General features: G+C 27.6%; 5 protein-coding genes across 6 annotated transcripts; 3 read left to right on the top strand and 2 right to left on the bottom strand.

Annotated features, from left to right (window-relative positions):
• The first annotated feature begins 13,162 nt into the window (after positions 1 to 13,162).
• On the top strand, positions 13,163 to 16,229 carry LOC135923242 (uncharacterized). Its single transcript, XM_065457889.1, has 3 exons — positions 13,163 to 13,342; positions 14,329 to 15,145; positions 15,446 to 16,229. Exons 1-3 carry the CDS (start codon positions 13,251 to 13,253, stop codon positions 15,719 to 15,721), a joined length of 1,185 nt encoding a protein of 394 aa, XP_065313961.1. The 5' UTR covers positions 13,163 to 13,250; the 3' UTR covers positions 15,722 to 16,229.
• A 4,991-nt stretch (positions 16,230 to 21,220) lies between these two features.
• Positions 21,221 to 46,053, bottom strand: LOC135924067 (protein arginine N-methyltransferase 5-like). Its single transcript, XM_065459115.1, has 15 exons — positions 45,965 to 46,053; positions 45,822 to 45,918; positions 45,536 to 45,670; positions 45,399 to 45,493; positions 45,094 to 45,352; positions 44,045 to 44,134; positions 43,889 to 43,960; positions 41,520 to 41,597; positions 32,558 to 32,619; positions 32,165 to 32,287; positions 31,879 to 32,078; positions 30,734 to 30,843; positions 24,521 to 24,821; positions 22,011 to 22,075; positions 21,221 to 21,602 (listed from the first exon to the last, which is right to left on the bottom strand). Exons 1-15 carry the CDS (start codon positions 46,051 to 46,053, stop codon positions 21,447 to 21,449), a joined length of 1,932 nt encoding a protein of 643 aa, XP_065315187.1. The 3' UTR covers positions 21,221 to 21,446.
• Positions 46,054 to 46,515: 462 nt separating this feature from the next.
• On the top strand, positions 46,516 to 47,735 carry LOC135924976 (tRNA methyltransferase 10 homolog A-like). Its single transcript, XM_065460105.1, has 6 exons — positions 46,516 to 46,633; positions 46,680 to 46,833; positions 46,871 to 47,014; positions 47,060 to 47,220; positions 47,264 to 47,426; positions 47,470 to 47,735. The coding sequence occupies exons 1-6, from the start codon at positions 46,614 to 46,616 to the stop codon at positions 47,536 to 47,538; spliced, it is 711 nt and encodes a 236-aa protein (XP_065316177.1). The 5' UTR covers positions 46,516 to 46,613; the 3' UTR covers positions 47,539 to 47,735.
• Positions 47,736 to 63,759: 16,024 nt separating this feature from the next.
• LOC135923432 (pre-mRNA-processing factor 19-like) lies at positions 63,760 to 67,668 on the top strand. Its single transcript, XM_065458167.1, has 8 exons — positions 63,760 to 64,252; positions 64,294 to 64,361; positions 64,405 to 64,518; positions 64,562 to 64,718; positions 65,617 to 65,763; positions 66,020 to 66,222; positions 66,721 to 66,899; positions 67,251 to 67,668. Exons 1-8 carry the CDS (start codon positions 63,802 to 63,804, stop codon positions 67,471 to 67,473), a joined length of 1,542 nt encoding a protein of 513 aa, XP_065314239.1. The 5' UTR covers positions 63,760 to 63,801; the 3' UTR covers positions 67,474 to 67,668.
• Positions 67,669 to 68,220: 552 nt separating this feature from the next.
• Positions 68,221 to 102,024, bottom strand: LOC135923128 (GRIP1-associated protein 1-like). 2 transcript variants are annotated; one of them, XM_065457715.1, is made up of 17 exons: positions 101,937 to 102,024; positions 101,830 to 101,896; positions 101,692 to 101,780; positions 101,544 to 101,651; positions 101,305 to 101,423; positions 101,217 to 101,263; positions 101,055 to 101,170; positions 96,973 to 97,052; positions 86,192 to 86,405; positions 81,720 to 81,887; positions 81,511 to 81,660; positions 79,872 to 80,003; positions 78,693 to 78,934; positions 77,372 to 77,519; positions 69,749 to 69,920; positions 69,268 to 69,500; positions 68,221 to 69,100 (listed from the first exon to the last, which is right to left on the bottom strand). In XM_065457715.1, the coding sequence occupies exons 1-17, from the start codon at positions 101,967 to 101,969 to the stop codon at positions 68,948 to 68,950; spliced, it is 2,271 nt and encodes a 756-aa protein (XP_065313787.1). In that variant the 5' UTR covers positions 101,970 to 102,024; the 3' UTR covers positions 68,221 to 68,947. The 2 variants fall into 2 exon arrangements, with proteins under 2 accessions (XP_065313787.1, XP_065313786.1); XM_065457714.1 differs by having other exon boundaries at positions 68,224 to 69,100; positions 77,372 to 77,522; positions 101,937 to 102,022.
• Positions 102,025 to 113,381: the final 11,357 nt, after the last annotated feature.

The raw sequence follows: 113,381 nt of genomic DNA on the forward strand, positions 1-113,381 counted from the left end.
GTCCAAACCTTTGTGTCATCTATGCGTAAAATCTTCAGGTTCAGGCGGGCCTAATATTTTTCTGGATATAATAATTAGTTAGTCATTTTTAAAAATCGAATCGAGCCGTATAAGGTCCTGCTTAATCATAGATACAATTATATGTAGTATTGGTATATAACTAAAATAATGGCAGAATTTAAGATTAAATTCGTAATCATAAACACAATATAATTTAAATATTATTTAAAATAAAGTTTTATTATTAAAATCAATTTATGTAATATATTTGTTTTTTTTTGGCTCTGCTTGAGTATGCATAGCGGATAGAATAGTATGTATAGGCTAGGTCTGGGTTGCTTAGTCGTTTCATGATTAGACTATTATGATAGCTTACAAATTTTTTTCCCCTGAAAACATGATTAACATTAGATAATCCTTTGGTAAACAGATTTTAGCCCTAAGATCTTACGTCTTAGACTATTTAGGCGTAATCCTTGATGTGGGTTAGGTTATTATATAAGAGAGCTAAGATCTGCTTGAATAATTTTAGAGGAGAAAAAAGTAGGTAACAGCTAAGGCCTGGGTTGCCTTCTAGTTTCCAGATAACATTATGAGGTAGTAATTAAATGATATCAAAACGATTCTAATTACTGTTGCATCCCTCCTCATGATCGCAACTTGACACGAACGTTGCTGCGTAAGGTCTAGCGTAGTTTTGGACGCCGGCTAGCTTAGGTAGTTCAATAGGTTGAAGGGATGGATTGTCAACAGACAAATATGGCAGTTGCCTTTCGACAACGGAACGACACAAGTCAAAGCTTCTTATTTTATTCCACAAATAAAAGAGCTAGTTTTATGCGAGTAATGATAACTTACAACTAAATTTAAAAAAATGGAATGACGCAAGTCAAAACTATTTTTTATTTTTTTCCTCGAAAAGAGAATGAGGCATAGACGCAGTGGCGTAGCTACGGGGGGTGGTTTTCGGGTTTGGACCCCTCCCAGAGCAAAATTTTTTTTTAGATTATACGTTCAAAAGACTTAAAAGTGATTTTATATCAATTATATTTTTCTGGTTTTGATGTTTGTGGAAGGATATTATATTACTATTGAAATTATTCTGGATGGTATTATTATAAAGTCATTGAGAATAATCTACTAAATTATAATAACATATTATTGATGCATTTAAAAAATATATTTATTATATATTATCGAAGATATAGTTATGATTTGTAAGATAAACCCTGCCGAAGGCCGGGCAAACGGGCCCCCCCCCCCAGCTTTTATATGTATGGACCCCCTCCAAGGAATATTCCTAGCTACGCCACTGCATAGACGTATAAGACAGTATTTTAAATTTCTTAATTGGCACTTTAAAGAAGATCTAATTATATTAAAGTTAAAATTATATATATAAGATAAGTATAAAAACTGACAATGTCTTGTTTATAAATTTACACGCGAAATTATGATAATCAATAGTATAACTGAGAATAAATAAAGCAGGATAGGAAAAAGAAATTAAAATAAATTAGTATTGTAAGCAAAATTATTGCCTAAATACACTGAAAATATATTTTCATTCAATATATTAAATTGATATAGGCCGAGCTTGGGAATGTTTTTTAATATTATATATTGGTCTTGGCCTTTAAAAATTCTTTACTGCGGGCCTGATCAAAAAAACAACGACCACGAAGGTCTCTGGTATTAATGTTACAATCTAATTTTAAAATAATTTTCAAAATTACTCTTTTTTAGATAACATTATCCAAAATTATCTTTTTTTAGCTAACATTATCTTACATTAGTATAAAAATAATTTTAAAATTTTGAGGGGGCTCCTCCTCCCCCTTTACGTCATTGATATTAACCTATAACATCTTAATTTTACCTTACCAGATTATAAGGATCGCGCACTACTCTATAACAGTTGGGAATAATCTAGGTAGGAGGGCCCCAATAGGTCTAAAACAAAATTTTAATAACATTCAATACGTTAACGATCATATTTTGAATATGGAGATTATATATAGGATATTTGTTTTTTTATATATTATGCAATTACATTATAAGCAAAAGAACAAATTTTTTTCTAAATTTTTTTATAAAACGTAGCCTAAAAAATTTGAAAGGATACTTTTAAAATATATTAGCTAATAGCGCGCTACTTTTTTTGACAAATGGCGATTGGGGTAGAGCGCTACATTTAAAAATAGGTTTATTCTGATAAATATTAATCTTTGTTTTTGCCGAAAATTTGTCTGGTTTATCATAGCCTTTAAATTTTTTACGGATAATATTACCTTCCCCACCCCCAACTCTTTAATGTTTAAATGTTTGAGGTAGAAAAAACTTCATCTCAGGAAAATTTTAATCAAATTTGTCAAATAATTATTTGACATTTTTATATCTGAAATGAAAGTGCGAAAATGGATCCTCTTTTTTATTTAAATATAAATTTTGATTTTACAAATTTGTATAAAAAGTTATAATAATGAAGCAAATTTGCATAATATATTTACAAAAATAAAAAATACACATATATGTCTAAGGTCAATTATTTTCATTGAATTTCTACTCACGGTTATTGAAATATAAAACCTTTATGGACATCTTTGAATTGACTATGTAATCTAAAGTGGTTCTATGTGATTTGGAAAATAGAAACGGTTCCTAATACCCTAGTTGTTGACATATAAAATTATGTTAATAGGTATTTCATTATTCGATGTTGTGCACATGTGACCCATCGGGGATAAGGATATTATATATTTTCTTATATCCTTGTCCCACCAATCCTGGTTGTTGCCCAATCGTTATGAGTGATGAATGTACTAGAACATATCTTATTGGCTAAGGTAGCGGAATTTTATGTTCATTTATTTGATCTGGTAATTATTCATTTTTCTTAATTTAAAATTTAAGTATATTGATTGGAGACATATATGTAAAAATATTAACCTATTGAGATTTACCTTAAGACCAGATCATAGGGATCACGGCCCTACTCTATGACAGTTGTCTGGTAAATAGAGGAATAATCTAGGCAGGAGGGCTCCAATAGGTCGAAGTAATTGTATTCAGAGTTGCATTGATTGTAATAGTTTTAACAATTTTATCCAAATGGCAATATAAATACTGGGATAAAGATTATCTTATAAGGCAAAATTTATATTTAAAAAAGGTAAATCGTTTGACACCTTTAAAATTAGTATAATCGTTTTTAATTTTAAAAAAAATATACTTATGCTCCTCATAATTAAACGATATAGTTATTTTTAAAAATCGATTTAATTTTATGACTTTAAATATATGGTTATTTTTTTTTTTAGAAAGGGGTAAAAAAAACCTATCTCCCAACCGTCACCGATTAAAAAGTCGAGTAACTCTTTGCTAGCTTACATCACTGTGTTCAGAGGCAACACAATGTTCCGCGCCAGAATAGGAGTGAGGTACCTCTATAATAAAAAAATAAGGGGTATGCGAGGCTCGCTAAAAAACATCACCTCTGCTCCTTCCGTTTCTTCATCTAATTGAAAACAACGAATGCCAGTCAGGGCTCTGCCTCTGAGCCCTAATAGCAGATAGTATTTTAATATTTGAGTCAGGTCAATTGTAAAATTATAAAATTTGACAAAATCCTTATCTGTCTCATCAAATTCTTAAGGGTGGAAAATTAAAAGGTAACCTACTTCTTGAGTCAAACTCACTGCATTTCTTAATTACTAGAAGGACTTATAGATGGACTTTATCTCCATTACATTATATATCTGAAGTGGTCAACATCTTTATTTTAATTGTAGGCTTGGTTCGATTTGCTTCGGGCTTTAAGGTTTGAATGGACGATTTTAAAAATATCGGATCGGCTTCATTTGTCTAGCGAAGGGGATGGGAGGGCAGCTTTATTAACCTCGGATCTGTTTTCTTCGAGTTCCCTTTTTCGGCTCGATCCTGCCTAAGAGGCTCCAAAATTCTACCAATAGACCCTCCCTAGTGACGCCATTTACGAATAGCTGTTTCTTAAAATTGGCTAAATTTTTATTCAATTATATATTTTATCAAAAAAATCTAATCATGCCCAATGAAAAAAATTTCCAATGTCTATAAAAGCCCTACATTTGAGGTTCACTGATTAAGTCTGTAAAGGTTTATATGTGGTGCTCCATACCAATATAGTTAGTCTTATACAAGTCAAGCCGACGAAATTTATAATAAGTAGATTAGAAACTGTTAAAAGGGCCTTTTATTTTTTCAGAGTAAGTGCAACAATTTAATACAAAATTAAATAAATTGTTCTTTCTACAAAAGGTAAATCAAATAAAAACTAATAATAAAATATTTTTCAAACCTCTCTAATACATTAAAATTGTCCTATATATATATTTTATGAAGAGAAATTTAATTTAAAATAGATTGAAATAAAAGTAATCCAACATAAATAAGTAAAATATACTGCTGGCACAGCCTACATCGATATGTTTTATAATAAAGAAATTTATAAAAAATAGTATATAATAACAAAAAATGAAAGTCAAAAAAAATAACACTTCTCCCTCTAAAATTAAATATAGCTTTGAATTGCAAAATGCTTTGAATAATTAAATTTAATAGTATCAGGATTAGTAACAAAATCATAAGATAATTTCGCCATGAAGATGTATAAAATCATGAAAGTTGAGTAATATTTTTTTTTCCAGCATAATTTTGTATTTGAGTCCACTTTTGGTTGACCAAACAAACGGTTATAAAACATTCTTTAAAATAATTTAAAGCCAGTAGCTTTTGTGTAAGGTCTCATTTTAAATATTAATTTTTTTTAAATATCGGTTATTCCTCCATAAACTATAATTTTTTTAAATATTGCGAAAAATCGGCCATTTTATTTTATATAAAACTAATACTAAACTAATTGAATCTTAATGATATTATTTTTTCAATCTTCAGCACGCAAGAATGTATGGAATATGCCATCCAAATATATAATTATTTTTCAAACAACATTGAAGCAAAATATTATATTAATTAAAGCCAGATTAAAAATATTAATAAAAATAAATTAATAATCCTTATAAATTTAATCAATAATAAATTATTGAAAATTGTTTATTATATTACTCATCATAAAATTTATTAAAATTGCTAATCAATAATTTTTTTAGATAAATTAGTCGATAATAATGGAAAATAACCATTTTAATTATAAAATTGTATTGCTAGATATTTTATCACTACTAAATGTAATTAATGAAAATTTATTTGGGTAAAAGTACAATATATCCTAATTGTTGACAAATTGCTTTATTAAAAATGGAATTGTTTAGTTTCCCGTGTAACGCATATCAATACAAATTCTATGTTGAATTGAAATGAATATTCTCTTTTATCACTTATTAATTGGATATGATTGAATATCATTATTTAATAATTTAAAATAGCTACATTATTATTTCATCCCATGCAGAGTTGTTAAAGTAGCGCGCTTAACTTTTTTGGTAGCTATAGCTAATAGCGGCTACTTTTTTTGTAATTATTTAATTTTTTAGCGCGCTACTTTTTTGAAAGTAGCTAAGTAGCGGCTACTTCGCTACTTTAAAAAAATATAATGAAGGTAAGTGTAAACATAAAAATTATGAAGGTAAGTGTAAACATAAAAATTTAAATTTAAATATAATATCATAATTAATTATAATTTTTATGATTTATTATTTAATTTTGAAATTAAAATATAATTTCAATTTGTAATTTATATTTTCATTTGTATTATAAACCTAAATCACGTGTTAATAATTTAAAATATCATCGCCTATGGATATCCATAACGTTGAAAGTGATTCAGACAATGATATTAATGAAATGGAAGATACCAGGGAAGAAAATGTTCTTAATAGCTATAATACAAATTTCCCTATTCCTAGATTTGAAATTTTTTAAAAATAAATATATAACCAAAACTGGTTTCAAATTTATTTGTTTAAAATGTAAAAAAAAATATTTCCAATCCAGTAGCTATAACCTCAAGAAATACCTAAAGGTAAATTGTCATTTTTACATTCTAATAATATTTATTTTATAAGACTGTTCATGAGTTTTAAGAAAATGGAGAAACATCTAAATAATTTTGGTATAGGCGACTCTACATCCAAAAAGACTAATTCAATTCAAACCAAATTAATTAATAATGCAAATGACAATATTTCTAAGAAATTGGCTGATAAAGTTATTGTTGATTTTATAATTTATACAGTTCAGAATGTCCTTAGTTGATAATCCATCATTTACCATGATGATTAAAACTCTATCCCCTGGTACAACAATTTTATGCCGCCAGACACTAATGAAAAAAATAGCAGATAACTTTAAAATGATGAAAGATGCTCTAATAGTAGAGTTATCAGAGATATCATATATATGTACCACGGGAGATAGTTGAACACATAACAGAAGGTAAAAACTTATTTATATTTATAAATTGATCTGATTAAATATTTTTGAGCTTATTTGGGAATCACAGGCCATTGACTAGACCCTAGACTTTAAAAAGTAGATCTATGGCATTAGCCCTGAAAATGATAATAGGATGCCAGACATACGATGTACTTGCAAATAAAATTATTGATAATCTATCTTATATTAAAAATATGTATATAAGATTAAATACGCCCTTACCCTCAAGTGTTAGTGTCGAGAGATTATTTAATAAGGCAAAACTTATACTTTCTGATCGTCGCTCTAGACTTGGGGATGATAATATTGAAGATTTTATTATTAAAATGCAACAAATTACCATAAATATTTATCTTTATTACATAAATTTTTTTATAATCAAAACTAACTATATTTTAATATTTATAAATGTTGATTTTTATATATTTACTATACAATAACATTATAAGCAAAAAATAAAAAATTTGTTTGTAAATTTTTTTTATAAAAAGTAGGCTAGAGCTACTTTTTTTTGACAAATAGCGATAGCGGTAGCAAGCTACTTTTTTTGACAAATAGCGATAGCGGTAGCGCGCTACTTTTTTTAACATATAGCGATAGCGGTAGAGCGATACTTTTAAAAGTAGCGTTAAACAACTCTGATCCCATGGCAAAAAGCAAAGTAATCGCTAAAATTAGTTTGGCCACATATTATTTTGCCACAATTCACCCCACCTTTCTTTTAAAATATTTTTTTAAAAATTAAAAATTTACGGAAACGATGGGGATATTTTAGATTTTTTGAAGAGATCTATCAAATATACCTTTAATTTTATTCTGCGGAAATTATTTTTTAAAAAGATATAAGGTTTATTTTTTAAATATAATTTTCTACTTTTTTTTAGATATTTTAAGAATAAAACGTGCTTTTTTAACAAATAAAAAACGACTAATGGCTATGATGCTATCTTCCTTAACAGCGAAATAGTTTTTTTTTTAAAATAAGAGAATTAATTACTTAAATCGAAATGCGCAGTTAAATTTTATTTCACAGTATAATTGTAATTATTTTAAATCATATGCGCAATTTGTTTCTTTTTCAATCATTTGAACAGTTAGTTTAATAATTTTATTCACAGATTTTTTTAAAAATTTATTTCGCAGTTATTAAATATCTGCGCATGGCAAATAGAGGTCTAAACCTTTCTGCTAACTATAAACAAAATCTCCAAGCTTACGAACATTATTTTGGCCAAAATCTCGGGCCTTTTTTTAAAAAATAAGAATGTCTGGTACTCGGACTTTCAACCATTAATTTATATTGCCCAAAATTATTTTGGGGGATTTTTTTGATTTTGTAATAAATATAATTAGTGTCGTTAAAACGTCGATTTCGTCAATTTTGTAAAAAAAAACAGCGAAATCAAGATTTTAGCCACTGGTTAGGTGATAAGGTTTGGCCTTCTTTTGGCAAGATCTTGAAACGCAGGTAATATTTGTATGGACAAATCGAGGTGTCCTTTAACAAACGCTAAATATGATAATTTATGTTTAGAAATACTTATTAGTATAAAATTGACTGATAAAGAGCTAAACTCATAAGGGATGATAGCTTTAGCAATCCTAATAAAGAAGAATAAGGGGAAAGTTTTGATATCACATATATCGAAAATATAAAATACTAAGCTAAAATATGGATCAGAATTAAATCATTTGAAGACGATATTAAACAAAAGGTGAAAAAAGAGAATCAAAATGGATTTGTGAAGTGTAGTTTATGCGGGCAAAATCTGAACAAAATTTATCACAAGGTTAGAATGGATTATATAAATGTTCCCGCTGATAAAAAGCTTACATCATAAATGGAAGTGGTTAAATTAAAAAATTTAAAGGCTAATTTTGAAGAAATAAAAATAAAAGCCTTCAGTTTATGAATAGTGAATATCCCATAAAATTTAAATATTGGGACATGCGTATATGAAATTGTTCTGCATTTTTAAATTTCACATGTGCAAAAATATATGATCGGTGTGGCCATTAAATTGAACAACTATGAACCTCTTGGTCTTATAACCCAACAGAGTAAAATTAAGAGTTACAATAAATATATTTTTCTAGATCTGGTCAACAATTAAAAATTGCAAATATTTTGTCATTTGCTTTTGAGACAAGCTAAACAAATAAAAATTGATATATATTTTATATTATCTTTACCTTTATTTTATCAGATAATTAAATCTAAAACAATGTATTTATTATATTAGTCATATATTTAATTTTATTACGAAAATTAATTTAAAAAGTGGCACTTTATTGACTGGATAAAATCTGAAAATCGGGTTTAATCATGTTGGTTATAACAGACAAATAATTCATAAGATTATTTTAATATTAACATCAGTTTATATTACCATTTCAAGTTATGGTTTAGACATTTGATAGTTTAACATTGTGGGCTTATTTTGATTGAAAACTGTTCATATGATCATAAAACTGTGCAATCTTTAAATTTAATAGGATATATTTTAATAAAAACTCGTAGAATTTTAATTAGAAACCTCACATTCAATTGATTGAAAACTATGAGACTTTGGATTAAAAGATTGATAATTTAAAATTCCCATCTGAAAAGAGGGGGGGGGGGGGGGTTGTAAATTTTTTAAATTTTAATGTAGCAATTTTTGTAACATTTAAAAAAAAATCAATCTTTAGGAATGTGGTGGGTGATCATTATCCTTAATCAAATCCTATCGAAATAAATATCATTTTTATAAAAAAGGAAAAAATACTATAATAATTTTTTTATTATAAGATTATAGGTAGCGATTATCTCCAACAACCTCTCGCCCCTTAAATATATTGTAAGTAGCTATCCGAGTACTCAAGACTTTAAACAGGCATTTCAGGGCTGTAACCAGGAATATAAACAGTCCAAAACTATAAGAACTCTCAAGACTAATAATATTAGTTTAATCTCATACTAAATTGAGAATAAGTTTAAACAATTTTCGGATATTTTATAATTTGTGTATCACGCTGATAAACTTATAAAAATAAATTGTGGTTAAATGCCTAATTTTTTTTATCCAGCATTCGTTCATTTTAATTTAAATTTACTTTCCTTTAAATATATTAAACTTAATTAAAAATTTTCAAAAAAATGCATTGGGAGGAGGGGGCAAAATTTATGGGGTTCTTAGGCCTATAATTTACAACCCCCCTCCCCCCCCCCCTTGTTCACGGCCTTAGATTCCACGTGGATGGAGGTTATTACAATTAAATGGGCATTCTTTTATTTTTCTTTAAAAGATTTTGAATGAACATTTGCGACAAAAGTATAAAAACAACAAAATATAATATTTTCATACTTTATAAATTTCTTCTTCTCATATTCACAAATTAAGAGAGAAAGGGGGGGGGGGATCTAATTATTTTATGGCCTAATATCTAATAATCCATTCGTGATCCCACAAATTCGAAAAGCTTTTAAATTATCGAGAAAAGAAGAACGAAAAATAGGACTTAGTTAAATTGACCATAACTAAATTATTTTTAAATAAAAAGAAGAATTTATAAAGCTCTACTTACTAACACTAATTACATATTATTCTTTTTTTTTTGCCAAGGAGAGATAAAACAGTTTAATAACACTTTTATTTAGGTTCTCTTGTCCTTTTTTTTTTGTTAAAAAAAAATATATATTAAATTTAAATTTTTGTAATATTTACATTACATAGATAATAGTTGAAATTTGGTAAAAATTCAAAAAAATGAAATCGACATTTTTATGTTGTTTGGATTAAAAAACTTAAAGAGACAAAAATTTTTCAGCCAACCTAATCCACCCGGAACATGAAATTAAAAAATATTTTAAAACATTTACCCTAAAAATTTATCTATTCGATTTTCGGATTGGGTCGGGTTTTGCCGACCTCTAATTTGAATACCAATTTTAAAATCGTACTTAAATAATTATAATTATTGGGTTTTCCTCTTTTTTTCCTATATTACTTTCTATATTTTCCTTTAATTCCAGTTCACTAGACTTTCGTTTTATATTTTTCCTTGTGCGTATATACCCCCCCCCCCCCCCCCCCCATTTCCCACATTTAAAATCTTAAAATTGGTAAAGATATTTTTTTAAAATTATTTAGATCATTTTCAAAATTGATACCCCATGAAGCCCTCCAGATATGGATCCGATTATGCTATTGCCGCTTCCTTTAAATCCTTAGGCCTTGCAAGGCAGGGCTTGGACTTTTAAATGTAAAAGCGTGTGCTTAAGAGCAAGTAGTAGTGTTGTTAAACGGCTCGTTTTGAGCCGATTTTTAAAAACTGCTAACTCAATATTTTATCTAGAAAGATCTTGCACAAGCCTGAAGATTTTGCTCATATTAGGAACAAAGATCTAGGCATACATTAACCAAATCTCGAGGCTTAGGCAAATTTCCTGGCTAAAATATTGAGTTAGCTGTTTTAAAAAATCAGCTCAAAACAAGCCGTTTAACAACACAGAAGGGCTTGGAATTACAAATAGATATATAAAAATAGGGCCGTGCTCAGACCGAAAAAATAATTGAATTTGTTAAAGCTTTATTTTTTTTCATACTTATAGTCAAATGGAAAATTCTCCCTTTTCGAAAAAAATATAATCTATCACCTCTCATGTTTTTGTAAAAATAAAACTTAAATAAAATTAGATTATATGTATAGATTACATTTGGTAAATATTTGGTTTTTTTTAAAAAAAAACAACTAACAATAATAATTATGACAAATGTCGAATAATTTTTGATTATTTGGTGACACACGGCACAGGGATTAAAGAAAGAATAATAATAAATTTCAAAAATTAAATAAAATGCCAAAAAATTTAGTTTAAAAATATTTCTCGATATTTATATACTTATTTTACTATTCTCGAAAAAAATTTCAAGGACAAGATATTTAGGATGTATGACTCACTTTAATTGAATACTTTTGCTCACTTTGAAGCTAACTGATTATTTGCACATAAAACATTCTCAGTTAAGGTTTAATTTAGAATGGAAGAATTATAATTTAATTATTTTTTCTAATTTGTTGTTTTAGTTTCTATATCTTCAGCCTATCAATTTAATAATTTAATTTTTTGTCTTTTTAATTTTATCATTTTCATTTTTTCCTATTAAAGTTTTCATCTCTTTAAAATACATTTTTTTCCCCTCTTTTTATTCTCACTTATTTCCTATTCTTGCTACACCTACCTTATTCAGAGATCTGCAGGCCCGGATTGAAGCCCGATCCGGGTATACTTGGCCATCAAATTTATTTTTTAATATACAGGCTTGTCCTAAATTTTTTTATTAGAAAACCCGGGCTTTCTGAAAATAGTTTTTTTTTTATAATATTAGCAACAAAAGTATTTTAAAAAAAAATCAACATGAATATTATAAAGAGAAAAATAAAGCTATATATATATATATGTAATATTATACACTGTAACTTTAAGTATAATATAAAATATCTTATCTTTATAATGAAAACAACCAGTGGGTCACTAGCCTTTAAAATCCCAGGAGGGGGCTCAACTAAAAACCCCTATACCTCCTATCTTGCGGGCTTTCGGCCCGCTTTTACCCGGCCTAGGATTTTTATAAATTGTATAAATTAATCATTGGAAAATCTTGTAATGGAGAACTTTTACTTGTTCATATTTGCAATTTACCCTTTGAAATAATTTAGATTTACAAAATACAGCCCAAAATTATACAAAAAGCCGAAATTTTAAAAATTCCTGAACGAGAATATGAAAATTTGTATTGAACATAAAAAAATAAGTTACAAAGAAAACCGGATCGGATTCGAAGATGAAAGTTCCGAGGCTAATTATGCTAATTTAAATATGTGTTGATTTATATTACAAATGCTAACTTGATTAAAAAGAAAGTAATTATCTGTTATTGGGATTGGGACGTTGTTGTAAATCATATGTTATTAAATTAGTGATGTAACGGCTCTGCGAATTTTAAATTGCCAAATAATATTAAGCAAGCCTCGAGATATCATTAATAAATGTCCAAATTTTTCTGACAGAGCAAAATCTCCAGGTTTGAGTGAGCTGGTTTTTTTTAAAAAAAACCCAGCCGTTTTAACAACACTATTATTAAATTAATCGATTAATTTTATAATTTAATGTGTAAATAATTGAAAATAATTATTATTTTATGTATTTTTTTTTAAAAAAATATATATAATCAATATTTAATACAAAAAGCAAAGGTGTAATATTTATTGATTTAAAAAAACACATTTTTCAATTGAACAATGGGGGAATGCTTGGTAATAAAATATAAACCCATTATAAAACCTCAGATTTAAATGATAATTCCTTCATCCATTCCTCTATCTATAATGAAAATTGCGCCAAAAGCATCTAAAATATTTTGATTTTAAGCCTTCCTTTTTATTATTTTAATTTTGCAAATTATAATAAATTTAATAACAAAAAAAAAATTAAACAGATGATAGAATTAAGATCTATAGACAAAAAAGGGTCTTGACAAAAACTACATTTTGATTAAAAAATTATATTTATTAGACATTAAAATAAAAAGAAACTACCATGCCAAAGCTAAAATTATTATTTTTTAATAAAATCAATAAATATAATTTCCAATCAATAAAACCATCTTTTTTTCCAAAAAATGATCTTTTTTAAAACAAATTTTTGTTTGTTTTTAATGCGTCATTAATAAAATATTGCCTGTTTAAAGAATAAAATAATTTTTGAACTTTAAAATAAAAATTTTTTTAAATTTCGATAAAATAATTTTTAGTTGAAAAGAAAAATAAAATCAATGGCAACTATAGGATCATCTTACCATCACGATATAGTTATTCCAGTGGAAAAAAATATTCATGAAAATCCTGGAGAGCGTTCAGAATCCAGGTTAAATTTTAATTAACCATGTGATTTTTTTTAGAAGAGAACTGAGGGGGGGGGGTGTTTCTTAAAGTCTACTGGCTCAAGTAATGATTGGTAGAGGAATTACCACATCCCACTTTTAATAAAAATAATAAATTTTGATTAAATAGAAAATAAAGAACCTTTTTATTATAATTCGATTATAGGTAATTAATTTGTGATAGTATCATAATACGAAATAATTAAGTGATTATTCTTTATTCCAAATGAGAATAGTAGATAGCACGAATTTTATTAATTGCACTTATGAGGTAAAAGCTTTTGTTTGTATTTTCGATCTTCGATGAGTGCCAAAGTAAGTTAGCCAGAAGAATATTTGGCAGATTTAATTCATTCTGTGTCGACAATAACAACAACATGGTTTAGGTTGTAGGGTGAGAGTTAATTGGCTTGCTTTAAATTTTTTTTTTCTGATATTTTAATTTGGCAAGAAAATATAATTTTATCAGTTTTTTAAACCACTTCCTCATCGATTGGGGTCAATTCACGTCACTATAAAATTTGTATCTGGTTTTGGATAAGCCTCATTGAACACGAAAATTTTTTTAACCCATCTTTAACCAACAAAGCAGCTTAGCCAAGTTTTATATTTCAAAAAATTTGTCTTAATATTTAAGTCAAGGCTCTATTTTAGAGGTATAACTTCTAGCTTATCCATAGCCAAAGTTAGGAAAATTAACAACACAAATTTTTTTAATATATTTTCTTATCAATAAGTATTGCGAATTTTGTCTTTTTTTTAAATTGCTATTTTTCCAATGATCAATCAAGCCTTATTTTTTTTACTCTTTTTAAAAAAAAATATGATTATCTTCTTGCGTCACTTTTTTGTTCACCTAAATAGTTTTTAATTAATGGCAGCAAGAGATAAATATAACACAATATTCTATTTCAAACAGTAATCATATCATGTTACAATTTATTTATATTTAAAAAATTAAATATTATAGCGAAAAATTCAAAGAAGAAATGAGGAAAATGGAAGAAGAGATGGAAAGAGTCAAGAAAGACTTATTAGCTAATACTAGTTCTGCCAGTGGTTCTTCTCCTGATAATAAAACCTTGCAACAATCCCATTCCACCAAATTACACTCTTACCAAAAAACAACTAAGACCGAATCCAAAAAGGTTACCAAAGAAGGTGGTGGTGGTACCCCTTACACTATACAAACCACCTCTACCAGCCATCAACCATCTCATACCATCAATATAGAATCTTCCAATATATCCGATGATATTCCACGTTCTAGCAAGACGATAGTAAAAGAAATTTACCCAGAGCGATCAGGAAATGAAGAGATATACAGAGCTAATATAAGCCCCGGAGCCACTATAACGATAAAGGCGACTTCTAGGGAAGGCACACCCATCAGGAAAGTGGTAATCGTTCAAGAGAATGACAAAATCAACGATAGTGGTGTTAGCACCAGCTTCCAACCAACTTATCATTCTTCCCCCAACCCCAAAGAGCACACCATCAGAGTAGATAGGCATATAGACCAACACGAGGTTCCTCTTGGTAAGCGAGAAGAGTCTAAAAGCGAAAAGAAGGAATTCACCACTTCCACTAACGTGACCGGAAACGAGAATTCCACTCGACAAGAAACCATAAAGAGGGAAGAAAAAAGAATTTCCTCTTCATTCAGTTCTACGTCTAATCTCTCCAACCCATCTTCCGAGTCTTCTAATATTACGCAAGATAAGAAAAATTTAGATTCTTCCTCTTTCGATATGGATAAGCTAAAAATTGATGATAAAGACGCCAAGGTTTTTTTTCTTCTAATAATATTTTTTTATCATTCATTTTTAAGGGTTCTCGCTCATCTTTTTTAAAAAATATTATGAATAGCCGTCTGATTGATGTTTTCTAGACTTAAAAAAATAATAGGAATCACACTTAACACATTTTTAAGACTCTAATGTCAAAATTGATATTTAAAGAAAAATCGATGTCTAGGCTGATTTTCTACCCAGAATAAGAGCTTATTTCGTTGAGTATTCCATCATTTTTTCCCCCTTTACAAATTCTCATGATTTTTTGATTAAATTCTAACACTAAAATAACAGGTAATCGAAACGGATCACTCCACCGGTATAAGGCATCTCAAATTGCGTTATGAGATTAGTTCCAGAGATTATGAACCTCAGGATATAAACGTTAGGGTCACTAAAGATAAAGTTTTTATTAAAGCCGAACACAAAGAGACAACAGCTGGCAAGTCTGTTTGGAGAGAATGCAGCAAGGAATTTTCGCTTCCTGATGGAGCGAATATTGATTCCATTAGATCTTCCTTCAATCCCGATTTGGGAATCCTGACGATTGACGTACCCTTATTCAAATAGAAAATATTATAATTAATTATATACTAAATTATTAATAAAAATAAATATTTCAAACTTCTACTTATTTCTTAATTCACTTTTAATGAATGCTTCTTTTTTTTTGTTTAATCAGTTTTTATTTTCATTCGCTCTATTTTAATTTTTTATCGTCTTGTTTTCAAATTTCTACCACAAATTTATTCGATAATAATTTATTATTTTTTATAATTAAGTTGCTGCAATATTATACATCTTTTTGTTTACTGATCAATAAGTCTGATTACACCAAATATTTAACCAAAAGTGTATTATTCTATAAATGTATTAATTGGTATTTCAAATTCGATCTAAAATCTCAAATTATATAAATTATTTAATTTAAAATATTAAGTTAATTTAACGTGATATTATATTTTTTTATATTTATTATCTCTATATCTACTCATACCAATTTTACAATTTTACACAATAATATAATAATAGTATAATATCGCTTAATTTCAATGCAATAAATCTTACACTATCGGAATTATGATTTGCTTAAGAAATCAAGCAAACCTATACAATCCTTTTTAATTAGAAAAATGGATTAAATTAAAAGTCTGATAATAATCAAACATTAATTCATATTTTTATAACTATATGTTAGAAGTCAGTCAGTTAAGATTTTAATAAGCGCTTTTCACTCCCACAACCCTTTAGAAAAAAAAAATCATAGATCAATTTTTTTTGGATTATAATAATATCGATCTAATTGCCCATCTCCAATAACATCATTACTAAAAAAATATTCTACCATTGTTTTAAGCTATCTTGAAATAATACCATTTGTTTTAAATAATTTAAAAAAAAAAATTCATTTACGTAGATAATGAACTTAATAAACTTGATTTTTTTTAAAAAAATATAAGAAGTTACATAAACGCAAATGTGGAATAGCTATCTATCAAAATCTAATTTAATACGATTTCGATCGAGGAATTCTGTTTTTTTTTTAATTTGGCTCATTTTTATCAAAACGCCTTTATATTCGATTTAGATTATTAATTTTCAAATTCAATGGTCAATGATTAATAGGCGTAGCTAAGGGGGGGGGGGGGTGCTTTGGAAATTTGCTAGTTCTCGTAAATATCATTTCGGCTTTTTAAAGTCACCCCCCCCCCCCCCCCCCCAATAAAATATGTAAGAAGAATAAGTATAATTATTTTTTAAAAATAAATTCAAAATTTTTAGAAAAAAAAAACATTTTTACACCCATCTACTCTATTTTTATATAACGTAACATAACCAAAGTCTTGCAACAAATAATTTTAAGATCTAAATTTATGGAGTGGGGGAAGGGAATAGCAAATATTATGTTTTATCTAAAAAAAAATTTCTTCCTTGACACCGATAGTCAAGATTTTTAAATGTGTTTATAGAGGGTGGGGGTGGGGGTGGGGGGGGTAAGAGTTTATTGTGATCAGCACAAACCCAAGTTAATTTATTCCTAGCTAATCAAATAGGCATGCTTTTTTGAAAAGGAATCAACTATATTTAGGTGAGTAGTAGCTTTCAAAAAAAGAATCTAATAGAAATAAAAAATAAATTATATCATAACTTTTGATACCGGATTCACAAGGGACACAAATTTCGTTGTTCTTTCTTTCTATTTAGTTCACGCTTACTAAATATCTTTTATGCCGAGCGTTTTTTAGCGCGCCTATCAGGGTTGTTTCCCCCCATCAGCGGGAGACTATCGCAATTGCAAAAAAAAAATTATCCCGCAAAATAAAAATTTTTACCAAATTTCTCCGCAATTTTGAAAATTTTGACCTGACAACCCTTGCACCTATATAAAATTTGGCAAAGTAAAAATTCCTATGCCATTGTTTTATAAAACCTTGAATATGACTTTTTTTAAAAATATATATATGTATTTAAATTGTTGTTTTAGATTTAGTATATATGAATTCCGATTTTTAAAAAAAAAATAAAATATAACAAAATATCATAATTCCAAATTATTTTTTATAAATAATTTATATGAAATCAAACTAAAAACATCACAAAAGTCACTATTTCCTTGTCATGAATTTTTTTTTGTAATTATAGGCTATTAAAAATAATCATAAATAAATTTTAAGTTAGTTTAGCTATTAATGAAAAGTTTTTTTATTCGATTAATCAAATATCATGATATACCACACAAATATTATAATATAAAATGTTTTTCAAAGAACAAAACTGCTGAGTGATCAAATCTTTTTGATCTAACCAGAATTGTTTCGCTATATTGTATCGATAATACTTTCTGGTATATATTTTTCCACGTAGCTCATCATGATCCGATACATTGTAATCTAGGATAATTAATTCTCTATTTTTCAATAATAAAAAAAAAATTTAATAACTATCTCATAATAAAAAAAAATAACATTTAAATTGTTCAATTAATTTAAATTAATTAATTCATATTATTTTAATTTAATTTTAAGTTATAATTTTTAATACAAGGATTTAGAAATATAATAAAATTATTTGATTTCTAGTTATTTTATTTATATCTTTTAAGTAGATCAATGCTGATATTAAATATCAGATCGATCAGGGCGATATTTAAAGATATTAAAAAACCCCGATCCGATTTTAAGTAAGGGAGGTGGGGATAAGTGCTATCCTGGGCTGGGGCAGATATTTTCTTATCGAATTTAAAATTTAATATATTGAGATTTGAAAATTTATACTTGAAATATATTTTAAAAATTAACTTAAAATTTTTTTTATAATAAAACTCAGGCTATAAATATCAATTCTAAATCAAAGAATAATCTAAATTTTATCGCATATAAAAATGTTGACAGTATTCCAATTTAATATCCTGAAATTAAATGTGAAGACCTGGGGCGGAGCAAATTTTGATGGGGTGCTCATTAGCCATTTTTGAGCAGGCATTTTTTTTTATTTTTTAAATCCAATTATATTTATACTAACACCAGAAGCAACTAGTTTAACTAGGTCCACGAATAACAATATGATGAAAGTATTAAGTGACAAGTTCTTCCTGTCGATGAATATAAATATGGATGAACCTGGTGTAATTAACATAGTTTCATTTATTTACATAGGATGAATATTTTTATATAAAATAAAAAATTGACAAAATTTAAAAATAAAGAGGCGCTATAGCACTCACCGAGAAAGGATAATAGGTACTCCGGTTTTTTTCTTCTAAATTTTAATTTATACCATAGAAGATATAAGAATATCTGTTTAAATATTTTGGAAAATTTGATTCATATATAACTTTTAATATTATCTATAATACAACCTCGGACACCTACATCTTTTTGGTTATTTTATGATTATATATAGTGTGTTCTAATTGTAGTGAATACCCTTCAATGAATCTGCCAATTCTAAAAATAATTCATCATAATTTTAGAGATTGAGATGGAAAAATTATCAATGTCTTTTGCAAATTGATAATAACTTTTAAAAGTAGAGCGCTATCGCTTTCAATAGCGTAAAATATAGCTAAAGCTACTTTAGAATTTTTTTAAAAATATTTTTACGTATCTCCATTTCCACAAATAAAAAATATGACTATAATTTCAATTATATATATAATTAATTTTTTATTGCATATCAATAATAACAACACATTTCTATATTGTCATCCCCAAGAAGTCTAGAGCGATGATCAGAAAGAATAATCCATAAACAGTGGTGTTAAACGGCTCGATTTGAGCCGATTTTTAAAACAGCTAACTAAATATTTTAGCCAAAAATATATTGATTAAGCCTTAAGATTTTGCTAATAGATGTTCGAACCTTTATGCCATCTATAAGCAAAATCTTCAGGCTTGTATAATATTTTTATAGATAAAATATTGAGTTACCGTTTTTAAAAACCAGTTCAAATTTCCATTTAGCCACACTAGCTAAAACTAAATAATCATTCAACATTAGCATACAATGCAGTATCAAATTTAATGTACACATTTTTATACAAGAAAAATCATCAAAAATATTCATTTGAGTATTTTTAGATATAAAAAAATGCATCTTAAGAATTTTCAATAGTATTATTTATTTCAAAAAAATTTGATCTGGGTCAGTCTAAAATTGTAATAGTTAGAAAAAAAATGTAGAGGATATTTGCTAAAGTGCGACTACCACCCTTTAACTTTTTATCTATTGAACCAATTTCTCTCAAAATTAGTGAAATGAGAAAGTATTGAAATAAATATATTTTAGCATGTTTTCATAAAATTTATAAATATATAGAAGATGAGTGGTTAATTTAAAGAATGTTTAACATAGATAATAAATTAAGATATTATCATTAAATTGATGAGTCAGATGATAAAATGAAATGTTAACATTTATTGTAATTTTTAATTTATAATATAATTTTTGAATAATATCTTATGGCCAGTTGAAACATACCATGTTTAAACTGGGCCAGAAAATCAACTTTCACATAAACTCATCTAGTTCAAAAACTATTATATTGCTGATATATTATATTTTTAAATGTTTCCTCGTTGAAGTTACTAGTCTTGTTTGATGATAAAACCTTCTGGCACATCTCAGATCTCACAATGAAATTTGTACCCTTGTATTAATTTTTTTTATCGAGATAAAAATATTTTGCGAATTCAGGAAAATAAAATTCCTATTATCGTCATTTTCTAAGGGAATTACTTTGTCGATATGCTCTGTACCATAATTATCTTCAATATTAATCTCTATCGTCTTTTAAATTGTAAATTATTTTGAAAACTAGATTTATAATGCAGATTTATTAAATAAAATTGAAAGTAGCGAAGTAGTACGGTTAAATTAGTAGCGAGCTACCTCTATTTTTTTTCAAAAAAAGTTGAGCGCTTAAGCTACTACTACTGAAAAAAGTAGAGCGCTATAGTAGCGTGCTACTTTAACAAACACTGGAAGTCTAGAGATAACAAACTTTATATGTAATGGCACATTTCAAGCTCGAAGGTCTAAAATAAATAAAATTTGACTTTTTTAAAAAAATCTAACCTTTCGCAAACCATAAGTTATTAGTTTTCGATAATACACCTAAAATGGAGTCTTTATATACAAAATATTACCTTATCACACAAAAAATGTGCATGTTATCAATATAATCACATGATAAATCTAATGGCATACCCACTTTTCGTAATCTTTATGAGTCGTTTTTTAAAGCATAAAACAGTGGATCATTTTATTATTTCAGGCTATTAGAAAACCTTTTTAAAAATATGTTAGTTACATCATGTTTAACTAAATACTTGGTTAAAAATGCATTTATTATTATAACAGTGATTCATGCAAAATATATTCAGTATTCACCAATAATTTATTATTAAAATAATTTTGCATCGTTATTCGATTATATTAATGCCCTAGCCGAAATGTTAATTTTAAAAAAAAATTAAAAAAGTGTTCAATAAGTAAACATAACAATAACATGATTGCGAATATATATAACAATATATTGATTACCATTGGCTAAATAAATTTTTTAGCATGATACATTTAAATTCATAATCAATCGCATGTAACCCGTATATATTCCATTATTTTTTTACATCACATATGATCAAATTTGTTAAAACATAATAATTTATGCGTATTATTTATAATTTTTTTTAAAAAACAGTTTACATTAGAGATCAAGCGATTAAAAATATTTATGAGAAAATATAAAAATATTTAAAAGAATTAAAATAATAAAAAAATTTAATTTTTTCATTCAAAATAGAGAAATAGAATAACTGCGACCACTGACATTATGTAGAGCACTCGTTTGGGGTTCAGTCACAAGCCATTCATACCATACGGAATACTTATTTTTGCATCTCCACATGTATAAGCATATTGTGTCATTGATTTTAATTGGCAAAGGATTCTTTTAAAATGTTATAATTCGTTATGAAAAAAGTATGGGATAAACATTTCCATTCAAAATTTTGATTATCTTTTTGCCCGTTTTGTAATTTTATTTTACTCCTTTAAAATGTACTAAAGAAATAAGTAGCCTTAATAATAAATACTTATAACATTATGTTTTTTAATGTAAATAAATAATATTTATGGTTTTTAAGTGTTGTAAAAATCAATAAAAAACAGGCTAAATAGGGATTTTAGCCAAGATAATATTAAATAGCAATGAGATTTCTCCCAAAGAGGGCCTTGTCATTAAATATAGTTTAAAAATGATTAAATTATTTTTTCCATCTAGTTCGCGTAGAACCTATAAAAATAGGTTCAGTGAATAATTCTATAAGTTTTTTTATAAAGTTAAAAGTACATTTACCTTGATGGGGAAATATATCGGGAACCAACTAAACATATTTTCTGTATGTCTTTCGGGTAATGTGCCTTATTTCCCGTATAAATATGATTATTTAAAATGGGTCAAAAATTAATTTAGATAATAAAATTGGATAATTAAAATGGGTAAATATAAAGAAGAAAATATTGAAAAAACAAAATGATAAGAGGATGAAGGTAAACCGCAAGTTGTTACATAAAATATATAACATGCATATAGCATTTATTCTTAATATCTAAATTATATGCTGATTTCTGATTGGTGCATATTTATCTTAACATATAAATTATATAATAATTTTTAGAAAGTATCTAAACAGATCAGTATCCATTTATTACCCAACTTCATATATATTCGATAATTTAAAATTTTTTATTTTATGCATTTTGAAATTCCGATAAAAAATAGTCAATTTAAGCCAAATATTTTTATTTTATATTATAGTATATAATATTCAAAAATAAAATATAAAAGCGCTTAATAAATTAGGCCCATTTATACGGTAATTAATAAATTTTAGAAAATTATTTTTTTCTCTAATTAAACCTTTGCATATAATATTTTAAATGAGCATGGAAAATCATTAGATAAAGATATAACTGATTTAATTAAATATGAACAATTATTTATAAATATGAAAATACACGCAATTTATGCGCTTTTAGATTTTATTTTTGAACATATTTTTAATATAATAAAATTTTATATCTTTACAGTATTTAATCTAAATTGAGTATTATTATCGAAATTTTAAAATGCATAAAATAAATGAAATGTACGAATACATATGAAGCTGGGTAGAATACAATATGTATATTTTAATGACATATCAAACCCCCCCCCCCCTACTTCTTTCTATCTCAGATATTTTCCCCATTTTTATTTCTCCCATTTTGATTTAAAATGAAGATAAATGAAACTTGAAATTGGGATCAGAATTGTTATGAATTTCTATTACTTTTTTAAAATAATTCTAAGCAATGTTCTATCACCCCTGTAATTAATATTATTCAACATATTTATGGTATATTATTATTACACGCATGATAAATTGTTAATTTGTTATTGGGAGATTTCTAAATTATAAGGGAAACATTGATTTTAAGAGTATTCTACTGTTGCTCATAAGAAGGGAAAACACAGGAGTTGGAGACAATATAAGATAATTTTCTGTAGAAGAAAATGAGCTTGAAACAACGTTGTAACCCATTTAGGCCATTTATAAATATAAACAATTGTATTTTATTTATTGCGCCATTTATTTACCCATATGAAAGGGATATAATTTTTATGATAATTCATTCTTAAATTACTGTGATAAAATTTTTTATAAAGGCAAAATCTTATTAATGAAAAGTTTTTGAAAAGCCTAATTCCCAAATTAGCAAGGATGCCCCGTCAGCTCATCTAGCTCTACTATACGTTCTGACAATCAACAGCCGACCTGGGTTACGGGAAAATTAATATAAGGAAATACAGGGCTTCGGATTCCCTTGTGCAATTATATTCACTATTTCTGGCATCAAACCATAAACGGTTACTTAGAAAAGGGGAATCTTTTTCTATCATCCTGTGGGCAAATATTATTTGGAAGAATAACAAACCAATATACTTCAGAAATATTAGAAACCCAAGGAAGAATAATGAATAAAAATGGTCGATCTCCCTAATAAGGCTCAGTAATGGAGAAATAGGAAGCAATATCAGAACTTTGAAATCGCATATATTTATGGCCTCAATGAATAGCCATAATAAATTTATTTCTACACAATTCATATCAGGAATAAATTCATCCTTAACCAAAGGCAAACTATTAACAATTAATTTTCTCATTTCTATTTTCCGTTTGTAATGGTAACGGATTTTTCAATTAAGAGATATAATTATTTTGATTTTGGAAATTATTAGATTGAACGGCCTATAATAGTTTCCTTTGATAATTGTAGTGTTGACATTGATAAGAATTTACTTTGATTTGACCTAGTGTTATTAAAAAGTCCGATTTGGGTTGATTTTTAATAATGACCAGGATATTAGCCAAAATAATATCATAAGCCTCAAGATTTGGCAAATAGAGGTCAAAATCTTTCTCCCATCTATGGGCAAAATCTCCAGGACACATAATATTATTTTGGCTAAAATCTTAATTGGGCCCTTTTTAAAAATCGACCTAAATCGGGCTTTTTAACAACACTAATATGACCCTAGAAAATATATAGGAACTTGATATCGTTGATTTGTACATAAGTTTATTCTCTCCTTGGCTTTCTTTTAGTGTAGTATTATTTAATATGAATGGCTCTCTTAAGAAATCTCAGAATAATAATAAATTTCTCCCTTTTAATTTGCTAACCCGCTAAAAATAATATAATAAAATAGGGTAAACAAATGTTACATAATAATACTTATTTATATATTTAAAATTCTGTCTTATTTACAATCTTGGTATCTTAGTCTAACTAACTTTGTAGTAAATTATATTATGGATATACTTAAAGTAACGTGTCCATAAAGCACCGCTTCAAAATACCCCGCAAACCCGTGCAATAAACAATCTATCTTAGCCTTTTCGAATACTAACGATACGTTTTTTATTTCATCTTCATCTTGATTAACGAGATCCAAATCCTCCTTTAAATCGCAAAAAGCGTTACCAGTCATTTTTTTAGCAGATGGAATATTATCATCGTTTGGATGAGTAAATGTAAAAACGGGTAGGGAAGGAGCTATAAGCATTCCTTTGACTATGTTGACCACAAAAGGCATTTCGAAGTGGGAAAAGGTAAAGGATTTCTTGTAATAACGTAAGAATTTAATTATTTAAATATGGTGAGAGGGGGGAGGGAGTACAAAAACTTAATATGGCACAAGAAAGGTATAATTACTTATTGTAATGATTATGCTAATTTGTATTTTGGTTAAAATAGTTTTGTTTTATAAATAATTATTATACATGCAAATTGTTTATTTTGGGAGAATAATATGTGGTAAAAGAAATAATGACAGACGATATTTAGTTTTGAATATTCATATTTTGTGAAAGAAATAATAATTATCCAGACGATTGTTAATTTTGGGTAAAATTTAAATAAGTTAATTGTATATAAAAGGGAAATTTGATTATACTAATATTTTAATTGTGTTTTTTATATACTTATATTTTTATACCTATTCAGTGTCGTAGCTATGAATTTTCCTTAGAGGGGGCCCATATATATAAAAGCCTGGGGGGCTTCGCCCCCAGATCAGCCTATAACGGGACTTCGGCGTTTTTGCCCGGCGTTCAGCCAGGTTTATCTAAAAATCATATTTGTTTATCTTATAATATAAAAGTCCTAGAATTATTGATCATTTTAATTAGTGTTGTTAAACGGCTCGATTGCTCAAGCCTAGAAATTTCACGAATGTCTAAACCTTTGTATCATCCATAAGCAAAATTTTCAGGCTTGCATAATTCTCTGGCTAATATTGAGTTAGCCATATCGGCTCAAATTGAGCCATTAACAACACTAATTTTAATAAAAATAACATATTTCGACATAACATTTTTGATATACGTTTCAATTTACTATACTTTTATAGAAATCAATTTACAAATAAAAAGCGATTATTTAAAATATAAATATTATATTAGTGATCTGCATCGAGCCTAATTTTTCAAGCCCAGCAGAGCCCGAAATTTTTTTAAAAAAAGTTTTGCCGGCCTGGCCGGAACCTGAAATTTTTTAAAAGTTTTGCTGGCCCGGCCCGGCCCGAAATTATTTAAATATAGAAATTAATTTTTATAATTACTCAAAATAAAAGAGATATGTTATATGTCGTTTAGTTACAATAAATAAAATCAAATATTTTTATTTTACATAAAAAATTAAATATAAAATTGATAAATTTAGATATATTTAAAAAAATTATAAGGGCCGACCCGACCCGGCCTGAATTTTTTAAAAAAATATTAGGCCCGGCCCGAACCCAATTATTTTAGATAGATTTATGCCCAAGCCCTCTATATATTGCTTTAATTATAAATATTATATTGCCTTAATTATAAATTATATACTTTATAACTATTAGTGTTACACATATAAATTGCTGATTATAAATGATATATTTTATAATTAGTAGTATTATATAATACATTTAAATTATAGATTAAAATATTATAAATGTTATATACCATTGTAAAACAATTTATAAATAACAAAATATAATTTTATGTAAACTAAACAAATTTATAATAATAAAGTGCTTATTTGGAAAAATATTTCGATTGCTTTTGATTAAAAAAAACTATAAGTACTATGTTAAAAACTTTATATTTTATATATTTAACTTAATTCTTAGTGGCCCTTTAGCCATTTCCTCTAAGACCTCATTTGGGGTAGGATTAAGATCTCTATATATATTCAGAAGAGCTAATCCATTGGTCCTCGCCCTGGCCAGAGGTTGCCCTTAAATAACCTTTAAGTCGAGTCAATGTCGAAAATGACCGCTCATTGGTGCAAGTAGTTATGGGAAGTGTTGCTAATATTATTAAAAGTGTTTTGATATTTGTTCTTAAGTTTAAAGTTTCCTTAAATAATTGTAATGCCTCAACAGGGTTGCTGGGACGCTCTTTAGGGATGGTGCTTAGATCAGAATACCAAGCTTCAGTATCTGACTTTAGCTGTTCGTATCCTCCGATAATGTCTGATTCATAAAAAATACTAATTTTTTTAATGCTAAGCATTATATTATTGTTAATAATTAATTGTTCTGAGGATGATGGCAAAAGAAAATTAAAATATTTTAATATTTTGCTATGCCCATCAAATTTTAATTTAAAGTGAGTAATAATTGTTTTTAATAATTGTAAAAATATAACTTTTTTATAATAATCAAAAGTTGATTCTAAGGCTAACATGTCACCTATGATTAGCCTAGGTTACTCAATAGTAGGGATGATGGTGCTTAGATCAGAATACCAAGCTTCAGTATCTGATTTTAGCTGTTCGTATCCCGATAATGTCTGATTTTAAACATCTATGGTAAAAAAATGTTAGTGGCATTTACCTCAGCATCTTCAAATATTTTAAGAAGCCTCTTGGCTTAATTCATTGCCTCCACAGTTGATATTTTCCCTTTGAAGATATCGACTTAAATTTACACTTTAAAAAAAAATTCATTGTATCTTTATTATTTTCAAAGCTTCAACTAGGTCTTCCAATGCTTTAAGAAAGCCATTATTGAATCTTGTCTTTGAAGAAATCTTGTAGGCGAATATTTTTTTAATTTTTGAACTTTGGATCCATCTATATCTTTTAAAACATCATACAACACCTTTGATCGCTTCCCAAAACTTAAAAATTCAATTATTTTGGATAGGATTTCTATGAAATAAAGATTGTAAAAATTATGTGAATAATTATTTACTTAAACTATTATCAATCTCACGATTTCCACAAGCTTTGGGGATAACTAATTTAAAAGCAAAAGGGGCCACAAATAATCGTAAATATTTACAAATTATTATACAAGTCATCATTTACTTGGGAAGGCAGGGAATGCTGTAAGAGGCCACAGAGAAAAGAGTGGTAAATTGGATTATAACGAGACTTCATTTAATGAGGGTAACTTTAAAGAGTTGCTCAAATCATATTGTCATCTAGGTGGTGATGAAGCCAAGATCATATTTGACAATGTGGCTAATAATGCCCTATATATATCTCTTGATATACCAAATACAATTATAAACATATGTAATAATTTTATTGTTGAAAAATTAGTTAAAATTGTTAATAAATCTGTCTTTTTCTCTGTAGTTGTAGATGAAACAACCAATATATCAAATCAACAACAGACGTTGTTTTGGTTATCCGAATATTAAACTTGGACACCATAAAAATTAGTGGATTTTTTTTGCAATTTATTCCACTTGATAAGGGTACAGGAGAAAATATAGCCAAACAAATCATATCTTTTAAAAAAAAACAATAATATTGATATAACTAAAATTCAGGGCCAAGGATATGATGGTGCTCCAGCAATGTCTGGAAAAATTAATGGGGTTCAGGCCTATATAAAAAAAGTGCCCAAAAGCTCACTATGTACATTGTGGAGAACATTCTCATCTCCAAAGCTTGTGGAATTCGTGAGATTGATAATTGTTTAAGTAAATAGTTATTCACATAATTTATACAATCTTTATTTCATAAAAATCGTATCCAAAATAATTAAATTTTTAAGTTTTGGGAAGAGATCAAAGGTGTTGTATGATGTTTTAAAAGATATAGATGGATCCAAAGTTCAAAAATTAAAAAAAAATTCGCCTATAAGATTTCTTCAAAGACAAGATTCAATTACTGGCTTTCTTAAAGCATTGGAAGGCATAGTTGAAACTTTGAAAATGATAAGTAGATGGAATGATAAAGATACACCTAATATTGCACAAGAATTGTGTTTATGAATTTACTAAACCCCCTTTATTATATCAATTTTTTGTATGAATTATATATTTTTTTAAACTGTAAATTTAAGTTGATATCTTCAAAGAGAAAATATCAACATTATGGAGGCAATGAATGAAGCCAAGAGGCTTCTCAAAATATTTAAAGATGCTGAGGTAAATGCTAGCAACATTGTTTTACCAATATATGATAGATGTTTAAGTTTGGAAGAGAAATTTAAAATTACTATTGAGAAACCTAGGCTAATCATAGATGGCATGTTAGTCTTGGAATCAACTTTTGATTATTATAAAAAAGTTATTTTTTACAATTATAAAAACAATTATTACTCACTTTAAATTAAAATTTGTTAGGCATAGCAAAATATTAAAATATTTTAATTTTCTTTTGCCATCATCCTCAGAACAATTAATTATTAACAATAATATAATGCTTAGCATTAAAAAAATTAAAATTTTTTATGAATCCAACATTATCAGAAGATAGGAACAGCTAAAATCAGATACTGAAGCTTGGTATTCTGATCTAAGCACCATCATCCATACAGAGCGTCCCAGAAACCCTGTTGAGGCATTACAATTATTTAAGAAAACTTTAAACTTAAGAACAAATATCAAAACACTTTTAATAATATTAGCAACACTTTCCATAACTACTTGCACCAATGAGCGATCATTTTCGACATTGACTTGACTTAAAAGTTATTTAAGGGCAACCTCTGGCCAGGGCGAGGACCAATGGATTGGCTCGTCTGAATATATATAGAGATCTTAATCCTACCCCAAATGAGGTCATAGAGGAAATAGCTAAAGGGCCACTAAGAATTAAGTTAAATATAAAGTATTTCAACAAAGTATTTATAGTTTTTTTTAATAAAAAGCAATCGAAATTTTCAAATAAGCACTTATTATTATAAATTTGTTTAGTTTACATAAAATTAAGTATATATAACATTTATAATATTTTAATCTATAATTTAAATGTGTTATATAATACTACTAATTATAAAATATATTATATATAATTAAAGCTATTTATATCATTTATAATCAGCAATTTATATGTGTAATACTAATAGTTATAAAGTATATAATTTATAATTAAGGCAATATAATATTTATTTTATAATTAAAGCGATATAATATTTATATTTTAAATAATCGCTTTTTATTTGTAAATTGATTTCTATAAAAGTATAATAAATTGAAACGTATATCTATAAAAGTTATGTCGAAATGTGTTATTTTAATTAAAATTAGTGTTGTTAATGGCTCAATATGAGCCGATATGGCTAACTTATGCAAGCCTGAAAATTTTGCTCATGGATGATACAAAGGTTTAGACATTATTCGTGAAATCTCTAGGCTTGTGCAATATTTTTTTGGCTAAAATATTGAGTTGTTTATAAAAATCGGCTCAAATCGAGCCGTTTAACAACACTAATTAAAATGATCAATAATTCTAGGACTTTTATATTATAAGTAAAACAAATATCAAAAGATCTGAAGGCCTGTTAAAGGGGGGTCTGGGGGCGACGCCCCTCAGGCTTTTATATGTATGGACCCTCGCTAAGGAAAATTCCTAACTACGCCACCGTTCAATAGTAATATAATATCCTTCCACAAACATCAAAACCAAAAAAATATAAATATTCATGGTATTTATTTTATATAAAATGACTATTGAGTTTTTTGAACGTATAATCTTTAAAAATTGCTCTGGAGGGGGGGGGTCAAACCCAAACCCCCCTCCGTAGCTACGACACTGTACCTATTGAATAAAATAATTCCTAACTTTGATACACACGATTCAAAATTACTATTATTACACAATCAATTGTAGAAGGGCGCTTAATCAAAGCCATTTACATAATATTTAAGTTTAATGAGTAGAGTGTTTTTTAAGGAAACTCCTAACTATCAAAATGAAATAAATTCTTAATCATTCTAATATTTACTAATAAAATAGTCGACACAAGGATTTCATCTAATAAGACATTCATGAATTTTTATTAAACATTTAAAGAAAGAAATAATTAAAATTGATTAGATAAGATCAAGTTCAATCAATGCAACAACCCCCCTCCCCCACCATGCCTTATTTAAAAATTTAAATTGTTGGGTCTCATGGTTATGGAGTGGTGGTAAACATGTGATACCACTACTATATTGGGAAAAAGTAGATTTTTTTGAAAATAAATCGTATATTTCAATATTCTATTCATGAAATTACAGTTAGTAATAACAAATTTTTATATTTTACCTTATCTGAAACGTCTAACTTCTCGTAATTATTAACTTCCGAATGCAATTTTTGAGCCATGAGTGGAGCAATATGAGACGTATAACTTTGGGGGATACAAATACCGCCCTCTATTATGTTTGTATAAATATAAAATTTGAATTGTATTTTGAGAAGGCACCAAGCTTTAACAAAACAAATTGGTTATTAATTTTAAGGAACAACCTTGGCAATTTTATTTTATAACAGCCGGTTCTTATTGAATTTATCCTTCGTTATTTGAGAAGAAAGGCATTACTTATATTCAATTCTTTCTCGATTGCTTAAAATCCTCCATTCATTCCTTTTTAAAAAAATTCAATTTTGTTATAGTCAAATGATTATTTTAATCTTCTTAATCCTTTTGTGCTTATTTTATATAAACATAAAAAATTGGAAAACTCAACCAATAATATGTGTTGGATCTTGTTGAATCATCTTAATTGTAGGGGCCCTGTACAAGGCATTTTTTCGTTCAGCCGGATGCAGGTAAGGGGATTAAAACATTTTTAACTATTTGGTTGGAATTTCGTTAACTTCTCGATCTAAAAATACACCGGTTATAAATGATTTTCCAAAAAAATCCGGTTTAATCCATGTTTGTTAAGTGCCCAATCAATACAATTAAAAAAATTTAAGGCTCAAACAGAACCGCCTTAAAATATATTGTTGTCTATTGACAACCTTTCCAAGCCCGTTCTCTTAAGATCAAAAATGTGTAGTGTCTGTTAATACCTCCAGATTTTTATATTCAAAACTTTTCAAGAAGTCGGAATATTTTATAAGAACTCCAGAAGGTTATGGGTCAGTCATGTATTCCGAATAATTTTTAAAATTATGCTGCCATTAGTATATCTGAAGGACCACTCTGCTTATGCACTTTATTTATGCTTGCCAATATAATCTGCGAAAAACCCTCATGATTTCTTGAGCCCAAACCATATTTAAAAATGTAAGGTTCAGAAAATAAGAATTCTTTAAATATTTATTTTAATAATTTAAAAAAAAAAGTTTCAGGAAATTCATAACCAAACGCAAACTCTGTTTTTAAGGACGGTTCATAGCCCTTAATATAAGATTGGTTGTTTTATGGGTATTCTTAAGAGATAGCCTATTTTTTAAAATACTTTTTAAATATTTTTGCACTCCGTATAAGCATTCTGGAGAGAGCTCATTATCGCCGAAAGAACCCAATAATTCGCTTACCATGACGTCGATCATACCTAACAAATTTCCATCAAATGATTTATCAATAGTTCTGGCATCGCCTTGTAAAAGTATCACCGTCCCTTTCGGCCAAGCGCCAGAGAGTTGTTTTTGTTGCAAACTTTTAAAATAAATCATTTAAAAAAAACTATTATATATTTTTTAATTGTAAATAAGATAGAAAAATTATTATATCATGTTGTTCACCATTTAAAACTAAAAGGGTTTTTTTCGACAGCTATTACTTCAATCTTTCTGTTAGATCTTTGGGCTGCATTAATAGAAGCGGTTATCAAAGGTCCCCTTCCTGCGCCCACCACCATTATAATCCTAGTAAGTAAAAAATCAGCAATTAATATCGAATCCTTGGTATTTTTTTAAAAAATATATAAATTGAAAGAGAAATAAATCTAAAATATCACAAAGTGAGGTTTCGAAATTGGAAAAAAACTTGAAAATAATTATGCAAGGTAATATTGAGACAAAATGAATTTTTTACTAAAATTGATAAAAATACAAAATCATATCAAAAAGAAACCATCAAATTAACAACAAATATTAGAAATATTTCAATAAAATAATTAAAATAATTCGCTATACGTTTTATGATCTGGTTTTTCGTTATTGCTAGGAGCGACATCTAAAAGACAATTGTATATTGCCTTTAATATTATACAAGAAAGTATAAATAATGTTTTATGAACGCTAAATAAACGACTTCTCGCTTAACCTCTAATATATTGACATATTTAATATAATAATTCGTTTCAAATGTAAATTATACATTTGTAAGGCTTTTAATAATTATTAGACAATTATTATATTCTTTCATTCATATTAATGTTTTTTTGGAGTAAGCTATTAATGGATATCGTTGAAAGTTGTTGATATTCATGTGTTTTTCCTTAAAATTATCATAGCGCTATGAAGTATTATTTATTTCGATTTTTTTAACAATATTTATTAAATTATTTTAATAATCTTTATTTTTGTTTTCGTTCTTATTATTTTTTATTTTTAATATGATAAAGTCATTAAAATGGATTGTGAGAGTATATATTTTTTTAGATACTTTTAAACAGGGATTCAAACCGAACCATTAAATCGGAATTATTCATAGTAACTGAACCGTTAAATTTTCCGCCTAAACCTAAACTTCAATAAGTTGTAAACCAGTTTGAACTAGAGGTGGGCGCGGGCCTAATTTTACCCACTCACGGTGGCAATAAATAAATATCACGTCCACTCACGCTTACTACTAAAAAATTTTTGACCCGACCTGCTCACGACAAGCAATATTTTGATTCACGCCCGTCCCGCAAATTCACGGTGTTTTTAAATTTTTAAAACTTTATTGCTAACCTATAATTATAAACTTTTTTCAATTTATAATTATTTATCTAATACCATAATTCATAATGACAAAAAATAAATATAATTTATAAATCGAAATTTTTATTTAAAAAAAGAAGCATGTCCATGTTTTTTGATTTTAATTGCGTGCGCCTTTCCTCCAACAAGAAATTGGCTACTGAAAATAATCTTTTACTAGATGCCGATCTAGCAGAAGACAAAATTTTACTCGCTAATTTTTTGCTTCCAAAATTTAAAAATACTGTCATTGTTATTTATTTTATGAGCAATAAATCTTTTAAGTTCATCCTCGCAGCTTTCATCAGTAGATGGTGATGTTTCAACAGAATCATCTAGAAATTCTCTAAATTTTTCATTTAGAATACATAGTTTCTTATGAGTGCCGTATGATTTGTTATGAAAAGTAGTTGGAATTAGAGGTGGGCACGGGCCTTCCCAAAATTTCTCCCGTGCGTGATTGGGTGTGAACATGAATTTCCTTGAATCACGGAAAATTTTAATTTTTAAAAGTGTTTTTTATATATAAATTTGCTATTTTATAATTATAAAAAAATATATATTTATTATTTAATTTAGTTCTTTTAAAAAAGATTAGTTTTTGAAAACACAAAATCTTCCGCATTTTATTAACAGCATCAATAAGCTAATTTTTCTTTTTATGTTTAGATGTTTTGTAGAGAGAGACTTTTTGCTAAAAACTTTAAAATTTATATGTTCAAATCAAATTTATCAAGTTTATTTACATGTGTATATTGATCTTCTTTCAAGTTTGTTATTATTATATATATTATTTTATTATGAAAATGTAATTCTTCGCATTATAAATTTTAGTATATTTGCAAATGTCATTGTAAGTTCTTTTTATTATTTTTAATGTGAAATATATCGTCGGTCTAGAATTGTAGTGCTCCACTTGCGCAAATGTTTAAAATGAGAAAATTAATATTAAAGCTCAAAATCAAATATAGAAATAATTTATTGATCAATTTAATTAAAAATTTCAGAGATAATTTATAAATTATTATTTAATTATTGCCTAAAAAATTTTTGCTCAAAAAATTTAAATATAAAATTTATTTGATAAAATCAAAATGCAAGTGAAGCAAATATAACACTATGATTTTTTTTTGATGATCAAAATGCTCCATTTACATTTTTTTTATCCAAATTATCACTATATTTTAATTTTTTTCTAATTTATATATGTAATAATGATCCTTAACAGTTAGAATAAAAATCATCTTCCCACAAAGTACACCTTTGAGGAATTTTTTTGCCTGTTTCCATTATTTTGATATAAATTTTTAAAGAAATAACTAAAATGTTTATTATTTATGTCAAGTGTATGTAAAATAAAATTATCTGCAAATTCTAACTTTAACATTCTCCATTTTATAAAAATATAAGTATGAATATGTTTTATAATTTAAATAATTTTTTTCCCTTCTCATACATGAAGTCCTAATAATAAATTTGATATAGAATGAGTCTTTAGCTTCATCAGCTAAGCTCCAAAAAGCATTATGAATTATTTTACTCTGATCTGCATTAACTTTTTTATGACATGTGATGGAGTATTTTTTTAATTTAGTTTTTATTTTTATATATACCACTTCTAACTCAAAAATTTTGAAAATGTTCATTGGAGTGGAGCACCCAATTCTAGACCGACTATAATAAGTATTAAATTATCAATGAAAATTATAAATAAAAAATAGGAATATTTTTTTCCTAATCAAATCTTAGTTTTACATACTCCTCAAAGTAAAACATTTCATACTTTTTTAATAAATAGGCTTCTTCAGCAATAGAAATATGGTAATAAATAAATTTGAATGTGTTTTATTTTCATTTATATTTATTATTTAAATTTATATAACTCATTGTTTAAATTTTCTCATATTTATCTGCAAATCTAACATAATCAATATAATTGTCATAAATAAAGTTGCTTGTTTGGATTATATTATTTATAATATAGTGAACAAATATTTAAAAAATTACTCAATTTAATAGTTTCTTTATACCTTTTTATTAATCAGTCTAAACCACATAATATATTTTTCTAATATAATACTTACTTAAATTTTAAAAAAATGTTCTAAATTTTTTTAACTATAATTTTAGAAAAATACTTAATTAATTAATTCCTTTTATTTATTAAATAAATAATTTTAAGTGACCTTGAAAAGGAAAATCTTACACAGAGCAGTGAAGAAAATAATGTCAATAATAATAAAGATATAATTGAGATGGACATGATTTCAAAATCGGAGATGTTAACTAAAATAAGAAGGAACGATATTGATATTGAATTTAAAGCTCCTGAAAACAGAAAAAGCAAGATATGGGATAATTTCTTAACAATTATTATAAAGGTACCTTACATTTGTAAAATGTACAAGTTGCCAAAACGTGATGTCATATAATTGTAAAACAGGTACTGCTAGTTTATTAAGACATAAATGTTCCATAAAAAATACAAAAAATCATTCCAATCAGAAAATATATAAATCTATTTAATTCTTGCTTGCTAAGCAAGTACACTTGTATTTCAGAATAAGATTTTAAGAAACTCTATATAATGATATACACAGAGTTCCATCTGGTTATCTCATCTTGTTTAAGTGTGTGGCTTAACTTGCTATTCGCTGTAGATTGTTTAAAATATTGTACAATTTTTTTTACACCATTTATATTTGTGGCTATTTAAGGTAAACAATTATCAAAAATATAATGCATAATATTATTTAATATATAGCATATACGTGGTAGCCTTTCATCATCTTTGAATGCACATATAAGATTGGCTCCATTATCGGTCACAACTATACACTTATTTATATAATTTTCTATTTCTGTATATTCTTCTAAAATTGAATTGACTACACTTTTAATATTGACCCCTGTTTTTTTTCATCCATTACCCTTGTGGCCAAAACAAATGTTTTTAATTCAAAATCATTATTGATAATATGTCCTGTAATAGTTAAAAAATTCCGATTTTTATAGTCATCTGTCCAAAAATCGGTGGTTATGGACAAGTAATTATTATTGATCATACTTTTAATCTTAATTTCATCATATATTTTTGGAGCTATAGTATTTATGAGAGTTTTTCGACTCACAAGTATATCTTTTATATTTTGTTGTCCATACGTAACACCAACATTTATTAACTATTGGCATAGCTTGAAAAAACCATCACTTTATGTTGCATTTAAAGGTCGAAGATCTTTACAAACAAAATACAACTGGCTTTTCTGTAAAACTGCTTTTGATTTGTCTGACATTTGCCTTTTAAACATATTATATATTTTCTGATTGGAATGATTTTTTGTATTTTTTAAGGAACATTTATGTTTTAATAAACTGGCAGTACATGTTTTACATTTATATGACATCACGTTTTGGCAACTTGTACATTTTACAAAATTTTGTAAAGTACCTTTATAATAAATTGTTAAGAAATTATCCCATATCTTGCTTTTTCTGTTTTCTGGAGCTTTAAATTCAATATCGTTCCTTCTTATTTAAGTTAACTAGTGTTGTTAAACGGCTCGTTTTGAGCCGATTTTAAAAAACGGCTAACTCAATATTTCATATAGAAAAATACCACGCAAACCTGAAGATTTTGCTCATAGAAGGAACAAAGGTCTTGAAATATATTAACGAAATCTCGAGGCTTCGGCAATATTTTTGTGGCTAAAATATTGATTTAGCCGTTTTAAAAAATAGGCTCAAAACGAGCCATAAAACAACACTGAAGTTAACATCTCCGATTTTGAAATCATGTCCATCTCAATTATATTATTATTATTATTGACATTATTTTCTTCACTGCTCTGTGTAAGATTTTCCTCTTCAAGGTAACTTAAAATTATATATTTAATAAATAAAATGAATTAATTAAGTATTTTTCTAAAATTATAGTAAAAAAAAATTTAGAACATTTTTTTTAAATTTAAGTAAGTATTATATAAGAAAAATATATTATGTGGCTTAGACTGATTAATAAAAAGGTATAAAGAAACTATTAAATTGAGTAATATTTTAAATTTTTTAAATATTTGTTCACTATATTATAAATAATATAATCCAAACAAGCAACTTTATTTATGACAATTATATTGATTATGTTAGATTTGTAGATAAATATGAGAAAATTTAAACAATGAGTTATATTAATTTAAATAATAAATATAAATGAAAATAAAACATATTTAAATTTATTTATTACCATATTTCTATTGCTGAAGAAGCCTATTTATTAAAAAAGTATGAAATGTTTTACTTTGAGGAGTATGTAAAACTAAGATTTGATTAGGAAAAAAATATTCCTATTTATTATTTCTAAGTTTCATTGATAATTTAATACTTATTAAATAGTCGGTCTAGAATTGGGTGCTCCACTCCACTCAACATTTTCAAAATTTTTGAGTTAGAAGTGGTATATATAAAAATAAAAACTAAATTAAAAAAATACTCCATCACATGTCATAAAAAAGTTAATGCAGATCAGAGTAAAATAATTCATAAGGCTTTTTGGAGCTTAGCTGATGAAGCTAAAGACTCATTCTATATCAAATTTATTATTAGGACTCCATGTAAGAGAAGGGTAAAAAATTACTTAAATTATAAAACATATTCATACTTATATTTTTATAAAGTGGAGAATGTTAAAGTTAGAATTTGCAGATAATTTTATTTTACATACACTTGACATAAATAATAAACATTTTAGTTATTTCTTTAAAATTTATATCAAAACAATGGAAACAGGCAAAAAAATTCTTCAAAGGTGTACTTTGTGGGAAGTCTTTATATATATGATTTTTATTCTAACTTTTAAGGATCATTATTACATATATAAATTAGAAAAAAATTAAAATATAGTGATAATTTGGATAAAAAAATGTAAATAGAGCATTTTGATCATCAAAAAAAAATCATAGTGTTATATTTGCTTCACTTGCATTTTGATTTTGTCAAATAAATTTTATATTTAAATTTTTTGAGCAAAAATTTTTTAGGCATTAATTAAATAATAATTTTATAAATTATCTCTGAAATTTTTAATTAAATTGATCAATAAATTATTTCTATTTTTGATTTTGAGCTTTAATATTAATTTTCTCATTTTAAACATTTGCGCAAGTGGAGCACTCCAATTCTAGACCGACGATATATTTCACATTAAAAATAATAAAAAGAACTTACAATGACATTTGCAAATATACTAAAATTTATAATGCGAAGAATTACATTTTCATAATAAAATAATATATATAATAATAACAAACTTGAAAGAAGATCAATATACACATGTAAATAAACTTGATAAATTTGATTTGAACATATAAATTTTAATGTTTTTAGCAAAAAGTCTCGCTACAAAACATCTAAACATAAAAAGAAAAATTAGCTTATTGATGTTGTTAATAAAATGCGGAAGATTTTTTATTTTCAAAAACTAATCTTTTTTAAAAGAACTAAATAAAATAATAAATATATATTTTTTTATAATTATAAAATAGCAAATTTATATATAAAAAACACTTTTAAAAATTAAAATTTTCCGTGATTCAAGGAAATTCATGTTCACACCCAATCACGCACGGGAGAAATTTTGGGAAGGCCCGTAACGCCTACTAATTGAAATTTTATTCACATTCACTTTTTCTTAAATTTTGTATACTGGTAGTATATACTATAAACTAAGAAAAAAAATGAAATTTTACCTTCCAACACTGTTTACTCGCTAAGATATGCCCGTTTAAAGCGCGGAAAAATGGTACATTTGACAAAATGCACCTCATTTAATTTCAATCTCGAGAAATAATTAAGTTAGAAAAATAATTTAAATTTTATTTTGTAGCTTAAAAAAAGTTCTTTAAAATGACATAAAAATAATATGATGGACATTTTATTAATATCGAAAACACGATGTGTAAAACCGGAAATGGCCATAGAAAAAAAAGGTATTTTTTAATTTTTTTTTGTAGATAGATATCACACTGCTTTATATTTGTACAAAATCCTAGACTGGGGTGAACATGGGTTTAGGAGTTATCATTCTTTATATGGCTATAATTGAACAAATTTAACATTAATATCATCATATTTTAATTTAATGAATAGTTATGAAATAATGTAGATTTAAAAATTATGTCTAAATGATAGGCCCTTATTTTTTTTTATCTTTATAAAATAATTTTGAGAGGAGGCTGGGATAATGAGCTGTTTAAAACTTTAGTTAAATTTTATCTCGAAATTAAAATTACTTGACAAAATAATTTTAAATGTTTTATATAGCATAAAATAATCTACAAAAATTGAAATTCAACAATAGATTTTCCCCATATATTCAAAAGTAAAAGCAAGGCTTAATTATAGATTATAAAACAATAAACAATGGATAGCAGTTGATCGAACCTCGAAACACTGATAAAATCCGCTCTTCATGAAGGAAAGATTTAATAGTGGCTAAAATTTATTATTTTTCTGATGGAGCAGTAACCAATATAAAAATAAAAGGTTTCATTAATCTCTACAATCATGAAAATGATTTTGGGATAAAGGCAGAGTGACATTTTTTGAAACCGCACAAGGTAAACGTCCATGAGACATTTTGTAGGCCGTTACTAAACGGTTAGCAGCTCGAGCAAGTTTGCAACGTCCATATGAAAACACATATTGACAACAATAGATTATTTAACTATGCAAGAAATAATATCTCTATAGTAAATTATATATTTGTGAGCAATAATGGATATATGAACATAGAAAGTCATCTTGAAAGCAGATTTTTGAGAGCAAAGAGAATTTCTGGAACACAAAGTTCCAAGCTTTTATTCCCCTACACGAAAACAAGTCATAATTCATTAAAATTCCTTGGATGATTATAATATATGATATATTCTAATTATAATTTTTGATTGTATTATATGTAATGCAATTTGAGGCAAATAAAGTTATAACGTTTAGAAATATTTTGTCAAGTAACTTCGAGACAAAATTTTACTAAAAGCTCATTATTCCAGCCACTTCTCAAAAATTTTAATAAAGATAAAAAAAAGTAAGGGCTTGTCATTTAGACATAATTTTTAAATTAACATTATTTCATAACTATTCATTAAATTAAAATATGATGATATTAATGTTAAATTTGTTCAATTTTAGCCATATAAAAAGTGATAACTCCTAACCCCATGTTCATCCCAGTCTAGGATTTTGTACAAATATAAAGCAGTGTGATATCTATCTACAGAAAAAAAATTTTGAAAAAAATAATACCTTTTTTTTGGCCATTTCCAGTTTTACACATCCGGTTTTCGATATTAATAAAATGCCCATCATATTTATTTTTATGTCATTTTAAAGAACTTTTATTAAGCTACAAAATAAAATTTAAATTATTTTTCTAACAAAATTATTTCTCGATATATTTGAAAATAAATGAGGTGCATTTTGTCAAAAATGTACCATTTTTCCGCGCTTTAAACGGTCATATCTTAGCGGGTAAACACTAAACAGTGTTGGAAGGTAAAATTTTATTTTTTCTTAGTTATAGTATATACTACCAGTATACAAAATTAGAAAAATTGAAGGGGGTCTGGTTGAAACTTTGGTTGATTTGATAAGGAATTCACCATATTGATATTTGAAGGTGCCAGCTACCCAATTTAACGTATAAAAGTGTGCTCGGTCATAGAATTTATCCTTACTTCCATATAATCTTGATTGTATATGGCTCACTATTATTTTACATGGGTGCATGGACATTAGATAATTTTTTAAATGTTTTTTCTTACACATTATATATTTTTTTTATTTATATTCTACGTGTATTTTTTTAATTTTTTGACTTTGCTGAATGTAACTTTATATATATAATAAATATTGTTAAATAATTCCCACAAATAATATGTCATGATGCTATGATGATTTTAAAGCAAAATAAATAAAAGTTCAGCACCGTACATCATTACCAGCTTTTTCACATTTTTTTCCCTTAAATTAAAGAGACAGACATACTTCTTTTGGCTAAAAAATTGATAAAACAACATATATTAACAAAGTTATATCAAGTTTTTACCATAATGAAATAATTAAATAATCATTTTTTGTTTAAAAAAAGGTATATATAAGTATATAATAGATATTTTATAAAGAGAAACAAAAAAACTTCTTCGTAGGCAACGTATTTTGGGGCATCTTTCTCGAAGATTTCGTAGGTGTAAGAATCAAGATTATCTCTCAAAGGCTTTTTTTAAAATGAATTAAAGAACATATTATATAATATTTTGTGATATATTTGATTTTATTCAGTCCTCCCTTTCTTTTAAGCTTTATTAATTTTCCCAATCTTGTATTTCTAATTCTAAGTTAGAAGGATTGTCGATTTGCGATCCTATTTGTATCTTTACTTTAAAAAAAAATGAGGATCAGGATCAACATCTTTTTATTTTTATTGATTGATACTTTGATCCTTTTAAAAAATTTATTCCTTAATAAAATAAAATTGTTAGATATTAAAAAATGTAATAGAAATTTTATTTAGAGCTTTTATAATACATTTTTATTTTTATTTTTAAAAAACGATGAATAGAACTAAGTTTTCTTTAAGGTTAATTGGAAGTCTAACTCTCAGCAAAGTGCTCCTGTTGCTAAAATTTGTTTAAAGATTATGATTAGTTTTTATTTTTGTAATTTATATTATATTTTAGCATTAATAAATATAAACTAAAGTTCCTTTCATTCTTTTCATACACTAGTATTAGGACATATCTTCCGCCCTTTATTTATTCATTGTAATTTGTATTTCTAAAAAAATAGAATAAAAGAACATTTATGAATCAAACTATTATCTCCAAGGATAGTGTTGTTAAAGAGCTCGATTTGAGCCCATTTCTAAAAACGGCTATATTAATCAAAACTGAAGATTTTGGTAGATGGCACATTGGTTAGGACATATATTTACGAAATTTCGAGGTCTTGTCAATATTTTTATGGCTAAAATATTGAATTAGCCGTTTCTAAAAATCTCTCAAATTGAGCCGTTTAACAGTACTACTTAAGGCCATGGGCAAATCTCTAATTTTGGATTATACATGCGTCTCATCCTTCCCTACCAATATAAACAGCAACCTGATTAAACTAGCAGACAAAATTATCAAGAAATATAAAATCCTCGGCAGTTTTATATTTCCACCCATTCACCAATGGACAGTTTGCGCATAACACTTACTCTTTTTTGAAAATTAGCTCACAAAATAAAAATACAAAGTGTTAGGCGCAAACTGTCCATTGGTGAATGGGTGGACTTAAAAAATTGCTGAAGTTTTTATACTTCTTGATCATTTTGTCTGCTGGTGTAATCAGGTTGCTGTTTATATTGGTAGGGAAGGATGAGACGCATGTATAATCCCAAATTAGAGATTTGCCCATGGCCTTGGGTAGTATTGTTAAGCTCAATTTGAGAGATTTTAAAAGATGGCTAATTCAATATTTTAGCCATATAAATATTGCTGAAGCCATTTCGCAAATAGATGTCCTGACCATTGTGCCATCTATACCAAAATCTTCAGTTTTGTGCAAACATTTGAACCTAGGGAATTCTTATTCCTTAAGCAGAATATATAATTAAATATTTCTAAATTTGGTCTTTATAAATGATATTTTAAAATTTTAATAAAATACAATTTTAATTATATAGTTAAAATCTTCTCTTAATGTCATCTTACCTTTCCACCTTCTCTATGGTATTAGTGAATTCTTTTAAAATAATTTACAATTTGGCCCGCCCATTTTAATCCAAGTTCCCCAAACACCAAATCTTCTTCCCATTATCAATATTAAATTTTATAACCCCCCCCCCTATTAGGCCCTCATCTTTATATAAAGTACACATTAGCTATTTACTCTCCTTTAATTTTAATATCCTTATTAATATTACAAATTATCTAACATCCTTCAACCAAAACTCCTTCTTACCACCCCCATAGTCCTCACCTACATGATCTAATAACTCCTCGCCATATTATTACATTTTATCTTATATCCTGGATCATCTTCCTAGTTTACCCCTCCCAACCATCCATATTATTTTAAACATAATTTTGTCAAGAAAATGTCCCTTAAGTAATATTATTATAAGATCATTTTTGATCTTGATTGCGTCAAACTAAATGATAAAAACCACCTATTTATGTTATAAACCCTTGGAGATATATTTTTTGCTAAAATCATGCTTAAGAGTTAAATCTAGAAGTAAATTTAGACAACACTCTAATATTTTAGTGGATATGGATAGAGTAGAACAAGACCAGAAAAAGAGTTATAACATTAAAAGTAAGATAGATAAGGAAAAAAATATTGATAAAAAGAGAATAATTAGGGTAAATAAAAATGAGAGCAAATGGGAGGGGGTATTTTTTGAGAAAAAGGGGTTAGGGGTATAAGGTAAAGATCATATAACGTGAGAAAGAATAAGAGATTAAGATGGGTAAAAGGAGAAAATATGGAAGCGATATGTATTTTTTTTTAAATTTTTACCTGTAAAGGATATTGCAAAAAATCTTCATAACCTGCTGTTATCTTCAAATCTGGATTATTTCTTTCATAAACCTTTAAAATATTATTTATTAAACCATAAGAGGAAAAAAAATAACATAAAAATCTAATTCATTCAAAAAAAAGTTAAGAATTTACATTTCTCAAATGGTCCAAGTATTCTCTGTAAACATGGAGTGGTTGATTCAGATCAGGTTCACTTGCCTTCAGCAATATGTAAGGGTTAAACTATGCAAAAATTTAAAAAAAAATAAGATAGCAATACAGATAAAGAATGTTTGGTGAAAAGGCTGGCTGGGACAGATACTAGATAAAAATATCCCTGATTTTTTGGGGGTAAATGGAGGGGGGGGCAGGTTGGTATATTTGTACAATGTTCATTATTAGAAATGTATGATATTCAATTTTTTCATTAGTAGCAGTTCCAGATTCTAAATTTTTGTAAATTGCATGGATGGGTACATTATAAGATTTTATAAAAAAAATTAAAAATTAACTCTTACATGTAGAATGTAAATTTAGTTCAATCAAAAAATATATATAAATTTATTAGTATATCTTCAGTAAAATAAACAATATTCAATATTTTATTCATCTAGATGTTTTTTTGTGTTTTAATTATGTTTATTATTTTACATAATCCTTAATCATATGTTCTGGGGTCTTTTTGATTGAGACATTTCTGTCTAATTGACAAATATAATATGCAATAGGCCTATTCAAAAATTAATCAAAATTTTTATTTGTTGCAAATAATTTGAATCTAATAGTAAATTATTTGTTTGGTTCAAATATGAATAAACAATTATTTAGAATCATTATTAATGTTTTTTAATAAAATTTAAATTGAAAAACTTTCAATTTGACAAATGATATATAATAAACAAGGTAAACAACTAATTTGGTTAAAAAAATCACCAATCTTGAGAAGAAACCCTATTTACCTTAAAAATTGGTTTGGTATTATAAATTAATATGCATAAAAAAATAATCTATCCAGATTTCAAATAATTCGAATCAGAAAACACATAGTAAGTTTTATTATTCGTACAAATACAAAATACCTGACAATTCAATTTGTTTTTAAATAGGCCTATAAAATATCAAGTGATAAATCCACAACTAGAATGATTTTAATTTAACAAAGAAAGATTATAAACATTGAAATTATTTGACAAAATAATAACTTTGAATAGCTTAAATAGCAAATTCTGGTGGGCTACAGTTAAAATTGGATATCCCATTTTGTTAGTAACAAATATATCGGTTGTTAATGCTATGTATTTGATAGGCTCTGTTAGCCATCTTTCAACAACAAATGGGTTAGATGGTAAATCTGCTGTAACTTTTAAGGCTAATGTAATTTTATTATTATTAGTAGTTTGATTTGATGGTGAGGCACATTCCAAACACATTTCTTGAAAAATATTACTCATTTTATTCCATCTATTTAATAGTTTTGTGTAAAAAAAAATATATGATTTATTATTACATATTCCATGTGAGATTTTCTTCCTTATCTTCATCTTGTGAAAAATCTCCATTTTGAAGAGGACTTTGTAACATCAAAGGTATTTCAATAATGAGCTATATAAAATAAATTAAAATATTATCTTATTAAAAAAAAACTTGTAGGGCATTAATATCTGAATATAAAATTTGGTATAATGCTTTAGATAGTTGTACAAAATTTTCAGTCAAAAATGGTATGATTACAGATGGGTATTTTAAATATTCAGCATATTGTAATTCATATTTAATTATCTAAAATTAGAAGTTAATCAGATTATTCATGTAATAAAACTTGATGTATATCTGTCTTTGATAATATATGTTTGATACAGCTGTCAGAGAGTTTACCAATAACAAATTTATTCAACTCTACAATATACTATAAATAAGACAATCTATATACATTACCTAAAGTTGATTTGCTTCCTTCGCATTTATTTATTTTAAAATTCTCAAGAAAATCATTACTACAACCAATATGTTCGGCAAAAAAGTCAAATCTTTAAATTAAATAGTTAAATTCCTTTGAAATTATTTTAATATTACCCAAAATCATTATCTTTTTGCAAGAATTTGAGATATTTGCAATTTGAAGTATTTGTAGGAATATCTAATCCAACTAATAATGAAGACATTTTTTGAATTTAAATATTGGAAAACCGTACTATTATGGGTCAAAATAAAAATGAAGAATAAATAAATATGTATATAAGTAATAGAGTTAGCTATTTTTAAAAAGCAGCTCAAAACAAGCCGTTTAACAAAACAAATAATATGGCCTGACAAGAGTAAAATGGAAGCACTTAAACCTTCCTAAAAAATAAGTATTGTTTAGATAAGTTAATGAATTTTTACAAACATTAATTTTACTGCATACTTTAACTTCTACTTATTTATGCACACCGTATTTTTTTAAATCAATAATCGTTAAAATAATAAAAACAGGGAATAAATAATTTTGGGTGAATATTTTTTTTTAGCAAACAGTTTCCCAAAGTGGAGTTTAGCATTAGCAAATATAAAATAAGCACATATTCGTTAAATGGACCACATGGAAGTTTCAAAATTAGATGTCGATATAATAAAGTTTTCTAACGAGGCAGATAAATCTAAATTTATCTCATTACGTGAAACTTTAAAAGAACAAATTAGTAAATGTCAAAAGAAGAAAATTCTAAAACAGCTATCTTGGTTAATGAACAAAAAAGAAAGAAGGTATATTTTTATTTTATGATAATTTTATAAAACTTTTCTTTTATAGAGCTAAAGAAAAAAACAAAAAAAAATATAGGACTGCTATCCCTAAAGAAATGGGATATACATTAAATCGTAAAAAATTAAAATTGAATAAACCTGAATCAAATGCCTTAAACATTGTGATAGATTTTTCATATTATGATTTGATGACAGAACAAGTAAATATAAGTATATTTTCTTTGGTGAATTTTTCAGGAGCTTTCAAAGGGATTAAAACAATTGCAGAGATGTTATGCCATAAATAGGAGAAGTGTTAACCCTGTGAATTTACATGCAACAAGCTTTAATGATTATTTATCACAAAAACTAGTACAATCTGCTAATCATTTGAAATGGGATGTTGGTATTTATTTAATTTAAATAATAGTTAACAATTAATTCAAGGTGAAATTTAGCGAAAATCACTTTAAAGACATATTTCCTGTTTCTGATGTTATATATTTGACTAGCGATTCAGAAAATGAAATACATGATGTGGTTTCTTCTAATATATATATTATTGGGGGCTTAGTTGATCACAATAGAAATAAAAAACATTGCTATGAGTAATTATTATACCTATTTTGAAAAAAAAAATTTAATTTAAAGGCAATGTAAAATTATGAACATAAACCATGGCAAACTTCCGATTGACAAATATCTTTCCATCAAAAAAACAAAAGTTTTAACTATTGACCATGTGTTCAATATACTCCTCACATATCATAATTGTTCTAATTGGTTAGAAACATTTCAAAAGATTATTCCTAAAGTATAATCACTTTTTTGTTTACAATTTTTTCAAATTATTTTAGAGAAAAGAAGCTATTCCCATAATCGGAGATGTAAAAAATGAAAATAAATTTAATGATGAAAATGAATAATATGTATTGCATTTAATTAAAATAATATAAATAGAGTTTTCTTTGTATTTAATCATTTATATTTATTATAAAGAATTTTAATTGTATCACCCATTCATTGATTTTTTTAAAGATTATTGGGTGTCATTGGGAATGACTAAAATACACACCCCCAAAAACTACACGCCCCTTATCAAAGAAGCTTAATTTATAAAAAATAAAAGCATAATCATATTAAGCTCAAAAATGTTAATATTTGGTTTACAAATTATTTATAACTTATTGGTATTTTGAAAAAACACTTAATATATACATTATTTTTAAAAAATGAATACAGAATAATGTTTAGCTTTTCAGGGAGATTCAGAAAATGATATTATTCATATTTTATATTTTTTTAAATTTTAATTATCAGAAAAAAAATTCTTAACTAAACTATTGTGCCCCTTATCAAATCTTAATTCATAAAAAATTAAAGCATAATCATATTAGGCTCATTAAAAGAAATCAAAAAATGTTAATATTAAGTTTATAAATTATTTATTGGTATTTTGAAAAAACACTTAATTTCTTCTTTTTTTGACTAAACTATGTGCCCCAGGTAAATATACATTATTTTTTAAAAAAAATTAATACAGAATCATGTTTAGCTTTTCAATGAGATTCAGAAAATGGTATTATTCATTTTTTTTAAAGATTCTTTTTAATGATTCTAATATGATTACACTATAATTTTTTATGAATTACGCTTCTTTGATAAGGGGTGCATAGTTTAGTTAAAAAAAAATTTTTTTTGATAATAATTGAGCGCAAGGCAGTATTTAATTTTATATACATATTTTTAATATAAGAAAAATTATCAAAAATTCACATTTGAGTATTTTTAGGTTTAAAAAACGCGTCTATAGGATTTTCTATTAATATTAGTATCCTTTATTTCAAAAAATTATCAATGGAAGTCGTTTTTATGGTTCTAACTATGGCATATTTGTTTGCTATCTCCATCATTGGTGTCTGATGACAAAAAATTGTACCAGGTGATAAAGTTTTAATCATCATGGTGAAGGATGGATTATCAATCAATGACATGGCTGAACTGTATAAATTATAAAATTGACAATAACTTTATCAGCCAGTTTCTGGAAATATTGGCATGTGCACTATTATTAATCAATTTAGCTTGAATGCTATTAAATTTATTTGAGGATATATATTTTTATAGTTTAAACAAATAAATTTTTAGCCACCTTTTGTTTTTACATAAATTTATATTATTGTTATCAAGAACATTTTCTTTCAGGGTACCTTGTCTGACTCACTTACATCGATTTAGATATTCATTTGCGATGACATTTTATATAATTTACACCAGATGATCTAGGTTTATATTATAAATTACAAATTGAAAATATAAATTTCAAAATTTAATAATAAATTATAAAAATTATAATTAATCACTATATTATATTTAAATTTTCATGTTTATAGTTACATTGATTATATTTTTAAAAAGTAAAAAGGAGCCCGCTAATAGGATAAATAATTGGAAAAAAAGTAGCGCGATATTATCTATAGCTACCAAAAAGATAGCGCGCAACTTTTAACGATCTACTTACAACTCTACAACATCCTCACACCTAGCAAGATATAAATTTTATCTTATCTGCAAAGATAATTTTTTTAGAGGTTTTATGAAATCGATATCTTAAAAATAATTTTGATTACAACTATGTTCAGAATAATTTGAGCATAATTGAGTACTAAATATCTATTTCACACCAACATTGATCAAACTGTACTGATTTCTCATTAGATTAAGAGAAAATTTCTAATTCATCCGTCATTCAATTTCACTAAGAAAATAATAGTGACTAAAAATAAAAGCATAATAGATAAAATAAACAATATGTAGTTAAAAATTTTCGAATAATGACGATCACCTAATTATATATTCAAAATAATTTTGTAAAACGCAAGAATAAAATTTATATTTAATAAATATGATATGCGCAAAAAAAATTTTTAATGGTAAATTTTATACTCTTTTGTGGTTAACGTTGCATATATGCTACATTTATCTCTATTTGATCCCCTCTTTAAATAGGTTGTACTATATATATCATTTTTACGAAAAGAATTTTTAGAATGAAAAGATTAATTTTTTAAGACGGAAATCATACATGAAAACATCTTAATTTAAGTACATACTATCAATTAGTAAATTGTTGATTATTTTTTAACTCTATAAATTTAATAAGCTCTATGAATAGAACAATTTTATATTGTTTATAATAATATTCCCACTAGATGGGGTATTATTAAAAATGTTAAAAATTCTCTATTTTAATAATATATAATAAAAACAATTACCTGACTATAATAATAAGTTTATTAATGCAATTTTTAACAGATTTTTTCTACAAAGGTTCTTGGTTTACATTTTTTTAAATATTTTATTTTTTCAGATTCCAAAAGAAATTAATAATATAATATCGCTAAAATTACAATAATTATTCCATTTTTTCCTAATATTATTTTTTATATAAAAAAACTACCTAAATAAACATAATATAACAATGATATTTTATAAGTTTTATAGCAAAATTTTTAAAAATATGATCAATGGCTACTGTACCACCAAGCCATATATGCCCCCTTCTCAATAAAATTAGTTAATAATTTATTTTAATTCCCTCATAGCATCCTTCCTGATCCTCCTCTCTCTAATATGGGCAAATTATCATTAGAAATAAAGATATGATAATATTAACTAATTTTATAAAATTTATATTTTGTTGGATTTATATCAAAATAAAATAATAGTGCTGTAAACATTTTTAAAAAAATCGATCGCGCTCAACGTTCATTGACAAAAATTGAACGCGTTTTCACTTTCAAAAATAAAGAACGCGTTCACTCGTTCAAAATTTTATGATTAATTTTTTTTTAATTTACTATAAATAAATGTCTTTTTTAACACGATATATTAACCATGTTAAAAATTAATATAGTTTTATTTTAATATTATTAATAAGTTATAAAACGTTTTTCGCCCTCTAGTTGTGGATACAACAGAGCTACGCTATTTTTCTCAAAATCCATCAAACTGGATATTTAATTTAGGTGGAGAAATATGAGGAGCCCTTCACGCGTTTGTGGGCAAGCCGCACGTACTTGTACACACAACAGCCTGAGAACTGTTGTTTAAATGTCTATAAGCTCATAACAGAAGAGTTGGGCAACAAAAGTCTCTACCCAAGAACTACAATATAATTTAATTACTTTAAGGGTCGGGTGGCGGATTTTAAATATGTGTAAGCCTTAATTATACAAATAAATATATAAGATAGAGAGATTAAAAATTAGAATAAATAAAAAGTGGTTTACAAGAGAAAATATATTAAAGTGTTGTAAAAACCAATAAACAAAAAGGATTTAACGATGAAAAGCTTTTTGAGAAAAGTAAATTTATGTAAAAAGTAAGTAGAAAGGGTAAAAGTAAATAAAGTAGTGTTCTAAAATAGAAATTTTTTAGAAATTGGAATAAATTGTAAAAGAAAAGTATGGTGGTAAAGATAAATGTGGAGTTTAAATAAAAAATAAAATAATAAAGCATTATTAGGAATAAGCAAGGTTGAATAAAATATAATATAAGAAACGGTGCTGATTAAATTTAAGAATTAATAAAAGCAAGTGATTATAAGTATTAATTTTAAAAAACAAAAATTGATGCATTAAAAGATTAATATGTAGTTAGTTTAATATAAGGAAAATTTAAGACTATTTATTAAAAGAAATAAAATAATATTTTCAATTGAAGGATGAATAAAAATAATATGTAATTTATAATAGTTCATAAGAAATTTAAAAGAAGGTAGTAAAGTATATTAGAAAATTGGTTGTATTCCATAAAGTATTTTAGAATATTGGTTTATATAGAAATCGTTTATTTAAATAAATTATTAAATTTTATACAATATATTTTTTTACCTTTATTAATTTTACCATATAAAAAAATTTATTATTTGCTATAAACTTTTGATAACATATTATATTATATAAAATAAAAATATTAGTATTTCGTAAATATCATTCACTGATTTTTTTTTTGGTTAGTTATAATTATCATATATATTTTAAAATTTTACATTCTCTTTTGAACTAAAAAAAATCTACTTTATATAACAAAATATATCAAAATTTATATAAAAAAAATCAATCTATCAATTTATAAAAAAAAATCAATTTATATCAACATAAAAAAAACAATTTAAAGGTTAGTATTAATCGGTCATATTAACATTCCACCCTTTAAAAAAATGATCTCCACTCAGGTTTTTCTTACATGTGAATCTTATCGTCACTTCAGTCATTTGTTTCTCAATTGCTCCATAAGTCATTTGTTCGTATATCTTTAGATTGTTTGTTTGACCATCTGATTATCGTTTGTTGAATCGATTATCGAACATCATGAAACATCGTTGGTTGAACATCATTGTTGAAACGTCGTTAGTTGAACATTGCTTGTTGATTAGCTGTTTGTATTGATCATCCCATTTCTCTTTCAAAATTTTATATATATATTTTTTTTTACAAAATTTTATTTATTCATAACAATCATTTTCTATGTCGTAGGTCATATTCTCGCTTTTGAACTTGACTTTGAATTTTGAACTTAACTTCGAATTTTCGAATCTTGAACTTGTTCACTTCTTCCACCTCTAAAATTTTTTTTTCCTTTGTAGAATTTTATTTGATATTTTATTGTTGTTTAGCCTCAGTCATATCTTTTCATTAATTTTAGCTTGTTATTCTTATCATCTAATCATTCGCTTGAACATCATCTTCACACTAGCTTGTTCATCTCGTTATTTATTATCATTTTTATCAATGTTTGTAAATATATATTATGATCAATATATCTCAAATAAAATAATGATAATGGAATAATAATTTATCAGAATCATTCATAAGGATAAGAATCATAATTTGGAATGTAGAATAATAGAATATTTGGAATTGTTTCATTTTATATAATAATTTTTTTTTATATTTATTTAATTATTTTTATTTTTTAAATTTTACTCCTTTATTTTTCAATTTAAACACTTTTTTATATCATAATTTCTCTTTAACTTGTTCTTTATAACAAAATTTCTCTTTCTCCTTACATTTTCAACATACGATCTCCATATCGTACTCCTAATCTCTCTTTCAACATCACGATATTTAATCACCTTTGTTTTAATTTTCTTTTCCAAAGTTTTTTTAAATTTTTTATTAATTATAAAATTTTTTATTTTATTATTTTCTTCAATTTTTATTTCATTATTTCCTTTATGGATTATTTCCTTATTTTCTTTAAAGTTTATTTCCTTATTTTCTTTAAAGTTAATTTCCTCATTTTCTATAATCACAAATGTTTCAAATTTTATTATATAATTTATTTATTTTAGTTTATAAGAAGGTTTTAATTTAATATTTTCTAATTTTTTTATACTAAAAGATTTACAATTATAATGATAATTTCTTTTATAATAATGTGTTTCTTTATCCAATTTTCTATTTTTATAACAATTCTCATTATTAGATTTACTAAAATTTTTATTAGAACAATTTTCTTTTATTTCTGTAGCCGATTTATAATTACATAAACACTTTAATGTATATAATGTTTTATCATAACTCGAATTTAACTCTCTTGGAAACACTGCTTTCATGACTAAATATAATTCATCTGGTAAATTACCTATTAAGCTTAGAGTATTCTCACTATCATGAAATTTTAAATAATCTTCTAACTTGTCAATGGACTTTGTTTTATTATTATTATCCCATATTGGTCTATTCATAATTTAGAGAAAATTTTTTTTTTTAATTATTCTTCACTTTTTTAAATTAATCATATCTTACCTGTTTTTAGAATAATATAAATATTACATTCCAGAACTTTTTTTATCTAGTTGTCTATATTCTAGTAGCTAAAATCATATCGTCTGTGGATTTAGAATATTTTGTAAGTCATTATAGCCCAATTTTATTTAGTTCGTCTAATTTGATATACACCTCATCTGGTAGTCTTTTCGTAAAGGAACCTGCTTTTCAATGTCCAAGATCTGAGTGTCCTTGAAGATGTCATCTACTCAAAAAAAAGTGACATTTCCTGCATATATTGGAAATTCAATATTTATATTAACATTATTATTGGGAATCTGTTTCATATTTATTTATTTATTTACGATTTTCTCGAATATGTAGCGGAGCTGCCACCATAAAGTATATTAGAAAATTGGTTGTATTCCATAAAGTATTTTAGAATATTGGTTTATATAGAAATCGTTTATTTAAATAAATTATTAAATTTTATACAATATATATTTTAAAATTTTACATTCTCTTTTGAACTAAAAAAAATCTACTTTATATAACAAAATATATCAAAATTTATATAAAAAAAATCAATCTATCAATTTATTAAAAAAAATCAATTTATATCAACATAAAAAAAACAATTTAAAGGTTAGTATTAATCGGTCATATTAACAAGCAAAATAATAAATTTATAATTATAAAAGGAAATATAAATTTAGTAATCTTATCTATTTTAAATCCATTGAATTACACATCAATAACAATGAAATAATAAGAATATATAGTAGTTTCCATTTCATCTTGTTAATTTCTAGTTCATTGAGAGGGCTTGCTCCACTGATATAACGATAAAATTTGCTTTCAGTAAGAAGTTGTGGATGTTTGTTCAAGTACCCCAAATATTTTCAGGATTAATTGATGCTATGTTTGTAAATTATCCATTCATCTTTAACATTTTTAATTTCATAGATATCCATAATTTTAAAAGAAACTACTCTTGTTTGCAAGAAGAGGGGACACTAATAAAATAAATATACTCGTATACGAGAAACCTGTTTTAATTATAGGAGTTTCTAACGCTTGAATGAACCAAAACCAATGCTATTATTGATGTAATTAACATAAATAGATTAGTCCAATAATCAAGTTTGATAGAAATTAGCCAAAATACTTTATAAACTTATTCCAAATTCCCTTTCTTTGAAACTTTTGAGAGATTCCATTTCCTACTTTTGGATTCAAACCTACTTATCTTCATCCAATTCAATACATCTCTTCATCAACTTCATTACATATTTTCAACGAGAAACCAAATTTCATCTTTTCAAAATTTTATTCAAATCAATTTTTAAAAATATATTATCAATAATATTATTATAAATACAATATAATATAGCGAATTAAAAGATATTTTATTTTTAAAAAATATTTCTTGCTAGTTTTTAATAACAATTGTTTTTCAAAATTTTTATCTGATAGACAGGAACGCTTGGCAGTTAATACGACATTAGCTATAGGGGAGCGATATTATACTTAATAAACAACTTTTTTAACTAAAAACATTTAATGTTTTGCCCTTCCTTTACTATTGTTAATTGTGTTCAATTAACATAATTTATTGTAATGTTAATTTAAATGATCAGTTGAAATAATTTATTTTAATGTTAATTGAGTATTAATTTGAATATCTATTGAAATGTTTTTTTTTATATGCCAGTTGATTGTTATAGATATGATTATTATTTTTGATTTTTTAAAATATAAATAAAATTAATTTAAAACCAACCTGATTAAAAATAATTGCAAAATTTAAAAATCAAGATAATAAATGTTAAGAAATTAAAAAACGCGCTATCTAGCTGATAAAATCTTAATATTTAAAATTTTATTATTTACAAATTTAAGAAGATTTGATTTTATAAAGCTAAATTGTCTTATAAAGTTTTATTTTTTATATCTGCCCTGACATTTATGTTAATTATAAAACAAAATCTACTCTTTTTTTATGATAGGGTACCCCTTTTTTTTTCAATATTCTTTTAGTAATCAAATAATACTTATGCACAAAAATACTAAAAAAGTTTAACTCCAATTCTTTCATTGTCTATTCTTTCATTGTCTATTCTTTCATTATTTGCTGAATATTGGCAATTATTTTTTTTAATTGAAAATTAGTGCTGTAAAAATATCGTCGTTACCAACAGAGATACTTTTTCAGGAAAAAGAACGTTATTCGACACTTGTTTCTAAGGATAACGAGTAACTTTTCTTTTTTTTGAGTCACGGTAACGCAAAGTATCATTTATTATTTTAAATTTCTCTTAAAAAATATTTTTTATTTTTTTTGAAATATAAGTTCATGGGCGGACAGCTGAAGCCCCATGGAACATTTCTAAAAGAGGTCCCATTTGAGGTGCTTCTTTGCCAAACTCCGTTTGCGGGCCTTCGATTTGCTCTTACCCGCCTGCGGCCATTTTAAAGTTTATTTCAAATCTCTACTCCACTATTTTAAAATTTTTTTTAATATTTATGTATGATCATTCTTTGAGTATGAATACATTATTCTTCAAGTTAATTTATAAACTTTTGTGTTCAAAATCATTATACTATCGATACGCAGGACTCATAACCGTCACTAAATCTCGCATCTGCCGCAAAAGGTTTGTTCTAATAAATTCGATCACGGAAGTGTAAAAAACGAGGATAATTTTCTTTTATATTGTTAAAATTTTGAATATCTAAAAATATGAATGTTAATAATCGTATAAAAAAAATTTACTTCTGATTCGGTTTTTAAAATAATTTGCATTTTGCAGTCCAACATATAATAATCATATATTTCCAAAATTGGAAAAGAAGCAGAATTAGAACGATTATGGTTTATAACTGTGTGTATGTCTTATTTCACATATAAGTCATAGCTCCCAATATATTAAAACTAAATGATATAAAATTAATACTATAAGAAACTATTAAACGTTTACTTTTGAATCGGGTTTGAACACTTGGAAAGAAATCAGATTAAATTTCCTCCAAAGTTGGCTTATTAATTTTTGCATTAATGATAAACATTTGTGCCAATAATTATGAATCCCACTTAATGCAATTTCTTCCAGTAACCTTTTTTCTACTGAAATTATTAAAAAGGCTTATAGATAATCCTGCCCAATATTTGCTCGCAGTCTATTTTTAATTTTCTGAAAGTTCGTTCGCAACTCATTTATGAAAAAGGTTAAGTGAGATATTTGTATACTAAATATAAGTTGTTATATGCAGATATATGCATATTATATCGGCATAACGTCTTATATAAACATATAAAACATTGCTTGCATTTTGTATTGCATTTGATTACAGGTTCTTCACCATCGCAACTTTATTTCATACAATCTTGAATAAATTTTTTTCTTTCAGTTTCTGCTGTGTAATCACTAAGATGAATCACATATTCTGTATTCTTCTTCAAGCAATAATTAGAAAATTTAGAGCGAAATGGAAAATATGAGCTGTTAAATGAATGCTAAATGATTGAATATATCATTATATGATTTTTCTATTTGAGGAATTAATAAATAGAATAGAATCTGATTTTTTTTATACCCAACTAGTTCGGATCTGTATTAATTCATATAATATTTTTGTAATTTATTTGCCTTAACCCAAATAATATTTGCCTTTCATAGATTTTTAGGAAAACAAATATTAATTTTGATAAGAAGAATTGTATTTTAATTATGATTAAATGTCCCGTGATCATATGTTGCTCTAAAATGACGCGAGGGGACTTAGACCTAGAAAAGAGGTTATTGTTTTGTATCTTATATCATTGTTAGTCTTTTAATGCTAATGATAATGTTTAAATTATTTTTATAATAAAAAAGAAATTTTTTATGAAATCAGAACAAAATATTTTCCTTTTTTTTACTATTCCTACTCACTCCAACCACTTATTTTCTCCCATATATTGATCAAAATCATCCTATCAATATAAATTTTATCATATAACATAAACCCTTTACTTTCTTTACCCCATGCCCCCTCTCTAATTCTCATACCCATATCTTGCTATACCTTGCTCTCCCTTTATATATTCTAGTTTATTACACACCTAAATTGACTATCTGTTGATTGATTTAAATTTGAATATTATTTATTTTATATATTAACTATTTAAGTTGATTATTTAATATGTTCAATTAACTTTTTATATTTATATATATATAATGTTTTTTAGATAAAAAATATATAGTAATAAATTTGATTTAAATTTAAATAGTAATAGTTGATTTAAGTCCTTTCTTTTATTTCTTTTAACATTATTCCTACTTTTACACGTAACATTTTCACTTTTTTTAAATTTCTGCATTTCCTAGAATCTTTATCAATATTAATTAAATTATTTATATTATCACATTTTTTCTCTTTTATTATTATTTCTTCAAATTTTACTATGTGATTAATATAACTACATATAAATGTTTCTACTATACCATTTTTTAATATTTTTACCGACGTAATTTCAAAATTTTTAGTATTAATTTCTAACTTTTTTACAATTTTTGTTTTATAAATGTCTACTTTTTCTGCGTTAATTCTATAAAATTGTCTCTTGTTAAATTCATTAGTCGTTTTCCACTCTTCATACGACTTACTATTAATATCACTACGAAATAAAGAACTATATACTATTTCTACATCAATTGGCTTATCCTCCACTATTGGTTTTTTTACTTCTATTTTTATATTGATTGGTTTTTTTACTTTTACTTCATTATTTTTTATACTATTATATTTATAATTATTATCATTATTATATCGATACTTATTGTAATTGATATTATGATTATTATTTCTATTGTTAAATCTCGCATAATTATTATATTCCTTATTATTGTAATGTCTTTCGTAACAATTTTTACACTCATAATGATTATTATAATTATTCCTATAACTTTTGGTTTGCACTTTATCATTTAAATAATTATGATGTAATTTAGATGTTTCTTTTATCTCCTTTTCTGCCTTATAGCCAGATAAATATTTTAATATTGTCATAGTTTTCTCAAAAGTTGCATCTTTCCCTGTTGGAAACCTTATTGCTTCCATTAATACGTCCATCTCCAAATATAGCCCTTCTGGAAGATTTTGAAGCAATACCTTAGCACTATTTTCAACTTCATATATCAAAAAAAATTTCTCCAATTCATTTATATATTTATTTACATCATTATCATATTTTGGATAGTCCATATTGATTAATTTTATTTTAATTTATTTTAATTTACTTTAAGTTTTTATATTTATATGTCATATTTATTTTATATCTCTTACATTTTTTAGAACTTATTAAATATGATCTTTAAGAATCCATTTCCATAATATTTTGTCCATGATAGCTCATAAAAGAAATAAAAGAAAGGACTTAAATCAACTATTACTATTTAAATTTAAATCAAATTTATTACTATATATTTTTTATCTAAAAAACATTATATATATATAAATATAAAAAGTTAATTGAACATATTAAATAATCAACTTAAATAGTTAATATATAAAATAAATAATATTCAAATTTAAATCAATCAACACTATCTCTTTTTCAATCTTTAATCTATCCAGATTTATAAGTTTGATAAATATAATCGTATCTCTTACTTAGTTAATATGACTATTTTTTATCATAACTAAGTTTTTTGATCCAGAATGAGTCGAACATAAATAATTTCTTTTTTAGAATGGTGTTTTTATAGCAAATATATTAAGGGAGTGTTATATTTTAGGGTCTAATACTTAGTAAATTTGTTACAATATAAGTCTATTAATAAATTAGTAATTTTGATAATTTTTTATCTTAAATATGTACAAAGACTACATTATTTTTAAATAATGTAAAAACATAAAATGTATTTGATTAAAATAGATTGCATTAATATTTTTATAATTTGTACTACTAATTGCGAATCAATAGATCTTTTATAAGCTGATATTTTGTACATATTTATGACAATTAAATATAACCCTTTATTAGAAATTACAGACAATTTTGAAATCGACGTTTATATAAAACTTTAAAATTATTATTTAAGCAACCCCATTGTACATTTAATTCTTTTATTGTATATTTTTCTTACTTTCTATTTATATACCTTGACCACTATTCTCTTATACGAGTGTTTTTACTTTTTTTCCTGAATTTAGCGATCATTTCTAAAAATGTCGATTCTCAATAATATAATTTTTTTAACTCCATCTTTATTTTTTATAAAAGGGAATTTATTTTATAAGAATCCTATTCTAACCAGTATTTTGTGAAATTCTTAGAAGAGAGCCATTAATATTCTAATACAGTTTAATTTATCGATAAATTTATTCTTTAAAAAATAGCAAGTATAAAAGTCCTACAAAAATGTAACAGTCAATAGTCTTCAAATATTCATCAGAGTAATTTAATAGAAAGATAATTTATTAGGAATAATTTAAAGGAATACGAATAACTAATTATAAGCTCTTTATTTCAAGTCATATTCAAATGGTACAAATCAAAACTCATTTTATTTAATTTATTTTTAATAGACAATTTAAAATTAAGTTACATTTTAAGAAAAAAGGCTTCTTCCGTTTTAAAATATAAAAATCAACTAATTAAAATATACAATAATTGATTGACATTTCATAAATTTATACTATAATTTATATTATTTAATTTATATGTTCGCAAACTGCGACAGAAAGGATATAATGAAATTTCTCTCTATACTCCTATTACAAATGCCTTAGAAGCAACACTCTCAATTAGTGTTGTTAATTAGTCGAGTTCTTTCGACTACGACTAAATGGAAATCGACTAAAAACTTTAGCGACTAAATAGAATAATATAGTCCACTATTAGTCGACTAAGTTGATCTATTTAGTCAGCATAGTCGACCCATATAGTCTATTTGCTTATCGATTAATTTAATCGACTAAATAAATTTTTAGAGCCTAACCTAACCTGACCACTGTACAGTCGGGGTTAGTCTAGTTTTTCCAACTAATTGAGATATCAGAGAAGATAAATCATAGAAAAGTCACAAATCTCATATACGTTATTTTTAAGAATTTATTGTTCTTAATTTCTTTCGATCAAATGGGCAAAAATATACATGTCAAATTAAAATTTAAATTAGGATGTATCATAGAAAAGTGACAATTGTCATAATCGTTATTTTTGAAGTTTTTTGAGTTATTTTAAAGTAAATAGGAAAATATTTTGTAACCATGTTAAATTAAAATTTCAATGAAGATGTACCTTAGAAAAGTGATAATTGTCATAATCGTTATTTTTGAACTTTTTTAAATTAAATAGGTAAAAATGTATATTGTAAACATGTTAAATTCAATGATAGTTAAATTAAAATTTCAGTGAAGATGTACCATAGAAAAGTGACAATTGTCATAATCGTTATTTTTAATCTTTCTTTGATTTTAAAGCAAAATATATATCGAAACATGTTATATTAAAGTTACAATGAAGATGTACAATAGAAAAGTGACAATTGCCATAAGCGTTATTTGTGAACTTTTTTGAATTTTTTCAAAGAAAATAGGTAAAAATATATATTGTAAGCATGTTAAGTTAAAATTTCAGTGAAAATGTACCATAAAAAAGTGACAATTGTCATAATTGTTATCTTTTAACCTTTTTGAATTTTTTTTAAAACAAATAGGTAAAAATATATATTGTAAACATGTTAAAATAAAATTTCAGTGAAGATGATATCAATGTCTAAATTAATTATCAAAGGAATATCGATAGTGAAAATTGGTTAATAATGGGAGATTCAATATCTATTAATATTAATTACATTAAATTATCTCGAGAGGTAACAATAACATTAGCCGATTGGATAAAAGGTTATCATTCTGCAAAAATTATTAAAGATAAATAAGGGATAATATTATATTTAGGCAGGTATTTCCTTGTCAAATGGTTGTAAGAATATTTAACAAAAATTTTCTAATTAGAATTTCTGATTGTAAATTTAAATGATTTAATTTTTACCTTTTGTGCATTTTAACATATTTATTTTTAATACTATATTTTATAAGAACACCAGAAACTATGAATTTCTCTAGTAGCAACAATCGCAATATTAAGATGCTTTATTTGTTTTTACCATATTATATAATAATATTTTTATAATTTGTTACCTATTTTACGGATCAAACCAAGGTTCGCTTCAATGGGGTCGCTCTCTCGGTCTGTTTCAGAAAGCAACTTGATGGCCTCTCACCTCAGGGGGCACAGTAATTGGTTGGTTAAAGCGATTATGTTTAACTTAAAAGATTATATTTATCTATAATTAAGTGTAAATTATTAGTACTTCCTTTTATATCTGAAATATAGAGGATTAGTTAATATTTATTAGTTGAGTATTATTCAGTCTACCCCAATTTAGATTTGGCATCCTAAGGAACATTCCAACAAGTCTTACAAATAAAAGAAAGAAACCATTCCTAAATTCTAAATACCTAAGAAGATTATTAATTCAACTAAGAATGAAGTTTTGAATAATGCTAGGGAAACTCCCAACTTTATAATATGAAATAAGACTATACTCGGCCCATATATACAAATTAAAACCTCCACATGATAATTTTAGTTAAGACTCAAAAATATTCTGAAAAATCCTCAATTTTACTTAGTTGTAATTTATTAGCCCCTATATTATATTAACTCATACATTTTAAATAGTTTATATTCTAAACCGTATATATTAGTTACAAATAACACTATTTGCCCGTCAATTATTAAAACCATAAATAGTTCACTAACTTCACATCCTCAAAATATAAAGTTACATACATACACGATTTAGAAAAAGATGCTAATTAAATATTTATTAGCCTTTACGTTTTAAATTTGGTAACAGTTTGCCCATATTTCTTTTTGATCGTGATCGCTTTCCAAATAATATTACCTGTGAGACGAGCAGTGTAGAGATACATAGGTTTTTATTATTGTTATTTTTTAAAATTATTCCCAAAAATCTAAAAATACATTACTCAAACAATAAAATAACGATAAAAATTTGGAAAAAAAAGAATTATATTTCTTTTGAAAATTATAAATTGTTATTATAATTTTGGTATTGTTATCTAAAAAAGGTCCGAATCCACCCAAGATCTATATTATCCCTGGTTTAATTGTCCATAAATCGATCTCTGTTTGGTCTGTTGCCCAACCAAACAATTTTAATTCGAGTTTATAACTCTGGTTTTTATATTTATTATAAAAAACAAATTGTCGTTTTTAGTATTTGCGATAAATATATAGATTTATATTTGTAAGAAAAAAAATATAGTATCCCTTATTTAATAATTAAATTTCCAAATCATAGAATATTTTCAATTTTATTCACACACTAACTTTTTGATTAAGTTACTGTTATCAAAATTTCAGCTAATTATAGTTAAAAATTCTTGAATCCTAATTCTATTATTAAAAACTAATATTTCAATACAAGGATCTTTTGATATTTTTGGAGTATAATATAAAAGGCATCAAGGTACAGATCTGCACTATACTTGAAACAATTATTAATATAAAATTTTCAGATATATCATCACCCTAGACCTTTTACTTTAGTCCTCGCTCAAGGAACCTTGTAGCTGTCAATCGATGTAAAGCAGCAGCCTATGAAAATTTTTCAATAAATTTTTTATATAGGCAAGTGAGAAAATATTTGCAATAAAAAAATCTAAATTTTCTTTTGTTTTTGAAAGTTCAGGCTCATTTTCTATTTTATGAATCTAGACACCTTGTTAATTTTTTCCTCCGCCAAAATAATACATTTACATTTCCTCCTTTCTCATTAAAATATGGGGTGCGGTTGGGTTATTATGTATTTCAGCAGACATGAATAAATATATTTTTTTCTGATAGTGGTATAAACAATATTTCTCCCCCATTGTATTCTTATTAATTTTGGGGTGTGGGGAGGCATATTTTTTTGGGATAAGGAGTGGTGGCAATTTGAATCGTCCCCCACCCAACTAGGTCTAGAATCGGGCCTACTACTCGGCCCATTATATTTATCAGAAATATCCTAATTTTTATAAATTTTTAGAGTTTCTTTCTATATAATCAATACATTAATATTTTATTAATGTTTTAAAGATTTTAACTATATTTCCGTAACTATTATTTAAGATTTTAATAAAAATTACTGAATTTATAAATAACAAATAGTTTTGCAAATCAATTAAATAAATTAATGATGTCAAATGAATACAATATATATAAAACACAAATCCTCAAAATAAATTGCAAAACGATGCTATTTTAACTTTTTAAATGTCTATTTTATTTGTGGAATTATAAATATATCATTCTGTAAATTTTAAATTCAATTTTTTTTCAAATTCAAAATGTCTTTAGTATGTGCTATTACTAATGAAATACCCGAAATTCCAGTTTTATCACCAGTTTCAGGATGTATTTTTGAAAGAAGAATTATAGAAAAATATTTGAGCGAAAAAGAAGTTGACCCAATCAATGGCGAAATTTTAACTTCAGACATGTTAATCGAAGTTAAAACTACCAGTAATTCTTCATCCCTTATTGTTAAACCACGTCCACCTTCTGCAACAAGTATTCCAGCACTTTTGAAATCTTTACAGGACGAATGGGATGCTTTGATGCTTCATAGTTTTACTATTAGGCAACAATTACAAACAACTAGACAAGAATTATCACATGCCTTATACCAACATGATGCTGCATGCAGAGTTATAGCAAGATTGAATAAAGAAGTAGCTGCTGCACGTGAAGCTTTAGCTACTCTGAAACCTCAGGTCCAAGCTATCCCGGCAGCTATTAGTAATATAGAATTGAATTTATTTATACTTTTTTTATTTTAGGCATTCAGAATATGGAAGAAGAAGTTAGTGAAAAGGGAAAAGAAGACTTAGAAGGAATGACAGAAAAGGTTTTTTTATTAATAGATTGTTTTTAATGATTTATTTTTTAAGGTTATACAAAAATTGCAAGACAGAGCTGCTATTTTAACTTCAGAAAGGAAAAAACGTTTAAAGACTATGCCAGAAGATTTAACCAAGCCAGATACGATTAAAACCTTCAAACAAGTTAATTATATTTATAAATATTAAGACCTTTATTAAATAAAAGACATCAAGCCATCTTGGATTGCATAGTGCCAGTGACCCAGGCATATTATGCCTAGATATTTCTATTTTAGACCCTTCAAAAGTTGTGACTGGTGGAAATGATAAGAATGCTGTTATTTTTGATAGTCAATCAAATCAAGTCATAGCAACTTTTAAAGGTACCTAAAACTATTAATAAAAATTTACATTTTTTATACAAATAATATTATAGCAGAAAGAATTATTAATAGATTATGATATTATTGTATTTTGATCATATTTTTTGGAACTAATACATTCTCATAAGAAATGTTTACTTAGGGTTCATCATTGATATTGGGACACTAAAAAATTTAAATATTTTGTTTACATTAGACTTCATTTATATAAAATAGTACTAGTTTAATATATCATTTTATAATAAGTATTAAGGAATATTCCAGGTCAAATTAAATTTGGAACTGTGTACCTAATTCATGTTATCTAAGACCCAATTTGTGTCAATTTTTTAAAATAGTCATTATATTAAAATCAAGATAATATTGTATAAGTCTGAAGATTTTGATACCTTTGCCTAATCTTGAGGCTTACATAATCTTATTTTGGATTTATCAGGCCATTTTTAAAAATTGACTCAAATCAGCCTTCAACACTAGACCTAACAAATCCAAGCTTATTTTTAGTCCTTATAACCTACATTGAATCTGATATTGTTCGTAACAAGGTTTAAGTTAAGTTAATTAAAAAAATTTATTATAAGCTTATATCACATTTAATTCCTTCATTTAGTTTAAAATTTGATTGTTTATTTTATCCATAAAATTATTTAATTTATAAATATCTGATTATTATCTTGAAACTATTCTTTCCTGTTCTTGACATAACCACTTCTAAATTTTGCCTAGTATCCGGTGAAAAAATCATCACTTTACTCCTGGAATATTTATAGTTTTAGTAGAGAGATAGTCCATTTAGATAATTAATTGTTAAATTTTGTTTTTTAATTTTTGGAGAAGCTTATACCTCCCAAATTTCCCCAGTAATTACATCATGAAACTTATTCATGTTATAATTTAGGTCACACCAAAAAGGTATCTTCAACTATATACCACAATGAAAGAGATTGCATCATCACTGCTTCCTGGGACAAAACTATTAGAATTTGGGATGTTCCTAATGAGAATTGTGTCAAGATTATTAAAGCTCATCTAGCTCCTATCACTGGTTAATAGAAATTGATTTTTTCCTATTCTGAGGAATACATTTTCGTTTAATTTATTATTCATAAAATGATTAAGTTAAAATAAGAGATCATATAATTTTCATTAAATCATATATTATATTAATTTTTATACCTTTTCAAATATTGATAAAATCTAATATTATTATTTATTTTTTAAATATTACAACTACAACATATATTTATTTATCATGCAATTTTATAAGACAATTTTTTGTAACTCCTTTCTGTTTAATAAAGGCATCTCGTTACACCCTACTGGGGACTATATATTGAGTAGTTCTTTGGATGAAACATGGGCATTTTCGGATATAAATAGCAGCGGAAAAATTGTTTGCAAAGTTAAAGACTCAACGCCATTAACATGTATTCAATTTCACCCTGACGGTCTTATATTTGGCGCTGGAGGCCAAGACGCCATCATCAAAATTTGGGATTTGAAGGTTTAAATTAGTAATGAAGATACTAATTTGTATCTTCAATTTTCGCTCTAATAACATATATCTAAAATGGTTTTGGGTAGAGCTGTGCCGATATTAAATTGATCTGGTTATAAATGTGCATATTTCATACTTGGCAGCTAATTTATGCATAAACATTAGAATATAGATATAATATAACATTGAAAATGATTGTTTTAAAACAAAATTATTTTATATGGATACTTTAAAATCGGCCGAAAAATTTATTCAGAATTAGGCTGATTTTATTTCCCGATACTGCTTAAAATTTTTTTGCATGATTTTATTAAGTTCTATTAACATACTAAAATGGTTTATATTAAAAATTTACTCCCTATTTTGTGCCAATTCCGAGATATAAACATTTATAATCAGGTCATTATAATATCAGCAAAAATATCTGGAAATTTCAAATTTGAGATTGAAATGGGCAGAAGTTATCATGTTTCAAATAAAAATAAATTTACCATTTTTATACAGGAAAAATCTAACGTGGCAAATTTCCCTGGACATAGTGGTCCAATATCTGCTCTTTCCTTTTCAGAAAACGGTTATTATTTGGCCACCTCTGCCGACGACAGTCTCATTAAGCTTTGGGATCTGAGGAAATTGAAGAACTTCAAGACCATTAGTTTACTCGAGAATGAGGAGGATGTTAAGTTTAGTATTTTTCAATATTATTTTTTATGACATGAATGTAGATTAGTCAGAGGGGAAAAAAAATAGATCCCTTATTCTCTGCAATTTTTTCGATTTAACATTCTTTAAATTCGACGGGATTAATATCATTGATGGATTTGTTCATTTAGCCCATAATTATTTTCTCAAATCTAATAAATGAAAATCATTTTATCTAGATGATAAACATAATAATATGGTCCTATTTGTTCTGGGTCTTGGTCAAAATAAATAAAATCAATGGTCTTATAAAAGTTTTAATATAATTATAAAGCAATTAAATTATTAGTTGCCACGATTTTTAATACCATTATCCTCTTCTTAATAAAAAGGTATGACATAAAGTGCCTCTCATTCGACAGCTCGGGCAATTACTTAGCCGTAGCAGGTAATGACGTCAGAATCTATTTGGCTAAGCAATGGAATTTACTAGCCAATTTTTCGAATCCCGGCACCGAGAAAGCTCACATTAACACTGGTGTTAAATTCGGGCCAAACGCTTCTTTCCTTGCTTCTACTGGCATGGATAGAGCTTTACGATTTTACTCAACTTAATATACATTTATTTGTAAGCATTATAATCTACATGACATTATGTCGTTTTAATTAGATGTATACAATTTTACATTGATCATAAAACATGAATGTTTCAAATTTTATGGGTTTTTTAAACAATATTTTATTTTATTTTTATTATTTCAATTCATATCTTCATAATAGTGTATATTGGAAAATAAATTTATATTATAACTTCTTTTATTAATAAATATAAAAATTTCAAAATAAAAATTGTGTAGGTTTCTTAATTAACTAATTTAATATGGTTAGCATTAAGGCTCTCAAAAAAAAATCAACTCGTTTTTGAATTTTAAAAATTAAATGTTTTTATAAATTTAATATTTGTTTTTCATTAATTTTATACATTTTGATTTATATGTTGGTTGTTTACTAGGCATTTTAAAAAAAATTTTGATCTGAGTTCTAGCTATTTTCTAATATTAATGGACCTCAATCTAAAGCACACTTACTAGTATTGTTAAACGGTTCGATTTAGCCAATTTTAAATTAAGATTTTAGCCAAAATAATATTACAATAACCTAGAGATTTCGTTAATAGATGTCCAAACCATTCTGCTATCTATGAGCCAAATCTCTAGGGTTGCCTAATATTTTTGGCTAAAATATTGGTTATCGTTTAACAACACCAGTCACTTGAACACATGTTGCTTCATTCAAACAAACAAAAAATAGAATTCGTACGATCTTAAAATAAGGGCTGATTTTTACCAAATGTTTTGATGTGGCATAATTTATTATATAATTCATATTAAAAAAATTCAAGCAGCTTTTACATTATAAATGATCAATATTTTAATAAATAAATAAAATATAAAGTGTAGATGGATGGTATAAATTAAATAATAAATTAAATCTGCAATTTTTGATAATAATTTTGATAAATTGTACATTTTCTAAAAATTAAAAAAAAAATTGTAGTATCAAAGTTATCTATTTTCATAAAGACTGTTTTATAACAATATGGTATAATCAATTTAGAAGCGATCCAAGCATATAAAAAATAATAACAGAGATTTCTTTTGCAATAATTTTAAATTACAAGATAAAATTAATTCCAAGGTATATTTATATTAATAAATTAAATTATTAGATAATTTTTTTCGTCGTATTCAGTTTCCAAACATTTACATTATAGTAGAGTTGTTAAAAGCCATATTCGGTCAATTTAAAAAACGACCCAATTAAGATTTTAAACAAAATAACATTATGTAAGCTTAAAGATTTTGCATATAGCTGGCAGATGATGTTCGATGCTTATATAATATTTTAGCTAAAATCCTAATCGGATTGTTTTGAAAAATCGGGCTTTTTAGCAATACTACTTCTTAGTTCACCATGCTTAGTATATTAAGATAAACCTGTTAAATATATCTTATAAGTGTTAAGTGCACATATTATATGATTTAATAATCAAATTTAAATATTAAACAGACAAGCGTGTTTTATTTGATTAATCTGTGCAAATATTCAGAGAAGTGTGTGTTTCGATGTGATTTTCGTATTCATTTGGACACTCAGGTGGACTTTCGCGCCCATCGAAATCTTTTTGAGCGGAAGTTAAATTCTTTATGACACATATTTCCTTGGACATGACCTCTAAATCCTTTTAATTATAAGTTTTATAAGAACTATACCCGCAAATTCAAGCAAAATGAATTTTTTTTTAAAAATATATTTCCTCACAACCTTATGATAGCTTAAAAATTTTGAAAAATGGTGGTAGAGCATTACAAAAGTGGACTTTTTAATAAATTAATATAATCGTCAAACTTTTTCGATCATAATATTTTTAGTGAGCGTTTCTTCCAACATGATTTTCAATCTTTTATTTGTATTTATGAGGTCCTCGTAACTGGGGTTACTACCCGTGGCATTATTGGCAAAATGAGAAGAAGTCGTCAAGTTATTCAAATTGTTGTTGATAAAATTATTGAATTTGAGGGCTAAAAGCTTTTTGAGTGGTTGATCCATAGAGGCAACCGAATGTTCGGAATTAGTTTCGGCTATGTTTAAAATGATTGGTTAGCATAAATTTCAAAAATTTGGATTTATCAAATGATTACGAGTAATAAGACCTAAAATGAATCAAGAAATTTAAAAATAACATTCGAAAACTATCTTTTAAAACATTCCCCAAAACAAAATATAAGAGCAGATTTTTTTAAAATCACCATAAAAATGATAAAATAAAGTTTTTAAAAGAAATAAATTTTCGTTTTATTTAAAAAGGAGCAAATGATAATTGAAGAACCATATAAAGGCATCCCTTTATTGTTTTCGCTAATTGCATATTTTTCGATGATTTCATTTTTCCTCATGAGATCATCTGCTAAGCCAGCCGCGCTTTCCTCCAAATATTTAACCCGTTCTTGCAATAAAGCGTTCTCCCCGGTTCCATTGCACGTTTCTTTCAACATGTTTAACTTTGTATAAAAAAGAATGAATTTATATAAAAAATTTTGCTAAAGTAACTAGTCATATTTCAAAGGAAAATAATTAACTAGTTATTTTTACAAATGTAACGATAAAAGTAGCTAGTTACTTTAAAAAATAAATATAGTATATCCATTCACTTTATAAGATTTCCCAAATTTAAAATATTGTTTATTAAATAAAAAGTAGGTTTCCAGAAAATCGAATAAAGAACTATTCTTATAAGATTCGTGAATTTCAAATCGAATAATTTTAATATTCATTTTTGTACGACTAGAATAATTAAATAATTCATATTTGCAATATAAATTTGGGTTTATGAAACAAATCACTATCACAATCAAAAAAAAATCAATATTGAAAATGCAAAAAAATTAACATATTTGAATATGATTTTATAATTAACGAATAATTAGAATATTTACCAAAATTTAAGAATAATCAGTATAAATAATTAGAATTTATCACTTGTCAAAGATTTTTTAATTATTCGGTTATTTGTATTCTTATATTTAGAATCGAATAATTTCTGATAGACCTAATATAATGTCATATACATCAAGAGCTTCTGTAGAAGGTTTGCTTATTTTTAGAGAAAAGCTAGCACACCTTTCAGAAATCAAATTAGTTTATTTGTTATGAAAATCAAAAAATGTTGCTAAAGTTAGTAGTTACATAAAAAAAATAACTGTAACTAGTTATATTTGAAAAATTTGTATAACTCCTGTAATGTTGGAATGTAACTGCCAAAAATAACTATTATTTTTAAAAATATTAATGTAATAAATCTATATGAATATATTTAAATTAATTTTATTTGTAATATGTTGTAATAAATTAATTTTAAATTATTACCTTAGTTATCTACCCTTTAGCTTTTTTTTTTTGGGGGGGGGGGGTATTTAAATCGACTGTCTATATTGTAAATATCAATCGATTCAATAATAAATAAATTATTATTTTACTGGGAAGATGGTATCACATATTTTACATTGGACAGGACACGAATTTATATGACCACGAGGGAGTAAGTTAAAAATTCAAATTTAATAAAAAATAGTTTTATATGATGTATAAATAAACATTTAACAGGAATGATATTCAGCAAAACAATTTTTTATGTTCGAAAGACATAGTGCGAAGTTACATATTTAACATATTCATCTGGATCGCGCTTCTTGGCTAAATTGCTATATTTTTTGAATCTCCTTCTCGATCCGCACTTGACTGACAAATGTTTTGATTCATATTGCCCCACTTTCATCCGCCTTCTTTTCCGGCAAAATATCTCCATTTATCAATTCTATCGAGATTTCTCTTCTTAATATTTCGCTCTGTTTAAAGTTGAGTGTATGTCTTGAATATAACATAAATCATCAATAAATCTTATCGAAACTTTTTAAGATAAAAAAAATGATACGATTGATTGCGAATAAAATAACAATCGTTGAAATGATAACTTTTCTTGAATGACACTTACAAAAAAAAACATTCTATTTATAACAATAATATAATAGAAGTATGTGGCCTATCTTCATGATAATTAGATGTAACCATATTTTATAGATATATATTTTTATATTATAACACGTCAATCATATAATCACGTGGTGTTTTATATATATAGTTGATATAACATAGAAAGAGGAGATATATTATTATTAAATTTTTGGTAAATTTATTTTTGAAAATGATTATTGTATGTTTTTATTAAATAAAAAAGAAGTTCTTTATAATTTTATCTATTTCTATATAGCTTTAGAACGTCTTTTAGGTACGCAATTTCGGTTAAAATTTAAATTGAGTAAATAAAATTAAGGGTGAAAGAAAGGGGTTTTTATAGTATGGACAGAGTTGGGCCATTGCCTTTATATGGTAATGATGGTGCACAGCTCTGGGTGCCCTATTGCGGCTTCGCCGCTACATCCTACCAACTTTCCCCTATTTGCGAGAAAGTTGTGGATGTAACTGAATACCTGGGCCTTTATGGCTTTAGTATTCCTAAGGCTTTATTATAATAACTAATCAAAAATTTTCGATATTACCAAATATAGAAAAAGAAAACAATAATGATAGTAAACAGTAATATAAGGGTATTTATATAAATAAATATTGTAAGGATGTATCGTTCTGATGTTTGATTATTGTTAGACATCCAAATTCGTGATGGTTCATCTGCAGGGTTGTCTTCGGACGGTATCCATTGGATGTTTTGTGAGACGCAAGTAAAGTTAACGAGGCCCAGCTTCTGTAGAATTTGGGTAACGACGATTTCTATTGACGGGGACCTGGATCCGCCTTTCCTGAAGGTGTAATAGGTCACAGTAGAATCTGTAAAGATCATGGGTCGTTGCCCCTCGCTCAGCGCTAGGATGGCTCCCATTCCTGCCGCAAGCACTTCTTTGGCGTTGATATGCGCTATCGCATGGCTTGGAATATTGAAGAGGAGACAATATAACCCCGCACAAATATGCTCACCGCTATATGTCATTCCAAAATCGGACGGATCGCCAAGAGTCATCAGCGATTTTTCTCAAGTGTCCAAGAATTTCTTGCACTACCCGTTCAAGCTCAAATCAATTCCCCTGATGTCCGCCAAACTAAACCAGGCCAGATTTGCCTGCAAAATAGACATAAGATCGGCATTCTTTTCCATACCTTTAGCCGAAAGTGCCCGCCCCTTCTTCGGGGTTAGATTTGACAATACAAACTATGCCTATAAGGTTCTCCCCATGGGCGCCTCATACAGCCCGTATTGCTTACAATTTATCATTCTCGACGCCTGTGCTAAAACTGTCAGGAAGGCCTTTTACAACGTTTATCTGGACGATATCCTAATCTACGGGGATACTGAATTTGACGTCAAGTGGTCCACTAGATCACTGCGCTGTACATTAGAAGGATGGGGGCTCCAGATAGCCGCGGAAAAATCGGTTTTAGACCCTACCGACAAAATATCATACCTAGGAGTCCCGATCGATCTCACAAATAAAACAATAACAGCTGACACAAATACTAGGCGGCGTCTCGAGAAATGCTTACAAATATTCAGGCGGCATTCATACCAACACCTCGAGCTAGGGCGAGACTTAGCAGCAAATGTTTTAGGCGTAGTAAACCATTATGCATATACTATCACTGGCATGTCCAGACTATTTTCACCGTATTATATTACTATGAACAATGCGCCACTTACTCCAGTCACTGATTCATATCTCGCATTTCGCAAAGCAAGTATAATAATCGAAGCGATGAAAGAGCCACTGGCTCTACGTTATTACGCGAATACCCCAGTCTATACCGACGCGTCGAACTCACACATTGGTATCTGCCTATGGGACACCAATTTTACCTCAGTTTTGTACAATGAGGCTTGTCTCCTCTTCAATATTCCAAGCCATGCGATAGCACATATCAACGCCAAAGAAGTGCTTGCGGCAGGAATGGGAGCCATCCTAGCGCTGAGCGAGGGGCAACGACCCATGATCTTTACAGATTCTACTGTGACCTATTACACCTTAAGGAAAGGCGGATCCAGGTCCTCGTTAATAGAAATCGTCATTACCCAAATTCTACAGAAGCTGGGCCTCGCTAACTTTACTTGCGTCTCACAAAACATCCAATGGATACCGTCCGAAGACAACCTTGCAGATGAACCATCACGAATTTGGATAGCTAACCGAGAACATCTAGACCTGTTCGGAGATAGAATATTAACTGGACAAACTAGCCTACAAGAGGAAGATGCCTTATTCGGTACAGAATCAACTATTGACACACCCTCTCTAATCTCTAACCTACCGAGTATGAACTCCACTATCTCTCACCAATGGGAGAACATCTCAATCAGCTCCCGTGACCTTGCTCTCAACTAATCAAAAATTCTCTAACAATAATCAAACATCAGAACGATACATCCTTACAATATTTATTTATATAAATACCCTTATATTACCGTTTACTATCATTATTGTTTTCTTTTTCTATATTTGGTAATATCGAAAATTCTACGTCCTATTATGACTCGAATCAAGGTGTTCCGTGAAAATCGGTCCTTTCGGGACAGGGGCTACGTCCCCTCCACGTCCAACACTTACAGGAGACCCGAAAGGAAAGACGCGGCCACCACCAGGGGTAAGAAAAGGAAGTAGTCTTACCCTGGTCTCTATCTCTTCCATTCTCCTGCTACCTTCTACACTATCTCTTTCTACTACTTCTCACGCAGCCCTTCCGGGGGAGGTTGCGACGGGGGCTTCACCGCTACATCCTACCAACTTTCCCTTCTACTGTGACCTATTACACCTTCAGGAAAGGCGGATCCAGGTCCCCGTCAATAGAAATCGTCGTTACCCAAATTCTACAGAAGTTGGGCCTCGCTAACTTTACTTGCGTCTCATAAAACATCCAATGGATACCGTCCGAAGACAACCCTGCAGATGAACCATCACGAATATGGATGGCTAACCGAGAGCATCTAGACCTGTTCGGAGATATAATCTTAACTGGACCAATTAACCTACAAGAGGAAGATGTCTTCTTATTCGGTACAGAATCAACTATTGGCACACCCTTTCTAATCTCTAACCTATCGAGTATGAACTCCACTATCTCTTACCAATGGAAAAACATCTCAATCAGCTCCCGTGACCTTGCTCTCAACTAATCAAAAATTCTCTAACAATAATCAAACATCAGAATGATACATCCTTACAATATTTATTTATATAAATACCCTTATATTACTGTTTACTATCATTATTGTTTTCTTTTTCTATATTTGGTAATATCGAAAATTTTTGATTAGTTATTATAATAAAGCCTTAGGAATACCAAAGCCATAAAGGCCCAGGTATTCAGTTACATCCACAACTTTCTCGCAAATAGGGGAAAGTTGGTAGGATGTAGCGGCGAAGCCTATTAAACTTTTTACAAATATATTTAATTCGATCCAAAATTATTTTGACAATTACTTTTGTTATAAAATAATTTTTATTTTTATTGTAAGGCATGTATACAAAATTTTGTTTTTATAATAAGAATCAAAAAAGTTTGCAAATGATAAAAGCAATAGTTCTTATAAAATCGGGTTAGGTTTCGCACTCAATTACGTTATTCCTTGCAAAAAAAATTTTAAGACAAATTTAGATATTTTTACAAGTTTGCATCATCTTCCAACACGCTATCGTTTCCGTTACATTTTGTTCGGAAGCCAATTCGCATTTCATTATCTTGATCAATACACAATTTGAAGAGTATTTAATATCAACTAGATCAGAATAAAGGTTGTTCCATCCTTCATATTGTTTGTTACTATGTTCTCCTTCAGATAGAATACTGATTCACATTCCAATAATTAGACGTGTCTGTGACTGAGAATCGAGCCTGTAACCACTTTTTTTATACTCCATTGACATAATTTATTATCGAAATAGCCGAGAATATCCTTTCCATTGTTAGAACTTAAGGGACTAACCGTTCTTACTTTTAGAAATGTCATTGCACTGGCCATATCAGATAATGGAACTAAGGTTAAGCCTTCCGTCATGTGCCACAAATGAGATGTAAACGTCGGTATCAAATTAAAAAAAAGCTAGGAGAGTCGTGCAAATGATTTTATTTAGATGAAAGTTAGAAACAACAATCACTAAGGATAATTGGTCTGCTTCGCTCGACGGGAGATAATAAGTCGAAATTTGTTAGTCAATGCTTTAATGAACAATTTATAATTTTGTAATAAAAAATTATTTTATAAACACTACATGATGAAAAATATTATTTATTATTCGATTAATATTCGAATATCCTTTTTACTAATCGAATAAGAATAATATCATTCGTCAGTGATACAGGCTGAAAGGATTAAAGTTGGTAGGCACATAAATTTTGTACCAGCAATAAGAATATATTAATTTTTTTTAATTTGAGTGACAAGGGGGTACATTAAAAATAAAAATTGATTTTATGTACAATGATTTCTAAACAAGTCGCACACATCCAATGATGTATAGTATATACTACTAGATTGACAATTCATTAATTAAAGAGTGTCCATACATAGGAGTCAGCTGTAGCGCCATGGTTTGCAAGTAGACTAATTGTCTTATCTATCATTATATGAATGCTATTAATGTCATTTAATCCTTGTGCAAACCACAAATGGCGCTACTAATTTCTAAGTATGAAAACTTTTAAATGCATATATGAATGAATCGCCTAAACATTAGTTATACAATTATTACACAAACCCTTCTATTTCATTCTAAAAACGAATAAAAAAATACCCAAACCCAAAAACATTGTATTATTTTTGGAACATGGAATGGGAATTTAATAGGTTTAAAAAATATTTCCCTCCCAAAGTATGTACATATTTTTTATCAATGTAAACTAAAAAAAATTATATATTTTATATTTATTTATCTTTGCCCCTCCCCCTTCTTTTTTGGATAATTTTAATCATGATCCAGTGTGAAAATAGTCATATTTGAATACAACATAATTTTAAAATATTTACCAGTTTAAAATGGATCGTGAATATTGAACTGGGGTGGTTTCGCTAAAAGGGATTTAATGTTAAACGCAACGGAATCAATAAATCAATATGTATGTTTTCTTTAAGAAAATGGATGTATATAATCACCAGATACCTACCTGTAGAGGTCAAAATTTCAGGGCCCCACCCGGATTCAAAAATAAATTTATTCTCAAGTCTGGACCGGATCTAAATAAAAAAATTGGCCCAGTCCGGATTTTTATTTTTAAATATTTTATAACCCGTCTCAGGTTATTAAGCCTATCCCGGTTCGGATTTTTAAAAGATCTCGGATTTTGTTTTCCAAAGTGGATAGTGTTTATAAGCAGCCTATAAAAAAAATTGTAGTCAAGATAAACAAACGACATTAATATAATCAACATGCATAAAAAGTGAATATTTTTATTAAATATAATATTTAAAATTTTTAGGATCGAAGAAAGTGGTAAGTAACAATTAAGAAATTATATTTTTTTAAAAAAGGAAAAGTATTAATGTACAATGTCAAAAGAAAAAATTTCAATGGGTGCAAGAATTCACCTAGAAACTGTCATAAATGTATGTCTGAGAATGTTATAAAATTACATTTAACACCAACTTCAATTGAAAAAAAATATATTGCAAATCATAAATATTATCTAAATATTCTGAAAATTAATGAACTTTTCTTGTAAAAAGGATACCTTTAATGGGATGCTTCTATCTACATGTCTAATGTAAAATACCTCTTTCATCGAGCATTTATTTGTCTAGATATAAAAATTTTTTTGACCAACTCTGTGGATAGCTCATATATTAAATATTAAAATACCATTAACTAACCACAATTTTAATGATATTCTTCTTCTTTTAATAAATTAAAGCAGATGTTTAACAAAAACGGTAATATTTATTTTTATTTAAAAAAACCTGATTTTGATAAGTCGATGCTACATTGTTCGTCGCTTTTTGCGCGTTGAGTGAGACTTTATTCTCGTCATTGGGGGTAAAATTAGAGCCATAATTGTGATTTTTTACAAAATTCGTCCCATTGCTCACCAAGCTCCAAGAAGACACGCTACTAAATTATAATATTTTTTTAAACCGATATTTTTGGCATTTTGCACAAAAAACTTTAAAGTTTTAAAATAAAAACTAATCAAAAGATTTGCCTATATTTTTTTTTACAAGATTTGGAACTTTAGGTAAAACTTGATAAGAAATCTCGAAAAAATTTTCACAGATCAAAATCTTTGTTTATATTTAAAAGCATTTCAAACTCTACTTTAAAAAAATTTTATATTATAATTTTAAATTTAAAAAAAATGCGAACGCCCGATTCGGGCCGATTTTTAAAAACGATCTGTCTATGGTTTTAGGCAAAATAATATGTGAGCCTGGAAATTTTGCCTATAGATGGCAGAAAAGTTTAGACCTCTATTTGTTAAATCTCGAGGTTTAAAGGATATTATTTTGGCTAAAATCTTAATCGAGTCGTTTTTAAAAATTGAAAATAATCAGGCTTTTTCAACAACCCTAAATAAAATTTCTTATTTTTCCAGAAAATTGAAACACATGCATTTTTGCCTTCAGGTGAAAAATAAATGATTACCCTGAAAGGGGACTTTAATTTTATTAAAGGCGTCATCTTGCTAATAACAATCAATCAGTTGACAAAATAATTGTTGTAATATTCAAATGAGTTAAAGAAAAATGAATAAAAAAAATGTATTATTCAAAATAGATAAAGTTCAAGATTATTTAAGTTTGTTGTTTAAACACTATGTAAATATATAGTATAGAAAAGTATATATAATCGGGAATATTTTACTTGAAAAATTAATTATTATTATTATTTTGCGAACTTAATTTTTAATCTTTTAATTTTAATTATGATTATGTAATTACAAATTATATTAATTAATAAAGTATTAGTAGTTAATTTATTTATACTAATTATTTGTATTCTCTTTAATTCTTACAACATTTGTTACCGAAACATTATGTTCTATGGGCATATTCAGTCTAATTAACTTTTCATTATTTGACAATAATGATTCTTTTATTTTATTTCAATTTACGACAAAAAATATAAAGTTCTAGTTGTCTAATCGAAAATAGATTATAAAATCTCAACTTGCCGGCTCATCATGGATGAATAAACTCTTTTCATAAACTGTACGCTCTTTTAGTTTTAGCCATAAAAAAATGGAAATGCTAATTCTTATTAACTAACAATACACATGTATACTTTTTATCTTCATCCGAGATGTAGTTGGTATTGGTTGCGTTGTTGCAATAAGACTCATTCCTGGACACTATGGAAGAGGGTGAAACGCTTTTAACGAAATTATTAGGATTGCCAAAATAACTGATTTGAGTTTGCGGACTGGCAGGAAACGACTTAGAGGTCGTGGCGGAAGATGACATAAATTCTTGCAATTTTTCGGCTCGTTTCTTTTCATTAACGAATTGACGTTTCATATCTTTCAACTAAATGAAGGGAGGGGGGGGGGTGAAAATTGAGATCAATATTAATTAGGAGGTAGTAGGTAGTGTTGTTAAACGGTTTGTTTTGAGCCGATTTTTAAAAACGGCTAACTCAATATTTTAGCCAGAAAAATATTGCCTAAGCCTCGAGATTTCGATAATATATGTCTAGACCTTTGTTCCTTCTATGAGCAGAATCTTCAGATTTACGTAATATTTTTCTGGATAAAATATTGAGTTAGCCGTTTTTAAAAATCGGTTCAAAAAGAGCCGTTTAACAACACTAGTAGTAGGCAATCAAGATTTAAGTCAAAAATAAAAATACCAAAATTTCGAGATTTTGCCCCAAAGTGGTGACAAAATTTTCTTCCATCTTATGATTAAATATCAAGGCTTATGTAATATTATGCAGGGTTATATTTTATTTCGCTGTTTTTAAAAAGATAGGTTAAATCAAGGTTTCTAACAACACGAATCCTAACTCGTTAACGAAAACTTTATTTTTTTTTTGAAAATGTCATTTGATAGAAACAACAGTAATTTTGATTATAGGTATTTCGAAATGAAAAATTTTGAGGGGAGTCTAAAACAAGCTAATAATTTATGGGTCCAAGAAATTACTAGTGTAAAGTAGATAGACTGCACCCTAGCTCATATTAATCTTTGTTCTTAATATAAAAACAGCCAGCCCTCGGATACTTATTATAATTATAGATTTTGAAATAAGGTCAGAAAATGATAACCTTAAAATACGATAAGTTTTACATTATTTATTCTTTTTAAATCTAACATTTACATTCTAATCAGACCTTCACTTATAGCTCTAAAAAGAAAAAAAAGTGACTAGCTAGTAGATAACCATGTCATCAAATATTCAAACATAATCTTTCTCTAATCGGATGAAAATAAAACAAACAAATAATTATTAATCTTTTTTAACTTGGGAATTCAATTTTTTCTCGCAAATCTTATAATCATCCTTCAATTCGTTCAAATCTCGCGTCAAATTTGCGTTATCCTCCTTCAGATTTTTGACTTCTTCTCTCAGATTATTAACGAGACCATCCTTTTGCTTAGAAAAATATGAATAAAACAAAATTAATTTAATTTGAAAAAATTTATTTGACCTATTTATTCGTTGGTTACAATGAGACGAGAGAAAAGATGTTAACTTTGAAAAAAAAAAATTCCTGATAAACGATTTGAAAGAGATAATCTAGCTGTATTCAACCCAAAAAATATGGCTTCTAAAGAAGCTAATATCGATTTTTGTATATTAAATAAAACTGATTATTTTTCTTTTTATACTGGGTCCAAATTGAACTATTAGTTTAGTAGTTAACAAAGTTTTAAAATAACAATGTTAATCGAATTAATATTTTAGTTTTTCAAATTTTGATTATAAATATATTTTTTAAATATTCAAAAAAATATACATTAATTTAAATCTCAAATATTATTAATATACATCTTATATTTAGTATACATTGTTAAGTATATGTTATATATTTTCTCAACTCAATAACAGATGATTTTTATATTTTATCTTTAACTAATTTATGATTATACTTGCATCTCACGAGAAAATCTATAAAGTTAAAACATTTTAATTAATATAGGGGCTAGTTGAACTATAGGACATGTCATACATAAAATTAAGAATCTAGCTTATTTAAACCTTAGCCTATTATAGATTTTAATGGTGTAAATCTGCACATTAAATTATTTTAGAAATAATTATTTATAATTTTATATAAGACAAGAAAATTTGATATCAATTTTGTAATTAATATTATATCTTTGGCTAATTTATTTATACATGTATCTCACGAGAAAATCTATAGTTATAAAAACGTTTTAATAAAATCTTTATGCAATGAGCGCAGCTTTAAATTAACCAATCATGTCTTATTGTCCCCCAGGTGTTGCGATGGATATAGTCCATATACCAAAGTTATAAAAGAACATGATGTTAAAGTATCTTCGAAGACTGATATTAATATCATGTGAACTTGCATGATATATCCAAAAATGTTAGCTGCTTTTTTTCCAAATCATTTTTGCTATTTGCAAAAGAAGACATCATTATTCAAATTTATATATATAGATTTGGAAAGTCCAGTAAAATCTCAATCTATAAAACTATCTCATTCTAGAACACTTCATTCTTTAACACTTTCACATTCTCCACCCAAGGTCATATTTATAAACTGAAAAATAAAAACAAATCTCCATCTAGGGTATTTTAACTTTCTAGAACAATCCTTCTAGAGCATTTCCTCTTTCTAGAACACCTTCTCTCTCTAGAGCATTTCCTCATTCTGGAACATCTTTTCCATTTAGAATAATTTCTCTTTCTAGAAAACCTTCTTCATCTAGAGCATTTCTACCAAATATATTATGAAATTTGAAATAAATTTTAAAAATTAAAATGCCATTTTATCGGATAGAAAAATTATATAATATTGGCAGATAACCCATATTTTTAAAAAGATGAAATATCGGCCAGATCCGATTCGATAAAAAATACCCCCCCCCCCCCTTTAATGAACATACGAAAATATGTATAAATAACCAACCTTTATTTCCGCTTCAAAATTTCGAGAGGCTTCCTCCAAATCGCTGCCCAAATTTTGGAGATCGTTTTGTAATTCCTTCACCCGATCTTCGGATGATCTTAGATTTTTCTCCATTACCGTTGCCGTTAAACACTCTTCAATATAATTTTTCTATTTATTTTTAAAAAAAACTCGTTAATTAAGTTAAGTTATAATATATACAAATGTACCTTGTAACCATCGAGCTGAGAAACTAATTCGTTAGTCCTTTTATCGCGTTCCGCCTCGGTTTTATCCAATGTTTGCGTCAGTTCCGAAATGGTTTGATTACAATCCACAAATCGTGATTCATAATTTCGGTTGGAGGCTAGGCATTGATTCAAAGATTCTTCCCTTGACTTTTTTTTACAAATAAAAAATATTATGTAAAAGTATGATCAAGGCTAGATTCTTAGTGGAATCAGATCCGACGCGATAACAGCTGATCGTTTTTTAAAAAAAATCAGTTTTATAAAGATCAATTTTTTCTTTATTAAAATTAATTCTATTCATTGGTGTTGTTAAATGATTAAGCCGAGTCGATTTAGCCGCTACTCGTAGTTTCTAGTCGAAAAAACGACTCTAACTCGAGTTGACTAAATGAGCCGTGTTAGTCGGTTCGCGAGACGATCCTGAGCCAGATTTTTAAGGAAATTTATAATATCTCATATAAAAATCATGAAAACGAGTTCATTCAAGTTTGACTAAAAGTCGCTAATCAATTTGGTCGATTAACCTATTTCTGAACTCATGTCGATGAATAAGTCCCTATCAAAAAATGGAATGGGTCAATCAAAAAAAGAAAAGATCCGACCAAAAAAGGAAAAGTGTTAATAAAAAAAGAAAAAGTTCAAAAGGCTTAGGAAAAAGTTGGATCAAAAAAGGAAAAGTGTCAATTAAAAGAAGAAAAGTGGTTATCAAAAAAGGAAAGTAGTCAATCAAAAAGGAAAATGTGTTAATCAAAAAAGGAAAATCAATTTTTTAAAAATATTTTTAAGAAAACAAACTTTTTTTCTTGTCAATTTTTCCTAAATTTATAATTTTATCTTCTTATTTTGCAATCTCTTTACGTCATGTTTAATCATAATTTTTCTTAATCTTTTCATATTTTTTCTTCTTCTCATTTTTGAACATTCTTTTTTGTCTTTTTAAAAATAATTTGTTTATTATTAATTTTCACTTAATTTTTATTTCTCATCGCAGACAAATTTTTTTTTTATTAGTTTATATTAATCATCAATAATTTCCTCTCTACATTTTGGAATATAGATCTCCATATTTCTAAAATAATTCTTTGTATTCTCCTCAAATATTCCTCTCTCTTCATGCTCTATAAAACGAGTTAATTCCTCCCCGTTATTGGGATTTTGATTTCAGACGAAATGCTTCCATTGGAGAAACACATTTTCAAAGGGATTAAGATAAGGACTGTAAGGTATATTTTTATAAATCACCTTACAGTCCTTATCTAAATTCTATTGAAAATTGTATTGTATGTCCTCTTCTTTCCATTGATTCCCTAATTGTATGGTCAAGGTGAGATAGAACATTATCAATCAAAAAATTATATTCATCATGTTATATTACCTTCTTCAAAATGATTTAATATTACATTTACAAAGTTGCTAAAGTGTATAGCGTTGCAGGGGACATCAAGAACCTCCAATCTGAATAATACCGCAATCGTGAGAGCAGCAATGCTAGTTTAATTCATTGTCTTTATCAGAGTTGTTAACGCTCCTTTATAAAAGTAGCTAACTCCCGCTCCTACCTTCTCAAAAGGAACTAGCTCCCGCTCCCGCTACTACATTTTTTAAAGTAACTAGCTCCCGTTCCAAGTAATGGAGTACCACTCCATAACCGCTCCTTTGATTTTCAATTTTTTCGAAGGTACACGAAACTCATATTATTTTATCAAAAGTTTTAATTATTAAATGATGTATCAAAATATTTATAATTTATTAGCTTTTAAAAGTAAAAAATTTTCTAAATTAGAATCTAACAAACATCCACGCCTCTCCCCTAAGACCTGTTTTGTAATACTAAATAGGCGCTTCACAGGAGCACTAGAGGGGATCGGGGTATTATATTTTATAAAGATATTTTTTAATTCATGAAATTTAGCAAAAATAGTAATTTTGGTATCATTATTTAAAAATTATTGTCCAATATATTATCTTCCTGATGATCAATTTCACGGAATGTAAAAAAATCTTCCAAATCATTGCAGGGTTCCCGTGAACTAGTAGCTGTTTTTGCATCAGGTTTTTGTTTTCTTAAAAAATTAATCAATTTATATTTTTGTTCCATATTTTGTGGATTTTTTATCCATTCCCAATTTAATTTGAAAGCAGGATGGATAATAGCTGCAATGATATTACCATAATTATAAACATTTGATAATCTGCAATAAAGTTATTTAAATAGATATAATTTATTTTTTATTATAAACCTTTTATTTATACCTCTTATAAGAGAGACTTTACAAGAGGTTGGCAAAACTCTAAATCTGCTAAGTCGTTTAATAAATAAGTTTGGAAATTGTTGGAGTTAGGAAACCCATATCCATATGATGCTCACCTTCAAGGATTTTTAGAGCTTTTTTCAAAGGCTCAACCTAAAATTTATTTATTTCACTAAGATAACGATTATATTATTATTTACTTAACTATACTCTTTAACAAATTTACATTCTTGAGAGTTAAAGCGTATAAGACCATGGTTATCACATAACTCATCGAGGTCTTTTTGTTTTCCCTATATTTTATCCATCAAAACCATGGCTTCATAGTATGAATTCCACCTAGTGGAATTTGGACATATCACTACCCAATTTTTTCATATTACATGCCATATAGGTAGACATATTTAGCTTATTCCATAAAAATTGACACTTTTGGAAAGAAATTTGCGATATTATTTTAAAGCTATTATGAACTAAAGCTTTCTCAGCATCAACTGTAGCCACCAAATTGATGGCAGGCACATCGTGAATGTTGTGGAAGATAATCATAGCCTTCTATCCTGTTATTTATGATATCATCAACATCCACAAATTGGAAATCTTCATCAATCTCAGAACTTTTATTTTCAAACATTCTAAAATATAAAAGGAAAGTTATAATATAAAAATAAATAATTAAGATTACCTGAATGCTTTCACAAAGTTTATACCATTATCAGTAATGGTTTTTATTACTTAGTTCTGAATTTTGAAACTATGTATATCACTAATAATCTTGGCCAAAACATCGAAAGTATGCTTGCCTTGAACACGCTTTAGGGCTAAAGCTGCAGATTTTCTTTGCAATGACTTTGGGTCAATCCAATGAGCTGTTACACCCAAAAAAGACCTTTATAAGAAAGTTAAATTAATCAAGCACATTTAAAAAGATAGGCACTAACCTTTTAAATCCACTTTAGCAATCAGCTGTGGTACACACATAAGATACTTCAGATAGCATTTCTATAATATCATCTATCATTTTATCATAACGCAAACTTATCTTTGCTACTAATGTTTGGCGGCACATTACCTTTGCTGAGGGGGAAAACGTTTTTATCATTTTGACAAAGCTAAGATTGTCTACAGTTGATAATGGAACTAATGTCTCAATGACATAATCAATAATTGCATTATCTCCTTCAGTTTTTGAAGGTTCATAATTTTTTTGACTAAAATTTAATAGTGACTGTTTTTTCTCAGGAGACTTTATTTTTTGGCTAATAATAGTGAAAGGCTCCCTTTCCTAGATGACCTCGAAAATATCATTATCTTCCTTCCTAGGAGTCAAAATTTGATAATCCTTGGGGACTTGAACACTAGGATTGGAAAGGAGGATTCCTTTATTAGAGACAGGGTAATTGACAATGCAACCATCTCTCAATAAATAGTGATGACAGTAGGAAGGTCTTGAAGATGTGTAGAAGTATGAACCTTAAAGTTGAGAATACCTTCTCCCACAATTAATACAACACTCTAACTTTTAGAAGAAATAATATCAAATCACAGATCGATTTTTTCATCTCTAACATTCATATTTAGTTTTTAGATGTAAAAGTAATGTCGATCATTAATAATTCTGATCATAATATAATCAGGGCAAGTATCACCGTGAGGAATTTATGGGGTAACTCTCAGCGTCTCGCTATCCAAACCCAGCCTAGATACCTTCCCTGAAAAAGGAATAATAACTACAACGGCAGGAAGTAAAGCTGCAGTTGGATCAAAATTTAAGTGATGGGGTTTTGGAAATAAAAAAAATTGTCGGAAGGTAACAAACATGCCACAAAAACCACTTTTTGAACATAATTTTTTATTAAACATATTTTCAAAATACTTAAAAAGTATTGAAATTATTAAGCATTTTTTTTTATTTTATCCATAATTACTATTTTTTATAAATGTAACCAAAAAAAGATACCAAGTTCCATTCCTTTGCCTAAATCCTAGCTATCTTATATAATGTGTTAGTAAATTGTTAAAAACTCAATTTCGGCATTTTAATCTTCAATATATTGACAATTAATTCGAAAATTACAAACTGGAAAAAAGCATCTTGTAAATATATGGAGTATACGATTTAAATCGTATCCACGGTACTTGGGATTTTATTTCTATCAAGATTTTATAAAAAAAAGAGTAAAACATCCAAAAATTAACCTTCAATTTTTTCAAAAGTAGCTCGATATCGGGTTGAAGCCCCATATGTAAGACATTAGCTAATTTTAGTATCCTTTCATCCAAATAGTCTAGTTTGTTTCCTATTGAGGTAGCTTGCAAGCAAGGATTCCAGCATTCGAATATATTTTTGTAAACGGTTACAAGGTTACGATAACATTCCGGAATTTGATTGTGTCGTTGAGATTCTAGAGTTCTTATTCATAATTTGTTTAAAAATAAATAAAAAATCTTTCTATTTTCTTAAAAAAATAGATGATAAATGAATATGATTATTGTTATTTTCAAAAGCTTGATGTGGTAAATGGACATATAATACTTACCTAGACCGACATTAGAATGTTTTGAAGCATCATTGAATACAAATCATTTGATGTTACGCCATTTTGATTTTCCGTATAACAATTTATATAAATAAATATTTTTTTAAAAAAACGTTTTCACAAATTATATGCGAAATCAAAACAGCGTGACCAGCTGATTTGTATACACATTTAAATGAATGAATCGTCAGTAATTTTTGATTAATATAAAAGTCGCCATTCTCGTAATGAAATATGATAGTCACGTGGCCATTAATTTTATAAGGAAGTGACAAAATAGGAAAGCACCCGTGATTTGATACCTTTAATGGAAGACTAATAAGTAACAAGGTTTTGATCATTCTTTATCTAGTATTTTAACCAATAAATTACAAAACATATCTGATATTTGAAAATGGTAGATAGAACATTATTTTATTACAAAGAATGAAAAAGATGTCAGATTTGTTTTATTTATTTTGATGGTTTTTAAGGTTGGCCTTGGCAAATAACTTATAAAAAATTTTAAATCGGTATAATTTTTTATAATGTGAATTCATAGCTGCCTGGTTGAGGTTATAATTATAAATGTTGTAATTATAAACTTTAATTGGTACATATAAGTACATTTATATTATTTATGTTGAAAGGGGTAAATTAATATTTTATTTTATATTTTTTTTTGGTGTCTCGTTTGGAAAGTTTAAATTAAAAAATTAATTTAAAACCTTTATTTTGTAAAATTTGAATTAAAAAATAATAATTTAAAGACTTTAATTGATAAAGTTTTATGGAAGTGGTGTATAAACACATTTATATTCTTTATATTGAAAGGGGTAAGTTAATATTTTATGTCATATTTTTTTTTTGTCTCGGTTGTAAAGTTTAAAAAAAAATAAATAATTTAAAGACTTTAATTGATAAAGTTTTGTTTTGGAAGTTGTATATGAACACATTTATCGTCTTTATATTGAAGGGGTAGGTTAACATTCTATGTTAGTTTGTTTTTGTCTCGGTTAGAGAGCTAAATTAGAAAATTAATTAAATTTTTTTTGTAGCGTTGGGAGAACTAAATTAGAAAATTAATTTAAAAAACTTTACAGAGCTAAATTAGAAAATTAATTTAAAAAACTTTAATTGGTAAAGTTTAAAACTTTAATTGGTAAAGTTTAAAACTTTAATTGGTAAAGTTTTGTTTGGAAGTTGTGTGTAAAAACATTTATATTAAAAGGGTAAGGTAATATTTTATTTTATATTTTTTTTTCTTTTCCCTCGTTTGTAGAATTTATATTAGGAAATTAATATTCAAGATGGAGACGCTATCCCGGCTCATTGACATGGGAGATTTTTATTTACAGGTTACCCTTATAAAGAAAAACAACGGGATGACGCTAGCAACGGGTTCCGCTAATGAGAATCAGCCCCCGATTCAGGAGACGCGACGACGTAGATGTTTTAATTGTCAAGAGGTGGGACATTTACGGCATTAGTGTTCTCGGCTATCGCGGGAGACGCGCGTACCCCTGGAGGTCATATCTTAAAATCGTATCTATCAAGGACAGAAGCGGGGACATCACGATTCAGAGGGAAGACAACCAACAGACGCAGCTCCCTCAGGGTTAGATAGGGAGATGGAGATTCCGTGGATATTCGTCGTGTGGATGTTCGGGATCAGTTTGTGAATGGAGTCCGAGGTACAGATGGAGGAGATTTTTTGCAGAGATTAGTGACCAATACACTAACAGCTGATGCTTCGCAAACGGCACGAGCTGATGATTTCTGGGTGAATCCAATGTCTATTTAAGAAGATTATTCTTTAAATAATGTAAGTTTTTTTTTGTAGATATTTTGTTTTTTTCCGCGTTTTTGTTTTATTTCTAACGATATGCCACGATCCCATAAAGGGGTGGCATGTCGTATTCGTAAATACGTTTACAATATATATTTTTTTTTACATTCGATATAATTGTAGTTATAAATATATATAGTATATATTATAACACGTCACTCATAATCACGTGTTTTTTTTATGGAATATCGTAGTTATATAATATAGATGTATGATTTTATTTTATTATTTTTTTTTTGTGGAATGATATTATTATTGATATTATCGAAAATAAATTTGTTCTTTCTTTTAGAAGTGTTGGGTTAGTCTTTAGGATTTGTCTTTTTATTTTAGAAGCATTGAGTTAGTTTCTAGGATTTGTTTTAGGTAGGTTTTGTTTTTGTTGTAGTTTGTGATTGTAGGATTTTTTAGTCCTCCAGGGGTACGCGCGTCTCCCGCGATAGCCGAGAACACTGGTGCCGTAAATGTCCCACCTCTTGACAATTAAAACATCTACATCGTCGCTTCTCCTGAATCGGGGGCTGATTCTCATTAGCGGAACCCGTTGCTAGCGTCATCCCGTTGTTTTTCTTTATAAGGGTAACCTGTAAATAAAAATCTCCCATGTCAATGAGCCGGGATAGCGTCTCCATCTTGAATATTAATTTCCTAATATAAATTCTACAAACGAGGGAAAAGAAAAAAAAATATAAAATAAAATATTACCTTACCCTTTTAATATAAATAATATAAATGTTTTCACACACAACTTCCAAACAAAACTTTACCAATTAATGTTTTTTAAATTAATTTTCTAATTTAGCTCTGTAAAGTTTTTTAAATTAATTTTCTAATTTAGCTCTCCCAACGCTACAAAAAAAATTAAATTAATTTTCTAATTTAGCTCTTTAAACGAGACAAAAACAAACTAACATAAAATATTAACCTACCCCTTCAATATAAAGACGATAAATGTGTTCATACACAACTTCCAAAACAAAACTTTATCAATTAAAGTCTTAAAATTATTTTTTTTTTAAACTTTACAACCGAGACAAAAAATAAATATGACATAAAATATTAACTTACCCCTTTCAATATAAAGAATATAAATGTGTTTATACACCACTTCCAAAAAACTTTATCAATTAAAGTCTTTAAATTATTTTTTTTTAATTCAAATTTTACAAAATAAAGGTTTTAAATTAATTTTTTAATTTAAACTTTCCAAACGAGACACCAAAAAAAATATATAAAATAAAATATTAATTTACCCCTTTCAACATAAATAATATAAATGTACTTATAACAATTTTCGAAAAAAAAAACAACTGTACCAATTAAAGTTTATAATTACAACATTTATAATTATAACCTCAACCAGGCATCTACACCCCTCACTCCCTCTACAATACTTTTTAACAAAAAACAAAATATGCCGCAATCAGAAAATCAATATCTCTGTTATAACTCACAACAACATATTAACAAATGTTTTTATCTTCTCTTTACCATAAACCTTCCATCTCATAACATTAAAATATATACTTCTTTTTTTTTACAAGAAAACATAACATGCTTGCCGATAAGTAATTAAAATATCAAATCAGATATCAAATCAATTTCTCTACTCAATATATGACTCCTCTTTATCCATTAACAAAATAACATACTACCATTTTCCATTTTTCAACCTTTATTTATAGCTAACAACTGGTAACCTCAATGAATATCAACCTTTCCCATTACAAAACATGAAATAATTTAAACCAATACTAAATACATCAAAACAAAAAAAATTACCAACAGTTCATTTACATTTAATTTCCCTTTTATGCTTAATTTTTGCATAAATATATATACGTATCACTTTAAGCCTCTCCTATTTGATCCTTTACTTACCATTCCCACATACAATACGTTACCCAAACCTTCATTTACACCTTATATATTTGCTCGGAAACGAGTCTAATCCTTCGGGATGCACCTTCATTTATTTATATATATATTTTCATATTTATATTATCATATGAGGTACCTCAGATTTACTCCCGCGGTCGTATATGATCATTGTGGCGCATAACTGTGCCGCCCATTTCTAATTGAATCAAATTCAACTTTGAACCTCTGTTTACCCCAACAATGCCCTTGGCCCATTTCTTGCCCCTTCCCTCAACAAACGAGTCCATACTTTTTCTCCAACTTCAAGCCTAATCTTTCGGTCCTCCAAAACTCCCTTCTCGTGACTCTCGGCCCTTAGAAAATCTAGGGAAACCCTAGTCCTCCGGCCCAAAAACAATTTAGCAGGTGTCACTCCCTCATTATTCCTAGAATTGAGGTAATACAACTGGGCCAAATACGCCCCATCCCCTTGATTGCCGGCTTTCCTTATCCAATTCTTAACAATTGCTACCATCCTCTCAGCTTGACCATTTGAGCTGGGATGATAGGGCGGGGTCAAAATGTGTCGAATCCTAGACTCTTTACAAAACTGCTTGAAATTTTTGCTAACAAAGGCAGGTTCTCCATCAGATACAATAGTATCCGGCAATCCGAACCTGGCCATTAATGCCCTCAATTTCCTTACAACAATTTTCGTGGTATATCCATGTACCTCCTCGTACTCTATCCATTTCGAATACGAATCTACTACTAAAAAATACGACCTTTTATCTAAATCGAAAAAATCAACATGTAAGCGTTCCCACGGTTTTCTCGACCTGGGCCATATCTGACCCACCTCCTTTCGGGGCATCGCCGCGCACGAATTACACGGCTCACATTTCCTTGTGATATTTTCAATATCTTTTCCCATACCTGGCCACCAAACATATTCACGGGCCCACGATTTCATCTTCCCTTGACCTTGATGTCCAGCATGTAACAAATTTAAAATTTTACCCCGTAATTTGAACGGAATTACGGCATGATTACCCCTCATTAAACAATCATCCACCACAGACAATTCCTCTTCCACCTTTTTAAAAATAATTTTACAATCCTCCTCCCAAGTCTTTTTTCCCATTACACATAACTTTATCCTAGTCATTTCTCTATCTCTCAATGTACTCAACTTAAGATCCTCCCAATTGTTAGGACCCCCTTTGAGCATATGCGAAAGCGAACAAACCAGGGCCTTTTCACTGTGTCGAACCTTATCCTTGTTCCCTTCATCATTTCCTTCATTTAATCCTAATCGGGACAAAATATCAGGCAAACAATTCTCTTTACCGCGACGATATCTGATCTCCACGTTAAAGCTGCCCACCAACAACAACCAACGCTGTAACCGGGGCGACATCATTAACTCCCGATTGTTTTTCCGAAATAAGTGAATTAACGGTTTGTGATCAGTAAAAATTACAAATTTTTTACCAATCAAATATTCACGACATTTTGTCAACCCGAAAATCACAGCCAGGGCCTCCTGTTCAATTACAGAATATCTGGTTTCCACCTCACGAAAAACATGCGAGAAAAACAAAACGGGTCTCTCCAAGCCCTCTATTACCTGTAATAACGCCCCACCCACTCCCTTATTTGAGGCATCCACCGCCAAAACAATTTCCAATTCATTATCAAAACACACCAAAACCGGCTCTTTTCCAATTTTTTCCTTTAAAATTTCAAAAGCAATTTGCTGTACATCCTTCCACTCAAAATGAATTCCCTTTTTCAATAAATCATATAACGGCGCCGCAACCTTTGCAAAATCTTCCACGAACCTGTGGTAATAATTGACCATACCCAAAAAAGACTGCAACTCAGCCTTAGTGTTAGGCCGTTTCATGTTCGATATATTCTTCAAATTTTTATCCAAAGGTTTCACCTCAATTCCATTAATTCGATGACCCAAATATTCAACCTCCATTACTCCCAGAACACTTTTCTCCTTACTGGCTCTCAAGCCTTTATCACGAATTCTCCTAAACACTTCCTCCAAACGTTGATTATGCTGCTCCTGCGTCACGCCAGTAATTAACACATCATCCATATAATAAAATACTCCTTCCAATCCTTGAAAAACCGACGCCATGGTCCATTGAAAAATGGGAGCAGATACGCTCAATCCAAACGGTAATCTACAAAACGCGAACAATCCCTTTGGAGTCTTTATCGTCAATAATTTACGGATTTCCTTTCTCAAAGGTAACTGCAAATACGCCGACGAAAAATCCACCTTGGAAAAATATTTCGCACCCTTCAACTGAGCCAAAATCTCCTCAATCCTAGGCAATGGATATTTAACCTCCACTACCCATCGATTTACTGTGACCCTGAAATCCGCACAAAGTCTTAATTTAACATTTGCCTTTTTAACTGGCACTAACGGGGTTGCCCATTCGCTATATCCCACAGGAATAATAATGCCGTCCTTCACCCATCTATCTAATTCCTCATCGATCTCCTTCCTCCATTCGAAAGGAACTCGCCGACAAGCCAAAAAGATCGGTGAAAAACCCTCCCTAAGTTGAACATCAACTTGATAATCATTTAAACAACCTAATTTTTCATCAAAAATAATGCCATACTGTTTACTAGAATAGGAATAGCTTGATTAACCTTATTCCAATCCTCTTTTCCCCCGACCACAATTTGCTTCTCATTTCACTCATCATTAAAATCCAACTTACTCGATATCTCTATCATCTCCTCCGAAATTTCACAAATTTTATTATCGGCCTCCGAAATTTCACAAATTTTATATCGGTATTATCCAAATTTTCATTCTCTCCAACATCCATTATTACATTATCACTAATATTGAAAATATTCCAAAAATTATTAGGAGGACCTAGCTTAGTAATCCAATCCCAACCCATAATAGTTTCAACATTTTCCTTTACTACCCATAAATCAAGAAAAAACATAGTATCGTTAAAATGCACCCCCAATTTACTTTTTCCTAAAACCCCAATTTCAGACCCATCAAATTGTCTGACACACATAGACTCCCTCTCAAGTGTTTTTCCCGGCCAATACTTATAGAAATTTTAGCTAGACATAATCGAAATGCTAGCTCCCGTATCAAATAACATATCTATATTTTTATTGTCAATCTTCAAATTAACCTTAGGACACAAACATTGTCCATTTAAGATTTCCGTCATTAAAATATTATGTGTATTAATCGGAGAATCAGCGTTTATTTTATCTAAAATACTAATTTCATTGGCATTCACATTGCCCCCTAAATTCAACTCGGAATTTAAATTTTTATTACTGACAATTACATTTCTTTTAACAAGATTTGTGGGACATCTTTCCCAAATAAAATTCTTAACATCCCTTCTAAGAGAATAACGGACAATATTCCTCGGATATTGTTCCCACCTAAATCGACTAACCTCCCTCCCAAAGAAATTATGAGAATAATTTCTTATTTTAATTCTATCATTCCCCTCATTTCGACTAATAATATTAAATGTTTTATTATACAAATTCTTCCGAACTCTCGGAGCCCCGACTCCTATATGATTCACCTTGCAATCATATAGTCAACACGAATTTCGTGATACTTCCATGCAGTCCACAGCTACATGTCCCGGTCTTTTACATTTAAAACATATTCGAGATTCATTCACCCGAACCACCTTTACACTAGCATTTCCTATTTCAGATCTCTTTAATGGAAATCCATCTTTAAACCTTTGCTCTGGGACCACACAGGTATCCCTTTTATGTCCTCTCCATCCGCAACGATGGCAAATGATCATTTCCACAAATCTTTTATTTTCCGACAATCCTTTATTTTCCTCGTAATCATTAAATTTCTTATTCATATTTCTATCACCCACCTGGCTCTTAAGCGAACTTTTGATCTCCTTTATCAACGCATTGATGGCTTCTTTCATTTCCAGAAGGATCTTAACCGACCTCTTCCCTACATCTCCAGTCTTGATTTCCTCTAAAACATCTTTTAGATTACTTTCCAAATCTGCTATTTTCTTCCCAAAAATATCCGATATTAAATAAAAAAACGTTTCCTGCATTACTTTTTTATAAACATCTGACACCGCAGTGCCCTTCTTCCAACTGCAATACATGCCTGCCAGTACCGCAGTACCCCTTTTTACCAAGTATTTCGCCAAAATCACCAATATATAAATTATTACCAATATTCCAATTATCATTCCCTGTTTAATTAAATCCAATTCATCAAAATTTTTATACAAAACTTTAAGACCCAAATTCTTATATAATGAAATCTTAGCAGCCACGCTGTAATCATCATGATACCTAAAAAAATGAACCATTTGGTCATGAATCTTTTAGTCAATACTAATACTCAATTACAAACACTTTAAATATTTGTAGAAAATATTAAAACAGCACCTTAAATTAAACTTCACTAGCTAAATCGTATAATGGTTAGTACAAAGGCGCAGTCAAAAATTCTAAAAAAATTATATAATTAAAAATTTTTTGTTTTACCTTCTAAACCGAATAACTCCTAAAAAACTATCAGCGTCACAAGGCACCACTAAAAAATCCTACAATCACAAACTACAACATAAACAAAACCTACCTAAAACAAATCCTAGAAACTAACTCAATGCTTCTAAAATAAAAAGACAAATCCTAAAGACTAACCAAACACTTCTAAAAGAAAGAACAAATTTATTTTCGATAATATCAATAATAATATCATTCCACAAAAAAAAATAATAAAATAAAATCATACATCTATATTATATAACTACGATATTCCATAAAAAAAACACGTGATTATGAGTGACGTGTTGTAATATATACTATATATATTTATAACTACAATTATATCTAATGTAAAAAAAAATATATAATGTAAACGTATTTACGAATACGACAATAGCTGCGATTCATTTGATAGTTATCAGAATTGCGAAAACCATTCTTGTGGTATTCAAAAATATAAACTAGAAAAAGGCACCTAGTTGTAAGTGTTTTGTCAGGTTATAGTACCAAAAATAAGAACTAAATTCTTACTGATTAAAAAAATGGCCTTTACCAAATTCTAATCAATGTCAATACCTAAGACAGTATGAAAACAAAAAAATATATAAATTTTTGCTTTTTAAAAGTCAAAACTTTTCTGTTTATATCTCCCAGCCATAATCAGATTCCTGTCTTCATTCACACCCATTTTCTAACCTCTTACATTCCACCTTTACCTGATCTTCATCTCCTTATCAATATTATATCCTATGCTCATGCCCGCTCCCGACCCCTTAAAAAAACATCACAATACGACTTTGCCCCTCACTTGTTTTCACCATAAATTTGTTCCCTCCCTCTTTACCTAATACTTTCTTTTTAAAGATATCGATACGATTCCCAAAACCCATTATATAACCCACTCCCTTTCAGTAATTCCCATGTCAGACTTGTACTTTGCCTTTGTTTTTGTCTATACAAACTCCATGTGCATTAAAATTCCGAATAAATTTATTGCTAAATTTACCCCATTATGTTTTAGTCAAGAATTAATGAAGAGATTTTTTGATCAAGAGTGTCAGAAATAAAATAGTAACTAAAAAACGTGTTTTTGCAGGAATGTGACTGGACCCTGAAAATGTTTTTAATGAAAAAATTTCTGGTTTTTATAATTCTATTTTATAAGTAATATCTTTTAGAAAGTGAAAAGTGTAGGTATTTTATTATAAATAATAATCAATTAATGTGCTATATATTAGGAATATGTTACTTATCTTGTTTTGTATCAATTTTAGAAAGTGAAATATTGGAAATTTTGTACTATGCGCAAAACAAAATGTGTGGAAATCTCCCCCCCCCTCCAATCATAAATGTACCTGTTCCCGTAAATATTATCGTTTTAATTGGGGAGAGAAGACTGGATGTTAAAAAAGTTAACACCCCATGATAAAAGTAAATGGAGACCAAAGACAAGGATTTTTTTAGGAGAAACTTTAAGTCGTGGATGTCTCTAAGAGTTGTAGTTTTCCTTTCAATTAAGCAAGGGGAAATATAGTAATTAGGAATTTATTACATGTTTTATAATCTATGATAATACCATAATTTATAAGGTGAACTACCTAACATATATAGTGAGAATCAATCATTATATAATTTCTGATGAAGAAATATAGTATATCTGAATCATGTATATTAGGATTGTATGTCAAAATCAAAAATTTCTCCCCTTCCTCTCACCATCAAAAAATATATACAATATATCACAATAAAGATAATTTGAAAGTAAAATTAGCAAAAACTTTTTAAAATAATGAGCATAATTCAAAATTTTTAGTCAAAAATAGTGAAAACACAAATTTTTTTTATAAAATATAATATAGCCAAATGCTTACAATAATTGGATCTAAAGATCTACAATAAAATTTATGAAGAAAAAAACTCATCTAATAGTACCCCTTCCCCCTTTAGAAAAATTATAATTACTATGTTTTGCATTGTAGGTAAAATATTTTATTATAAATGATATTAAGGCTATGTGATTAAATAAAACATTTAAAATATAAAATAAATTTTTTAATTATATATATAATGAAAAAAATGTTATTTTAAGTCAATATTTTAAAAACATTTAATATTTTATTTTCAAAATCAGTTGGGGTAAAAAAAGAAAATATTTTTACTATAATTCAGGTTAGATAAAATTTTACAAAACATACTTTATTTTAATTTCATTTTCTTTCACAAAATCGTCATTCAATGGTATGGATAATTCGATGTTTGTTTCACTTCTGGGTTCCTATAAAAAAAATAATAATTAGATATATTAGTTGACTGATGAAAATGGTCTATATAAGTTAATTGCTGTATCCTTGCTAAAAATTACAGGTGATTCCTAAAATTTAGTTTATGTATAAATGAGGTTTTTCATGGACTATACAGTATTTACGCAAGGGTGTGACTAAAATACGCGTACCCAGAAACTACGCGTCCCCGGTCAAAGGGGTTTAATTTATATAATATTATTTAAAAATCTTATTTAGCTTCATAAAATAAGTTAAAAAATGTTTTTTATGATTTAAAAAAAAATGAAATCTTAGTAAAATTTTTAAAAAATTATTTTTTTACATGAAAAAACTACGCGTCCCCGGTCAAGATACAATTTTTTTTTAAAAATAAAAGCAGATTCATATTTAGCTCATTAAATGAATATAGAAAATGTTTTTTATGATTTAAAAAAAATGTGTTAACTTAGTAAAATTTTTAAAAATTTATTTAAAAAAAAAATAAGTATTAACTTTGAATTATTTAAACACACATATTCAATAAGCATGATTATTTTGATAATAATATTAAAATTTATAATAACTATTTAACTTTGTATTAATTAAAGAAATTTTTTCTTTGTGGTTTTAGCCATAAAAAGTTGGAAATTATTTATTTACACATTTTTATGTTTCCGCTCTTAGCCACCTGGAGGCAACCATTTTTAAGAGCTTTTAGGTCTTAGTTTAAAAAACCAAGACCATGGATATATAACGGGTTTAAAATTTTAAACCTGAAATATAACCATTATATATTAGATATAAAAAATTTAATATTTAAAAAAAAAATTAATCCTCATATATAAACGGGTTTAAAATTTTAAACCTGAAATATAACCATTATATATTAGATATAAAAAATTTAATATTTAAAAAAAAAAATTAATCCTCATATATTCATCCTCTGTATGATTATCATTATTAGACCTAGGAGGATTAATATCTAATCTATTAACATCCGACGCCAAGTCAACACAGGATTCCTGGTTACTTGGTGTCGGCGCCGTTACGGGGATGGGGATCGGCTCTGATACGGGGATTATGGGAATCGGCGCCGATACTGGGGTGGGGATTATGGGAATGGGCGCCGATACGAGGGTGAGGATTATAGGATTCGGCGCCGATACGCGAGAGGGCACAGTGGAATTAGGCCCTCCAGCACGGCTCTCTGGACAAAAACGACGATATGATCGCCTCCGCATCTGTAGCATCCAGATGGCCGTCGAGAGCCTCTCGAGGAAGATCCTCTTCCTCCGTACCAATAGTTGGTACTATAGCCCCTCCTGCTACGCGACCTGTGAGACCGACTGTCTCTAACAGGCCTCAATTGAGCATTTGCCCATATAGTCGGGAAGCTTCTAGTCTAGCTTCTTCCAATAGGTTGTCCGACTCCACTGAGCCATCAATCATGCGGATTGATATCGTTATTACAAAGTCTCCAACCCGAAAAGTTGAACCCATCTAATAATAATAAAATAAAGGGAAGATACAAATTTAATGTTTAAAAATTAATATCCATATGCTTTACTTTAATTTTTTATATTGCAGGCCATTTTAGGACGTCTTCAGCACCCTGCCAATTCTGATTGTGATATAAATATCAAGAAACATTTAGATATTAATGATACACTAAATTAATCCATATACTTTAAGTTTTAAAACCTTAGGTGAAGTTGAGAAATCTGAGTTATCTCTTGCAAAACATTCAAATATATTATTACCCAAGATTAATATGATAATTAGTGGAGATCGTTCCAGCAACCGTAATATCTATATATATAAAACACATTTTTATATCTATATACTTTAACAACTTGATATATTTTTTAAAGTAAAGCAAATGCATATTAATTTTTAAACATTAAATTTGTATCTTCCCTTTATTTTATTATTTTTAGATGAGTTCAACTTTTCAGGTTGGAAACTTTGTAATAACGATATCAATCCGCATGATTGATGGCTCAGTGGAGTCGGACAACCTATTGGAAGAAGCTAGACTAGAAGCTTCCCGACTATATGGGCAAATGCTCAATATAGTGAGGCCTGTTAGAGACAGTCGGTCTCAGAGGTCGCGTAGCCCTAGGAGGGGCTATGGTACCAACTATTGGTACGGAGGAAGAGGATCTTCCTCGAGAGGCTCTCGACGGCCATCTGGATGCTACAGATGCGGAGGCGATCATATCGTCCGTTTTTGTCCAGAGAGCCGTGCTGGAGGGCCTAATTCCACTGTGCCCTCTCGCGTATCGGCGCCGAATCCTATAATCCCCACCCTCGTATCAACGCCCATTCCCATAATCCCCACCCCCGTATCGGCGCCCATTCCCATAATCCTCACCCCCGTATCGGCGCCGATTCCCATAATCCCCGTATCAGAGCCGATCCCCATCCCCGTAACGGCGCCGACACCAAGTAACCAGGAATCCTGTGTTGACTTGGCGTCGGATGTTAATAGATTAGATATTAATCTTCCAGGTCTAATAATGATAATCATACAGAGGATGAATTATTATATGAGGATTAATTTTTTTTTTTAATTATTAAATTTTTTTAAATATTAAATTTATATCTAATATAAAATGGTTATATTTCAGGTTTAAAATTTAAACCCGTTATATATCCATGGTCTTGATTTTTTAAACTAAGACCTAAAAGCTCTTAAAAATGGTTGCCTCCACGTGGCTAAGAGCGGAAACATAAAAATGTGTAAATAAATAATTTCCAACTTTTTATGGCTAAAACCACAAAGAAAAATTTCTTTAATTAATACAAAGTTAAATAGTTATTACCTTAGTCATATGATCCATTGGATAACGATTAAAATTTTAACAACAATCTTTAAAGACAACAAGGGAATGAAACACCAATACTATTTTACAAAAAAATAATTTTTTTTTAAACCATAATGCTTACTTGTATAGGATATTATGAATGTATACAGTATGATATAACTATAATTGTTCATTTTACTTAGAGTTATTTTTTTTTATTATCAACGTAATTGAAAGAATATCTTTTTTAAATTATACTATAATATGTTATATAAATCTTATTATATTTAATAAATGATATTTATAATTCAAATAATAAATGGTTTATATATCTGATAAATAAAGGGACGCGTAGTTTAGTCAAAAAAATAATTTTTTCGAAAATTAATTTTTTTTAAGGAAAAATTTCTTAATACCATTTTTGTTATCTCCATGAAAAACTATACACGATTCTATATTCATTTTTATAAAAATAATCTATCTTGACCGGGGACGCGTATTTTAGTCAAAAAATGAGTGTCTTTTCAAAATTTTACCTAGTTACTTCTTTTTTAAATAAAAAAAAACATTTTCTGTATCCATTTAATGAGCTAAACATGAATCTGCTTTTATTTTTCAAAAAAAATTGTATATTGACCGGGGACGCGTAGTTTAGTCAAAAAAAAATTTACGATACCATTTTCGGAATCTCCTTGAAAAACTATACACGATTTTATATTCATTTTTATAAAAATAATCTATCTTGACCAGGGACGCGTAGTTTAGTCAAAAAATGAAGAAAAAAAGTGTTTTTTAAAAATTTTACTAAGTTCACACTTTATTTTTAAATCATAAAAAACATTTTCTATATTCATTTAATGAGCTAAATATGAATCTGCTTTTATTTTTAAAAAAAAATTGTATCTTGACCAGGGACGCGTAGTTTTTTCATGTAAAAAAAATAATTTTTTAAAAATTTTGCTAAGATATCATTTTTTTTTAAATCATAAAAAACATTTTTTAACTTATTTTATGAAGCTAAATAAGATTTTTAATTAATATTATATAAATTAAACCTCTTTGACTGGGGACGCCTAGGGACTCGTAGTTTTTGGGGACGCATATTTTAGTCATGCCCTTTACACATTATTATATATAACTGACATAAAAAAATTATTTATGAAGCATAAATTAGTGTAAATTTTATGTCAGAATCTCTTTATAAATTACTTTAATAGTGTTGGATAAATTAGCAATGGATATTATATTTTTTAAATTTGTAGACAATTCTGCTAATGTTTCCAAATTTTCTTCATTGGGCATATCAAGCTTAAGCCTTATTTTTTCTAGTTAAAATATATCACATAAATTTCATTTTAAATAAATATATACCTATTATTTGTTCTATATTAGGTATGTGTTCAATACTTTCAGTTGCCCTTTATAAATAATTAATAATATGGATCTTAAATTGTATTACAATGCAGTTTCATTAGCAATATCTGAATTAGAATTATCACCCTCCAAATTGTTTGGCTTCAAACATTGTTCAATCAAAGCTTTATTTTCTTCCTGCAATTTTTCATTGTGGTGTAATACCTAACATAAAAAATGTTTTTTTAAATATATTATGGGTTAAATATTTGGATTAAAAAAATAAATAAATAATTAAATTGGTTTAAAATATCATCAAATATATATAACTTAAAAAATTAATACATATTGTAATTCTGCCATAATAGTTCCATTTTGCAATTTAAACTCCTCTTCTTGATTTTGTATTTTTAAATGTAATGATTCATTATCTGACAACAACAAGGATATTTCCTTTTAAAATGTTAAGATTAAAAATTAAGATCAATATTACTTTAATTTTTCTGCTTTTCTCTATAGTTTTAAAATATTTTTCTGATTCTTGTTTTGTTAAAAAATATTCTTGTTTTATAATAGAAATATCTAAGGTATATTGATATTTATATTAAAACTATATTTAATAAATTTTTACCATTTTCATATTTCCTACATGTATCCAACAGTTTATAATTATCCTCTTTCAAAATTAATAATTGGTCCTATACAATTATTATAAAAAATATCATTGTGATTTTAAACTTGTATATTCTGAAAATCCTTTTCAGAATACATATAAATTTATTAATTTTGGACAACTACGACCAATAACCAACTAAATGTACCATAAAAAAGATAATGATAGAAAATGTCAAGTTTGACAGCTGAAAAATTTCAGACTTGTTCTTATCTTTTATATATTTTTTAGCGATATTTATAACTTTATTTTCACATCTATATTTTAATATTAAAAAATTGCAATAAAATAAATTGATTTTAAATATTTTAATTATACAATATTTACGTTTAAAGAAAACAAACAATTGTTTATATACAAAAAAAACAGAATCAAAATTTAAAAAGAAGATAACTATAGCTTTAAATGAGAAGAATAAGGAAATATGAGTTAATCAAGCAAAGATCTATAGAGGGAAGACTGTCATTGAAACTTGATATTGTATCATTTTTCTATATCTTATATTTGCTAATTTTAATACATTTTCTCATAGGCCCTGCTAAAAAATTCGGAGTTATATCAAAATTTAAGACAATTTAAAAAAAATTTTAATTGAAAAATATTTTATGCATAAAAATTAAAAAAGATTCATTCACCAAAATTATTTTAAATAGATTTGGGCACTTTTAGGTAAGATTTGATGAAAAATGTCTCTTCGTATATTAAAAAAAAAATTTGAAGATTTTTATTTAAAATCTGTTATCTATACGCAACTAGAAATGGTAAGAATAAGATAAAACAAATTTTTATTTCAGAAATGAAAACAGCAATATAGTATTTTAATTAACGCGATATTTATAATAAAATTAAAGAGATGATTCGTTCTTCCAAACATATGTTGCTGTTGGATTTCAATAATTCGAAATCGGATTGTATAGACAGTTGTTCCAAGTTCTAAGTCGTGGTCGATGGGCTTGATAGTCCGGAAAGCGAAGGGCCAATGACCGGAGGTGTTGATGGTCGAAGAGGGATTCATTTTCCTCCACCTGGCGAATGGCGGTGTTGATTGTTTCCTCGCTAACATCAGGTCAATTGGATAGTTCTATCCTATTGGTATCGCCGATTTATGTTCTTAATGGTTCAACTGCCGGGTTTTCATCGATAGGAACCCAATAAATATTTTGCGAGACCGCCGTGAAATTTTGTAACCCTAACGTAATGAGTATTTGCGCGATGACGATTACAATGGCGGATGATCTAGAACATCTTTCCTGAATACATAATAGGCTACAGATAAATCGGTGAAAATAATAGGAGGGATGCCGTATTGATAGCGAGAAGGGCTCCGACTCCTACCGCTAAAATTCCTTAGCATTGATATGCGCGATGCTATGTCCGGGTATAGAGAAGAGATGGGCTGCTTCAGTGAAGGTAACGAACATGTTGTTATACCTCCAGAAGGATAGGCCGATAAAGGAGTTGGAAGCGTCGACATACAAGGGATATAACGCCGGGGATATTAGGTGTATAGGGTGTTGTAATGCCTCTATATCCGCTTTCCTAAACGTAAGGATTCTCTAGATTTTATTATAAATATCGCGTTAATAATTAATATATTCTATTGTTGTTTTCTTTTCTGAAATAAAAATTTGTTTTATATTATCTTGACCATTATATTATTTACATTATTACATTCTCTTGTATCCAAAGTTTTTAATGGTAAGACTAGGGTTGTCAGGTCAAAATTTTCAAATTGTTGGAGAAATTTTGTATTAGCAGGAGAAATATGAAAATTGCCGGAGAAATATGAAAATTGTGGTAGAAATAAAAATTTTGCTAAAAAAGGCCATCAAAATCCCGGCCGGGCTGGGATTTTGAATTGACTTAATTATCCGCCTATTATTTTTTATAATTAGTTTATTTTAATACAAATCCGGTAACAAAATAAAATAATATCTTGATTTATTAAAATATGTTAATTTATAAAAAATAACCAACGATCCTTTTTAAATATAAAAGAATGTAAACAAGATAAAATTTTATAAAAAAACAAACGATTTTAGTTTTATAATGTAAAAAAAAATATTTTATGCGAATGTCCCGCAAAACTTCCGCAATTAGAAATCTACCTTGTCTGTGTATAACATTATAGGGATAGGGGCTTAATTATCACGTATCACGTTTAAATACATAATAAGGTAATATTGTACTCATTTCAATGATAATTATTTTATTTATTATTGTTCAATCACATCATAATAATCAGTGCAGGAGAGTGTATCTACATCCATTGCAAAACAAAAATATTCTCCAAAAATAAGAAATAATACAGATGCAACTACGGTTGCAGCAATTGTAATTACTTATCTTGTAGTACAACATTCACAGAGCTACATCATTACAATATAGGTGGAATCTTTCACCATAATGTTTAACGACTCCAAGATAAATCAAAACTTTACTTGTAGAACAAAAATGAGCAAGGATATCATCAATGTTTTAGAACCTGAATTCAGGAGGTATATTCTTGACGATTTGAAAGATGGGCATACATATGCAATATTCTAACAGATGCATCTAATAAGGGAAATATTAAAATATTTCTTTTGATCCTTCGCTATTTCTACAAAATTAAGGACGTTTCAAGAAAACTATTAAATTTTTTTGCCTCAAATAGTGAAAAAACCAAAGACATAGCCAGGGGCCCCTACAACGGGGAGGGGGGTCCGAAGCAACTGCTTCAGTAAATTTTAGTGGGGGTACTTTTTTTTACATCCATCATGATCATGTGATTTCTGGTAATAAATGTAACAATAAGACCCCCCCCCCCCCCCAACTTAATATTTAATTTAATATATTGACAGAAATTTTGGTCGATGTTTAGTAAATTTGTTATCCAAAATTTCTTGTCATAAATTATTTTTCCAATTTTAAAATATGCCTAAAAATTTTAACCAATATTGACAATAGCAAAATTCCTAGAAATTGGATTACTTATAGTATTAAAATGTATAAAGTTTTTTGCTTAACATGTTTCTTATTTAGTGGTCCACACGCAAATACAAAATGGAAATGTGAAGGTCTAGATAAATGGCAAAATATTAATCGTGATATTATTCTGCATGAATCTTCACAGGCATATATGATGGTCGATTAAGGAAGGCTTTCTTATAATAAAAATTCGATATTAAAATTTATAACACCTCAGAAAGAATGTGTGGATAATAACCGTTCTATTATAAGAATTATAATAAGATGTTTAGATTATTTAATATCTCGTAACCAAGCCTTCTGGGGGAACAGGCAACAAGAAGGCAATATGATGGCCCTTATTAAGCTTATTGCAGATTCTGAACCTATACTAAAAATGTATATACAGCAAAATGAAGAAAGAAAAAAGGATAAAAAAGATAAGGGATTAAAAACGAAATTATATTCAAACCTATTATCATATAATAACATAAACATTCTCATTAAAACCATGAAAAATATGGTTATAAAAAATTCAAAATGAGTATATTATACAGGTGCTCTTCAATCATAGTTGATGGCACATACGATGTTTCGAAATCAGAAGCAATAGCTTTGATAGTAAGATATGTTAAAAATAGTGAGACGCCGACTGTTGAAAGACTGATTGACATATATTGTACGGGAAATACCTCAGGTCTCGATATAAAGCATAATATAATATCCAAACTTGGCTCGATGAATTTACCCCTTGAATATCTAGTTGGGCAAAGTTATGATGGCGCCACAAACATGAGTGGAAGAATCAATGGTGTGCAAGCCTTGATTAGAGCAGAGGCGCCAAAGACATTGGTGTTATTGTCATCGATTAAATTTAATCGTTGTTCAATTATGCCAATCAATTAAAGAACTTCGAAATGTTCTAGGAATACTAGATGAGATCTATGTCTATTTTAATGCTGTAAAAAGATATGAGGTACTCAAAAAATTTCAGTGTAATGATCTGAAAAAATCGCAACGATTTCTACGCGTCAAGAATACCACTCGGTAATAGTTCCTTATTTATTTAAATTTTAAATGTTTTTTTTATTTAGAAGCTGGCTATCGTCATATAAAGCTATTGTAAATTTTTTTCAACTTATGATGCCTTGAGGGCAGCTTTAACAAATTTAAAGGATTCTGAAGATCCTGCCACTTCCACTATGGCTAGTGCTATAGTCTTTAGAATATAAAAATTTATTTTATCTTATCACTTTGTGTTTTGGATAAAATATTGTTGATAACAAGTTTGGCTTGTACAAAATTGCAAACCATTTCGAAGGATATAGGGTATGCAATAAATCAAATTCAATTGACAAAAGATTGCTTGATTAATTTGAGAAGTATAATATAAATTATTGTCTTAATTATTTTTTAATCTAATAGATAATAACACTGAATTTTTGGATGTTTTTTCAAAGGCGCAAGATTTTATGAAGGAGAGAAATCTACATTTTGATTTTGAAAGTTCTAGACTTCAAACATTACAATCCAAAAAGGAGAGGTATATATACTTTCATCATTAAATATAGAAATTTTTTTTAGCTTTAAAATAGGTGTGTTTTATGATGCACTCGATTTAATTATTATGCAGTTTAACGAAAGATTTAATGATGATTCCATGAAATTTTTACATCATACGCCAAAGGGAATGGCAGAAAAATCAATTATTATAGAAGATATCGAGGATATCAGTGAATTTTACAATTTAAATTCAAGTCAAATTTTCGAAGAAATGTTGAAGTTTAGAAATATTAATAAGATGACCAAAATGGGGAATGTAATTATTACTCATGACGTAGAGGTTCAAGAATATAAAGATTTGTCAGATTCTGAGAATTGTAAATTTATTTAATTAAAATATTTTTACCAATACATTATTTAGCTTCTTCTGATGATGATGATAATTCAGGGACTTACGATTCAGATTGGAAAAACTATTCATTTATTTTACCGTATCGTTTACTTTTAAATTTTTCTGCTTTCCCTAATTTAAGAATTTTATATAAATATTTATTAACCATTCCCACAACCTCATGTACTGCCGAAAGAGTCATGAGTAAAATTAAATTAATTAAAACAAGACTGCGCAGTACCATGAAAGATTCTTTTCTCAATAATTTTAACCATATAATCAATGGAAAAAATTTTATTTAAACAATTAAATACTGATGAAATTATAAATTCTTTCGCTTTCTCTTCCGTAAATTTATCTAAATTATTAATTTAAAAATAATATTTATAAAGTTATATTTTTTGCATTTTATTTATATTATACATTAAAAATTGATGCAATAAAAATTATTTTATGGGTGTCATAATTATCATTTTTTCGAAGGGGGGATACTTTTCAAGGGGGTACTTTTCATGGTAATTTTCTGCTTCATTCGCTCAAAAAGTGTAGGGGACACTGGACATAGCTAACTATAATAGTAAATATAGAATTCGAGATTATCAATAAATTACATGTCAACTTTCTGATCTGCTAATGCCTCAGTGAATTTGGAAAAAACCAGAGTGTATTTACAGAATTGAGTCAGCACAATGTTGCTTGCGATATGTTCCTAATACCCGCCATTTATAGAATTTTAAAATTTTATAAACCTTTAAATTTTTTTCAGTAAGACCACCATCCAAAAAACCACCAATTGACCGCGTAGGGCCGCTTGCAGATATTATGACTTATGACAACTCGGGAACAGGATTTACTGATAATAATCCCATTAACCCGGATAACCCAGGGACATTAAAACAGGCCCCAACTGATAACATGGACAGCATGGCCAAGGCTATAATCTCCCTAACCAATGAAATACCTACGTTCTTCACCTTAATTTATACCAGATCACGGTCGTTCAGAACCGAATCAATGGCCATATCCACAATGATCGAAGCCGAAGAATTGCCTTCCGAGTCAGACGAGGAACGTAGGAGTATCGGTTCAAGACTTACGACCATCCCCTAAATGGTGAACCTCACACCTGAGCAACGAGTCGCCAAGCTCATGCGGTTGTGAAAAGGATTATCTTCGGATCTAGAAGAGCCCGGCTGCAAAGCCATCGATAGGGAGAGACACGAGATCAGTAACATTAAAAGATTGGTCAAATGTATGAGCCCTGTAGCCGATATGAGAATCTGTGTCGCCTTAATCGATTGAGTCCGCATCATCACAATAGCAATTCACTGGAACAGGCCTACGGCCAGAGCTAACGATATGTCAATCCAGGAAAGATACATGGATACAAAAAAAATCAAAGTCAAAAAAAATCAAAGTCGTTCCAGATTGCCCCTTTCGAGAAAAGGTACGGACGCCATGACCAACGTCTGTGTACCGCCGCCCCAAAAATGATGCGACCGCCTCCAGGGGTAAGAAGAGGAAGTAACCTACAAGCTTTCTTCTCGCAACCTTCTACGCTACTCACTTTTCCTCCCACTTCTACCTCTAACTTTCCTATTTCTTCCCTTAATACCCAAAGGCCCTTTTAAGGGCCACAAGCCATAAACCTGTATGACGGAGACATATAGTTCCCGGTGAACGGACCGCAAAACCAGAAGGGTAGAGTACCTCAATTCCCCGACTGGCTAAAAAAGGTTAACACTTACCTTAGGGAATTAAGGCGCCAGCTATTCTTACCAATATACAATGTAGGATCCAGCGGCTCAGAACATTCACTCCTTTCCTCCGCCTGAAGCCAACGTCAACAGTCGCCCTCTCGAGTCTTCCTTTGATGTGATTTCGTTGTTGTCCAAGGATTCAGGATTTGAGAATTGTCAACCTCTCTACCGCATCCTGGTCTCCCACCATATTGGTGTTGAAAAAGAAGTTTCGTATATCGTCGATTCCCTCGAAAGCTTTTTCACTAGGGATTCGCCTAGTTCTGGTGCGCCCCAGGTGGGTTCTACGGCCATTCCAGTCCTTGATTTTATCCTCTCAGGTATCTCCCGGATAAACCACAATCGTATTCCCATGGACAGGATCTTCGAAGGCGGTCCTTCTCTGAACATTGCCGAGGCCAAGCTCGCGATCGTACCCCTCTCTTTGTTCACCAAAGCCATAGCCAGAAGGGGGTTCAGATTCAGACCCAGACTGGATTATCTACGCATCGCCAACAACGGAGGAAGATACTTCCGCCAGGTTTGCGCCCGCGAACCTGATGAAATTTCCCTGTCAATTATTCAGCAACTCTTGGACACTGATGTAATTGAGGTCGGAGACCACGATCAATTCTGTATTCGATGTATATCATTCCCAAATCAGATGGAACACCGAGAGTTATTAATGATTACTCCGAAGTCTCCAAACACTTTCTGCACTATCCGTTCTGCTTGAAATCTATTCCGTTAATGTCCTCAAACCTTGTAAAAGTCAAATACGCCTGCAAAATTGATATTAAATCGGCTTTCTTCTCGATTCCCCGGGCAGTACAAATGCGTCGTTTCTTCGGCGTTCGCTTCCTAGGAACTAAATACCGATACAAAGTCCTTCCCATTGGCGCATCTTTCAGTCCTTACTGTCTCTAGAGCATTATTCTCGATGCATGCGCCAAGACTGTTAGGAAATGTTTACCTGGACAATATCTTTCTATGGGGACAACGCGTTCGACGTCAAGTGGTCTACAAGATCACTGAGATGCACCTTGGAAGGATGGGGCCTCACCCTATCGCTCAGCAAGTCAATCCTAGATCCAACCCCAAAATCACCTATCTTGGTGACCCTATCGAATTGCAAGCCAAGACAATTATGGCAGACAACAATACCAGGAGGCACCTTTCGAGATGCCTCTACCAGTATCTGCTCTGACGTCTCCTAGCTGATAGGGATAGGAGTGATAAATTATTGTGCTTATACGATAACCTATCCAGACGATTCTCGCCCTATTATGTCACTGTGAGCAACACTACGCTAACACCAATTACAGATGCCTACATTACGTTTAGGAAAACGGGGATCAAAATAATGAATAAGTAAAATTATTTTATTTATTTTGCTTTCAATGAAAATAAACAAATCATAATTTATATGTCCCAAAGTTTATTTACTGTTGCGATATTCAAATGTTATACTTAATTATGAAGTTGTTTTTTTTTATTTTTTTTTATTCACAGAAAGCAGATTTGTTATATATATTGTTACATGTATGTAACATTTCAATTTAAAGTTTTTTTATTTATTATTGTTAAGCGTTATTATACATGTCCATTTAAATGATTACTGTTTAAGGCATTATGTTATATTTGGACTTGTTATTATATTATAAATAATATTTTATTTTATTTTATAATAATGTTAATTTTATAAATCATGGTTTAAGTTTACTATAATTGGATATTTTATATGTTTTATTTTGAGTAAAGTTAATTGTTTTAGTAAGAGATAAAATTAGTATATATATATATATATATGATTTCAGAAAAATATTATCATTAAATTTTTATATTATCGAATTTACTTATAGTTAATTTATATGAAAGAATTCTGTTTATGTAAATAATTAATAATAAAACATACATTCACAATCAATAATACCGATTTCCAAGTTCTTATATTATCAAGCACTACTACCGATCTACTACAATCTATTTCTTTATATATAAATATTTTTCTTATGTAAATTAGATATATTCGCGATATATTTGGAAAAATTTTGTACTTTACGCTATGATTATTTACCTTTTTTTTGTATATGGTTTTAAATTATGATTTACTGGATGATAAATATTATTAAAAGAGTAATTACTTGTTTTGATAATTATTTCCATTTTAGGTTCCAAATCAATATTTGACATCTACAAACCCTTCCTTCTTCTATCTTTAATCTCCCCAATGGATTTCTGAACAACCATTGTTTATAGTGGGCCAAATAGCAAAAACAAAATTGTATCAGGTTCTCAAATTAAAAATTTCAGTCTATAATAATTCAAGGGCTTATTATGGGGACAAAGAGTTGACTAATGTTGAAATTTCAAAAATATATGTAAGAAAATATAATATAGAGGAATTTAAAATATATTGTTATATAAATCAGAGACCTGCAGAGGCACCATTTGCACGGCCCGGCCTGACCCGGTTTTAATTTTTTTAGGCCCGGCCCGGATATTTTTAAAAAAAATTTTTTACGGCCCGGCCCGGCCCGGATAAATCAAAAAAAATTTTTACGGCCCGGCCCGGATTTGCTCTGAATTTTTTTAAATTATATTCGACCTGTTATATACAAAAATTCACCTATGAGGTATTTTACTATTCTTCAGCGAGTATTATCGCTTATTATTTAAAAAATACGTGAAAAAAGCTAATATTTTGAGAATATTATATTGAATTTATAAAAATTATAAAACTGTTATTTATGAAAATGGATATTTTGAGCATATACTATATTTTTTGCATTTATAAAAATAAAACTAATATTCATAAAAATGGTAATAATATTTTGAGCATATACTATATTTTATATTGCATTTAAAAAAAATAAAACTAATATTTAATTTATAAAAATGGAAAATATTTTGAGAATATAATATATTGTATTTAATTTACTATTTAATTTTTAAAATAAAAATAAATCGCTATTTAAAAAAATGCATGTATAATAAATAGTATTTTGAAAATATAATCTATTTGCACAATATAATTTATTTTATAATTTTTAAATATTTTATATTACATTTATAGGTTGGTTTTTCAGGTGTAAATTTTTTTTATTAATTTTCATGGATTTACCATCACATTTATGTCTTTTTAGATGTGATGTACCATGTTTATAATTATAAGATAAAATACTTGAACAATTCTTACATTGTACGTAGCCAATGTTTTTTTTATTTTCATCTGTGATGATGTTAAATTTAGCCCATATTTCAGATTTTAAATTATTACTTGTATTTCTAAAAGAATAAATATTATTTTTAATTTTATTAATTATATCATTAGTAATTTGTGCCATGATATTCCTTTATTTGATTGTTTTGGTAAATATTCTAAAAAATTTAGATATGAATTATAAAAAATATATTATTAATACTTGAATATTGGGGCTTATTTAAGATATTCCTTTATTTGATTGTTTTGGTAAAATATGTTGTAAAAATTTAGATATGAATTATAAAAAAATATATTATTACTTTGAATAAATTTGCAGGAAATTAATAATTAGATCGATCTGTGGGTGTTAGGTGTGTTAACCATCACCCAATATTATATTAATCATAACTATAATATAATATAATCTTATAACCATTAACTCATAATGTAAAAATTTTTATAAAAAATATTAAGGCCCGGCCCAGGTTTAACAATCTTAGGCCCGGCCCGGATATATTAAAAAAAAAATTTTAGGCCCGGCCCGGGCCTGCAGGTCTCTGATATAAATATTGTGGAAAAAGTAGGAAATTTATCAGTGAAAATATATACTTTGGATAGGAAAAATATTTAGAGTAATTTAAATTAAATTTTAAAGACTACGTTTTTTTTATAACTTAATTTTTATATAATTTTATATTTTTACACTTTTACTTTTATGGTTTTAAATTATGATTTACTGGATGAATAAATATTATTGAAATGGTAATTACTTATTTTGATAATTATATTCATTTTAGATTCCAAATCAATATTTTATTTCTTCAAACTCTTCCTTCTTCAATCCTTTATCTTCTCCAATACATTCCTAAACAACCAATTTTTACATTTACGATACTAAAAATTTTACCGCTGGTTGGCATTATAAGCCAAGTTTCAGAAAAAAATATATTGATTTTTAAATATACTGCTTTCCGATATTTGGGTTTTAAATATAAAAAAAATTCATTGATTTCTTTGAAATTTTTAGATGAAATGCCGAATTTTGTCAACAAATTTTCGTATCACCTTCTGACATATTGATATTTAATTATTTTTTAAAATATTTATACAATTAATGACATGTGTAAAACATTATATTGTAGATGCTTGCCATGTCATCACCACGTATTTCTGGCGGGTTTTAGCTCGATTCATATGGGATTCGAGTTAATAGCTGCACGATTTTAAAAATCTTTTAATTAAATCGTGTCGGATCGCATCCCATAAGATTTTTGCTTAATCGGAGATTATTTATTCTTTAGTATTTATAAAGGATTTAATAAGAGGCCTGATAGAAAAAAATGGTGGATCAAAAAGGAAAATGCTGATCAAAAAGATTCAAACGAAAAATGGGAATTCCCTCCCTATATAGAAAAAAAGGAAGAAAATCGGTATTTATTCTATTTTCCCTATATTCATTAGTTTGTTAATTTTTTTTTCTTTTAAATTTTTTTGCAAAATTGATTTCTTATTAATATATAATTTATTAGGCCTTTAAACCCTGTTTTCTAAAATATATCTTAATTTTATTACTACTAAATGAAACGTGTCTTTATTTGTATTATATTATTTTTTATAATCCGCAAATTTTGAACAGGTTTTTTTTTAAAAATGATCACATAAATTAATGTTTTTTATTTCAAAAAAACCCCATTTGATGTTTTTTCGTATAGCATCTCCCTCG

The sequence above is a fragment of the Gordionus sp. m RMFG-2023 genome, chromosome 2 (assembly GCF_954871325.1).
Source record: "Gordionus sp. m RMFG-2023 chromosome 2, tfGorSpeb1-WG-v2, whole genome shotgun sequence".
Classification (NCBI taxonomy): domain Eukaryota; kingdom Metazoa; phylum Nematomorpha; class Gordioida; order Chordodea; family Parachordodidae; genus Gordionus; species Gordionus sp. m RMFG-2023.

Excerpts from the sequence above, each read along its gene's own strand:
- LOC135923432 (XM_065458167.1), top strand. The coding sequence starts at position 63,802 with ATGTCTTTAGTATGTGCTATTACTAATGAAATACCCGAAATTCCAGTT. Across the intron at positions 65,764-66,019 it reads TCATCTAGCTCCTATCACTG|GCATCTCGTTACACCCTACT; the intron begins GTTAATAGAAAT and ends TGTTTAATAAAG. Across the intron at positions 66,900-67,250 it reads GAGAATGAGGAGGATGTTAA|GTATGACATAAAGTGCCTCT; the intron begins GTTTAGTATTTT and ends CTTAATAAAAAG.
- LOC135924976 (XM_065460105.1), top strand. The coding sequence starts at position 46,614 with ATGAACAAAAAAGAAAGAAG. Across the intron at positions 47,015-47,059 it reads CTAATCATTTGAAATGGGAT|GTGAAATTTAGCGAAAATCA; the intron begins GTTGGTATTTAT and ends AATTAATTCAAG. Across the intron at positions 47,221-47,263 it reads AATAAAAAACATTGCTATGA|GCAATGTAAAATTATGAACA; the intron begins GTAATTATTATA and ends TTTAATTTAAAG.
- LOC135923128 (XM_065457714.1), bottom strand. The coding sequence starts at position 101,969 with ATGTATTCTGAAAAGGATTTTCAGAATATACAA. Across the intron at positions 77,523-78,692 it reads ATCTCGGATGAAGATAAAAA|TAGCGTGTCTTCTTGGAGCT; the intron begins GTATACATGTGT and ends ATTATAATTTAG. Across the intron at positions 69,501-69,748 it reads TAAAGGGATGCCTTTATATG|CCGAAACTAATTCCGAACAT; the intron begins GTTCTTCAATTA and ends TTTTAAACATAG.
- LOC135924067 (XM_065459115.1), bottom strand. The coding sequence starts at position 46,053 with ATGTCTTCATTATTAGTTGGATTAGATATTCCTACAAATACTTCAAAT. Across the intron at positions 30,844-31,878 it reads AGTGCAAAAATATTTAAAAA|AGGGCGGTATTTGTATCCCC; the intron begins GTATTTTAAAAA and ends CAAACATAATAG. Across the intron at positions 22,076-24,520 it reads TTATGGACACGTTACTTTAA|GCACATTACCCGAAAGACAT; the intron begins GTATATCCATAA and ends ACGGGAAATAAG.
- LOC135923242 (XM_065457889.1), top strand. The coding sequence starts at position 13,251 with ATGGCAACTATAGGATCATCTTACCATCACGATATAGTTATTCCAGTG. Across the intron at positions 13,343-14,328 it reads GGAGAGCGTTCAGAATCCAG|CGAAAAATTCAAAGAAGAAA; the intron begins GTTAAATTTTAA and ends TAAATATTATAG. Across the intron at positions 15,146-15,445 it reads TTGATGATAAAGACGCCAAG|GTAATCGAAACGGATCACTC; the intron begins GTTTTTTTTCTT and ends CTAAAATAACAG.